We start from the raw sequence: 134,027 nt of genomic DNA, 5'->3' as shown, positions 1-134,027 counted from the left end.
AAAAAACTTTATATCAACATTTTTCCAAAATTAAATTTATAGCTTCTATATTTTTTATTTATAACGCTTAAACCACCCTACTCATAAAAAAGATGAAACATTATCAGTAGTAATTGCACAAGAGCTCTAAAATTATCGAATTTTTCCCGAGTGACACTTTGACAGTTTTAATTTCACGACCCGAAGGGGAGTGCAATTATGTTAAAGTGTCACGAGGACAAAAATTCGATAATAATTTTAGAGATCGAGTGCAATTTGTTGCGATTATTTCATGAATAAAACTGTTCAAACCCAAAATTTTATTGTAATTTATTTATGTAAGTACAAATTAGTACAATTAAACAAACAGTTGTTATAAATATTTGACGGTTGAAAGTCATTACTTTGATTATTTCATTCATAGGAGATTCTGACCAATAGAAAGCTGCAGAAATCTGAATTAAATCGATAATTTTTGATAATCTCCCGTCGTTAAGTATATTACGTCAGATGCCCTTCATTGCTACGAAAAAATACATTCAGTGACATTAATGACAATTAATGTTTTAAAAATTATAAAAGTGATGACTTTCAATCGTCAAATATTTATAAAAACTGTGTGTTTAATGGTACTTACATAAATAATTAAACTTACATAAATAAAATTTTGGTTTTGAACAGTTTTATTCATGAAATAATCGCAACAAATTGCACTCGACCTCTGAAATGAATATAGAATTTTTGCTCTTGTGACACTTTGACATAATTACTGTCAAAATGTCACTCGGGAAAAATTCAATAATTTCAGAGCTCTTGTGCAATTACTACTGATAATTTTTAAAACATTAATTGTCATTTTTGTCACTGAATGTATTTTTTCGTAGCAATGAAGGGCATCTTACCTAATATACTTGACGACGGGATATTATCAAAAATTATCGGGTATAATATCACAAGAGAGTGAGAATAAATTGAAAATAATGCGACAGTTTTTCGAAAATTTGTTGTCTGGCAATAGACACGAAAGCCCTGCGGACTCTCGTGTCTATTGCCCAATGACAACAAATTTGAGTAACTCTACGGAGTAATACGACTATAAAATAAAAATGTATACCATTTTTATTCAGTTGCAATGCGAAGGCAAAACAATCTTACTTTTCGATTAGAATACGGAATGCAGTCCAGTCCCTTGAATCGCGATTTTCGGCTATTATTGGAGCCTTCATCGAAAGGAACGTAGGCACTGTTCTCCATATTTTAACTGATTCGTATCGAGAGGTTTTCCCACCCATTGCAACTGAAGTGATGATAGTAGGTGGCTAGCGCCATCTGGCATTGAAAGACGAAGTAGTTTTCAATCCTAATAGTAAATTATTAATATTGAAAATATTAAAAATATTACTAAAAGATTTTTAAACTGAAAACTTATTGGTACAATTTTCCTGGTGACACCTCCAAGACTTCTACAATTTGCAAGTCAAATGGATGCTGCAGTGAAGACGAGAGGGAAGGAATTCTACACTATGCAATTCACATCCCCCGTCTGCAGCTGGTAAAGTTCCAACGGAAAAATGCACCTAGTTACTCTACGGAGTAATACGACTATAAAATAAAAATGTATACCATTTTTATTCAGTTGGAACTTTACCAGCTGCAGACGGGGGATGTGAATTGCATAGTGTAGAATTCCTTCCCTCTCGTCTTCACTGCAGCATCCATTTGACTTGCAAATACTTCGTAAATTACTTCGTCGTTAAAAATATTATTTATTCATCCAATATACCATAAACATAGGATTTAAAAAATATGCTAAAATCTAAATTTGTTGCAACTATTTCTCATCTACTAAATTAAGCTTTAACTCTGATATCTCGTCTGTTTTAGCAAAAAAAAATTATCTAAATAATTCGTTATTTATTCTTACAAAATTTATTAAAATTTTCTTTTCTCTTTTTTGAATTGATTACTTATTTCTTCTTTAAAATTTAGAATGACTAATTATGTTATGGAACTGTTCAGTACAAAAATTAGGCAAATATGGTGTGGATATAAACAAACTCTCTCCGTTTCACAAATGATTTGACTAACCTTTTTGTTTCTTCTCTACTTCTTTTCCCGGATTGCTTTGTCCTTGATTCTCCCACACGTACTCTTGGATGTTGCGAAAGATCCCTCTCGTCCAAACTGCTTCACACACAAACAAACAGGACTTGCTCGAATTCTCGACTCAGTTTTCTCTCTGCTCGATATCTTGTGCAAATAGATACCAATCGGCTACCCGTTCTAGACAGAAACAGGAATCTTCCTCGGAACTTCTCAAACCGGTCAACGATTTCGTTTCAACTTAATTCTGCTCGCAAAGGCCAATTTCACCACTTCACACTGAATTCTCACTTTTCAAAAACTGGACTCCTGTCTCCAGATATTTTTTACACAGTACCTATTTTTTCTCTCGTCAAAATCAGACTCAACACTCTCATCTCTTCCATCCATCATTTTCCACCAATCACCAAACATCCTTTCTACCCAATACACCCATATTATCTTTTCTTAAGAAACGATTTAATTTGTATACAACTTTCCAATTTGTTAAATTCTGGGAGACATCAAATTACTCTCGTTGCTAAACAAAAAGCCTTACATTCTAAAATCCATAAATTTGTTAACCTTCTTCGAATTTTTTTATAAAATGCTTTATTGTCCATTGCAAAGCGAAATAAAACTGTATTGTCTACTCTGACCGCACCATTGTTTTAGTCCGTTCAAAAACCCATTAAGAAAAACCACCTTCTTAACGATTTCACTATTCCGCGAAAACACTGATTACTCACGAAATTATCCTATTACAATTTTTGGTCATATACAGGGCCATGAAAATCTATAATTTCGTGGTCCCTTATATAAATATTAAATTTTTCCCAAAAAAATTATTCAACAAATCCCCGCCTTTGAATCCAATAAAATTACCTATAAATAATATAAATAATAATTTTCTGGTATACCTATTTCTTTTTCCTAATTTATTTCCTATTCCCTACCTTAACTATTTATTATGTGTCCTTCATCCCATTACTCATGATACTTGTACACATCATGAATATTTTTAACATATCCTTTCAATGTGTTAAAAATATTCATATTTAATGTCAGCTGTCAAACGTCAACGCAGAACAGATAAAAGCAGATTTGAATATCCGACTTTGTCAGTCAGCTGTCTCTACTAGGCCAAGAATGGATGGGTGATGCCTACACCCATACCATGAAAAAACTTTTTATGTTTTTGTGCAACGTGTATGTGGCCTTTTTTCTGTTTTTTACTGTTTGGTATTGTATGGAGGACAAAGAAGTTAACATTTGCAATCAAAATCACATTTATATTCATAAGATGCACATGGTTACACCTCAATTGTGGCGGTACTTTTTACTATTTGACGTAAGTAAAAAAAGAGTTTTGTACTTCTTTTCCTTACAAGATCTCTTTTTTTATTTTAGCATTAGCTCCGATGATGACGTTTATGTCGAAAGCTCAGCTAAAGAAATAAAGTATTTACACACTTTGACATACTACATTTTCTTTTCCTCTATCAGTATTTTCCAAGCGTTGTCCCTACCAAGAAACATTCAGTTTTACATGCGCCAGATGGTTTTTGAGATGGAACGCACATACTTGGGTTTAAGTAGGGTTTAAGTAGTAGTAGGGTTTAAGTAGTGTTTAATAAGTTTTGTTTGTAGTAAGTTGACATCATCTTTACAGCCTCTTCCATTGTCAACTCTACTTGTGTGAGTGTTTTCCCCTATACGGCGATACCAAGGTCGTCAGCGTAAACAAAACTCTCAACCGGAGGGTGCATTGATTGGTCGTTGGTCTGGATGATAAATAGGGACGGCGCCAGAAGGCTTCCTTGAAGTAGGCCATTTTTTTGGGTTTTCCATCTGCTCTTCTTTCCATTTAGCACCACGTAGAACCGTCTATTACACAACAATGATCTAATGATATTTACCAGGTCATACTCAAGCACAGTGTTATAGATCTTAGTTAGCAAGATTCTGTGGTTTATCGTATCTTAGGCCGCTGTGAAGTTTATCACATCTACTCCCATTATCTTTTTCTGCTCAAATCTCTCCTGTATGTACGCTGTTAGGTTCAGCTCTTAGTCTGTGCATGATTTAGTTTGACGGCCAGGTCTGAAGCCTGCTTGTTGTGGGATTAGTTTTGCATCTAATTTTTCCTGGATGCGGTTTAAAATGAGACGTTCATACAATTTATAAAATTGGCGTAGCAGAGATCGACGCTGTCAAGCCAAAACGGCATAAACGACATTAACTTGATTTTTCAGGAAACACAAAAAACTGATTATTTTTATGTTTACCAATTCTGCTTATCTGCATAGTGACTCAAAAAAATTGATGATTTTTTTTTCAAATTTTAATATTTTGCGAACATGAATGTAGCTGAAAATACTGTCCGAAATAAATTAAAAACTAGAAAATGGCGCTTATGTCCAATCAAGATATAACATTGGTGAATATGCCAAACTTCCCTCTGGCGTTTGTGTCGATCGCATCGTTGTAAGGTTAGCCAATATGGCGCTTAAAAGGGATATATGCCATTAATGAAAAAAAAAAACGAAAATAAAAAATTGTCGTTTACGCCAACAAGAAAAATTATGAAATTACGAAGATTTTTGATAGGCTTTATTTTTTTAAACCAAAAATACATTCTAAGTTAAAAACAATACCCTAAATTCTTTAAACATGTTTTTGATGATAGTATGAAATACTTAAAAGTAAATAATTTGCAAATAGAAGCGGATATCTAATAATAGCAAATTTTTAATTCATAATCACTCTCAATATTTGGTTCAACATCATTATTGATTTGATTGCTTGTATTGTCCTTATTTTGATCACTACTTATACCGGCACCCAAACCATTATCTGCTGCTAATATTTCTTCTTCTACTGCAACGCCTGGTGGTTCCTCAAAGATGATAATGTCATTGCTAAAAGCTTCTGCAATTTTGGCATTATAAATATCATATACCTCTAATAGGGGAATTATTGTCAGTCTGTATATCCTTTTTACTGCTTCGGTATATGTTTTATTGTCATTTAGTAAGGCCATTATTTTTTTACTTCTGCTATTCATCTGCAACAAAAAAATGGCATAAACGCCAAAAATCGATCGTCATTTTTAGCTATATAAAATTGATTTGAACTATATGCTGTAATATAAAATGAATTGTTCATCACACTAGTACAATTATTTTGTTTTTACACTAGTAACACTAGTTTTTATTTGCGCAATTTTTAAATAAGAAACCTCCATAGGAATACCATTGAGGAATGGCGCTTGTGTCAACCACGATGTAAATATTTTGTTTTGGCATAAACGCCACATAGTTTTTAGAGAATTTCAGTGTATTTACGCTTCAAAAATCAATACAAATTGAATATATTGCAAAGGTAAGTAATATCATGTTACTTATCCATAAAAATTGTAAAAATACATACCTTTACTATTATTACTGGACCGAACTGTACACAATGATAATCTTACGAGCACTGGCGATTATGTCAATCGGTGTTCACGTCGGTGTTCACGTGCGTGACTAGACTGGCGTTTATAAAAATTTTAAACCAATATTACCCCTATTTCACTTTGTCTGGGGTTATACCGCGTTGACTGTCTGGTGCGGAAATTAAAATCCTATTTTTTGGTGCAGCTAACTAAAAAGTGGTCATTTTGGCGTTTATGCCGTTTTGGCTTGGCAGCGTCGAGATATTGAACGGTAGAAGGGCTACTACTTTTGATTTACGCCACAGTTTTGGAATCTAGTAGGTAAAGCGACAGATGTTAAATAAATCGAGCACCCATTGTCTCGCTTTTTGTCCGAAGTGTTTTATCTGCTCTGTTAGGATTTCGTCCACCCCAGGTGATTTTCAATTTTTCATATAACTAGTTAACATTAACATGTCCTAAAATGTTATTACCATTTAAATCTAAACCCACCATCTCCACTTCTTTAATCCCAACCTCTGATCCTTAGTCCAATCTCCTATCTTCTGGAGTTTGCTTTCATAATTAATATTCTTCTTCTTCTGGTTCCTATCCTTTTCGGATATTGGAAATCATATTGGCAAATTGGCGTTGAGGTTTTCTTAAACCATGTTCTCAAATTCTGCAGCCATGATATTCTCCTTCTACGGGGTCCTCGCCTACCTTTGACTTTACCTTGCAATATGGACTGCAGCAGGAAGTAACGGTGCTGATTTCTCCTAACGTGTCCAAGATACTGCAGTTTTATACGTTTCGAACTCTGGTGCTACCATAAAATGCTCAGAATATCCTAGATGAGCCATATGCGGAAGTATTGCGGAAGATCAACAAGGAAAGCGAGCTTATGCTTATAATAAAAGAACGCAAAACACAATATTGTGGTCACATCGTAAGAAATCAAAAGTATGAACTGCTACAAATTATAATCGAAGGCAAGGAAAAAGACGCAGCTCTGGGCTTAAAAGCCTACGACAATGGACTAATCTGACCTCCATAGAACTATTCAAGGCGGCTGCAAATAAGATTAAATGGGCAAATATAATGGCCAAAGTTCTTAAGGATAAGGCACCTTAAGAAGAAGAAGAAGACTCCGGCGTTATCGAAATGCCTCCCACTTTTTCAGGTAAAAATTTTCATACATGAAATGCCTCCCAGGTACAATCGAAATGCCTCCGTTTCGTTAATAATTTAGGCTGATATTTTGTCTATTTAATCTCTGTATAATGGCACAATGTTGCCAAATCATAATTTAAATAGGTAGTATCTATTTATTTTGAATTTTCTAATTCTTAATGCAGTGTTAAAAGTTGGTGTGAACACAAGTTGATTTGCTCTCTGGTGAAAAAAGTTGTTTTAGTACGGAAGTAAACATTGGTTTTTGGTGAAATTTTCACAAAGTGTGTGGTGAATTCAACATTTCAACTGTAAGTCATCTTTTTGTTAATTTGATGCACGTAAGAGAGGAGATTTGCAATAATATTATACAGAACAATATTTTTTTAAGTTACAAATACAACAAACATTGAATATAACAAAAACGTGTATAATTAAACATTAATGAATATTTAATTACTGAAAGCCATAAATAAATTAGCAAACAGAAGTACGGCCAAATATTCTGCAACGTTGCCGGCGTGTGCAAAATATCTGAGACCTTACCAAAACGTAATTAAAAATAAGAAGATAATAATAATAATAATTACTATTAGACACAGGTTACATTTTCCTATTTTTTGTGTATATTATAAGCTTTAAGTGAACTAAAAATATATTTTTCTCGCATTATATTGATAAAGATTTTCAGTCTAGAAAACAAACAACAAGACAAATAGATGAACAACGAAGAAAATAAAACAGAAGGAAAAAGACACAAACCGGAGCACGACAGCTCGATTGAAGAAGACAAAGAAGAGCAACATAAAAGCAAAAAAGCTCCAGACACGCACATAAAAAAAGTAAGTACAATATTAACGGACATGGAGGAGATTAAGATATTGCTGAGCCAGATGAGGCAAGAAATTAAAGAAGATATTCTGGAAAGCAAAACAGAGATTAAAGATGAAATCAAGGATATGAAAAACGAACTGGAAGATATTAAGCAGAAGCTTAAGCAAAACAAAGCAGAAACAGAAAATTTAAAAAGAGAAGTAGAAAAAAAGGAACAAAAATGGGAGAAAGAAAATGAAGAACTCAAAAAAGCGTTAACACTCATGGAGAATAGATTAGAGAAGATCGATAAAGAAAAAATACGCAATAAATTAATCATAACAGGAATTCAGGTAGATCTGGAAGATGAAGTTAGACTAAGAGAAAACATACAAAAAATGATGGAAACAGAGCTGCAACTGAAAATATAAGTTAAAAGTGCGTTTAAGATAGGATACAAGAAATGTATAATAGAAACGAAGAGCTGGGAAGACAAACAGAAAATACTGCAAGAAAAAGGTAAACTCAAATACACAAGAGACTGTAGAGAAATATACATAGATGCAGCGCTGACGTTCAAGGAAGCAAAGATACAAAAAGAAATCAGAGACATAGCAAAACAACAGAGAAGCAAAGGAGCAAAAGTAAAAATCAGATACCAGAAATTAGAAATAAATGACAAAGTGCTAAAATGGAATGCAAGAGAAAATCAACTTATAGAAATTGAAAATGTCCCAAAAAACTAGACAAAAGAGAACGGATGGATGAAAAGGAAACAGACAATGCAAACGAAGAGGTAAATGAGTCACGGTATATTCAAAATAATAAGAAAAATACAAAAAAAGGAAGAGAATTAAAAAAATGACAAAACAAATTGGAACATGGAACGTCAGGACACTGCTAGAAGAAGGAAAAATGGAAGAGCTAGCGACACAGTTGAAACAATACAATATAGATATTGCAGGAATTCAAGAAACCAGGTGGGGGGGACATGGAAAAATCGAAAAAGAAAATTATACAGTATGGTATGCTGGAGAAGAAAAACAAGGATATGGAGGAACTGCTTTTATTGTGTTAGGAGAAATGAGGCATAAAGTTATGGAATTTAAACCCATAAGTCAAAGATTATCATACATAAGAGTAAACAGCAAACCGAACAAGTTGTCCATAATAAATGTCTATGCACCCACAGAAAACAGTGATGACTTAATAAAACAACAGTTCTATGAAACACTAGAAGAAAATGCCGAAAAAATCCCGGGAGAAGATATATTAATTATTATAGGCGATTTCAACGCACAAATAGGTAAAGAAAAATGCTTTAGGGAGGTTGCAGGGGAAAACTCATTACATAGCACAACAAACAATAATGGAGAAAGATTATGTAATTTAGCAGCGGCATTAAACATGGACATAAGTAGCACGAGATATAAACACAAAAACATACACAAGATAACATGGATGAGACCAGGCAGTCTGGAGGGGAGTCAAATAGACCATGTACTTATTAAAAAGTCACACAAACAGTCGATAAATGACGTAAGATCTCACAGAGGGGCAAACATCGATTCGGACCATATGCTAGTGATTGCAAAATGTAAAATAAAAACAACAAAGAATGAAAGACGAAAAGCACAGGGAAGATGGGACGTAGATAAATTGAAAGATAAAGGAGTAAAAAGAAGATTTGTAAAAGAAGTAAATGTAGAGATGCAGTTCAAGGAGGAACAAGAAATGGAGGAGCAGTGGAAAAAAATCAAACAAGGAATAAACACTGCAGCAGAGAAAGTAGTTGGAAAAATGCAAAAAGAAAGAAGAAACAATTGGTTTGACGAAGAGTGCAAACTAGCAGTGGACGAAAAGAATAAAACAAGATTGAAATGGCTAAGCACAGGTAAAGAAGAGGAACGAGAAAAATACCAAGATCAAAGGAAAAAGACAAAGAAATTGTTTAAATCAAAGAAAAATAAAAAAGTAGACGAAATTATGAACGAGATCGAAACAGAAAATAAGAGACACAATTCAAAACCACTGTACCAATACTTAAAGCTAGGTAGTAGAAAACGGACAGCTAATGTAGCCATAGAAGCAGAAACATGGCAGAAGTATTTCGAAGAAATGTATCAAGAAACGGATGTAGAAGAAGAAAGAGAAACAATAATGAACCCGGAACAAGGTGAAGAAGAAGAATTGACCTATACAGAAGTAAAAGATACAATATGCAAACTGAAAAAGGGGAAAACAGCGGGAGACGACGGAATATGTGCAGAACTTATAAAATACGGGGGTGAAGCACTATACACAAAGATTTATGAACTAATACAGAATATATGGAATAAGGAAACAATGCCCGAAGAATGGAAGAAAGGAATTATTGTGACAATCCCAAAACAAGGAGACCACAGGATATGTAAAAACTACCGAGCAATTAATTTACTGAATGTAACATATAAAGTACTGACTGGGATAATTAGAGACAGACTAACAATATACACAGAACAAAGCATAGGAGACTACCAGTACGGTTTCAGAAAAGGAAGATCCACGATAGATGCTATCCATACACTAAAACAAGCGATAGAGAAAACATACGAGTACGACGGAGAAGCACATATACTTTTTCTAGACTTTAAACAGGCTTTTGACAAACTAAGTAGAAGAAAAATGATCCAAGACTTACAAGAGAGCAAAATACCAAATAAAATTATAAGAATGATAGAAATGACAATGCGAGATTCCCAAGCAACAATAGACACCGGAAGAGAGAGAACAGAAATAATAAAAATTAAAAATGGAGTAAGACAAGGAGATGCGCTCTCAACTGTACTATTTATTCTATCATTAGATAAGATAATAAAAAAGTTGTCAAAAGCAGGAACTATAAATAAAAATACAGTACAAATAATTGGTTATGCGGACGATATAACCATAGTAGCAACAGATAAAAAGGCATTAAAGAAAACCTTTCAAGAAATAGAAAACGAATCCAAACTAAGAGGACTAGAAATAAATGAAAATAAAACAAAATACATGAATGTAAGTAAAAAAAAGAAGACGCAACTGACAGAAATGACAATAGACGCACACAGCTTCGAAGAGGTTGAAACATTCAAATATTTGGGAGTATTAGTCAACAGAAGAAATGAAAGTGTAGATATGAAAAGAAGAATTCAAGCAGGAAACAAAGCATTCTACAGAAATAAAAAAATTTTCAAAGATAAGAAGATAAGCCGAAATACAAAAATGAAAATCTACAAAACGACCATAAGACCAATAGTGCTATATGCTTTGGAGACATTCACATTAACAGCAAGAGAAGAAGAGCAGCTGAAAGTTTTTGAGAGAAAAATTATGAGAAAAATTCTGGGACCAAAGAGGGAAAACGAAGAGGATGCAAGACAATGGATGAACCACGAAATACAAGAATGGATGGGTCAAGAGAACATAGTAAGAGCAACAAAAGCACAGAGAATTAGATGGTATGGACACATAATGAGAAGAGAGAAGAACAATCCGTTAAGAGTTATAACCGAATGGATACCACCAGGTACAAGAACCAGAGGCAGGCCTAAACTCAGATGGAGACAACAAGTGGAAGAGGACTTACGAAGTATGGAAATTAGAAATATAGGAAGCAAAATCAGAGAGAGAGAAGAATGGAGAAAGGTAGTGGAAACAGCGAAGTCACACCAGCAATTGTAAAACCAAAGTCAGAATGGGATGATCCCCCACAAAAAGGATCTTCAAGTGAAAACAGCTTCAGCTTCCTCGGGAGCGTACAGCTTGTATATATAATGCAGTGTACATAAAATTTGTTTCACATAAACATTTCACAATACGACATACATATTTCTTTTTAGAAAAGAAAGTTGTTATACTGAATTGGCTCTATCGAGATTCACTTTGACACTGACGTTAGTAATTTCTTTTTTGGAAAGTTCAGTTGTCAGAAGTGACTGGAAATTACTACACAACCAACGCACCTGCTTATAGCCAATATTATTAATAGTAAACAGACATAAAAATAACATAAACCTTACGCCAATCAATAATTATTTATTTACACCGTTATAATGTATTAATAACAAATAAGAAAATTATTTATTGGACAAAATAAAAATATTTTGTAGACCTAAACTCCACAAAATTTTATGAAATTAGTAGACACTCCCACTATTTCTAATAATTCTTCTTTTTTTAATGAAAGATTAAGTTGATTTTAGCTTATTTTAGCAGTTAATAGTGTGAGGTAGGAATTTTTGTTTTGCATGTTTCCTATTGCGAATGTGTCAAAGTGAATCTCAGTAGAGCGAATTCAGTATACGCGACAATCTAATATCCAACTTTTCTGGGTAATTCAAATTCCGATTCTAATCTCTTCCATATTTATAATTCCATTTTATAATTCCATAAATAGGTACTTTTAGCTTAATCTTTTTGTTTGTTTATATTCTCTTGGTATTTTCTGTGTAATTCTAATTCCGATTCTAATCTCTTCTTAACGATTCCATGAATAGGTACTTTTACCTTAATCTTTTTGTTTGTTTATATTCTCTTTTGTAAATTGTGCTAATGGGCTAAATGTATAAATACTTGAAAGTTTATTAGTTCCTGCATCTTTTTGTTTGTTTATATTCTCTTTTGAAAATTGTGCTAATGGGCTAAATGTATAAATTCTTGAAAGTTTATTAGTTCCTGCATCAGCTGGTTTGTCTATTTCAAGCTTGTCAGTTCGTCGATTTCAAGATCAAATTGTGTTTAAGTCATAACATCCGAAATAATGGAATCAACAATAAGTGTCAGTCAAAAGGGTAAACCTTTACTATCAATAATTGATGGTTTTACATTCGGTTTTCAAAAAATGTTGGCCAAAGATACAGTAAAACGGTGGACATGTACTAAAAAAACCTGCAAAGCATTTGTTAAAACACAGGGATGTGAAAATACGATAATTGAATCAATATTAGATCATAATTACGGGAAGTTGTCTGCCGAAGTTTACAATAGAAAAGCCGTAAACAATTCAATAAAAAGAGCAGCCGTGGAAGATTTCAGCGAAAAACCAATGAAGTTGATCTGTAAAGAACTTAAGAAGACAAATATAGAGACATTTACTATCAATGATATCAATAGGGTGAGACAAAATTTATATTATGCTACAACCATAAATTCTTTAATTAAACTTCCCAAAAATATATCTAAATTTCATAAAGCTCTCGATTTACCTTCTATTATTACAAATAGAAATGAAAATTTTATAATTAAAAATGACAAAGATAATCATATTGTTATATTAACATGTTTTTCAAATCTTCGTTTTCTTTCGACTGTTTCCAATTGGTACGTTGACGGAACTTTTGAATACTGTCCTCGTTTTTTCACTCAATTGTTTACTATACATTGCTTGAAAAATGGACATTATATTCCTCTTGTCTTTTGTTTACTTCAAGATAAAAGTCATCTTCATATTATCTCGCTTTGAAATATATCATAGAAGAATGGTTTAAAATTAATTGTCCTGTATCCCCCAAAGTAATAACTTCAGACTTTGAACTTTCCATTCATAATGGTATTCGTATGGCATTTCCTAAAGCAGATCTTCATGGATGTCGTTTTCATTTGGGTCAAGCATGGTATAAAAAGGTTCAAGCACTGGGATTAGCTCCAGAATACCAGAAAAAAGGTGTTGACTCAACCGAAATTACGCATTTTCTTATTTATATTTTTGGTCTTTCATTCTTACATCCTAAAGATGTTATCGATTTTTTTGCTATAGATTTGGCAGAAATTAAACCAGTCGATGAAAGAGTCACCCAGTTTTGTGATTATCTTGTTGATAATTACATATCTGAAAATTCGACATTTCCTCCACATCTTTGGGCTGAGCCCTCTTCATCCTTACAAAGAACCACAAACCCATGCGAAAGTTTTCATTCCAAGTATAATTCTTCTTTCTACTGCCCTTATCCTAACATTAATAATTTTATTGATGTAATTTTACAATTTCAAATAAATACCTACATTAAAATGAATTCTGTTTCGACACCAAAAAAAAATTGTTGCGAGAAGTACAGCAAAAATAAATTTTCTAAATGAAAAAATTTTAGAATTAAGAGACTGTAAAAGAAATAGATATACCAGAAAAATACCAGAAAAAAGGTGTTGACTCAACCGAAATTACGCATTTTCTTATTTATATTTTTGGTCTTTCATTCTTACATCCTAAAGATGTTATCGATTTTTTTGCTATAGATTTGGCAGAAATTAAACCAGTCGATGAAAGAGTCACCCAGTTTTGTGATTATCTTGTTGATAATTACATATCTGAAAATTCGACATTTCCTCCACATCTTTGGGCTGAGCCCTCTTCATCCTTACAAAGAACCACAAACCCATGCGAAAGTTTTCATTCCAAGTATAATTCTTCTTTCTACTGCCCTCATCCTAACATTAATAATTTTATTGATGTAATTTTACAATTTCAAATAAATACCTACATTAAAATGAATTCTGTTTCGACACCAAAAAAAAAATTGTTGCGAAAAGTACAGCAAAAATAAATTTTCTAAATGAAAAAATTTTAGAATTAAGAGACTGTAAAAGAAATAGATTAGAATTTGTTAAAGCAGTATCATATTTTAGGAAAAATATTTTGTAATTTTATATTTCTATACACATTTTGTAATATTTTCCAAATAAGTTTTTTTGTGATGTTATTTTTAATAAATCTTAAAAATACTTAATATGTTTTTGTATGTTTTGTTAAATTATTAATAATAAAAAATAATGGTTATTATAAAATATATATTATAATGGTTATAAAACTAATTATATATATATATGTTAGTTAAAATTTATAAATACCGCCTAGTGTCAATAATGTTTAATACATAAAGGTTGAATATAAAATAAATTAAATAAAAAAATACCAATTTTGCCAAAAATTTACCAAGGGACGAAGATGCGGCAACGTCTCACCTTCACATGAAGATTAGAAGCATGTAATTTATTTAAAGCTTGGGAGGCAATTCGTATGTGACCATTTTAGCGACAGGTAAGAAATCCTATTTTGGGAGGCATTTCATATGCGGCCGAAGACTCTAGGAGTAGAAATTTTTTGATGAGTTTCTCCTAGTATATCTGGTATACTTGGGAGTTGACCAAGAAATTAAAGTACTTATTATTATTAGTAAAAGAAAAAATATCAATACAATTTTCCAAATGCTCGTTTAATATAATTAATAATTCAACAATTAAAACAATTTATTTGTAATAATAGTAGTTTTAGTAATGATAATAGTGGTGCCTAGATGGACAAGGATCATCGATACATCCAGTGGAAGCGAGATGTTGATAGTATGCTGCAGATGATCTGGCTGTTCTGGTTCTGTGAGGGCAGTCGAACTCCACATCGTACAAACCATATTTCCAGCTAAAATATAAATAATACAGAGATAAATAATCTTTTATATTTTTATAAGAGATATACAGTGCTCTGAAATACATACAGGGTGGTTCATCTTATTCGCCTCGGTCTATGTACGGAAAACCACTTGATATTTTAAAAAAATTTCTTCACAGAAATATACAGGGCCTTTAATACTACAATCTAAAAATAATGTGAATTATACAGGGTGTTCCAAAAAAGAGTGGTATATCAAAGTTATATTTTTTCTTATGGAATGCCCTATATCTGATGACATTATTGAATTGACCTTAAAAAATAAGCTATACTTTCATAAGGGTTCCCTATACCTAAATACAGGGTGTTTTGATTTATTTCGATTTTTATAAAAATGTAAGGTTTTAGAAAAGAATAAATATCTACCAATCTAAGAAGCAGTAACAAATTATTTCTTGGATCTTAATAAAACACTATTTAGCATACTTAAACAGATGCTTATTGCAACAAAATTTCGTACAGGGTGGTCAAAATATGAGATTGTTCTATTAACAAATTCAAGCTGTAATAACTTACTTATTTTAAATGGAACACCCTGTATCTTACTAGTCTATCGAATAGAAAATTTCCTTAGCTTTCAATTCTTATTAGGGTTTCCTATACCTATCTCCCTTCATTTTTTAAATATTTAAAGATTTCCTAATTTGCAAACTTTAAAAATTAGAATTACATAAGTACCTATGTCGTGTTTATGTGCAACACATCACCAACACCGGCAATATACTTAGACAAGATACTGTCGTTAATGAAATTTTCAGTGTTATCATGTAGTCACACAGAGTGTTGTATTATTTTAGTTGATTTTGGCCTACATGTGAAATTGAATAATACGTTTATTTTAAACTGCATACCCTATATTAGATGCCGTATTCTGGAAGATATTTAAATTATATTCATTCCGTATAAGTATTTTCCATATCTTAACCCAACGGTTATTAAGTAAATTTAAGAACGCCACTTTTTGTTTGAATCTTTAAATCGCAATTAGAAACAATTAAATGCAATGGCTACTTTGACGAAAACGAGCCTATTGTACAAAAATATGTAAAAATGGGTATTTACAGAATAACATGGGAATTTATATCTACCGAATAACATGTGTATTGAGAATGTTAACATGGAATTGAAGAGATTTTGAATATCTTCCATTATAAAGAATATAATATCGAGTATTTCATTTAAAATAAGAACACTCTGTGTGATTAAATGATAAAAATGTGAATTTTATTAATGAAACTATCTTGACTAAGATATTTAAGTATATTGCCGGTGTTGGTGATGTGTTGTACATAACCACGACATAGGTACTTAATTCTAATTTTTAAAGCTTACAAATTAGGAAATCTTTAAATATTTAAAAAATGAAGGGAGATAGGTATAGGAAATCCTAATAAGAATTGAAAGCTAAGTAAATTTTCTACTCGATAGACTAGTAAGATACAGGGTGTTCCATTTAAAATAAGTAAGTTATTACAGCTTGAATTTGTTAATAGAACAATCTAATATTTTGACCACCCTGTAAAAAGATAGGTATAGGAAACCCTAGTACAAATTGAAAGCTAAGTAAATTTTCTACGCGATAGACTAGTAAGATACAGGGTATTCCATTTAAAATAAGTAAGTTATTACAGCTTGAATTTGTTAATAGAACAATATCATATTTTGACCACCCTGTAAGAAATTTTGTTGCAATAAGCATCTGTTTAAGTATGCTAAATAGTCTATTATTAAGATCCAAGAAAGCATTTGTTACTGCTTCTTAGATTCGTAGATATTTATTTTTTTCTAAAACCTTACATTTTTATAAAAATCGAAATAAATCAAAACACCCTGTATTTAGGTATAGGGAACCCTTATGAAAGTTTAGCTTATTTTTTAAGGTCAATTCAATAATGTCATCAGATATAACTTTGATATACCACTCTTTTTTGGAACACCCTGTATAATTCACATTATTTTTAGGTTATAGTATTAAAGGCCCTGTATATTTCTGTGAAGAAATTTTTTTAAAATATCAAATGGTTTTCTGTACAGAGACCGAGGAGAATAAGATGAACCACCCTGTATATGTTACCCACCCCCCATATTAACTCATTTATTTTTAGCAAATAAGCAAAACGATCGGACAGGTCGATTTTTAAAATAATTTTTAAATAATATTTAAAATAATAAAAAAAATCTGAGTACAAAAATGTATAATACTTAGGCAAAATGTTGGTCAAATGCTTTTTAAATGCTTTAATTTTTTTCTAATCCTGAGAAAACTAATGAGTATTTTTAAAAAATTTAAGCGCAGAATGAATGATTACATTATCGTTCACGATTATCGTAATTATTACCGAGGGCTCCGAGGGCCGAAGGTCCATTAGAATAAACAAAAATTTTTTTTTTTAATAATATATTTAAAATTATAAAGCATACTAAATTTTCTCTTCGTTTTCACCCCTCTAACTTACTAAAATAAACATTATAGAAGTTTATAGGAATTTAAGGCCCTCGGTAATAATGTAGTCTTTCATTACGCGTTTAAATTTTTCAAAAATTCATATCAGTTTTCTCAGGATTAAAAAAAAATGAATGCATTTAAAAAGCATTGGACCGAAATTTTGCGCAAGTATTATACATTTTTGTAATCAGTATTTTAAAAGCTTTTAAATGAGGTGTCACGTGATGTACTTTCCTATTAAAAAAAAATTAAATTTATGACTGTCACCTGAAGAGGGATCGCGTAAAGTTCGAAACATTGATGCTATGATAAACTAAGATTATTTTAAAAATCGACCTATCGGAGCGTTTTGCTTATGTGTTAAAATATATAAGTTAATATGGGGGGTAACACTTATTCCAGCGCACTGTATTATTTCAAAATATTAAACAAAGTTGTACATATTGCGGGTAAATCCTAAAATTGGGTAAAACTAGTTTTACCCGGATACTTTGCGTCTTTTCCAAATTGGCTGGATAAAGGGTAAATGAGGTTGATAAATTCCTTGATTTATTCGGGTCATTTTAGATATTTAATTTAAAAAGGCTGTATGACTTGTATACACTTGTAAAATATACGTCAAACTGGCAAGAACGAGGTACAAATGTGAGTATACATCGGAATCATATAGTAGTCTTATCTTTTGTGAACATTTTAACTTTTGAATGTCCCTGATATCTTTAGAAACAAAGAAAATACACGGTTTTGTAATTTTTAACATGTGTTTTTAACCGAAACGAAAGTTTGAGACATCCTGTAGGGAGGAAAAGGTACAAAGGTGGGTAGACATCGTTATTATGTTGTAGTCTCATACCTTGTGAACATTTAAATTTTTAAATTTCTCTGTTATCTTTAATAAAAAAGAAAGAAACGGTTTTATTCTTTAATATGTGTTTTAACTGATGACATGCGATAAGTGAGGTGGCCATGTCTTATCATACCACTAAGATGAAAGTATTTGCTATATACATATAGTGCGAAATAAACTGAGTGTTCAAAAACGAAATCTGGGTAATGTACGTCTCGCTATTTAAAGCGCCTCCACCTGGACACCAAATCCGTACTTACTGTTAAGGAAATTCCACCCCAAAACATCACAGAACCTCCATTAAACAATCTCGTTATATTGAGCTTATGCATACCGCTTACCTGGTCGACAAATATAACACTTATAGGTGTCTTATAACTCTTATAAGTGTCGAGAAGAACTTACGTAATTCTCTTTGCACAGACAATGACGTCGACTTTGCAAAGTAACAAGACACTTACTCAACACACACTACACATTACTCCCCTGACTTAGTGATAAGTTATACAATTACGTGGCTAATAGTAATGTGCCTTCCTGTTTTTAAAGTTTTGTTAACTGTTATTTTTATTGTTCTTTGCGTCAAGATATAAGAAATCTGGCCTGGCGCTGGTGGGATGTCCCTACCGGTTTAGTATCATAATAACAAACAACAAACCCTCCAGGAGCGGATTCGCTAAAATTAAGGGGAAAGGAACAAATGCAAAATTTTGACGCCTGTCAAAATTTTCAATGTGTTTTAAATGTAATCATTTTTTCGAATCCTGAGAAAACTAATATGTAAATATTTTTGAAAAATTTAAACGCAGAATGAAAAATTACTTTATTACCGAGGGCCGAAAGTCCCTTGGAATGAATTAAAAGTTTCTTTTGAATGAGATATTTGAAATTAAAAATCACACTAAATTTTCTCTTAGTTTTTCACCCCTGTAACTAATTAAAATAAACATTATAGAAGTTTTCAGGGACTTTCGACCCTCGGTAATAACGTAACGGCTTAAAGCCGAAAGTTCGTACCCATCCCCTTAACAAAAAAAAATTCAAGTCTTCAAGTACATATAATATTTTAATGGGGTTGGAATAATAAATATAAATTTAAATATCATATCATTATATTTATTACGTACAGTAGGAAAAATGAAAGAATACCCATGAACGAACACATAAAACACGCTGTATTTTCCTGTCACCGTGGCACACAAAAAATTGGCCAGCGCAAGTACATGTAATAATTATTATTACATGTACTTGCGCTGGGCAATTTTCTTTGTGACACGGTGACAGGGAAATACAGCGTGTTTTATATGTTCGTTCATGGTTATTCTTTCATTTTTCCGACTGTATTTATATCTATGTAGTTATAGGTATATTATTATGTACAATGAAATATAGTCCTGTCGCCAGGGGGGGTACAACGGCCTCGTTAATTCAGATGGACTTACTCAAGTTTTTTTTATGTATTTTGACCCGTAGAACACGAATTTTTTGGGTAACAGTTGATCCGGATGTCGATAAGATTGTTATAGACCAAGAACTTGAGGAATCAAATAACAGCGATTTTTGGCAAAACAAAACAATATTTTGTATTTTTTGGGCCATTTTAAGTAAAAAATATTTCTACAAGTTTTTTCGTAGGATGCACAGTTTTCGAGATAAACGCGGTTGAACTTTAAAAAAATCGAAAAATTGCAATTTTTGAACCCGAATAACTTTTGATTAAAAAATAAAATAGCAAGTCTGCTTACCGCATTTGAAAGTTTAAGTCAAATTATATCGGTTTTGATTATTTGCGTTGGTAAAAATTTATTTTTTTATTGTTTAACAAAGCTATAAACACGTAGGGTTTCCCGTGCTTTTACATGCGTTTTAACGCATGTAACGTAGAAATAGTCTTGATTGCACTAGTACCTATTCTACCTACTCGTTCGATTTTAAATGAGAAATCATAGAAACATCACTCACGCACTAGTTGTTTGTAGCTTTGTTTAACAATAACACAATAAATTTGTAGCAATGGAAATAATCAAAACCGACATAATTTGACTTGAACTTTCAAAGGCGCTAAGCAGAATTGCTATTTTATTTTTTAATCAAAAGTTATTCGGGTTTAAAAATTGCAGTTTTTCGATTTTTTGAAAGTTCAACCGCGTTTATCTCGAAAACTGTGCATCCTACTAAAAAACTTGTAGAAATATTTTTTGCTTAAAATGACCCAAAAAATACAAAATATTGTTTTGTTTTGCCAAAAATCGCTGTTATTTGATTCCTCAAGTTCTTGGTCTATAACAATCTTATCGACATCCGGATCAACTGTTACCCAAAAAATTCGGGTTCTACGGGTCAAAATACATAAAAAAAACTTGGGTAAGTCCATCTGAATTAACGAGGCCGTTGTACCCCCCCTGGCGACAGGACTAATAAGAGAAATGAACAAATTAAAGAAATTAAGGAAATTAATGATAATAACAATAAAAGATTAAAAGAGTGGTAGCAAAAATCAGAATTAAAAAGATAACATAATAAAAAATAACATAGAAAATAACATAAAATATCATAAAATTTGAAGTTTAGACGGAAAAAAATAAATACAAATTACAACTCTATGTTCACTAGAATCATTATCTAATGTTATAATTATTGGTTTAATATGTGAGGTTAATGTTCTGTAATGATCTTCCGTTTTTATAACATGTGAAACAGAATTTTGCCACAGTGTTGGGGAAATCTTTTTTATTTCTTCTACAACATGTGACACCGATTCGCTCCTAAATTTGGGACAGCAGTTGTTTCTCCGTAAACTTTCCTTAACTTGGCTCCAGATTAATTCAATGGGGTTGAAGACACAGTAGTAAGGAGGTAATCGCAATACCGTATGACCATCACGTTTGGCTAATTCGTCTATAACAAATTGTTTATCAAACACTTTTGTGTGAAGAACTTCCAACATTTCTTTTTTTGTATATTATGTTTCTTCAAAGTACAAATCATTGTCATACAAAAAATTAGATATCTGTTTTTTTGTCGAACCTACACTGGGAATTTTTCTAATTTGTTCGCTGTGATACGTTGCGTTATCCATTACAATTACACTTTTTAGAGCAAATTTGGCAACACCTTCTTTTCAAACCATTCCTTAAACAAGCTACTCGTCATATTTTCATGGTAATCCAGCTTTGAATCTTTAATGTTTTTTGCCGATAGTAAAAAACTTTCCCCTCCAAGCTAGCCATTTTTGGATCCAATGTTCAGAATAATTATTCGCTGACCTCTATTAATTGGATAATTGGGTGCACATTTAATAGAATCGTGTGTCCAACCTTTTTGATCAGTATCGTGGGTATCGAACCATGTTTCATCTAGATAAAATGTCGGTCTTCCTTCATCTCTAAATTTAGATATAGCATCCAAGTATTCATTTCTCCATTTAATTAGACGAGGAGAATCCATTATTGATGATCGCTTATTAATTTTCTTGTATCGAAAACCAATGTGATTCAAAAATCTTGATAAAGTTGAAGGCGAATACGTAATGGAATAGTCTTTAACAAGTTGATCGTAGATCATACTAAGCGTTGGAACTAGGTTCTTTGAATAGAAATTGTAAATTGCTCTTCTAATTACCTCAGCGTCTTTTTCATTTACTGCTTTATGTGTAGAAAAGTCACTCCGCTTTTTACGAGGTTGAATTCTATTCGTAACAATTTTCCACACTGTTGTATATGGCATCCTTGTCAGTCGAGATGTTGTCTTGATGAGGAATTTACCGTCTTCTGGATTTGGATTATCTTCTTTCGCAGTTTGATAAACATTCCTAATAATTTCTTTGGCATCATCACATAAATGTACACGTGTTTTACACTTAACACTAGCTTCACCGACTTCAGACATTTCACTTGAATACTCGCGATCTAACCTTCTATCTAAATGCAAGAAAATAACTGCCTGAATGTGCAAATGTCAAACTTAAATATGTTTGCCCCCCTTTCATAATGTTCCATAATGTATGTTTTCTGGATAAATAAATGATACTTAATTTTACCTAAATACCTATAAGCACGAGAATAATGTGTAAAGCTATAGCATAATAATTAGAGGTATATCTTATCTTTAACTAATGCTCTTTCTAATGATTCTTTAATTTTTTTATTTAAATATAGAAAGCTGCATTATCGGAAGTCCATTTTGTTTAAAGTGAAAACGATATAAAACACATTATAATCTAACTCCATAAAATTCACGTAATGAGCGTATTGGACATAAAAATTGTTTGTGATAATTTGTAATTGATTCCAAGCAAGTTAATTTAAGATGACTAAACGAATTCGTCTACAGTAAACAAAATTTTTAATACATTGTCTAGAAATTTTAATTTTAATAATTTATTTGCATTGATAGGTAACGAGTCAGTTCTGTAAATAATATAAAGTACGGCTCTAGTAGCTGTTCCAAAACTATTGCCACCCGTCGCGAAGACAATTGAGGGATTAGTAACGTCAACTATTTATTATGATACTAAATCGGTAGGGACATCCCACCAGCGCAAGCGCCAGGCCAGATTTCTTATAATATCTTGACGCAAAGGTAACTGAGTAGTTTGTTTTAAAGTGTTGTTAAAACACGTTTTAAAGAGTAAAACCACATATTTTCTTCGTTTTTAAGGAAGATTCAAAAAACAAAATGTTCACAAAACATAAGACTACAATATAATTTCAATGTATACTGACATTTGTACCTCGTCCTCCCTCAGTGGCGACGCGTGAGTTTTTCTAAAGTGTTACCAAAACCAGATGTAAAAAAATACTATTTAAAAAAAATATTTTGAACCGCCCAAATATAAGTTTTTGTTTTCAATCCTGTGGGATAAAATTAAACAAATCACTATTCCCAAATTATATGTATGTAATTATGTATATGTAACAGGTATAACAATAAATAATAAACAAACTAAACATATTATTCTACCATAAAATTAACATAAAAAAATGAACAAGTAGGAAAAAGAACAGATTTTGAAAACTTTTGTTTATATTTTAATTCTTCCATTTTCAATAATATCATTTTTTTCTTTAAAATAATATATAAAAAAATATACAAGTAGAATGACTTTTCAAGTAGTTGATCAATTACGCAAAACGTAGCAACACTCTTCCATGTTTAAATGCACGCACACTGTAATCTGTAATAGGTACTAAACATACTAAACCATGCCCTGCGAACTCAATGGAAAAAATTGGTTCCATATATATAGTGAGCTTCCGGAATTAGAGATGGCGACACATAATGTGGATCGCTAATATATGTGGTACAAGGCTAATTGAAAAGAAGAAGAATATTTGACAATTGAATTTTGAGTTGGACAGTTGTGTTTATTTTGTAACAGCGTTGCCACATTCAGCAGATTTCTACTTTTTGGATAGATTTTTGATATATTTTTTTTTAATTCTAGTAGGCAATATTTTTTAGTAGGTTTTTGGTATACAGTGATGAGCACGCTAATAACCGGCAAAAAAGCTCAAAAGATGGAAAACATAATACATTGCGAAACAAAAAGAGATGAAACTAGTGGAGGTGGAAATTATCGTTATAAACGTATTAATTAACATTACATTACATAGTTTTCCACCTGTAGACGTCTGTGACAGGAGTATTTTATAAAATTATACTCTCACAGTGACAGTTGTCATACCTCTGATACGTCTAAAGGTGGGAAACTATGTAATGTAATGGTATTTTAGACGTTTATAACGATAATTTCCACCTCCACTAGTTTCATCTCTTATTGTTTCGCAATGTATTATGTTTTCCATCTTTTGAGCTATTTTGCCGGTTATTAGCGCGCTCATAACTGTATATCAACATTTTCTGTGCTATGCATTATGACTAAAATGAAATTAACTCTTTAATAGTATTTACATTTGACATTTTGTTACAATTTCCTAATGTCATTACCGAAAATAAGATTCAGGACGTAGGTATGAATACATAGAGATTAGAGAAATGAAACTGGAGTCTGATACCAAACTTTCTTGTTTCAAGCAGCAGTGCAGTAGTGTTTCGGGTAATATTTATATAACGAAGAGTTTTGACATTCGGTGAGGCTATTAAAATTAAGCTAACGACGGAAAATAAAATATGTATGTAAAATGTAACTTTGCAAAAATAATGTGTTTACCCGTTTCTATTAACGTAAAATGAGAAAGATTTTTTTCCGGTTTTAATCGTATTACAACTGATGATCGCAATAAACTTTTGAATAAATAGTTATTTATGATATAAGTGTTAAAAGTACACGTTTAAGGCACGCATGTGAAAGTTTGCAGAATGAGCGAAGCGAGTTCTGCAAATTCACATGAGTGCCTTAAACATGTACTTTTTAACACGCATATCATACAAAATTTTTTCTACAAACGTAATTACAGGACAATATCTACAAAAACTTTTACTTGAACTTGACGGACATTCCATTTTTATATTTTTTTGACATTACATCAAATTGCCTATACGGTCAATACGAACTGCAGTGCCTTAAAATTTTTAAAGTACTAGTTCCTTGAAGTAGCATTTTTAACGCTCGTATGGAGTGCTAAAAATTGCATTTTTAACACGGTTGTAGAAAAAAATGTATTTTCATGATTATTTGTCAAAGAATGAGGTTGGGAATTGTACCAAATTTGATCCAGACATGCATATGTTAAAATCAATGGATGACAAAATATTATATAAAAATATTAAATATAAAACTGACAAAAATTAATTATAGTACCTAGGTCATTTTGTTTCCCTGTTAAAATGTAAAAAAAGTTTGCTTTTTTTTACATTCACGTTATACTTATTTATTTCCAGTTAAGTTAGCTGCTGTTTTTATTATAAAAAAACCTAAATTATATTCAAATAAGTTAATAAAGTTTCAATTCTTGATTTAGTAGATTTTAGCCAAACATGCAATATATTTCCTAAATAAAATACGGCAACGTTGTCTTGTATTGAATTGAGTGCGTCATTTTGTAATTGTTGTGTTGTGTATGCGTTTTATATCAATTTTATATTTGTGTATTAAGTTTTTATCCCGTACCCAAGTGATTAGTGAAGTGAATGTTTCATATTTTAGTTATTAATAGACATTTTTTCAGTGTATAAATTATTTTTCTTCCCTCAACTGTACCTAGTTGTTTTCAGGTAATGTTAATAATTCCTAAGGTAGAAAGACAATTATTTTACATTATATGTTATGAAAACAATGAATTCATGTCAAAATTTATATAAATAATAATTATTACTGTCATTTGTTGGTTTCATTATTGTTCTTACATATATACTTATCATTTTTTAAATATAATCGCTGCTCATGCTAAATTCTATGCTTGTGCATGTTATTAATTTTTTGTTTTTGCAATAATTATTTTTATTTTTATGGTTTCTGTAATAAAAATATTTTATTGCAAAAACTAAAAATTAATAACGTGCACATTATAGAATTTGGTATGCCTAGCGAAGCTTTCAAAACGGTACAGATATCTTCCAAAACGTTACAGAGATCTTCCAAATCGTTACAGAAATCTTCCAATTTAAAACGCTTAGTTGGCTTCCAAAAATATCGATGGTGTTGGAATACGGGACCAGTTCTGCCTATAGAGTTCCCTTTCTACCCCACCCACTCTTCTATGTACTAAACCAATGTTTTACCAATCTTCAAACTGGTAACAAAACTGATATGCACCGCATGCCCGCGCGCCGTCTCTAGACCCGTCGGTCCTTCAAAATTTTCAGAGCTAGTCCCGACCGATAGCGAGGTTTCTCCTGCGTACCGTTTACCAGTGCCAGTATTGGTAACAGCATAATAATATCGCACCTTAAAAACCATAGGGCAGTAACTGCAAAAATCATAATATCGAGTTATGAGCATTTTAAGTTTTTGTAAAGTTAATTTTATTTCCTGTATTTCCAAAAATTAAGCTACAAACCCGATATTTGGTATAATTGTCTTTAATTTTGCATATTTTTATATGAATTAAGAAGTACATAGAATTTCCTCCAGGAAATAGGTACAGCATTTCTCATGATCATTTTTCAGTGCGTAACAAATGATAGGAAAAAGGGTAAGTCCGTGATAATAGACATTTATGACATTTATTCTAACATGCCATTTTAGTTAAATCTGACGGTTGTCACATTTTATTTTCAATTTGGAATAAAAACAAATCAAAAGTGTTTCTTGCATTTATAAAATGGTATTTTCTTTGATTTGTCTAGTCTTATAAATTATACAGATTTGTAATATTATTATCTAATTAAAAAAAATTATTTTTTTATTATGGCGCCATCTATCGACAACTAGAATAAATGTTATAAAAATGTCACCGACGAAATGTAATCACCGACGTGCCTTTTTTTCTGTCACATACAATTTAAGGCGTTAGAAAGAAATCGAAAAACTGTGACGCACTGAAAGATGATCATGAGAAATACTGTATGTTAGCACATGCGGCCATATGGTTTTAAAAAATATATCAATTTTCGCAAATGACGCAGTAAAAATGTATATCAAATATCAGTTTTTTTATTTAAGATTGTACTTATTTATTACAAATTTTTAGTGTTAACACTTAATCAAAGTCTTGCATATTATAATCTGTTCAGTTTCTATTGTTGCATTGGTAACGTGTAAATCTGCATAAAACCTATGATAGTGCTCTTGAATAACATTAGCCTTACATAGTGAGAGTCTACATCTTGTTTTTTGAGACTGCATATTCCTGGTGGATGCGAATATGTTTTACTTAGTTCCATATTAGCCACCATTCCTCGTTGTCTTTGCCTTATATTAATGGTTCTGAACTCTGTATCGTTGAAGCTTGCCTTAACCTGAAACTTATTTTTAAATATGTCTTCTCCACCTAGCTCATCTTATGCCATTCCAGACGACCTGATTTCCTTCTTCGTCAATGTTATAATTGAGGCGCTCAGAGCAACAGTGGCCTAACCCACATCCCACAATTTTACCAAAACGCTTTTATTGCATTAAAGTTATCCCTTATTTAAGTATTTTCAGATGCAGAGTGGCTCAAGCAACCATTGCTTGAGCTATTCTGCATTTGAAAATATTGAAATAATGCATTACTTTAATGTAATTAAAGCGTTTTGGTAAAATTGTAGGATGTGGGTTAGGCCACTGTTGCTCTGAGCGCCTCAATTGTTCCCCATTTCCTTACATCGTTTTTTAAAGTCCAATATATCCGATCTACACCATTCATTAATTTTATAAGGTTCACCTGGTTTTTTCGCTGTTTGAACTACTGTGAACCATTGCGCAGCCACGTAAATTGGTCATTTTTTAAAGCCTTTTTTTTTGTTTCTCAATCAAATAATGCACGTTATCTACCGTATTTTGGGAGTGACCTGTTATCAAAAATTTGTGGGTAATTTTATAGGTCTGGATCCCGCGTATGAAAAAAAAGTTGATTAATAGCAAGCTGAAAATTTGTTAATAGCTTAAGGGTGTCTAGTCGAATAAACTTTGATATATGGGAACACTGAAACAGGGGTAGTTTTAATTGTGGAACAGGTTAAAAATTTGGAACGGTTACAGCACGAAAACGGCACATTTATTTTGTCCGACAGAACAGACTTAAACTCTCCGAACAGAGATTAAACTCTCATGAAAAAATCAGACTGCTATTTATTACCTGTCATAATTCCTGTCATTTGACATATTCTACATGTTCCACTCATTAAAACGCCCATTTGGTGATAAATAGCAGTCTGATTTTTGCATGAGAGTTTAATCTCTGTTCGAAGAGTTTAAGACCGTTCCAAATTTTTAACCTGTTCCACAATTAAAACTACCCCTGTTCCAGTGTTCACACATATCAAAGTTTATTCGACTAGACACCCTTAAGCTATTAACAAATTTTCAGCTTGCTATTAATCAACTTTTTTTTCATACGCGGGATCCAGACCTATTAGGTATGTTCAATTTCTGTACTGCATATTGTACTTGTTCTTATTTTGCCCACAGTAGTTATCTGAGTATAATATTATTTCTTTTTCCCTGGCATGGTTCCTCAGAAATAATTTAAATTATTGTAACAGGAACGGCGGCTATTTCATTTGAATCACGATTAGCAATTCGCTCGAACCAAAGACAGAAGTGTCCTGTATTTGTGGTCAGGTAAAAAATTGTGAAATTAAATAATGCTGAAAATTCCACACCTGTAATTTTGAACCAATCAAAATACGTTATTTTAACAGATCACCATGGCAACGGAGGTATTTTATCGGAAATTTTTTGCTCGTGGGGTACCCAACAGCGAATTATAGTGGAAATTTTTTGACGTTTACAATAACAGAACATTTTTGACAGACTGGTTTTTATTTGTTTAGATAATTTAGTTTTGATTCATTTTCTATCACTTGTAGTTACTCAAAACTTATGTAAAATTGAAGAATATACTATTTTCTATCTTGAAATGGTATTCCCATGCAACTACAATGAGTAGAAATTACGAATTTGAAAGCCTAAATAATTGCTGACAAAGCTATTGCGCGCTATTAATCTGTTCATGCAGCTTTGGATTTTCAAATGCAAATTTGGTGTGGAATTTTCTTACCGAATACCACGCGAAGTCAAATTAATATCCGGAAATTTTTTTTTGATCATGAATATTTTTAGAAAATTTCCCTCGTCTGCGACTCGGGAAATTTTCAAAATATTCATGATCTCAAAAAAATTTCCGGAAATAATTTGACCTCTAGTGGTATTACTAGTGATAATCTCCTTTTGTAATAAAATAAAGAGACTTCGCCTGAAGGCGTCGGTAGTAATGATTGTAAATCAAAACAAGCAGTGATGCAAGTGTTGGATTTTGCAGATTTTAAGTCATTTATTTCTTCTTTCCTATTTAGTACCACTTCCTGACGGTGAGTATTATAGGCTGTTTCTAATGTCGATTTATCTAATTAATTTCTGTAAATTTCTCACAGCAAGCAAATGTATTTTAGGGCTTAAAGAAGTCTATATTAAATTCCATGTGAAATATGGTCATCATCGTAGCGTAATTTCCGAACACCCAACCTTTTTCTTTGCAAAATTTTATATAATCGCGATTAATATTAGCAAGAGTTTTGTCATCGCTGACGAATTATCTGGTAGTTTGTTTCCTTAGGTAGTGAGATTCCACTCTAGGAATGGACTCGATGTAAATCATTATGTTTTGTTTCACGAATTCTTTGATTCTTTGATTCTTTTTCCATTCTTATGAGTTCCTCGCTTTTCTTTTAGGATAAACCCATCTGCAGTACGACGTTGTATATTAATTTGTTATAGTCTTGTCGCTTATTTCCAGTGTTGCAATGAAATTGTGCTTACACACTCTATGTTTTGTTGCATTCAAAGGATTTTTCCTTAGTACATATTGCTTTTATTTTACGAGCGTGGGTCACATTTTGCACATATTGCCATATAGATCTGAGTTTTTGTTCCAATTTTAGAACCGTAGAGCATCAACTGCAGATAATGCCTGATGGTATAAAAAGAAGAATCGATTTTTGAAAAAAAGCCATAGGGATGTATCTTTCTGGTGCCGAACTTAAAATTTTTTGCAGATGCTGCTATATAGCATTAAAAAATAGATTTTTTTTCCTATTAGACTACATACAAAGGTCATTTCATGAAAACATTGCAGATATTGCCATATGGTTTTCAAGGTGCGATATATGATAACGTGCCATGGATTCACATATCTCGCCAATAATTTCGTGCGTCTAGTTGGCTATTTACTAAATTAGGTACTATTAACAAGTATTTCTGTTGGTAAAAAATATAAATGGAATTATTTCGTAGTAGTCATAAAATATTTATTTGTAAGATTTGTAACTTTTACCAATGGTAACAGTGGTTACATGGACGCTTCGCCACTCTCCTTCCTACAAGGTGTCTCAAACCTAACATAAATACATTTCAGTTACTATAGCGGCAAATATAAAATTTACGTTTTAAATATACAAGTAATAATGATTATTGACGGAATAGGCCATGGAAATGAACTATTGGAGACGATGTTGCTTGCTCACTAAACTTGATAGGATGAGAAAGGAAGATATTAGGAGAGGAATGGAAAGTGATCTAGATATAATAGACACAATCGAAGCCAAAAGACTCAACTGGTATGAACACCTTCAAAAAATGTCTGAAAATAGATGGCCAAAAAAATAGAAAAATGGACTCCACCCACTAGAAGAAAACGAGGTTGACCAAGGCGATCCTGGAGAAAAGTTGTCGAAGATGCAGTGACCGCCAGAGATCTAAAAACTGAAGATTGCTTCGACAGAAAACGCTGGAAATTAGGATGCGAGAAGCGGCGACAGCTGTAGAAGACTCGCCTATTATTATTATATATAATAATTATTCATTCTTACGTATATCCTCCTAGTCTTCCATCAATTATGTTCCATTCAAATCCATCGATATAGCTGTAGTACGTGTATCCGTATACTCTGGTGCAGTCCTCAATCATTGAAATCCTAACATTTCTAAGGATAGCCTAAAAATATTGGTACACGTATATAAATTAGTATAGAAAGACCATTACTAGGCCAGGGTAATAAGACAAAAATATACCCTGTTCGTGACACTTCAACAGCCAGGGTACTGAAGCATTTTTTCGACAGGTAATGCTTATAAGAAGGAATTGTAACTATTTCCTGCGTATGATCTGGAGGCCATTTTTATTTATAAACAATTTAGTGTCAAAAACGGCCTTTTTCCTTTTTTTCAAACCAGTGGTAAACATAAGGACTTGTGGTTTTCTTAGTACAAATATCTTCGAGGAAATGAATGGAAAAAGCTTTAAAATGGCGTATTACAGACTTTGATAGACTCATTTATTTTTAATATAATTGCAAAAAAAAGTCGAAATTGCAAAAAATGAATTTCGCAATAACTGTTGTAAAAATAAGTGTAAATTTTTGTCAAATGAAAGTTCTTTTGTGTTTAATACGTGATAAAACGATTCATTCAATTGTTTAAATTTTATTCAAATTGTTTATCCCAAAGAGCTTTTTTTGCAATAGCATAAGTCAGAAAAAATTATTTTAGAACCCTTCTACAGGTGTCAAATAAAAGAGGATGGGCTAAACTTTCAAATTGGTTTAAAAAAAGTGAATTAAAAATGCATTTATTAGTAATAAATATTTATGCAAAAGTATCGTAAATTTTTCCTTATAAAATTTTTTAATAACTTATTTAAAAAAAAAATCTATTTTTTACTTTGTTTTAGATGCACAACTACCAAGTAATGTTATATATATGATAATTGATGAAAAATTGTAATAAATATATATATAATTTATTATATAAAAAAAATAAAAAGTTTATAAGGAAAAATTAACCATACTTTTGCATAAATATTTATTACTAATAAATACATCATTTATTCACTTTTTTAAACCAGTTTGAAAATTTAGCTCATGTTATTTCATCTAACACCTGTAGAATAATACTAGCATTATTTTTTTCTCACTTATGTTATTGCATGATAAAAGCTCTCTGGGATAAACAATTTGAATAAAATTTAAACAATTAAATGAATCGCTTTGAAATTTTTTTCACATATTAAGCACCAAAGAACCCTTTTATGACAAAAATTTCAAACCTGTCCACGTATTTTTACAATAGTTGTTGCGAAATTATTTTTTTTTTGAAATTGTGACCTTTTTTCGCAATTATATTAACACTGAATGAGTATATTATTATAAAAAAACGCTTCTATACCCTGGCTGTTGAAGTGTCATGGATAAAACCTTATTACCCTGGACTATACATGTATAATAGCTATATTACCTTAATATATTCAATTCTATCACAATCATAACAGTCCCTTGAACATGTGCCATAAGCGTCATTAGTAATGAACACAGATGGGTTGTAGTAGTTTATGCTGATCCATTCAAGAAGGTATTTAATTCCGTAGGTAAGAATATCCTTTAATAAACAAATAAATAAATATATCATATATATTTGTTAAATACCAAATAAATAAATAATTAAATAAATGGTACAACAGCACACATCGCTTTCCTTCTGATTACCAATTGGTTTTCAATAGGGTGATACAGGCCTGTTTCTCTTTCTCGACTTCATCAGCCACCCGAGTAGAACACAAATTCGTAATAAGAAGGCAATCGACTAATCTTAGGAAGTTCACAACTTCAGTGAAAGATACAAGAGCGCCATCTACTCTGATGGCTGTGCAACAGGTCTTCTCAAAAAGAGATGATTCCTGTTATCTCTTGTACCATATGAAACGATGCGTACATTCTGGTTTCGGCCATTGATTATAAATATTCCACTAGATAGCTCACCACTTGGTAACCGAAAGACGTATCAACAACTAGATGGCGCTACTCGAAAACCGTATCGAGATTTCTCATTCTCTCTGACTTGCGAGGAGGTAGGAGTAGTGTCAGGGCCGAACTTACCCTATAGGTGTATTATCTGTGACAAGTGTTGTGACAAGTTATAGCAAAATTTAAAAAAAAACGACTCACATTTAAGATAAAATGGCCTCTGTAACGCATAAGTATGTTTACGCGGGATGTTTTGAAAGAAACGATGGAACAAATAATAATATATCTTTCTTTAAATTTTCCCTGAAAGACGTAGAGCGCACAAAAATTTGGCAAAAAAACTGCGGAAATATTGATATTATATTGATGGATATCAGTGACCTGAAACAGAGGGTAATTTGCCAGCATCATTATGCAGTGGAACATATTTACCAAAGTGGCCAAAGAAAGTTATTAAGGAAAAATACTGTTCGTCTAAAATTTGCACAGTTAGCAACTGATTTAGGTGAGTACTCAACTTTGGAAATAATTTTATGTTTGCCTAATGTGCTTTGTCAATGAGAATAATATTATTAAAATATATTTTATATAAAATCAGTTGATATTAAGTGATTTATATATTTTTTTTATAATTAAATCAAAAGAGATTTTTTTAAAATATGAATGCGTTGTTAGTATCACTCCAGAAATAACGGAGATGCTTGTTTTGCTTTAATTAAAATTACACATACATTTCAATGATTACCTATTTTAGGTGATACCCCACCAGTATTATGCTCTACATACGTTTATTGCGGTACGAAACGTAAAAGATCTACAAGTGGCGATTGTATGGTTAGGTGAACTCCATCGCCTAAGAGATCAAGTAGTAGTCTCAGTGATATTTCCAGTTTTGATATTAATTTGCCACAAAACTTGAAACTGAATTGACGGAGAAGGTAAAAAAATTGGAGTATCAAGTAAATGCTTTAAAGAAGAAGTGCCGTCAGAAGAGCAGTCAGCGTTGTAGAAGAACAACAAAAAACAGAAAATCGGCAACCAAATTCATGATACAGCTACTGTTAGAAAATAAAAGCATATACGTGCACACTTTTGGTTAATATGCAGTTTTCACACAAAACTCGTTCACAATGGAGTCACAATGAAAAGGATTTTGCTCTAGCCATTTATTATAAGTCTCCTAGTTGTTAAAAATTTTTAATTAGATCTCTTAACTTTATATTACCTTCAGTAAAAACAATTCAAACTTGGTTGCGTGTCATAAAATTAAGAACTGGTTTAAACATTTCCTTAATTGACAAGTTGAAGAAAAAAGCAGAGACATTGGATGAGTGGGAAACATTTGTGTATTAATGTTTGATGAAATTTCTTTGAAAAAACAATTGGAGTACAATAAATTAGATGACATTATAGAAGGTTATCAAGATTTAGGTGCTTTAGGAAGAACAAACAAACTTGCCAACACATGTCTGGTTTTCATGATGCGCGGCTTGCTACAGGTGGTCCAATACCTAGCGACATCTTAAAAAACATTGTAGTTGAAGTTGTTTCAAAATTACAAAATATTGGGTATATACCAAAAGTGTTGTGTGATCAAGCATCTAATAATAGAGCTCTTTTTAAGCTGTTAGGCGCATGTAAGGATCAGCTTGCCATAGAAATAGGAAATCAGAGGATTTTCACTGTGTTCGATACACCCCACTTATTAAAAAGTCTAAGAAATAATTTTCTTAACAAAAAGTTGACGTTTTTTGCCGATTCCAAACAAATATTGTGGCAAGATATTGAATACACATGCAACATCGATAGAACCAGTGTGAGAGCACGATGCATGGTGAAAGTAACAAACGTTCATATAAACCCTAATAATTTTCAAAAAATGCGTGTAAAATTAGCAGCATACATTTTTTCCAACTCAATTGCCTCAGCAATATCAACAGCAATATCTGTAGGGCAGTTACACACCAAAACGGCTTCTCTTACTGCCTAATTTTTGAAAATTATAAATAATATTTTTGATGGTCTTAACAGCAAATATTGTAGTGATATTAATCCAAACAGAAAGCCAATGTCAACTTTAAGCAAGTCAACTGAAAACTTAAAAGGCAGGTTTAGAATATTTTTAAAAAATTAAAGTTTTTGAAAATCAGAAAGAGAGAAATAATATTCACTGTCTACACGGCTTTCAGTGGACCATTTTGTCAGTTTTATGTTTGTGGGAGGAACTTCAAAAATAATATAATGTGTCATATCTTTTAACATCTTTCCTGAACCAAAATCCTCTAGAAAATTTTTTCTCTATTGTGCGCAATAGAGTTAGTCTAGTGCATATATAAAAAACATGTGTTTTTACTTAATAACAGGCGGTAGCTGGTTTATCTTTAGTTTCATGCGTGGAAGAGAATGATGCTAGATCAAAAGTATGTGTTTCATCTCGTCAGGTATTAATGATGCACGGGTAAATAATCGTGGACTCAACTGAATGTTAAACTACACTATTAGCTTTAGTTTATATACAGGGTAGCGAGAAAGTATGGAAACACGGTGATTTCTCGGAAACCGCTCAAACAATTTTTATAAATTTTGGTCGGTAGGGATGTCCTAATGCGGCCGATAGTATAGTGGTAATTAAATTGTTGTCAAATCTTCCGTTTTTCTGGAAATCTAATGAACTTTCTTATTTTAAATGGAACACCCTACATTTTTTTGCCATTTGAAGTCCTTAAGAAATACTGATTATTTTTCATGTTATGTTCCCTATACCTAAATGACATAATTTCGGAGTTATTGCGACATTTATAAAAAAACAAAAATTTTAACAAGTTATAAAAATCAATTTTTACGGCCCAGGTAGACATTATTTTAGGTTCTTTGGATCATTGAGGACAAAAAAGGTCTTTTGTAATTTTCCTCAAAAGTTAATCGTTTCCGAGTTATAAACAATTTAAAACTGAAAATAATCGAAAAATGACGATTTTCAAGGTTCAAAAACACAAGTAAAAAAATCATTTTTAAAATTACGAAGCACCTAAATTCAAGGTCAAATCATCTCAAGGTCATCTCTATAAGAATTTTTGGCATATTTTATTCTAAAAGATTGTTTTTTTTTAATTGTTAATAATGCTCATATGCGAGGACGGGCTATCGGGCTGCATTAACAACTAAAAAATAATGTTTTAGAATAAAATAAGAAAAAATCACTTATCGGTATCTGATAAAATAAGGTTTGAACTTGAATTTAGGCACTACATTGTTTCAAAAATAATATTTTTTACTTATGTTTTTGAACCCAGGGAATCGTAATTTTTCGATTTTTTTTCAGTTTTAATATGTTTATAACTCGGAAACGATTAACTTTTGAGGAAACTTACAAAAGACCTTTTTTGTTCCCAATGACCCAAAGAACCCAAAATACTATCTACCCGGTTAAAAAAATAAATTTGTATGATTTGTTAAACAAAATTTTTTTTAATAAATGTAGCAATAACTCCGAAATTATGGCATTTAGGTATAGGTAACATAACATGAAAAATAATCAGTATTTCTTAAGGACTTCAAAACGCAAAAAATATACAGGGTGTTTTATTTAAAATTTAAGAAAATTTAAGAAAGTTCATTAGATTTCCAGAAAAACGGAAGATTTTACAACAATGTAATTACCACTATAATATCGGACGTATTAGAATACCCTTACCCACCAAAATTTATAGCAACCGTTCAAGCGGTTTCCGAGAAATTACCGTGTTTCCATACTTTCTCGCTACCCTGTATACAGTAGATATTAACAAGTATTTTATAATATCAGGAAAACAATATCAGCATGTCTTAACACCTTGGAATCATATGGAAACTTTTTTATTCAGTTTAGGGAAAAATGTATTATTGATAAAAACTTGCATGTCCTAAAACTCAAAATGAAAGAATCAGATGTCAAATATTATGAGTCGTATACCAAGTTTGTTAAAAAATATTAATTCTTCTCAAGAGTAATATACCTTCATTTTTAAAGCACTTTCATATAAATATGAACGTGGTTTTTAATTGTTCTTGACTTTTAATAATAAAATGTTTCGATACTGTCAATAATGAAAGTACTTCTTGAGAACAAGAAATAATAAATATGTTTTTTCCCTAAAATTTTAATTTTACTATCTTAGTTTGAAAAGAATTAACATTCAAATATACTTATTTACTTTATTTTGAAATATAATCTAATTAGTGATGTTTTAAACTTTCTAATCCTGTCAGTTTATCAGCTTTTACCTATTGTTCCTAGGCAGATGGCCCTCAACTATTTATATGTTGGAAATTCCCTTTGATTTTATCAAGATATATGTATACCAAATTTCATGCCAATCCAATGGATTCTTTAAAATTCGGAGGTTTTGCAATATTTTACCTAAGGTGAATGGGTTAGATCTGGAAGGAAATTTTGTATATCAACTTCAAATAGTTTATTTCGCATTAGTTCTGAAAATATCATTCTTTTACAAATTGCAAAAAATAATTTACATGTGAATTATCACTGCTAATTTTATTATGTATTTTCTATTTTGTTGTTTTTTTATAGTTTATTGATAATTAAATAATTTTTAAGAAACCTCTTCACTATTTTTATTAATCAATTTTTAGCGTTTTATCTGAAGTAAAATCGGAATTCCAAAATAGAGATTACAATCGCGTTAAAATTATTTTCCGCAAATCGCCAGGAAATTTTGACATTCCTGTCAAAATTTCTTGAAGAAAAAGTCAGGACTTCCTTACTGTAAGGAAATGTCATTTCCTTACTGTAAGGAAATGATATTTCCGTACAGTTGTTAGTGTTCTACATAAATGATAGAAAACACATTTCTATTAAAACCTTGTAAATTACCTTAATCATTAAATTTTCTTTATCTGGAGCTTCCTGGATAAATTTTTCAATTTCTTCCTTCGTTAAAATCTTAGATTTTTTTGCCCTATAACCTTGAGCTTGCCGTTTCAATAAAGAACGAAGTTTTGAGTATGTAGATATACCTACATTGTGTTTAAGTGCAAGCGTTGACTTCAGCATTGAATAATTGGCCCATAATGTTGAAGATTTCATCTTTAAACAAAGGTCTAGGAAGTATGCCATTACAACCTTTTCTGAGAAAGAACTCGTATTTTTACTCATGCGATAATCCATAAAACGTCTGTATGCATTTTCGTACTTTTCTCTTGATTTCTTTGGCAATAATTCTAATGAAGCAGTATTCACTGCCTCAACCAGCTCTGGAGGAGTCCCAGGAATGGAAATTTCATCATCACTTATCATTTTACTTTCGAGAACACCAGCAATTAAATTTATAAGCGTCAAGTTTGACAATTCAACCTCAATACGTTTCCATAGTAACCCAAGTAATTTTATTAGGAATTTCAAAGCACCATTTATTTGGGAATAAAATTATCGCGTTTTTTTTTAAATCAATCAATATCTGTCGAATTTTAAACGATTTGCGGAAAAATAGTATGTTTACCTCGTAGGAAAAGCCACATTCCTGGACTCTGTGTTGCTAAGTCTCGGCTTGCGCCTCGACTTAGCAATCTTCACAGTCGTCCAGGAATGTTAAGCTTTTCCTACCCGGTAAACAATGTACTATTGTTAAAATGCTGAATACTACCCTTATATCATTGTCTATTACGCCAGCCAAGCAACTCAAATTTATTTTTCAATCTTGGCAAAAATTTCAATAAATAGAGAGTTATCAAGTAACCCTAGGAGAATACGGTAACGCTATTTTCCTGTATACTTTACATGTTATTTATAACGTTACCGTATTCTCATAGAGTTACTTGATAACTCTCTAATGTCGCCACCGTCCAGCCAGTTAGTACTTAGGCCGTCCGCACATGGGTCGATCGAAGACACGTCTCTAAGTTCGCGCGTCTTGCTCGTCTTGTACGAACCCTGCGGCACAAGCGATTGCTCTCCGCACACTTGTCGATTTAGTTTGCTCACATCTTCCAACCAGGAAGAAGGCATTTTTATATATTAACCAAAACGACTATTTCGATCTGTAAAAAGTACGGTATTGTTACATTTTTAGTACAATTTGTATACAATAAGCATTATACAATTGAGGGCATTTTTCTACTTCCCCAACGAATTTTATATTAAACACCTAGAAACAGAAGTTTAATGTTTTCAAAATTTTACTTCAACAATATATTTATATACTTCCACAAAGCTAATAATATTATTATTATTATTATTATAAATCAAATAAGGGCAGAGGAGCGAGCTCCTATTATGCCCAATAACAAAGAGAAATATCATTTTACAACTAATACAAATTAAGAATAAAGTTAAAAATTAACAAACATCAAATAAAAATATTGAAACAATAAAACAATGTCGCCCTAAAACAATTCAATCCTGTAAAGCTCCCATAATGTTCAAAACAAAGAAAAATATCGTTATAAAACTAATAAAAATTTTAAAGATTACAATTTCAAACAAAATTTTGAAACAATAAATAATGCCGTCCTAAAATTATTCAGTCTTGCAAAGAAAATAAAGAATTATCAAGTCTATTTTTAAAAATGTTAACACTAGTTGCCGATATGGTGTCTTCATCTAAGTTATTCCAGATGTTAAATATTGTGTTTGGTAAAAAGTTCATTCTGGATCTTGTTGTCGTCTGTTCTCTCTTTAATTTATAACGATGACCTCTTAATCGTTCGTCTAGATTTAGCGTAAATATTGTGTTAAGGTTTCCAAAATTATATTTTAAAATACGGAAGGATATAATTAGGTCACCTCGAAGACGTCGATGTTCAAATGTTGTTAGATGAGCCAAGGATAGTCTGTCTTCATAATTAGGTCTTACACGGCCAAATGCCAGTCTTGTGGCTTTACGTTGAACATTTTCAAGTAAGACTTTATCACGGTTAAGATCTGGACTCCACACTGGTCCTGCAAACTCAAGAATAGGTCTGACGTATATAGAGTAAAGTTTACTCATTGTGGTTAGAGATATTCGTGTAAAACATTTGCGGATTAGAAACAGTTTGGAATTTGCACGTTTACACACGGACACTATATGGTCAGACCAATTTAAGTTACTATTAACTATCACTCCAAGATCTTTGTGGGAGGTTACTGACTCTATGGGATGCCCATTAATAAAGTACGGTAGTAATGGGTTATTTTTGCCAATATGTAGTATGACGCATTTTTCAATATTCAGTGGAAGTAACCACTCTGAGGACCATTTGAATATTGCGTCAAGGTCGGTTTGAAGAACATATTGGTCAATAATTGGATTCACATATAATTTAGTATCATCTGCGTAAATGGAAATCTTACTGGATACAGCAAGAGGAAGATCACTAGTGTATATACAAAATAGTAGTGGTCCAAGTACTGATCCTTGTGGAACTCCACTCTTGACTGGTTTGTCCAGTGAATAAGCTTCCCCAACACGAACTCGGAAGTACCTGTCTAATAGAAAATTTTGAATCCAAAAGTTTAACTTTCCGCGGATACCATAGTGATCCAATTTAGCTAGTAATCGACGTTTGGGAACACGATCGAAAGCTTTGGAGAAATCTAAATAGACTACATCAACAGGATGTCGATTGTTTAAAGATGAAGACCAGTCACTTATACAATGAAGTAAGTTTGTGATCGTTGAACGACCCTTGATAAAACCATGTTGCTGGTGAGGGATGACATTTTCTTGAAGGAGGAATTCAGACATAGCTTCAGAAATAATGGATTCCATTACCTTGCTGACAATAGGAACTAGGCTGATTGGACGATAATTATTGCAGTCAAGTTTATTTCCTTTCTTGAATATAGGAGTAACCGAAGCCAATTTCCATGACGAGGGAAGAGAACCCTGATTAAAAGAAGTATTCATTATAAAGGATATAGGTATGGCTACAGACTCTGCACACTGTTTAAGGAAAAAGGAAGTTAGTCCATCTAATCCAGGTGATGAATTATTGCGTAGTTTCGACAAATGTTGTTTAATAACATCTGGAGTGAAAGAGATATTATCAAGAGTTGTAAGGAGACGTGGACTCATTATTTGAGGAATGGTGTCATTTGGTTCGTCTGTAAAAACCTGAGAAAAAAATAAGGATAAACATTCCGAAGATTCATTATTAGAAGAACATATGGACCCATCATCTTTTTGAAGTAATGGTATGGAGACTTTAGAAGATAAAGATGTGCGAATGTACCGATAAATTTTTTTACTGTTACCACTAGATATGATAGATTCTTCATATTCTGTTCTTAGTTTTAGCAACGATTGTTTGACTCTGTTAGAAAAATTACGGTGAGCGAGAGAATCATGCAGAGAACCAGTAAGTTTATACGTTCGCCAAAGCTTTCGTTTATGTCGAATTAAGCGGATAGCTGAGAGGTTAATCCAAGGTTTTAATCGATTTTTGTATATTTGTCGTTCAGTTGTATTATCAGAAATTGTTTTAACAGCAGTATGAAGAAAAGAGTCCCACATTGACGATGGATCTGGGTGATTAAGAAAAATAGATTGCCAGTCTATCTGGGACAAAACAAAATTAACAGTAAAGAAATCAGTAGTGGCATACGTTACGAGATTATTTTTGCAAAGTGGTGTTAGATTAAATTGAATGTGAGCAGTAATAAGTGAGTGGTCAGAAATACCCACAGGAGAGGACACATCAAGTGTAGAAACTAATTGATCATCATTTGTAAAAAATAAGTCTAAAATTGAAGGATGATTATTAACTCCAAAAATTAAATTATTATTAAAATAGTATTACAATCAACGAACATAACATGCACCGAACTTTAAATAAAAGTAAAATTTCATTCAGCGCAAAAAACAACAAAAAACGAAGGAAACAAATAAAACAAGTTGAAAATGCGAGCATTATCATAACAAAAACTTTGTTTATATACGTATTTAAATTCATAATATAGAAAATTGCTATTACGAAAAGCTGTTTAGAATTAAAAATTATCTTTTAATCTGCAAGTATATCATTCTAATTTAAATATTGTGAACTATAAAGATACTTTACTCGAAATTCGTATTTTTTACATACCTCGTATAAAATTACTCAAATTTTACATATGATGTATCCATAATTTGAGAAAATTCGTCAAATATTTTTTTCCATTAGAAGGATATAATTTCATATATCAGAACATACTTTTTTATTCCAAACTATATTTTAAATAACAATTTTCCAATATTGTAAAATAAATAATACATACATGATAAAGATACTTTTTACTGATGAACTTGACTTGGATCAACAGACCGAACGAGTCTCGTAAATTGCACGGGTTTGCGCCACGCTTCACGCAACCGTATTTGCGTACTTGTGTTTTGAGTTGTGTGGTCGTACCAAATTTAAATATAATCGTTTCTACAAGGTTTCTACTGATTCATTATTAATATAGTATAATATGTATTATTGCTTTCAAAATACATATACTTAAATTGTATTTTTATATATTTTTCTACGACCGTTTAATAACATTCTCATTATTCGCTATTTTTTCATAGATAGTAGCACCCATTACTGTACCCGTGAGTAATAATTCATTACTCACGGGCTGAAGTTACTCACGGGTCATTACTCACGGGCTGAAGTTAGATTCAAGTGACGCATGCCACTTTTAATATTAATCGTATATAAACTGCAAATAAAATTACTTAAAGTTGTTTATTTAATACAATAATTATTGTAATTTATATCAATAATTAACTTCAAAAAATTTTTAAAGGAATTTAAACTGTAGCAATGTCAGTATATTTTTTAGGTTTATACCTTGTTTACTAAAAATGTTGACGTTTATCATTTATTTTAGTGACAGTGACATTAGCTCATTTTGTTTATGTTAATTGGAATTTATAACTAATATTGTGCTTATTTTTCAGTTATATTGTGTTAAATATGTTATAACGTACTATGAATAGTTATATTATTATATTGTAATATATAGTTAAACGTAAATATACATTATAACTATTGAAATACGTCCACCGAGAACAGCCATTTCCTGTTTATTAGATTAATTGACAGTAGGTACAAATTTAAGCTTATAATTTTTCGGAAACGAATAGAACTTATATTGACTATTTCTAGTTGTATTCTTATAATAAATAATAATTTAGTAATACTAGGCAACCAATTATTCAGCCACGTACTAGGGGTAAATAACGTTAAGGTATTCTTGTAAATTATTATAATTTAAATCTCGAGTAGTTGATAATTAAATTTTTTACTAATTAAAATAAACAAAAAGGCCGTAGAAAAAGTATAGTATTCTACTCGCATGTAATGGCTATTACTCACTCTGATGAATTACGACACTCGCCTACGGCTCGTGTCGCAAACTTCATCATCGTGAGTAATAGCCATCATTACATGCTCGTTGAATAATATACTATTATTACACATATTATTTTATATAATAATTAAATTCACTATAAAATGTCATTTATATTTTATTAATAGCTAAATAATTTAAAATTTAGTTTGACATTCACGACACGAAGTGTCAAACTCAAATGTAAATAACCTAATATTATGCTTTGCTTAACAAATCGAGATTAAATAATAATTCAAAATAATTATTCAATAATTATTCAAATTCATTAATTAGACAACGTCACATAATATAGGTACCTTGTTGTGCATTACGTTCAATGGTTTTTAATTTCAAAAATAATTTATATACGTACAATAAATTTATATAACCTGAAGTTACAATTAAATTAAAGGAATAAACGGTTTACTTACACAAGATTCGATATTTGATGTATTATAAGATATAAGATGTAAGAAGGTAGGTAATAAATTGATTTTTTTATAGTCACACAAAAATACTACAGCGCTTGTTCAATTCTGGAAGAGAAATGTCAAACATTTGTAAAACTACTAGATAATTATTACTAATCTACTCGTAACTTATTGAGTTTGATGTTTAGCTTTTTGAAAAGTAGCCTACTTCCTAATCAACCATTTGAACTGACGTTTAGTGCGTCTGTAGGAGATAACCGGATTGTGACGTCACATTTTTGACTTTGAGGTCGATTATCTCGAAAACGGTTAGAGATATCGAAATGCCGTTTTCAGATTTGTATTCAGAAGGCAAAACTACATAAGAATCCATCGATATACCTGCTCTAAGTATTGCAGGAGCGGCAACGCAATAACACACAGACTTTTGCAAATTTATAAACGAAAAGTATTCGTTGATAAACTACCTATTATGACTAAAAACGTGCGTCTCACTCGAACTTTCTCGTGCACTACGGATCGTATGCGACGAGAACCGTACAAGACGAGGAGATTTGCAATCCTAAACGCTCCGTGTACGGAGCTCAATGCCACAACGAAGGAACTTGACTGGCGGGGAGAGACCTACGTGACTGGAATCGAGTCGAGTAGTTCGAGCGTCGCCCCATGTGCGGACGGTCTTAAGACTTGAGGGGCAAAGAGGTGTAAGTGGGTGACGTTTAACACTGAATTCGGTTTTACCGAAAGGTGAGGTATCTATGTAGTTATTAATCAATGTTTCGGCAGAGAGCGCTGCCTAACGCTATGATGTTAAATACCAAATAAATAAATAATTAAATAAATGGTAAAACAGCACACACCACTTTCCTTCTGGTTACGAATTGGTATTCAATAGGGTGATATAGGCCTCTTTTTCTCTCTCGACTTCATCAGCCACCCGAGTAGAACACGAATTCGTAATCAGAAGGAAGAAAGTTAAATATTTTTTGTTTAATAAAGGACATCGCACACATCTTATGGAAAATATAATGTCACTCAAATTTAATCAAACTTATACGAATAGATTCGTTTTAAAGTAACGGTCAAATCTTATCATTGCGCCAACTCTTAATTACGCATAATTACGGCGCAAATTGCAATTAAAGTTTATCGAAATCACATTTTTTGAGTCAGTAAAAGTGTCAGTTACCATCACTATTGCTCTGGGTGCTATTCAAAAGAGCTTAAAACCCCCGCTGGGCCTAAGCGGATTAGTGAAACTAATCCGCTGATTTATGGAGTACCGACAATTTGGGTGTTTTAAAATATTTTTTCTCTCTCTAACTTATGCACGTACCCATTTGATTTCAGATTTATTTATATCAATTTCTGCTCTTATTATTGAAAATATAGAGTTGGCGCAATGATAAGATTTGACCGTTAATTTAAAACGAATCTATTCCTATAAATTTTATTGAATTTGAGTGACATTATATTTTCCATAAGATGTGTGCGATGTCCTTTTTCACAGTTTTTAAAAAGTTTACTTACTCCTTCACAGGCAAGTAATTTCACCCCTACATCTGATTCATAACAGATGTTGCCCCAGTAATTGTCAGCAGCAGCTGTAACATAGAAAGTTGATTGGTAGGCAAATGAGAAGAAGTCATGAGTTCCTTTAATGTATTCGATTTCTGCCTGTGAAAAGACCGGAAGTCTTGCGTTGTAGTAACCGTTGTATTCGCAACTTAGACGAATTCTTTCAATCATAACTTCTGGATAATCTCCAAGATAAATTGGATGGGCAAACCAACCAATCTTAAATAAAAATGAAATCGAATTTAAAAATTACATTATTTGTTATAATCAAAAATACAATGCAGATAAAACTATAAAATACAACTTACTTGGAATTGGAGCTGGGTTTCAGCAGCCCATATATCAGTATCACAAGGAGATTTAGGTTCATACCAATCGGAGTTAAGAGTAATCGATATCTTTCCTAAAATAATAAATTAATGTCTTTCAAATTATCTTTTAAATGTCGTTAAAAAATATACGTCTTACCATTTTGGTATGATCTGTAGTAGTCATCGTATAAATGATAAGCAGCAGCATGAGCTTTAAGAAGGTTGTGACCGCAAATGTATTCATAATTTCCAGGTCCATCGTTTATACCAGGAGGATATGTTCCTAAACCGTAACCATCTTTGCAGATTATGGTTGGTTTTTGGAACGTTATCCAATATTTAACATCATCTCCAAAGTATTCGAAACAAACTCTTGCATACTCAGTGTACCATTCAACGAAAGATGAACAAAGGAGCCCTCCTTGATCTTCAAGAGATTGTGGAAGATCGCCATAGTAGAGAATTACGATTGGCTCAATCTGATTAAGTCTGAGTAACTTGATAATCCTGCGGTAATGCTCAATTCCGTAGGGATTAACATCACCACATCCGTCGTATATGATTCTAGACCACGAGATTGAGAATACGTAATGTCTAACAGTTAGATTGTTCAAGAGTTCGATATCGGTCTTAATATGATTGTATGCATCAGCAGAAATATCACCATTTGAACTATCAAGGACTATGGATGGATATGTGTGCAGCCAACGATCCCAAATGCTTTCGCTTTTGCAATCCTGATCCCAGGCCCCTTTAAAAAATAAAAGTTTATTCATCAGAAATTACAAGTTCTTTAGATTTAAATGGTAAATTATTATTGGTTAAACCCGGGAGCAGTCGCACTCAATTCTGTCACGTAAGCAGTAGCGCGATGAGAAAAAATCTGAAAATACAAATTTAAATACGAATTTAAAACAAATTTCTATTTTCTAATATATTCTTATTTACCACTTATGTTAAAAATATCAATTTCTTACAATTTTGAAGCTAATTGGTTCTCACCAATGGCATAAATTCCACAGAAAAAAATAAAAAAGAGAATTAAAAAAATTCCCACGCATTACTACAATCATCCTCGAGGCACTTACTAGTGGAAAGTTATGTTGCAAAATTTTTCTTCAAGTTATCACGGTAAAGGGATAAAAAAGCTAAAATGCGACTGCTCCCGGGTTAAATAATAAATAAGAGTGGTACACAACAATTTTACCTTCAATATGATAAGCACCACTAGCCACTCCAAAGGAAAATTCTTTTGGAAATACATCGTAGTTTTCAGTTGGTTCTGGTATAGCAGGAACTGAGCCAGTAGGATAGGGGTAATCACAACCATCCCAGTAGTTTGGCCAGCAGTCTGGCCAGTATTCTTGCCAGTTATCAGGCCATTCACAAGGCCAGTCATATCCATGAGGTAAGTCAACTGGCCAGCCGTGTGGGAAATCGTTAGGCCAATCATGTGGCAACCCATGTGGGAAATCGTGAGGCCAGTCAGGAACAAAATCACGTGGAAACTCGCAAGGCCAATCGTCTGGCCAACCATTTGGAAAATGATGTGGCCATTCGTTTGGCCAAGCCTGTGGACAACCTTGAGGCAAGTCACATAGTGGACCATGTGGATTTGGTATTACTACTGGCCCATGGAATGGTCCATGAGGGTTTCCGGGATATGGGTAATCACAATCATCCCAATAGTCGGGCCAACAGTCAGGCCAGTTATCACACCAGTTTTCAGGCCAGTCACAGGGCCAGGAATTTGGATAGCCGTGTGGTAAATCATGTGGAAGCCAACCATTTGGGAATCTATCAGGCCAGTCATGTGGCAAACCATGTGGGAAATCATGAGGCCAGTCATTTGGTAAATCACGTGGAAAATCGCAAGGCCAATCATCTGGCCAACCATGTGGGAAATAATGGGGCCACTCACTTGGCCAGTCTGGTAAGCCATGCGTATATTCAGGATATGGATAGTCACAATCATCCCAATAGTTGGGCCAGCAGTCAGGCCAGTTATCACACCAGTTTTCAGGCCAGTCACAGGGCCAGGAATTTGGATATCCGTGTGGTAAATCATGTGGAAGCCAACCATTTGGGAATCTATCAGGCCAGTCATGTGGCAAACCATGTGGGAAATCATGAGGCCAGTCATTTGGTAAACCACGTGGAAAATCGCAGGGCCAATCATCTGGCCAACCATTTGGGAAATAACGGGGCCATTCATGTGGCCAGTCGGGTAGACCATGACATGGTTCAGGATATGGAAAGGGATCACATGCAGGTTCCGATAATGGATAGGGAGGGTATGGCGGAAGTCCGGGATCTGCAAAACTAAAAAAATGCTATTTTTTAATAAAGCAGTAAATCGTTAAGGCTACTATTAAACAACTTTTATATTTTATTAGAAAGCATTAACTTCCACCGGATATTAAAATTATATTTTAAAAATTTGCATCAAATAATTTAACTTATAAGTGTTTTTCAAATCATTGAAAATAGTGATTTTACAGACTGTTTCCTTGGACCCTCTCAGGGCGTGATAACACACTAACTATACATGCACAATAATTGTTCGCTTGCTGTCTTCATTTGCCGTGGTCGTGCATTAGGTAGATGGCTTCTTATAGGGATATTCCCACCACTATTTTACTTTTCTGTCAGACTACCAATAGTCCCAGAGTCCCAATTTTTCAAGTTATGTGGCTGAAGTAATTTAGGTGTGCTCTAAATGGTGTGTGTCTTTAATATAAAGCTCTTCCTGAATTGGCAGGCTCGTTCTGTGTTGTGTCCAGGACACACCTATAATTTTTCTGTGGAATTCATCTGTACACCCATACTTCGAAGGTCTCGATCTTACTTATAGGCTATTGATTATGTACTATAGAAAGGAACTACAACGACGGGGTTTTATTATTTCATATGGTCAATGAATCTCTATATATGAAAAAACCGCGGAGTGCTACCATTTAAAGGGGTGCGTTTTTGAGAAATGGGTGAATTAGTCCCTGGGCACTTGTTACATTAGGGTTCCATAGGGTTACATAAGTTCTATGTACTTTTGGTACAAGCACGTCTACATAAAAATTGTTCCTGGTTAAATTTACTATTTAAATATACCTTTTTAACGTTAAAGATACTTTTTTACAAAAATATATTCCAAAGAAAAAGCACAAAAAAACCCAAAAGTAAGAAATTTTGTTTTTAGTCCCATAACTTTTGTCCACGGGGATATAGGTATAGACATTGCTTCACAGAAAAAAAACTTACATATTTTGTCTTTAAAATGATGTTTGGTAGAGGTCAATAGGATTTACAGTTTTCGAAAAATGATTTTTCAAATTTCGCGACTCACATCAATTTTGGGCAATTTTCCTAGTTATTTCGCAAATATTGTTCTGTAACTTTTTTCTACGTAAAAGGCATATGCAATGGTACACGTAAGAGGAATAGAAATCAATTACCTTTAAAATTTTCTACTGTATACTGTCGTACGACTTCTTTTAAAGAGGTTATCTTTTTCAAGACTTTATACTTTTAACGAGTTTTTATATTGTTTACGATTATTTTTTAAATTTCCCATTATAACTTTTTTTTTCTACATTTAGCTATATATTATACCGGGTGTCCACTTATATTTTCCCCCATTTTAACTGCCTATAACTTCTAAACGGCTCAAGATAGAAATATGCGGTTTTCGCTGAAATGTTTTATTTTAGTAAAAGTTTTGTCTGAATGGATTGAATTTTTTATTTCGCTTTCAAATACGAAAAGCAAAATGGCGGATTTTTGAAAAAAAACTTTGTTGACTTTTTTTTAATGGAACACCCAGTATATTTTTTTGTAAATTGAAAGAAAGGTCATTCACCTATCCAGCGATATAAAGTTTTTCAAAATCGGTTGTCAAATCACTGAGTAATTAATTTTTAAAATGAGAGGTACAACGTGGATATCACATACCTAATATTCCACATTGCATCTCTAATTTTAAAAATTAATTGCTCAGTTATTTGACGACCGATTTTTAAAAAATTTATATCGTTGGATAGGTAAATGACCGTTTTTTCAAGTTTTTAGATAAATGACCATTTTTTATATCGCTTTTAAACAAAAAATGGCGGATTTTTAAAAAAAAAACGTTGTTGACTTTTTTTATTGAAACACCCAGTATATTTTTTTGTATCTTGAAAAAAACGCTCATTTATCTATCCAGCGATATAAAATTTTTTAAATCGGTTTTCAAATGACTAAGCAAATAATTTTTAAAATGAGAGATGCAATGTGGAAATCATATAACATAATATCATTTTGCTTAGTTATGTTATTTAGGTATGTGATATCCATGTTGCACCGCTCATTTTAAAAATTAATTACTCAGTGATTTGACAACCGGTTTTGAAAAACTTTATATCGATGGATAGGTGAATGACTTTTCTTTCAATTTACAAAAAAATATACTGGGTGTTCCATTAAAAAAAAGTCAACAACGTTTTTCTTCGAAAATCCGCCATTTTTTTTTCGTATTTGAAAGTGATATAAAAAATTCAATACATTCAGACAAAACTTTTACTAAAATAAAACAATTCAGCGAAAACCGCATTTTTCTATCTTAAGCCGTTTAGAAGTTATAGGCAATTAAAATGGGGTAAAATATATGTGGACACCCGGTATAATAAACAAGAAAGCTTATTCTGTTTACTTCAAAATGATGTATTATTAAAAATTCTAGGATTATTTTTGAATAAGGTATGCTTTTTCGAAATGTAATAAGTACTTGCAACGATTTTTGATTAGAGGATTATTTTTTAAATTCCTCATTATAACTTTTTTATATGATTGTGTGTTATGATTGAATCTTATTTTTTATAGGTAATACTTTGAATCCACTTGACTCGGCCGGGCAAACTTCAAAATATGGATTAATTCCAATATCTACTGTCAAAGCTCCTGCACCACAAGCTTTGCTTGAAAAAATAGCATGTATATGTACCAAAGGATGTACAAAAAAACTGCGGTTGTAGGAAGAACTAGTTGTTCAATATTCTGCAAAGGGTGCATGTGCATGGGTACTAATTGTGGGAACTCAGATAACTGAGGTGCCAGAGGATGATATTGAAGCTAATGCAAACGAAGAGATGGACTTTGATTTTGAAAATTTTTTAAATGTCAACGTTTAAATAATTTTAACTAAAGTGATGTTTTCTAAGACTAATGTTTATGTAATTTTTGTAAAAGAAATAATTTTAAATAATACAGGTAAAAAAATATCAAATAATCACTCGGTTTCCATTACATATTTTTTAAATATATATGATACACCATTTTAAAGAACAGAAAGTAAGCCCTCTTTATTGAGCAATATATAGTATATTCATGTACAAGAAAAAAAAGTTATAATGAGAAATTTCAAAAATAATCGTAAAAAATATAAAAAATAATATTTTTTTTATATTAGGTATTATATAATATATAATATAATATTATATTATATATACTATATATAATATAATGTAAATAATATAATGTAATATAATGTATTATATAATAACATTATTTTATTTTTATATTATATTATCAAAAATCGTTAAAAGTATAAAAACTTGAAAAACCACCATATCTTAAAAAAAAGTCGTTCAACGTTATACAGTAGACCATTTTAAAGGTAATTGATTTCTATTCCTATTACGTGTACCATTGCATATACCCAAAGCTAAGTAGAGAAAAGTTACAGAACAATATTTGCGAAATAACCAGGAAAATTGCCCAAAATTGCTGTGAGTGGCGAATTTTGAAAAATCATATTTCGAATACTGTAAATCCTAATTACCTCTACTAAACAACATTTTAAAGAAGAAATATGTAGGTTTTTTTCTGTAAAGCAATGTCTATACCTATATCCTCGTAGACAAAAGTTATGGGACAAGAAACAAAATTTCTTTCTTTTGGGTTCCTTTGTGCTTTTTCTTTTGAATATATTTTTGTAAAAAAAAGTATCATTGACTTTATTAGATAGGAAATTTAACCAGGAACAATTTTTATGTAGATATGTTTATACCAAAAGTGCATAGAACTCACCCTAATGTAACCTGTGCCCAGGGACTAATTCACCCATTTCTCAAAAACGCACCCCTTTAAATGGTAGCACTCCACGGTTTTTTCATATATAGATGTCCATTGACCATATGAAATAATAAAACCCTGTTAACGCTGTAGTTCCTTTTAGCTATCTTATTTTGAATATAATCAATTTATTTTTTTATTTATTAAGCACAACAGGCCTTGCAGGCCTAGGGCTAAAATGTTTACATTTCTGATTACATAAATAATATAATAAATAACTTAGTATAACTTACATAACTTATAAAACTTCACCTCTCTCCATCTCCTTCTGTCCAATGCTAGTTCTTTCCATCTCTCAATGTTACTTTCCTTCAAGTCTTCATATACACTGTCCTTCCATCTTTTCCTTGGCCTGCCTTTCCTCCTCTTTTGTATTGGTCTTCGTGAGAGTACCATTTTTGGCATTCGTTTACTTCCCATTCTCTCTATGTGCCCCAAGTAGAATATAATCAATAGCCTATTATATCGATTTTTTTGAGTTTATGTTTCGTATATAATATAATGGTAGGGATGCCCAACCGTAGATTTTTGTAGTTACTCGAGCGCGTCAGAAAATCACATGAGGAGAAACCTTGTAACCTGTAAATGTACCCCTACCATATATTGGACCTTAATACAGGGGAGTTCGTTAAGGGGGTCTGAAAAATTCCATCCTTAGAAAAACTCGAGATCGTCAGATTAAGTTAAGTACATGCAGAATAGTGTATATTTAAAAGATCTGACTGTTTGAGCGAGTCGTAAAGAAATGGGCGAGTCACAAAGTTTCACAAGAAAAAAGCGAATAATTCGAGAAATAAATGTCGTATCGAAAAGCTATAAAATACATGTTCAATATTTTTCAAAAATCTATCGAATGATACCGAACACGAAAGCTACGGAGAGGAGTGGGGAGTAAATTTTAAATTGTAAATAGGAACCCCGCGATATTTCGCGAAATAAACATCAGATCGAAAAGCTGCAAAATACACGTATTCAATATTTTTGAAAAATCTATCGAATGACCCCCCACGGAGTTCGGGTGGGGGTTACTTTAAAATCTTAAATAGGAAAATTCTAGATAAGAAAGATAATATTTTATTCAAAATACGTTCCATACACATTAGAACCATTGCTATATCTATATAAAAATGTATTCTATTTATCGCCAATGCATTTTAATGCTTACTCGGAAGAGATTCTCTTGAGGGTGAAACAGCTAAAATAAAGTAAATGAAGGTCCCATTAACAACATTAGATATGCGGATGACACTGTTATCTTAGATGAAAATATTAAAAATCTTCAGAGAATGGTGATCAGAATAGCGGAATACGGAGAAGTGTACGGTCTAACAATAAACGTCAAGAAGACAAAATGAAAATATCGAAAACTCAAAGAAATAACGAAAATTTTTTCATAAACGGAGCTAACATAGAACGATTAGACCAATATGGATATCTTGGAGCAGCGATCAATTCCACAAATCTCCACAAATAATAACTATTTCCAGGAAATCAAAATCAGAATAGAACAGGCTAGAAATTTTTTTAACAAAATGAGAAGAGTGTTCTGCACAAGATATGTGACGTTAAAGCTAAGATTTATGAAGGTTATGAAGTTTGGATCTTAAAAATCGGCATTATAAAAAAGTGAAATCATTTGAGTTGTGGCTGTATAGAAGAATTCTATAAATATGATCGATAGAACGCGTCACACAAAATTAATTTCTGAGAAAGATGAATAAAAAAATGGAAATCTTAAATGCAATCAGAATAGGAAAATTGGATTGTCTCGGACATATTACACGTGGAGAGAAATACCAGAAATACCAGTCGCTCCAACTGATTATGTGAGGAAATATTCAAGGAAAAAGAATTTAAAGTCCGAATAGCTATGGTGATTGCCGACCTCTGTCGAGGAGATGACACTCCAAGAAAAAGTATACCTATCTAAATTGTAATTATTAATTTAAAAAGTTTTGTTGTCCCTTCATAACTGAAAATTTACGATATCTTACAGCTTATGTAAATATTCAACTACGTTCCAGACTGAAGTTTTAGCTTTGGTGTCATAAATTGAAGAAATCATGGATGGCAACTTCAAAGCAAAAACATCAACATTTACAGAGGTAGCGAATCAGCTATTCAGGCAGTAAAGAAGCCACTCACCAAATCAAAACTGCTGAGGAACTGCAAATATCTCCTCAACATCTTAGTAAAAGATAAAAGAGTGTCTTTAATATGGGTGCCGAGTCATGAAGGAATGCATGGGAATAAGCGAGCCTATTTATTAACAAAATAAGGGCTTGCAGAAGACTTTTGTAGGCCAAGAACAATGAGGTACGATAAGGTAGGCCCGCTCACAAGGGTAAATCAAGATTAAGAAAATAAGCAAGGATATTGATAAAGACTCTCGGACAATTTAATGGACCTCAATAAACGAGAGACTAAAATTATTAAAAGTGGTACAGAAAATGGAAAAGTGTCTTTAATATGGGTGCCGAGTCTTGAAGGAATCCATGGGAATAAGCGAGCCTATTTGTTAACAAAATTAGGGCTTGCAGAAGACACTTGTAAGTCAAGAACGATAAGGTATGATAATGTAGGCCCACTCACAAGGGTAAATCAAGATTAAGAAAATAAACAAGAATATTGATAAAGACTCTCGGACAATTTAATGAACGCCAATAAACGACAGATTAAAATGATTAAGAATGGTACAGAGAATGGAAAAATGTCTTTCATATCGGTGCCGAGTCATGAAGGAATACAAAGGAATAAGAGAGCCTATTTGTTAACAAAGTAGGGGGTTGAAGAAGACACTTGTAGGTCCAGGACGATAGAGTACGATAATGTAGGCCCACTCACAAGGGTAAATCAAGATTAAGAAAATATGCAAGAATATTGATAAAGACTCTCGGATAATTTAATGAACCTCAATAAACGAGAGATTAAAATGATTTAGAGTGGTACAGAAAATGCAAAAGTGTCTTTAATATGGGTGTCGAGTCATGAAGGAATCCATGGAAATAAGCGAGCCTGTTTGTTAAGAAAGTAGGGGGTTGCAGAAGACACTTGTAGGTCCAGAACCATAGGGTATGATAATGTATTCCCACTCACAAGGGTACATCAAGATTAAGAAAATAAGCAAGAATATTGATAAAGACTCCCGGACAATTTAATGAACCTCAATAAACGAGAGATTAAAATGATTTAGAGTGGTACAGAAAATAGAAAAATGTCTTTAGTATGGGTGTGGAGCCATGAAGGATTCCATGGGAATAAGCGAGCCTATTTTTTAAAAAAATAAGGGCTTGCAGAAGACACTTGTAGGTCCAGAACGATAAGGTACAATAATGTAGGCCGTCTCACAAGGGTAAAAATAGATTAAGAAAATAAGCAAGAATATTGATAAAGACTCTCGAACAATTTAATGAACCTCAATAAACGAGAGATTAAAATTATTAAGAGTGGTACAGAAAATGGAAAAGTGTCTTTAATATGGGTGCCGAGTCTTGAAGGAATCCATGGGAATAATCGAGCCTATTTGTTAACAAAATTAGGGCTTGCAGAAGACTTTTGTATGTCCAGAACGATAAGGTCAAGATTAAGAAAATAAGAAGATAAAGACTCTCGGATAATTTAGTGAACCTCAATAAACGACAGATTAAAATGATTAAGAGTGGTAGAGAAAATGGAAAAATATCTTACATATGGGTGCCGAGTCATGAAGGAATCCATGGGAATAAGCGAGCCTATTTGTTAACAAAGTAGGGGGTTGCAGGAGACACTTGTATGTCCAGAGCGATAGGGTATGATAACGTAGGCCCACTCACAAGGGTAAATCAAGATTAAGAAAGTAAGCAAGAATATTGATAAAGACTCTCGGACAATTTAATGAACCTCAATAAACGAGAGATTAAAATGATTTAGAGCGGTACAGAAAATGGAAAAATGTCTTGCATATTGGTGTCGGGTCAAGAAGGATTCCATGGGAAAAAGCGAGCCTATTAAAAAAAAAAATAAGGGCTTGCAGAAGACACTTGTGTAAGTCCAGAACGATAAGGTACAGTAATGTAGGCCCTCTCACAAGGGAAAAATAGATGAAGAAAATAAGCAAGAATATAGATAAAGACTCTCGGACAATTTAATGAACCCCAATAAACGAGAGATTAAAATGATTAAGAGTGGTACAGAAAATGGAAAAAGTCTACAATATGGGTGCCGGATGTTGAAGGAATCCATGGGAATAAGCGAGCCTATTTGTTAACAAAATAAGGGTCTGCAGAAGACACTTGTAGGTCCAGAACGATAAGGTTCGATAATATGGGCCCACTCACAAGGGTAAATCAAGATTAAGTAAATAAGCAAGAATATTGATAAAAATTCTCGGACAATTTAATGAACCCCAATAAACGAGAGAGATTAAAAAGATTAAGAGTGGTACAGAACATGAAAAAGTGTCTTTAATGTGGGTGCCGAATCGTGAAGGAATCCATGTGAATAAGCGAGCCTATTTGTTAACAAAATAAGGGCTTGCAGAAGACACTTGTAGGTCCAGAACGATAAGTTACGATAGTGTAGGCCGACTCACAAGGGTAAATCAAGATTAAGAAAATAAGCAAGAATATTGAAAAAGACTCTCGGACAATTTAATGGACCTCAATAAACGAGAGATTAAAATGGTAAAGAGTGGTACAGAAAATGGAAAATTGTCTTTAATATGGGTGCCGAGCCTTGAAGGAATATATGGTAATAAGCGAGCCTATTTGTTAACAAAATAAGAGCTTGCAGACGACACTTGTAGGTCCAGAACCATAAGGTACGATAATGTAGGCCTACTCACAAGGGTAAATCAAGATTAAGTAAATAAGCAAGAATATTGATAAAGACTCTCGGACAATTTAATGAACCTCAATAAACGAGAAAGAGATTAAATTGATTACGAGTGGTACAGAAAATGAAAAAGTGTCTTTAATATGGGTGCCGAATTATGAAGGAATCCATGGGAATAAGCGAGCCTATTTGTTAAAAAACTAAGGGCTTGCAGAAGACACTTGTAGGTCCAGAACGATAAGGTGGGATAATGTAGGCCCACTCACAAAGGTAAATCAAGATTAAGTAAATTAGCAAGAATATTGATAAAGACTCTCGGACAATTTAACGAACCTCAATAAACGAGAGATTAAAATTGTTAAGAGTGGTATAGAAAATGGAAAAGTGTCTTTACTATGGTTGCCAAGTCTTGAAGGAATCCATGGGAATAAGCGGACCTATTTGTTAACAAAATAAGGGCTTGCAGAAGACATTTTGTAAGTCCAGAACCATAAGGTACCATAATGTATGCCCACTCACAAGGGTAAATCAAGATTTAGAAAATAAACAAGAATATTGATAAATGCTCTCGGACAATTTAATGAACCTCAATAAACGATAGATTAACACGGTCAACAATGGTACAGAAAATGCAAAATAGATGAAGTTACTGCCTTACACATCCTATGCTATTGCAATATTATAAGTGATATGAAGCAGGAATTCACTAGTCAACTGAGGATTGAACAAGAAGGAATCCTAGAACTGCCTATAAGGAAACTGTTAGCCTTTGTGCTCACTGGATACGTAGAGTTTAATGGAAAAACAAGGAGTGCCCAAGTGGTACAGTTTTTTTGTAAAAGAATTTATTATAAAGAGCTCCAGAAAGTGAAAATTTAGATAGGAAAATTTTGAGAGACCTGGAGATTGAATTCCTGAAAGTACTTGAGGTTTCTTTTCTTAGATGATACTAATTTTGACTAAAATGATACAAATTTTTCGTTTGAAATTTTTATTAGCAGTTTTAGTTATTAAACAATTGACAACTTAATTTTTTATAATGCCAAACACGAAATAACTTACTTGAGATGAAGAGCAAGTAGTAGTGTTGCAAGAATTTGCAATGCCTGCACCATCTTCACTGTGTTAGCGAGACGAACTTGCCCACAATTCTAGTTGATCCTGCTAGTCTTCCTTGTAAAAAATTGTTTAAAATTGTTATTACGTAAATTCGTGTTAAAACTTGCCTTAATAATCACGTAGGTACATGATAAAATTATATCTAAGTTACCAAATTTTGTATTAAATATTTAAAAATGGGATATATCTGTTTTTTTTTGTTTTAAATAAATTTTTAATTGTTGTTACTAAAGGGAACTGAGAGTAAAATATCAATTTTTTTGTTAAGTTAAAAACATGAAAAGACTTATACAGGGTGTAACAAAAATGCAGGTCATAAATTACATCACATATTCTGGGACCAAAAATAGATCGATTGAACCGAACTTACATTAGTACAAATTGGCAAATAAAACAAGTTACAGCCCTTTGAAGTTACAAAATTAAAATAGATTTTTTGCCATATATTGAAAACTCTTAGAGATTTTTTATTAGAGTATTTAAGGGAACAAAAGCCCCATAAAATTTTTATGGGGTGCACAAATATCACTACAGTAAAACGGCTGTGTTAACGGCCACCTGTCAAAACCGGCGACCTGAAATAGCCGGCCAGTTTCAAAGTTCCCTAAACCAAAACTTGTGGACTACAAAACCTGGTATTAGCGGCCACCTTTTTATATAGGCCAATAGTTCTGTCATTTTTAGTGACAGTTATTGACAGGTTTTACTGTATAATTTTTTTAAGATAAGCCTTCCATAAGAATGCCACACATCCATTTTCAATAAAAAATCTCTAATAGTGTTCGGTATAATATTGGAACCCTAACCTACCTACAGATACTCTAATGTGTGGGCTTCTACGACATAATTGGGTAGGACTTCAGTGTTCACAATTTGTAACAGCACACCTAGTCACTTACAAGAGTTTATTCGTGGTAGCGGTGGTCTGCTAAGTGGGTTTGTTCCATTAAACTCTTGTACAGCACGTGCCATTTCGCTTACTAGGTTATCATGTAGCTCGTTGTTTTCCTGCTCTGTATTGTCAGGTTGAGTTTCTTGTATGGCAAGCTCAGGAATCTGCTCATGAACTTCATTGGGGACTTAATCTTCAATTACAACGTCGTTATGAATCTCCCATTTGACTTCGCTTCTGATGATGTTGCGTCTAGCCTCTGGGATAAGGTTGTTTCTTATAATTACCCGGTATTGTTCTGATACTCGTTGCTCCGATACTTGAATATCTGGGTACGTCCTGCAAAATTCGGCATACAGCTGTTGTCGGTAGCCGATTGTTTCTTGACCGAGGTTTGTCACCTTGTAGTAGAAGCGCAAAATGTTTTCATTAATGGACACAGTCCATTTCATGCGCTGCCTCGACCGTCCCGCTTGAGTGAGCGCCGGCTGGTGATCCAGCGCAGCACCTTCGGCGGGTGGAGCTCTTGTTGTTGTTTGGCTCGCTTGTGGTTGTGGTTGTGGTTGGGCTGTAGCTGATTGTATGACAGGGGCCCGCCGCCTCAACACCCTGTCACCGACGTCCCACATGCTGTCACGTCCAGCGCCGGCTCCAGACTTGCCCTGGCGATCTCCAGGCAGCGATCCTAAACATAAATTATTATTCTCCATTCTCATGGGTGTGCATTTTATACCTACTGCCAGGTGTCAGTTTTTGTTCCACGGCAAGTATCCCTGCTACCCTCTGGGTATTGGCGCTACGAAAAGCCAGAAAGCATCCCCCATTCGCAGGGGGCCGCGCCTGATAGAAGAACTGACAAAAAACTCCCACAGGAGTGGGAGTTATTATTATTATCCAGATTTAGCCATACGGCTCACACTCCCTCTAAGGGGAAAATTGACTCATCCCAGATACCGACGGTATCAAAAGGATTGAGCTCTGGTGGGACTCTTTCCGTGTTATCGAGCCCTAGGTGACTTGGTATGCAGGTGTATCTCCCAAAAATTTTCGTACACATCTGGCCGTTGCGAGTAGTACTGCTTTCTGCATGGTCTTATAAAGATGTTCATTAAGACCCAGCTTTTTTATGCTTTCGAGGAGGGTCTTCGGAATGACTCCAGTAGTAGACATAATAATCGGTATCGTCTGGGTACTTTGCATTCTCCATTGTCTCCGTATTTAAATTTCCAGATCTCTGTACTTAGCGATCTTTTCAGTAAATTTAGTACGTAGATTATTGTTGTTAGGAATCGCCACATCAATGAGGGTTGTTTGTCTCGTTAATTTATTGGCTAATACGAGATCTGGTATATTATGCGCCACTGTTTGGTCTGTGAGCACAGTGCGGTTCCAGTATAGCTTGTAGTTGCCATCCTCAAGCATACTCTCAGGAACGTATTGATAATATGGGAAATGGTCGGTTTGGAGAAGTCCCAGCTTGATAGCTATCTCCTGATGAAGGATTTTTCCCACTGCGTCATGCCGTTCCTTGTACTCAGTCAGTTGCAGCAAATGCCTGGCAGCCCCCTGTAAGATGTTGGATGGTTTCCTGGGCTTGACATCCATATCGGCATCTGTCGTTTTGCACATGAGGGTCTTTGATGATATATTTCAGGTAATTTCTGGTTGGTATAACCTGATCCTGAATGGCCAGTAATGAACCCTCCGTTTCAGGGAACATCTTTCCTGATGTCAACCAGTAGTTCGACGCTATATTGTTGACATAATCTTGGCTGACCTCATTGGGATGTCGCCCGTGCAGAGGTTTACCCATCCTGGCGCGCACTTTTTCGTCTTTAGTAAGGTGGTTTATGCGTAGTTCTGCTTCCCTCAGTTTTATCGGTGTTGAGTCATCTACTGCACAGATAGCGCGATGTAAAGTAGATGTTTGTCTAATTGCTCACCTATATTCATAAGTCCTCTTCCTCCTAAATTCCGTGGTAATGTCGTTCTTTCTACTGCACTTTTTGGGTGGTGTTTTTGTGCCTTTGTGAGGTGCGTTCTTACTTTTCGCTGAAGATTTTCTATGTCCGTTTTTGTCCACTTAACAATGCCAAATGAATATCTAAGCGCGGAACATGCGTAGGTATTTAGTGCCTTAAAAACATTATTATTATCCTTATTATTATTATAAATCAAATAAGGGCAGAGGAGCGAGCTCCTATTATGCCCAAAAACAAAGAGAAATGTCATTTTACAACTAATACAAATTAAGAATAAAGTTAAACATTAACAAACATCAAATAAAAATACTGAAACAATAAAACAATGCCGCCCTAAAACAATTCAGTCCTGTAAAGTCCATGCAAAGAAAATAAAGAATTATCAAGTCTGTTTTTAAAAATGTTGACACTAGTTGCCGATATGGTGTCTTCATCTAAGTTATTCCAGATGTTAAATATTCTGTTTGGTAAAAAGTTCATTCTGGATCTTGTTGTCGTCTGTTCCCTCTTTAATTTATAACGATGACCTCTTAATCGTTCGTCTAGATTTAGCGTAAATATTGTGTTAAGGTTTCCAAAATTATATTTTAAAATACGGAAGGATATGATTAGGTCACCTCGAAGACGTCGATGCTCAAATGTTGTTAGATGAGCCAAGGATAGTCTATCTTCATAATTAGGTCTTACACGCCAGTCTTGTGGCTTTACGTTGAACATTTTCAAGTAAGACTTTATCACGGTTAAGATCTGGACTCAACACTGGCCCGGCAAACTCAAGAATAGGTCTGACGTATATAGAGTAAAGATTACTCATTGAGGTTAGAGATATTCGTGTAAAACATTTGCGGATTAGAAACAGTTTGGGATTTGCACGTTTACACACGGACACTATATGGTCAGACCAATTAAAGTTACTGTTAACTCTCACGATTCAAGATCTTTGTAGGAGGTTACTGACTCTATGGGATGCCCATTAATAAAGTACGGTAGTAATGGGTTACTTTTGCCAATATGTAGTATGACGCATTTTTCAATATTCAGTGGAAGTAACCACTCTGAGGACCATTTGAATATTGCGTCAAGGTCGGTTTGAAGAACATGTTGGTCAATAATTGGATTCACATATAATTTAGTATCATCTGCGTAAATGAAAACCTTACTGGATACAACAAGAGGAAGATCACTAGTGTATATACAAAATAGTAGTGGTCCAAGTACTGATCCTTGTGGAACTCCGCTCTTGACTGGTTTGTCCGGTGAATAAGCTTCCCCAATACGAACTCGCAAGTACCTGTTTGATAGAAAATTTTGAATCCAAAAGTTTAACTTTCCGCGGATAACATAGTGATCCAATTTAGCTAGTAATCGACGTTTAGGAACACGATCGAAAGCTTTGGAGAAATCTAAATAGACTACATCAACAGGATGTCGATTGTTTAAAGATGATGACCAGTCACTTATACAATGAAGTAAGTTTGTGATCGTTGAACGACCCTTGATAAAACCATACTGCTGGTGAGGGATGACATTTTCTTGAAGGAGGAATTCAGACATAGCTTCAGAAATAATGGATTCCATGACCTTACCGACAATAGGAACTAGGCTGATTGGACGATAATTATTGCAGTCAAGTTTATTTCCTTTCTTGAATATAGGAGTAACCGAAACCAATTTCCATGACGAGGGAAGAGAACCCTGATTAAAAGAAGTATTCATTATAAAGGGTATATGAATGGCTACAGACTATGCACACTGTTTAAGGGAAAAGGAAGTTAGTCCGTCTAATCCAGGTGATGAATTATTGCGTAGTTTCGACAAATGTTGTTTAAAAACATCTGGTGCGAAAGAGATATTATCAAGAGTTGTAAGGAGACGTGGACTCATTATTTGAGGAATGGTGTCATTAGGTTCGTCTGTAAAAACCTGAGAAAAAAATAAGGAGAAACATTCCGAAGATTCATTATTCGAAGAACATATGGACCCGTCATCTTTTTGAAGTAATGGTATGGAGGCTTTAGAAGATAAATATGTGCGAATGTACCGATAAATTTTTTTACTGTTACCACTAGAAATAATACGATTCTTCATATTCTGTTCTTAGTTTTAGCAACGATTGTTTGACTCTGTTAGAAAAATTACGGTGAGCGAGAAAATCATGCAGGGAACCAGTAAGTTTATACGTTCGCCAAAGCTTTCGCTTATCTCGAATTAAGCGGATAGCTGAGGGGTTAATCCAAGGTTTTAATCGATTTTTGTATATTTGTCGTTCAGTTGTATTATCAGAAATTGTTGTAATAGCAGTATGAAGAAAAGAGTCCCAGATTGACGATGGATCTGGGTGATTAAGAAAAATAGATTGCCAGTCTATCTGGGACAAGACTAAATTAACAGTAAAGAAATCAGTAGTGGCATACGTTACGAGATTATTTTTGCAAAGTGGTGTTAGATTAAATTGAATGTGAGCAGTAATAAGTGAGTGGTCAGAAATACCCACAGGAGAGGACACATCAAGTGTAGAAACTAATTGATCATCATTTGTAAAAAATAATTCTTAAATTGAAGGATGATTGTTAACTCTAAACCTTGTAGGTTCAGTTATTAGTTGGATTAAGTTTGAGTTCATGACAAAATTTTTAAACAAATTTTGGGAGTTAATAGTGTCAGTTTTGGAAATAATGGGCCAGCTAATCTCAGGAAAATTGATATCTCCAACGACAATGAGATTTTCAGGGGATGATAATTCCTCAAGTTTGTCAATAAGCATATTGTCCTCAGTAAGTACTGTATCCGGAGGTCGGTATATGCAAACTATATTAAATGTAAAAGAATTGTTAGTAACAAGTAAATGGATAATTTCTATACCTGGCAAGTCTATTGTTTTATTAGTTATTGAAAAAATATTAATAATTACATTTGCTAAATAGATGCATACTCCTCCCCTCCCCGACGAGTACCTCTGTCTCTATTGAATATAGTAAAATTATCAATGTTTACAATAGTATCGGAGATTGAAGAATTAAGCCATGTTTCTGTTAGGAGAATAATATGAACAGTACTTATAAATTCATTAAATTTGGATAAAAGAGAGTTTAGATCTGTATACATAAGAAGCCAATCTGTAAATTTTGGTGCAAGACAATTATGAACGAAATGTCACTATCTTTGGACTGCCATTCACATATTTAATCGTAAGGTCATTTTCTCCATTATTTACGGGTTTCAAGCTCAGTTTGAAGTTCCTTTAATCGAAGTTGCTGCATAGGTGTCTTGTCATCAATAAAGGAATAAGTTTCGGTGGATTTGTTTTCTAAAAGTTTATTTTTGTTACGAAGAATTTGTCGAGTGTGGTGTTCAGAACCCATTATCACCTTTATCATTCGAGGATAACGTCCATTTTGACTGGGTTTACCTATTCTATAAAACGTTACAGGGCTTTCTAGACATCCGATAACTTTCAGGGCCAAATTAATTTTATTTTTATCATGATCTTTCTTACTCTGTGCGTCTCCTGTAGTTTCAGGAACGCCCCTAATCAAAAATTTTTTTGAACGTGACATGCGGTCAGTGGCTTCATTGACAATGCTGTCAGTAAATTCAGGTTTTGCAATCGAGTCAAGTCTATTTTTAACACTTTAACTCCCATGTGTACCATATATGGACACAGGCAATTTTAGTTCTCTGCCATGTGTACATATATTGGACACAGGTTTTATCATCGTTTCAGCCATGTGTCCGTGGTTGGTATACATTTACCGTGTATTTAAATGGGAATATCATTGAGTCTGGCGTAGAACTATAAAGTTTAAAAATATCCTGGGATTCTTTTAATTTTTAAAGGTATAAAGGGTAATAAAATGAAACTTAACTATACATTAATTTTTTTTATTTTTATGACAGTACAGCATATTATAATAAAAAGTAAATAATGTAGTATTTTTTAACCAGAAAATTAGGTACTGCGATAGTCAATTTTATTGTACATGTTTTAGTTATTTTTTGTGAAAACATGGTTGGCAAAGAAACATTCTAAGCACATAAAAGGGCTGTCTTCATATCCGTTGCATACCCGTGTTATTCATTTTGTATTTTTTATAGCATAATTTCGACCATGGAGTTCAAATTTTTTTGTAATAAATCATGCATCTGCCTCTTTTGTTCAAAGCATTTTGAGTAAGTTCATGTTTGGCTTGAACTTATACAGGAAGAAGTAGATTACTAGATACTTTAAAAAAGTTGCATGCACACATTTTCTTTGAATTTTGTAACTGACATTTTGCTTTGGTTGATGTTAATGAAAATAATTAGAGTATTCACCAGTGAAGTACCAGTAATCATCTCAAATTCCACTTTTCTGTACCATTTGACAGACTTTCGTAAGCAGTTTGAGTAAGCTGTCTTTTGATTTGACATGTTCACAAATTCTTTTGAGTTATTGTATTCGACAATGGATGCAGGTTTCCTTTTAGGACCTTTCCTAAGATAACGGACTATTTGACCTTAAGTGTCCATCTATGGTACTCATGGCCTGCAACTAGACATTAAGAACAATTTCACAATCGCAGGCCGCGTGCACCAAATGAGGACACAGCAATTTCTACAAAAATACAAAAATACAAAAACAAATCTGATTTTATGATTTTTGCTAAAAACAAACACAAATAGAGTAATTAAGATGAAAAAAATATTTTGGCCCAGAAGACCCGGTACAAAATTTACTAGAATTTACCTGGCAGTTAAAGTGTTAATTTATTATTTAGTTGAGATAATTTAGTATCGAAATCTTCAATTTTCTTGTTAATATTCGCTGTAAACTCCACTAGAAGGCTCTTGATGTCAGCAATACTTCCAATGCTTGAACTACATGTATTACAAAGTATACATATGCCACGTACTTTCTGTCTTGTTACTCGATCATCAATCGACAAATCTGTACAAGATATATGTATTGGTTTCTTACAGCCATCACACTGGAGTTTTCCATTGCAGCTGGAAGTTAGTTTAGAACAATTTGCACAGAATGATGTATTGGGCATGTTTCACTTTGTGTTAGTTTTAGATATATTTTTATTATTAGGTTGATAATATATTAGGTTGTAAATCTACCGTTATCAATTACTTAAATGTTTCCAGTTAAATACAAACTTATTGAAAATTGATTTCTTTTGGGAGCACTTTGAAATATCTGATTCATATTTGACGTTTTTTTGACAATGATGAGTTGTCTTGGGTTGGACGACTTTGGGAGTGGCCTTGCTACGGAAATTTTCCATTGGTCTGGAAAATAGCGATATGTATTTATCAATGAACGGACTAGAGTATTTTAACATCAGAGGTGAAATTTCATCCATGCTGGTCGCAATCCTTTGTATTGAATTAAGAACTTTATTAGCTTTATGTACATTTACCATTTTAAATGAAAATTCTAAATTTTCTTCATAAATATTATTGTCATACAGGTAAATTTTTCCAGTACAGTTTGATTTTATTTGTAAGAACGTCGCAAAAACAGGATGATATCATTAGGTTCAGATAAACTAAGAGGTATTTCATTATTTTTATTGGTACATATGCTTTTTGATTTGGTACATATTGCTACATTAGATTTTTTAGAGCTGACATAGGATTATGGAACATGGTTTACGGGGCCATGAGGATATCCTGGATACGGATATCCTGGTGGCTTTGGGAGAGGTCCGTGGGGATATCCAGGTAATGTAAGATCGCAATCCTTCCAGTAATTAGGCCAGCAATCAGGCCAGTAATCCCTCCAGTTTTCAGGCCAGTCACAGGGCCAAGCATTGGGATATCCATGTGGTAAATTATCTGGTAGCCAACCGTGTGGAAAGTGATTAGGCCAGTCATGTGGTAATCCGTATGGAAAATCAATAGGCCAGTTATTGGGCAAACCAAGGGGAAAATCGCAAGGCCAATCATCTGGCCAACCACATGGGAAATAACATGGCCATTCATTTGGCCAGGCACCTAGCCAGTCTGGTAGACCATAACATGGTTCAGGAATTGGAAGATGAGGTTTTAGGGGGCCATGAGGATATCCAGGATACGGATAGTCACAATCGGGTATTGGGTGAGGGTAGTGTGGTGGTGGTATTACGGGTATTTCACATGCTGGTTCAGGTATTGGAAGAGGGCAGTGTGGTGGTGGAATTACAGGAATTTCACATACTGGTTCGGGTATTGGAAGAGGGCAGTGTGGTGGTGGTATTACAGGAACTTCACATACTGGTTCATGTATTGGATATGGGCAATGATCAGGATATCCATGTTGGGGATGTCCATAGCTAATAAAAACAAAAAGAATAAATATTACCAATTTGAAAACAGAAATTAATAAACATTTAACCACACTGAAACTGAAAGAGCATGAGGTATATTTTCAACTTGGTTTAAAAAAAACGATTAAAAAATGCATTTATTAATAATAAATAATTATGCAAAAGTACCGTAAATCTTTCCTTATAAACTTTTTATTTTGTTATATAAGAAATTATATATATTTATTACAATTTTTTATCAATTATGATATAAATAACATTACTTGGTAGTTGTGCACTTAAAACAGGCTAAAAAAGTTAATTTTTTTGGAAAAAGTTATCCAAAAAGTTTATAAGGAAAGATTTACGATACTTTTGCATAATTATTTATTACTAATAAATGCATTTTTTATTCGCTTTTTTTAAACGAAGTTGAAAACATAGCTGATTCTCTTCCATTTGACACTTGTGGAATGGTTCTAACGTCATTTTTTTCTGACTTATGTTATTGCAAAAAAATGCTCTCTGAGATAAACAATTCGAATAAAATTTAAACAATTGAATGAATCGCTTTAAAAATTTTATCACATATTAAGCACCAAAGAACCCTCAATTGACAAAAATTTCAAACCTGTACACTAATTTTTACAACAGTTTTTGCGAAAATAATTTTTTTTGCAATTCCAACTTTTTTCCCAATTATATTAACAATAAATGAGTATATCAAACTTTGAAATATGTCACTTTAAAGCTTTTTCCATAATTTCAAAGATATTTGTACTAAAAAAATCATAAGTTTCACTATTTTCCATTGATTTGAAAAAAAAGGAAAAATGCCATTTTTTGACAGTTAATTGTTTATAAATAAAAATGGCCGCCAGATCCTACGCAGGAAATAGTTACGATTTGTTCCTATAGGTATTACTTGTCAAAAAAACGCTTCAGTACCCTGGCTGCTCGAGTGTCACGAACAGGGTACATTTTTGTCTTATTACCCTGGTCTATATATGTTTCCTACAGCCGATTTTGATGATATACATAGTTATAAATAAATGAAAATAAAAAAACGGTACATTTTCGCTTTTTTCGTCTATTACTAAAAAATTAGGCATTTTAAACAAATTCTAGAATAAGAAACTTATAAACCGTATGAAAAACTTTATTATGGCATTCGCTGAATATGTCTATCCTTATTGGTTCCTTAGAAAATTGCAAAATAAATCATAAATATCGAGTTTTTATAAATATTCATAACTTATGTAAAAATTAACTTAGAACCTTTTTATTCCACGAAATGCTGAGACTTATGGTGCTTAAATCATACCCTAAATTTCAAAGCAATTGGTCAAATAGTTTAAAAGTTATTTAATTTGTTTATCCCAAAATATTTTTTTGCAACACTGTAAGTCAGAAAATGATGAAGTTACAGTAATACTTTAGATAGTTTATGAAACAAGAAAATTTACAGCTTTAATTTAATTAAAAAAAATGACAAAAATAATTTTAAATATTGCAAAATTATTTTGCAAAAACATGTGAATTAAAAAAATGGGGGGGGGGGGGCTAACTTTGTCCCTAAGTGTCCTAGGACAGTTGCTTTACTTTCTAAATGTGTATAAAAATTCAGTCTTTTTAAATATGAAAAAATAATTTTTTTACGGGTAACGGTTAAAAAGTTATTCTAATTGTTTTTAAGTAAGCAAAAAATCGACATAATTTTACACTGTTTAAAATTATTTTTTGTCATTTATTTTTAACTAAGGTAATAGCATAAATGTTCTTCTTTCATAAAATGTCTGAAGTAATATTGTAACCTCATAATTTTCTGACTTTTAGCGTTGCAAAAAAATGAATTTGGGAAAATTAAATTAAATAACTTTTAAACTATTTGACGAATTGCTTTGAAATTTAAAATATAATTTAAGTACAAGGAGTCTCAGCATTCCGTGTAATAAGAAGGTTCTAAGTTAATTTTTACATAAGTTATGAATATTTATAAAAACTCAAAATTTACGAATTTTTTTGCAATTTTATAAGCAACCAATAAGGATGGACATATTCAGCGAACGCCATATTGAAGTTTTTTTATACGATTTATGAGTTTCTTACTCTCAAATTTGTTTAAAGTGCTTAACTTTTTGGCAATAGACGAAAAATGCGAAAATTTACCCTTTTATGATTTTCATTTGTTTATAACTATGTATATCATCAAAATCGGCTGCAGGAAACATATAGGTTAATAATATAGATGTCCATACTACTCAAAAAATTTGGTCTCGGCCTGGAGGGGGATGTGTTATGAGAAAAATCTGATTTCTCTGGACTAATGGGCGCGTAGCTCCAAAAAATCATGGTTTTAAGATATAAGCCTTTGAAGTTATAGGTACAGTGAGGACGTTTGAGTTGGAATAAATTTATTTTCTCGAGAATGAGCGATTCTGGAGATAAATTACGAATCTGGTGTAGTTTTTTTTTAAATTATAATTTTTTGGCTTATATATCATACTAGTGACGTCATCCATTGGGGCGTGATGGCGCAATGGATGATTTTTTTAAACAAGAATAGTGGTCGTGTGATAGCTCATTTGAAAGTTTATTTAATTTCCTATTAACTAATATATACATTAACATACTTATTTATACAGGATGCCCAAAAAATTTTTTGAATTAAATTAATTGAGACCAAAAGAAGAATATACTATAAAATTTATTTAATTTGACATACATTTTACTGTTGTCCGAAAACAGGAAAAAATGTTTATTTCATAAATAAATATTGTTTTTCGCTTAAATTCAATATTAAAGCTGCCACCCACCTGCCTCTTAGCAGTTTAAACATTTAATTTAAGCGAAAAGCAATGTCTATTTTTCAAATTAATATTTTTATCTGTTTTCTGACAGCAGTAAAATGTATTTCGAATGAAATAAATTATATACATTCTTCTTTTTGTCTCGATTATTTTAATTCAAAAAAAAATTTGGCATCCTTTATAAATAATTATGTTAATATGTATTTATACTGGTGAAGAGAGAATTGAATAACCTTTTAAATGAGCTATCACACAACCCTATCCTAAGACGCCAGAAGAAGAAAAAGAAGTACTTGATTCTTGTTTTATTCTGGGGAACTCATAAACTGTTTTTTAATGCTCTAGAAAAATAAATCTACGCCAAACGTAATACATAACTTGAAAATGTTATGTAGTGGGGATGAGTCAATTTTCCCCTTAGAGGGAGTCTGAGCCGTATGGCTAAAGAAAGTATAATAGCAAAGTTAATGAGCAACAAAGAAAAAGATTAGAAGGATAAAATATTAAAATCCAAAGTTCCACCAAGAAATTATCAGAAATAATTACAAAACAAACTTTTGGATAACTTTTTCTGGTAATAGGTATTTTCTAGTATTTTCTTTTAATACTAGAACAAGCTGAAAAAAGTACAGCAAAGTTGAACAATTTTTACAAACGTGTTTCAAAATATTTTATTTCCAAAAAGCAATGGGCAACATATTATATAACTTTAATTTATTTAATTTATATACATGTTAAAAGTACATTTATATTTATCATAATTATCTATTGGCTTACCTGAGTTGTAGAGCAAGCAAAGTTGCAAGAATCTGCAACGCCTGAACCATTGTGCCTGTGTTAGCGAGACAAACTTGCCACGATGCTGGTTGATGCTGCGGGTCTTCTTTTTAAACAAATTCTTTAAACGATTATTACAAAAATGCGTGCTAAAACTCTTTTATTTGTCACGGAGCACTTTGATAAACCCAGTCATTTTCATAATTACTAGTTATGAGTGTTAAATCGCCACATTTCATTTCCCTTTATCAATAAAATATCCCGAGTAAAGTAAAGAAATACCTCTATAGTTCTGATATAACACTTTTTCTACTTTTTTTGTAAATAGTTCAGATTATACTTTTCTTCCGTTTTTGTGGGATTTTTTCTTCTTGCTATATTTCTTGTATTAGAACAGAACATCTCTTCTATCACAAACATTCTTAATTAAAGGCTTCAACCTCTTACTGAGGTTGACTAAGAAATCCAAATATTATGTTATGCAGACGATGCCGCAATAATCGCCGAGACAGAAGACAATCTCCAAAGATTAACACACATCTTCAATACAACAGCCAAGAAATACAATATGATAATCAAGTATATTCAAATGAGAAATAAGCCACAATTTTACCTAAAAATAATTTTATTAACGTTTCGACGCCCAAGTCGGGTGTCGTTGTCAAAATACAAAATAATACTAAATAAACAAAAATGGTGTTGCTTAGTAAAAAATTCTTCTAATAATTTATTTAATCTGACTCATTTATATCGGCAATTCAGACACGTATTATACATTTTAAAGTAGACGACTTTAAAATGATATTGCCAATATTAATGAGTTGCCTTCCTGGGACGACTTTACTAAAAGATAGTTCATTCGATTACATGAAATCAATCCCAACTCAAGAATATCCGCCACAAAAAATCATAGCATGTGATCTGTCTTTAAAAAGACAACCAAATGCAACGGTGGCACTGAAATTCTCGCGTTAGAGATTCCATAGTAAATCACGAGGGAAAACCAGGAAAAACCTCGTGATACTATCCCGACATCGTAAGTATTTGGGTTTACATTTAGTTTATTCTCAAAAATAATACCAAATTCTGACTTGATATTTTAAATTTTAAATAATACTAAAATACTAAATATGTACTAACTCGATATGTTACTGATTTACTAATTGTGGTATTTTCTTTCTATTGACTTCCTCCTTTAATATGGGTAACCACATCCTACTGCATTCTACCGAGGAATTTGCGACACAATTGGTTCCATTTAGCATAATTAGAGCCGCTTCTTTGATTTTTCTCTTTTTACTATCTGCTTCTTTCAGGACTATACTTGAATCTCTCCACTTACGATGTCGGGATAGTATCACGAGGTTTTTCCTGGTTTTCCCTCGTGATTTACTATGGAATCTCTAACGCGAGAATTTCAGTGCCACCGTTGCATTTGGTTGTCTTTTTAAAGACAGATCACATGCTATGATTTTTTGTGGCGGATATTCTTGAGTTGGGATTGATTTCATGTAATCGAATGAACTATCTTTTAGTAAAGTCGTCCCAGGAACGCAACTCATCAATATTGGCAATATCATTTTAAAGTCGTCTACTTTAAAATGTATAATACGTGTCTGAATTGCCGATATAAATGAGTCAGATTAAATAAATTATTAGAAGAATTTTTTACTAAGCAACACCATTTTTGTTTATTTAGTATTATTTTGTATTTTGACAACGACACCCGACTTGGGCGTCGAAACGTTAATAAAATCATTTTTAGGTAAAATTGTGGCTTATTTCCCATTTGAATATACTTGATTATAAAAATGCCACAAGAAAATAGCTTCAGAACAACAATATGATAATATCAGCAGAAAAAACCAAATGTATGACAATATCTAAATACCCACTATCAGTGCAGCCGATATGTGAAACAATTGTACATTTAATGATAGAAGCATATAATTTGGACCACACATACTACACATATAAAGGTTCAAATTTAAATACGAGGTTATCTCAGATTTTGCCTATTACAAAAATGGTGGGCATTCAAAATGGTGACTATACATATGTGACTAATAGCACGATAACTTTTGAAATAGACGTCCGATTTTAACCAAATTTGATATATGGGATCTTTTTTTGATGTATAAGATCGAGGTCTTGAACCGGAAGAATCAGTTTACCAAAACTTGTGTTTTTCCCGGTTCATATATAAAATATGCTTTTTTTTTAAATTCTTTCACCCTGTATGTATTAGATTTTCAAAAAGTTAATATCGTCATTGAAAACAACTTTTCAGTTGTATCAATTAGCATTTACTAAATGCATAACGAATCTTCATATGACGAGTATCACGAGTCTGCCGCACCTATGTGCGGCAGATTCATGCAAATATTATAAGAATTACGGTGAAGTTAACGGTAGAAGCATACAATTCGGCCCACATATACTACACATATAAAGGTTCAAACTTAGATATAAGGCCATCTCAAATTTTGCCTTCTACAAAAATGGCAGGTGTTCAAATTGGCGACTATACATATGCGACCAATAGCACGATAACTGTTGAACGAAAAGTCCGATTTCAGCCCAATTTTGCATCCAGGTTCTATTTTTGATAAGTAAGATCAAAATCTTGAACCGGAAGAATCGGTTTACCCGAAGTTGTGTTTTTACTGTTTTTAAAAATATGTTGTTGTTTTTTTTCAATTCTTTCACCCTGTATATATTAATTTTTCAAAAAGGTAATACCGCCATTGAAAAGAGAGTAAAAATATTTTTAGGAAATATTTTAAACTTTTTAGTTATGTTAATTAACATTTAATAAATGCATAACGAATCTTCACATGTGCCTATGTGCGGCAGATTCATTTTGAATGCCCGCCATTTTTGTAAAAGACAAAATCTGAGATGGCCTTATATCTAAATTTAAATATATTTGTATGTGTAGTATGTGTGGTCCAAACTATATGTTTCTACCATTTAATGCACAATAATAATTCTTCTATTATTTGTACGAATCTGCTGTACATAAGTTCATAGGTACATGTGAAGATAAGTTATGAATTGATTAATTTGTAATTAACATAACTAAAGAGTTCAAAATATTTCCTTAAAATTATTTTTACACATTTTTCAACGCCGGTATTATCTTTTAGAAACATGAATATATACAGGGTGAAAGAATTGAAAACATAAACAACATATTTTTACATAAAAAATCAGAAAAAACACAACTTCTGGTAAACCGACTATTCCAGTTCAAGATATTGATCTTTTACGTCAAAAAAAGAACCTAGATACCAAATTTGGTTGAAATCGGACATATGTACATATGTATAGTCGCCATTTTGAATGCCCGCCATTTTTGTAAAAGACAAAATCTGAGATGGCCTCATATCTAAATTTGAACCTCTGTATCTGTAGTATATGTGGTCCAAATTATATGCTTCTACCGTTAAATGGACAATAATTCTTATAATATTTTCACGAATCTGCCGTACATAGGTACATGTGAAGATAAGTTATGCATTCTCATTAAATGGTAATTTAGTATATTCTTTCACTGTTTTTCTCTAAATTTTAAAGAACCCCTGGGATTGACATGAAATTTGGCATACGCATAGCTTACATGTCAAAGAAAAAAAGTGATATTGTGCCGATGTGTGCTTTTGCTCTGGAGGTGACTTTCACCCCCATTTGGGGGTGAAAAAATATATGTCCAAAATAAGTCCGTAAATGGATAAACTGACTAATTTTAAGTAACTTTTGTTCTATAGAGCTCTTTTGCCAAGTCAACAGTTTTCGAGTTATTTGCGAGTGAATATGTTCATTTTTCAACAAAATAACTCCATTTTTAGACGGTTTTTCGCAAATAACTCAAAAAGTAAATGTTTTGTCGAAAAAACGTTTATAGTAAAAATATAGCCTGTAAAAAAGTAAAAAAAATGTGTACACGTGAGGTCTCTGGACCTCGTGGAACCAGAGTTATAGCCAATGAAAAATGGGTGCATATTCGCCAAATTTCAAATAGAATATTTTGACACGAATTATCCAAAAAATGAAGCACTTTTTGGGGAAAATCAATTATAACTTTTTTAAAGTGTTTTAAAAAAGCTTTATTTATGTTTTTATAAAAAGTTTCTAGCATCAAATTTAAGCAAGTTACGCTCAAAATAAAGTTGAGCCCTTTTGTTTTGACAAAAAAAATCGGGAAGACCACCCCCTAATAGCAACTTAAAGGAAATTAATCGTTACTGCTCCACAAATTATTTTACTTATGTTGTGTTTATATGATCTGTAAGTTTCATCGATTCAAAGTGCTTATTTTGGAAAAAATTTGGTTTTAAAATAAAATTTTTAAAAAAGTTAATTTTGAAAAATATGCTTTTTTTCAAAATAACTTAAAAATTGTTAGAGATACCAAAAACCTCTGAAAACAAAAAAAAAAGTCAGCATTATTTTTCTGAATATCCTGTATTTTTTGTTTTTCTTTAAGACAAAAATTAATTAAGATTCGGTGTTTCTAAATTTGCATACATTCGTGATCAGTGACTCGTTCAACCCCTTTTAACTACAGCCCTTTCAAACATAAGGACTTTGAACCGATGAAACCTACAGATCATATAACCAATACATACACGAGTCAATAACTTGTGAAGTCGTAACGATGAAGTTCATTTGAGATACTAATTAGACGGTGATTTTCCCGAATTTTTAACAAAAAAAAAGGACTAGCTTTATTTTGAGCGCAACTTGGTTACTTTTGACGCTAGAAATTTTTTTTATAAAACAAAAATGAAGCTGTTTTTAAACACTTTAAATAAGTTGTAATGAGTTTTCCCCGAAATGTGCTTCATTTTTGCTTATTTCACGTTAAATTATTCCATTTGGAATTTGACGAATATGAACCTATGTTTCATTAGATATAATTCTGGTTCTACTAGGTATAGGGACATGGTATATACACCATTTTTTAAAATTTTTTACAGGCAATATTTTTGCTATGAATGTTTTTTCCACAAAATACTTACTTTTTGAGTTATTTGCGAAAAAACGTCTAAAAACGTAGTTTTTTGTTAACAAATGAACATATGTACTGGCACATAACTCGAAAAGTATTGACTTAATGGAGAAACTCTATGGAATAAAAGTTACTTAAAATTAGCGAGTTTATCCATTTCTGGACTTATTTGGACGAATATTTTTTCACTCCGAAGAGGGGGTGAAAACCACCCCCAGGGCAAAAGCACACATCGGCACAGTATCACTTTTTTTCTTTGACTTGTTACCTGTCTGTGTGCCAAATTTCATGTCAATCCAAGCGGTTCTTTAAAATTTAGAGGTTTTACCGTTAAAGAACTTAACAATTAACATAACTAAAAAGTTCAAAATATTTCAACGTAGAATGAAGTAAACACTTCTGTTGTATGTAGGTATATAATTTATTAAAAAATTCTTAAAATTTATCCACAAGGGAGTGGAAGTACAACAAAACGTTTTCGGTCAAACTGACCATCCTCAGTGTAAACGTCCAGTGTACAAGTAATTGAAACTAGCCACTTGAATAGGTGTAAAACCTCAAAATAACATTATTGCTACATTATGAGCTGTGTAGTAATCGACAATAAGTCGATGTCTTAAGATTAAAAATATATCACATGTGGATGTATGTCATCCTTGCTCGGAATTTACACAAGGTTGTGATCAGGTGAGCGGTTAAGAACCAACTCTTTACCCTTTTAGAGGGTTTACCCTTTTAAAGTTTCAAAATATTTCTAAAAAATATTTTTATGCTTATTTTAATGCCGGTATTACCTTTTTGAAAAATTAATATATACAGGGTAAAAGAATTGAAACAAAAACAACATATTTTACATATAAAATCAGGAAAAACACAACTTCTGGTAAACCGATTCTTCCGGTTCAAGAGCCCAATCTTATACACCAAAAAAGAAGCCCTATATCAAATTTGGTCAAAGTAGGTCTTTTCGTTCAAAAGTTATCGTGCTATGTATCGTCGCCATTTTGAGTGCCCGCCATTTTTGTAAAAGGAAAAATCTAAGATGGCCTCACTTCTAAATTTGAACCTTTATATGTCTAGTATTAGTCGAGGAAATGAAGCTGAAAAAACGGCAAAACCTCGCAATTTTTTCGTCCAGCATCGATTTGTACAAAAATTTGGGATTGGGCTCATTACGCCCTCTAGTCCATTTTCTATATTGAGCCGTTGTACGCTTTTGGTTTTTTAAGGGTGAAATCTACCCCTAATTGTAAAAGATTATAAAATAACATTTTAAACTTTAATATTGTCAGTTCTTATTAGTTCATAATGATTGTTTTAGATTGTTTTATGCTTTAAGATATACTATCATAATATTTCAACCCTTAAAACCACCCTTGTTGGAAGTACAAATAAAAAATTTACCTATCCTAAAAGAATAACTTCGGCTTGCATCGATTTACATCAAAATTTGAAACTAGCATCTGTACTTCATATTCTATATCATGCTTAAGGGCGTTGATTATTTTTAGGGATGTAAACTACCCCTTATTGTCAAAAATTATATAAAAACATTGTAAACTTTAATATGGGTAAAATTTGGTTTTGATTGGTTAAATAATGATTGTTTTATACTTTACGATATTTTATCATAATATTTCGACCCTTAAAAACCACCCTTAACCCATTCGTGCCGGACCGTCATTCGGCAAGTCGGCTCCTATATACGGATTTGAGCGCTTACCGAGCTACTTTGCGCAGTCGGTTAAAATACAGTATCACATTACTAATTAAAGTTAATGTAACAATAACACTAATTTTAGAAATAAAAATATTTTTATTAAATTTATTATTCTACATTGTATGTGAGTTATAATAAATTTTATCCATAAAATACCATTTTAAACAAAAATTATTAAAAAAGAAAAACAAGATAATTCGGATGGAATTTCCCAAATTATTTTGTGCTTGATATCGTACCAGTCTCTTATTCTGGGAAATTCCATCCGAATTATCTTGCAAGGGATAGTAACCTCCCCCTCCTAACCAACCACCTCATACACAATCCCATCAGTCAAACATCCAAACAACCTTATCACCAATCAAATTAACTAAATCTAAGCTCCTTCTGGACATCACCCACTTTTGGGCGTGGTTTCTCCACTTTTAGATTTGAATAACGTAATTCGGACGGAACAAAAATACCTGAAATAGGTTATGATGCAGATGGTGGCGGTATAGATGGTGGTATAAGGCGAACGAAAACTCATGATGCACCCGTCTGCATCACCGTACTGAGGGGACAGTAAACCATGATGCACACGGGTGCATCACCGTACCGAAGGGGTTAATAACATTACAGTTTTTATATACATATATATATACATATATATATATATATATATATATATATATATATATATATATATATATATATATATATATATATATATATATATATATATATATATATATATATATATATACTATAAAATCGTACTGATGACGCAATAATGCAGAAACCGGTCTACGAATGGTAGGAGAGACGGAGGTGTGAATATTAATTTCGTATATTATTTACACATTATTTTCATACTTTTGTTAAAGTAGAAAGCAGCAATTATTGCCTCTTGTTTTCGGCGTCCTAGGTATTTTATTTTAAATACTGGGCGCCATCTAGTGCCTTCAAAGTGGAAGGCCATACAGGTTTCATTACCAAAACAAGTAGGTAGATTGTTTGCAAATAATTCAGATTGCACCAGTCTTTGAATGACTTTTTGGCTGCATCGCGGCCTCAGATATACGAAAGGAATGTTCTCATCTTCGTCTTTCCTATAAAGTCGTACTGATGACGCAATAATGCAGAAACCGGTCTACGAATGGTAGGAGAGACGGAGGTGTGAATATTAATTTCGTATATTATTTACACATTATTTTCATACTTTTGTTAAAGTAGAAAGCAGCAATTATTGCCTCTTGTTTTCGGCGTTCTAGGTATTTTATTTTAAATACTGGGCGCCATCTAGTGCCTTCAAAGTGGAAGGCCATACAGGTTTCATTACCAAAACAAGTAGGTAGATTGTTTGCAAATAATTCAGATTGCACCAGTCTTTGAATGACTTTTTGGCTGCATCGCGGCCTCAGATATACGAAAGGAATGTTCTCATCTTCGTCTTTCCTATAAAGTCGTACTGATGACGCAATAATGCAGAAACCGGTCTACGAATGGTAGGAGAGACGGAGGTGTGAATATTAATTTCGTATATTATTTACACATTATTTTCATACTTTTGTTAAAGTAGAAAGCAGCAATTATTGCCTCTTGTTTTCGGCGTTCTAGGTATTTTATTTTAAATACTGGGCGCCATCTAGTGCCTTCAAAGTGGAAGGCCATACAGGTTTCATTACCAAAACAAGTAGGTAGATTGTTTGCAAATAATTCATATATATATATATATATATATATATATATATATATATATATATATATATATAGTAAACTCTTAAATATTGGGGAAATCTGCAAGAAAGACTCTAATGAGTATCAATTGTTTCGCCGAACGTTTTCGCCAAAGAGAATTAATTTGGCTTCTTCAGGGCTGAAAGAGAAGAAATTATAATTAGCTACCATATATTACCTATTAAAAAACACTGGAGATCTTACCGTAACTTAGAATTGTAGAGTTAGGATGTTAAAAAAAACTTAGCTAGTAACAACATAGTGGTTTTTTTGTTACTGTTAGAAAAAAGTTACTGTTAGAAATGTATGGTAGCTGTGAACTTGAGACGCAGAAGTGTACCCAATGGTAACCGAAAAAACCCAATGCAACTACATTTTTAAGGAATTAATTCTTTGAGTTGTCGGCAGTAACTAAATTTTTGATTGTTAAAAAGTTCACATGTGAGGTTCTGTTTTACCAGAACGCATGCGCTGACATGTCAAAGTAGTTCTTATGATTCTTTATAATGTCGTTAAGGTTCATTGGTGTAACAAGATGAAATTAATTACCAGTTTAGGGTAATATTATTATTTCAGATTTTTCTTATTAAAAAATTGTTTTATATATTATATTGTTCATGTGATGTTATTCTAATATCTTATTGAGATGTATAGAAGAAAAGCAAGGGAATGTTATCTTTTTTTTTTAAATTAATGAAAATTATTATTTAAGTAGGTTAGTTATTAATGGATAAATCAGTCAAGTTAGTTCTCTGTGATGTTACACTTTTCTTGGTATCGGATTCAAGTAAGAAGTGGTATATATTGCTTAGATTCTTAATGTCACTCCTAACATTGATGGAAAAATCGTTAAGGAAAATATATGACATTTCAATGAACTCTCTTTTCGATTTATTGTTCTCGCGGTGGAGAATTGTAGTGTTATTATAGTCCATGAGATGACCAGTGGAATATACATGTTTGGCTAAAGCACAACGGTCTAGGTGAAGTCGAGAATCACTTTTGTGTAGTGTGATACGTGATTTCAATAATTGAGTGGTTTGGCCGATGTAAGAATTGTTGCAAGAGAGGCATGGAATGTTGTGGACAATGTTACTAAGCATATCTATAGGTGTCTTATCTTTGATCTTAGAATAAAGGTTATTAATTGTTAGGGCTGATCTACAAGCCACATTAAGTTTAATATTGTTATTGTTATTACCAAAGCTATTTTCAACACTTTTCAGAATCCTTGTTAACCCCGGAGTGATATCACTGAAGTATGGTAATGAAAAATATTTGTTTATAGGAGTATCCGAGACTGGGTTCCCACTTAAGACATCAGGATCAGCATTGTTAGTCGCGAAGGAAGGTGAAGTACCCTCGTTTTGGACAGTGTTAAACAAAATCTTATTTACTAATGGTGTTGGATAGGCATTTGAAATGAAAAGTTTCTGTAGGATTTGTAGGTTTTTTGTATGAAAAGAAGGATCTGATAGTTTTATTACTCTATTTTTCATATGTTTGACTAAATTGACTTTGGTAGAATTATTATGGTAAGAGTGGTAGTTAAGGTATCTACCAGAATGGGTCGGTTTTTGATACCAATCTATTTTAATGTTGTTATTTTCCCTGATCATCCTTATGTCGAGAAAGGGGACGGACCAATTACCATCTTCCCTCTCTATAGTGAACTGGATGTAGGGGTCATAACTATTGAAGGTATTTAATAGTTCATCTACCTTGTCATTGGGTATAGCCAATATGATATCATCAACATATTTTTTAATGAATGGAATTTGAAAGGATAATAAAGGAATGACAGAGTCTAACACATAATCCATAACGTAAGTTGCAATTATAGGAGAAATCTTTGCTCCCATAGGGGTACCGAAAGTTTGTTGATAGAATTTTCCATTAAATGAGAAGTAGGTGTTATTAAAGAGAAATTCGACGATGCGGATGAATCTGTCATAAGACATGGAACAACAACCTCTAATACGGTCCCAACTGACCTCTATTGATGTCAAACAAATTCCTAGATGAACGTTGCTGAATAAGGATACAACGTCAAGGCTAACGAGGACATAATTTGATGGTAGTATGTAACCATTATATTTATTTACCATCTCAAAAGAATCTTTAATGTAATACTGAATTTCATAATCATATGCATTAGTAAGGATGTCTGTAACAAAAGCTGATATATTTTCAGTGGGAGTTCCAATGGAAGCTACTATGGGACGAACCGATGGAACCATGTTATCAGAGGCGGCTCTAGCCCATTTAGCGCCCGTGTGCAGTCGATGCCCTGGTGGCCTTTGGTAGACGCGCAGTCAAAATGGAATAGTCGAGTAGGTGTCGAAGCGAAGATATGTGGGATATGTACATTTTATTAATGAAATTCGATATTTTTAAGATATTCCAGAAGTTGCTACAGATAAAATGTTTTAACAACCTATTAACCATTCAGAATTACTCGACGGATATTAGTACAGTTAAAATAATTAAGACGATAACCGGACAATAATGATTTAGTGAGTGAAATTTGAAGTTTTTTTACTTTAATGACAAAAAAGGAAGCCCATTAGCAGAACCCAATTAAAAATTATTTTGCACATCATATTTGAAACATTATTTGGTTGAAAATATTTGGTGTTTATCTTAAAAAGGATATGTTACTATCAACATTTACACAGTGTTGCCAAACTGAATTTTGTTATTTTGGGTGTAAATTTTTTCCACGGATCTCCGAGGGTACAATACCTAATGCCTAGCACTAGTACATAGGGTATTATGTACGCTTATAATGTAAACAAAAAACCAGATGCAAATAGTGCAATATTAAATGATGTCGGGAGCCAATATGTATTCACGGCCTCAGAACAACCTACCCAAATCTGTTAAAAATATTTAATTAAAAATGAACTTTTTTATCTATGAGGTAAGGTTGAAAATTTGTTGAGGAAATTTGAGGGGCTTGAGTCCACAGTACTTTTAGGGAAGAATTGGTTAGATGAATAAAAAAGAACACCTTGGTGATTATTAAAAAAAATAATGTATTAACAAATTATTACAGGACGCACATACTACACAATTATAAAAAAGATACTTTTCGTGATTTTGCAGTACCAAAATCTTGAATAATATCAATTTTTATTTCATGTTCAATACTTACTAGTGATAAAAGCCGTTTATTTTATATTTACATGTTAACTTAAATATAATACTTAATCCATTCCGTCAAAGCTTATTTCGCAAAATGACCCACCGACTCGTGTACAAAAGACTTTGAAAATGTCCGGTAAGTCCCAAGCAATTTGACCTTTATACATTCCATAACCGATTTCGGAAACATTGTCGGTATGTCGTCAAACGAATCAAAAGATTGCCGCCCGTCCGTTGGACGGACAGCCGGGCGGGCGGCAATCTATAAATCGCGCTGAAGTGTCAATGTAATTTTTCATTAATCGTTTTAAAGCATATTTTGAAACAAATTAAAGGACCCGCTCTTTGGCGCTCGGCGCCCCTCACATCCCGGCGCCAGTGTGCACCGCACACCCTGCACAATAGGTAAAGCCGCTTCTGGAGATTATTGTTATTTCTAAATCTTTTATTTAAAACATGGACATCCCGAAGTGGAAACGAAAAATCGGAAGAATTGCTTACATGTTATACCTTGTACATGAAGAAAAATACATCGCGGTAAGTAACACGTGTGTTTTTTTGCTTTCATTGAGCAATTGTTTTAAATAACGTCCTTTTTAAACTAACTTAAACAATTAACTGGTAATATTTACTTATAGGATCAACATACTTTTTGATAATTTTATTTTTCACGTAACTAAATATCACTGTTCTAATGCCGATTGCAATTGAAATGCACGGAAATAAGATATTTTTCTAATTTAATTTTCACTATTTTCAATGGCAACATTTTTCACACTCTCTTTTTTTAGCATAGAAGTGCATAGGTTATGTTTATCTCCCTCTTCTTTCTGAAATGGCATCTTTGGTCTGTCAAAGTGAATGATGATGATGACATATAGCTTTACAATGTTGCCAGAATTGTTTCAATTTCCCGTAGAAAAGTAAAACTTACTGAACCACGGGGAAAAACTGTTACGGAATGTCAACAATAAAACAATACTGTAAATAAACGTATAAATACATATTTAGGATAGTACGTTTATCAGCATTCTGCTCTACGAACATACTTTACTAACGATCATAACAACCTTAAATGTTTAAAATAAACGGATCTTTACAGAGCACGACTATAAAATAAAAATATAGTTGAGTAGGAATTTCCCTTGCCCTTTAACAATGTTTTAAAATTGTTTTTGATCACTCTACCTCCCATAATTTAGCCTAGCATATTATTATGTTCTTTGAACTGTGTCAAAATTGTAAATAGAGAATCCTTTAGGTTAGATTATTGATTTTAAGGTATTAAAAGAAAAAAAATCATAAAAAGTGGGTTGGGTCTGTTAGTAAAATTTTCTCTCTTTTTTATGCTAAAAATTCTGTTCATTATTTCAGCCCAGCCCATTGGCGACAACACCATGAAACAAAAAAAAAAAAGAACTTCTGTTGGAGTGAATATAAAGAGAGTGATAAACTCCAACAGAAGTAAGGAAAAAGAAAGTAACTGTAAGCTAGATATATATAAATAATGATAAGAGAGTGTAGTGGAAGAAAGTGGAAGTAAAATGAAAATAAACAGAAAATAGCTGCTTGCTGGAAGGCTGAAGTAATAAAAATACTACTTTGCAGTAGTACTGAAGAAAGGGAGATTAAAAGGGATAGACGTAGAAGTGGGAAGAGACAGAGGCAAACTGAATAAAATTGGCTAGCAAGAGATGCAAGAGAACAACTTGACACTCAAGGATGGATACGGCTCGTTTGCATGCCTGTCGAAGAACAGTAGCTCTAAGTAGATAGTAATGATGACTAAAAGGTGAAATAATAAAATAAGAATAATGTACTGAAAATGAATGAAGCTGAATAATTGCTAAAGACGAATAAAATAAATAAAACTAACAAATCATGGGCGCCAGGAAGATGGTCTTCGATCATTCTCCCAGGTATCTTACACTGCTGTCAAATATTAAATATATGAATAAATGTAAATATAAAGGAATAATAAATGATATGCAAAATAAATAAACATTTATTAAAGATAACTACTAGATCTTTGACAATCTCTGAGTTAAACAATGCATATAATGTGACTCTAACATGACAAAAGTTATACAAAAGTTATATCTATCTAAGATAACAACAATCATGTTACCTGTTACAAAATTATAGGTATAAGTACCTCTTACTTACATACAGGGTACAACTCACATGAGATTTCTACCAAATGGTTATAGTACGCTTGCTACGTACAACTAAATTAAAGACCGACGAATATGAAACCTATAAATAAGCAGACACAAGCCTGACTAAAGAAGATACAATAAAATTTAGCAAAATTAATTAATAAAAGTTATAAAAATGAAGCTGAGATAAATACCGAAACGATGACCTAAATTAACCGAACAAATGGAATAAAGCGAATAAACAAATAAATATTTGGGAAACAAGCAAGTAATATTACAAAATAAATATCCAACCAATAACGTATAAAACCCTAATTTTCTAGGCCTGATTACCTTGTGCACACAAGTAACTTACCATAAATCGTAAATAAGTTTGGGAACCTAATACAATAGTATACAAATATGTCATAAAAAAACCAGAGGTAAACTAAATCTGGAAAAAAAATTATTTAATATTTAACAATTAACACACAAACTTAAATGTTCCCAAACAAATCCAAATGACTCCTAAAAAGTCGGCTACTGCATCCCAAAATGAACACCTGGGTGGTACGAAACGGTACCTCCTATATGTCCAGGTGTAGAATGAAAATCAGGAGCAGGAACGCCTTAAGTGTTTCCCAAATGACATAATCCCAGAGTGATTTGACTGTGGCTGTAATGGTTTCCCAAGGTGGTCAAAGGGGCAACGACTTCACGTTGTGGTTTCTCCAAAATGGCTAAAAAGCATTCCCAGTTTTATTTCCCATATAGACATGAGCAAAAAGTGAAGAGAAGAAATAAATGAGGAAAATTTTTAGCAGAAATAATACAAAAAAAAAACGACCATTAAATGGAACAAAAACTAATCTCAGGTAACCTTCAACTATTTTGGATGTGAAGATATGAACAAATAATATTAAATCGAAGGTTAAATTTGAATAAGATTTATCTGAGGGAGTATCTGTAAAAATTAATCCAGGGCGCATCTGTTTTGAGATGGACGTTGAGAGGTGACTCAAATTTTTTTGCAGAAATTGCTTGAAAATATATCAAATAATAATATTTGACTTATCCTCCCTCTCAAAAAGGTCCGGAACATTGTTTAAATAATAAAAATGTCAAAAAATTAAGGAAAAATTCGATATTCTTTTTCGTTTTTTGATTATCACTGTAAAAGTATTCATTTACGAGAAAAGTTTTACTGACATAAAAGTTGCGTAATTAAATTTCCTCCAATATAGAATTGGTAAAACTTTTTAAAAATAGTCACCCTTGTTGCAAAATAGCAATAATTGCGAAAAAACAATACAAAAACAAGTATTAGCATTTTACGTTTTTCAACTATTTATGCTATACTTAGGACCTTCATATTTCACCCAGAAAAACTTTATGATACAGTTAAATAATACTGTAAATTCTATTAAGATCGGTTCAATAGATTTTGCAAAATAAATTTTGCAATCCAGCTTTCGCAAAAAAAATTCATTTTTTCAAAATGTTACAGGACTGAAAATAAAGCAGATAGCAAATTGAAATTTTTTTTGCTTATAGAAGTGTACTGTACCTTTCATTTGCAATTTGCAAAATTAAAATAGATTAATTACCACGGCGTCAGGAAATTTTTAAAATAAACATTAATTTTTGGTGCTACGCGCAGGACAGCGGTGTTTGATTCACACAAGTTGATTTCCACCAAAATTTCTTCTAATCTTTATCTAATATATTATTTTCTTACTCTATATTTTGTTGTATTTTAATATTTTAATTCCACAAAAATCAAACTAATTTTATTATTGTTTGTGAAATATTGTTTAAACAATTGCATATGTTTAAAAATAATAAACTTTTATTCTCTAAGTTAAAATATATAAACAATAAAGTTTTTGCTAATAAAAGTGTTATTTCAAAGGATAGAGTATGTGTTTTTATTTTGCAATAAACAAATTTATTTATTTATACCGAAATGTAATAAAAATTAAAATGTATCAATCATTATCAAAGGTCATTGGAGTGCCCAATAAGAGCAAACTATCCGCTGTCCTGCGCGTAGCACCAATAATATATGTTTATTTAAAAAAATTCCTGACAGCGTGGTAGTTAATCGATTTTAATTTTGCAAAATTGCAAATGAAAGGTACAGTACACTTCTATAAGTAAAAAAAAATTCAACTTGCTATCTGCTTTATTTTCAGTCCTGTAACATTTTGAAAAAATGAATTTTTTTTGCGAAAGCTGGATTGCAAAATTTATTTTGCAAAATCTATTAAATCGATCTTACTGAAATTTACAGTATTATTTTACTGTATCATAAAGTTTTTCTGGGTTAAATATGAAGGTCCTATGAAGCATAAATGGTTGAAAAACGTAAAATCCAAATACTTGTTTTTGTATGTTATTTTCGCAATTATTGCTATTTTGCAACAAGGGTGACTATTTTTTAAAGTCTTAACCTATTCTATATTGTAGGAAATTTAATTACGCAACTTTTATGTCAATACAACTTTTCTCGGAAATGAACATTTTATAAGTTATAATAAAAAAACGAAGAAAAAAATCGAATTTTTCCTTCATTTTTTGACATTTTGATTATTTAAACAATGTTCCGGACCTTTTCGAGGATAACTCAAATATTATTATTTGATTTATTTTCAAGCAATTTCTGCAAAAAAATTTGAGTCACCTCTCAACGTCCAAATGTGCTAATATTTTTACAGATGAGCCCTGGTCTAAATATATTGAATTTATAAAATATTGGATGTTCAATAAATTTAAAACCTACAGAGAAATGATAATTATTTCCAATATAAATTGAGAATTGCATATATTTGTTTATGTCTAACCAAAATCTATTAAGGTGATACAGTAGCCATCAACAGGTAGCAAAAACGCGTTCCAAGATTTCGGCTGTAATTTTGAATATTTTTTCGAGATATTTGGCACACGTATTCGTAATATAATAAAGAATGGCAGTACAGAGCCCAATTTGAAAAATATATTAATATGTGGAAATTACTCTGTAATTAAATACAATATTAAAAAAACGAGCCTGTACCGCCATTAAGAAGAACAAAAAAATACACTTTCTTCAAATAAACTTTTTTATCCGATGCCTAGATTTTGTGTCATTTTGGAACTACTAAAATGTTTTATTTCATTAGTAGTTCCAAAATGACACAAAATCTAGGCATCGGATAAAAAAGTTTATTTAAAGAAAGTGTATTTTCTTGTTCTTCTTAATGGCGGTACAGGCTCGTTTTTTTAATATTGTAGTTAGTTACAGAGTAATTTCCACATACTAATATATTTTTCAAATTGGGCTCTGTACCGCCATTCTTTATTATATTACGAATACGTATGCCAAATATTTTGAAAAAATATTCAAAATTACAGCCGCAATCTTGGAACGTGTTTTCGCTACCTGTTGATCGCTACTGTTTCCTGTTAATATATATTTTTCCTTGAATGGATATTAAATAATCGAAATAATCTATATATTTCACTTAATGGGTTGACTCAGAAAATTTACCAATGAAACTACCATTTCAAATATTATACAAGCTAACATATAGTTATAAGGCTAACAAAAAATTATTATAAAAAATAAATCTTACCGAATGATTCCTATTCAGACTCCAAAAGGAGTTGTGTCACACACATGTCTCCCTAACTCCAGACCACCATTGGTGGTAACTTTTTACTTTAAATAAACTTAAGATGTTAAATAATTCAGACTCTAGATGGAAATCATCCGCCATTTCATGGTACCAACGTACCAACCTCACTTAAAGCCACAAGTCAAGTCTTCATCCTTCCTCGCTACTTCAAAGAGGAGAACCTCAAACGACCACAGAACATGAATTAAATGTCACGGACCGATTCGACACGTGTTCCGTAGACGCGGACGTGTGACGTCACGGAAGTGGTCCTTTACGAGAAAATTAAAGAAATTAATTGAGCGATCAAAGAAAATAATTATAAAAATAATTAAAGCGCTAAAAATGATATTATAACGGGTGGACCGTTACAACGAGATGATCGGAACAGAGTTTCATCATCAGTGGAGCTCACAGAAGCAAACAAGTTTATGCCAAACACAGACATGGACATCGATATTGAGGTACTTAAACTATTATGTTTACTTATTTTTGTTTTTAATATATAATAGACTTTTTAAATCATCATCACAAATAAATGCCCAGCCGTGTGGCGCTGATCAACTGATACAACTTGAAATTAAATTTACAATTTTATCTCTAGAATTATAACAACGAAGAAATGGTTTACGTAATAAACAATAATGAAATACCTACAATACCGTTAAGGTTTTACACCTGTTGATAGGAAAACGATTAAGTAAATTTAGTTGTTAACTCATAGCACCATAAAAATGGACCTAGGTCACTAATCCGAGGTAATTGTTACTGACAGGTCCGTTTTTACCTTATGTACGTTTAATTTGAGATTTATAATTCTTGACTTTATCTCAGAGTTCCCTGAGCGATGCAACCTACACAGAGTTAAAAAACGTTGAGATCAACTGCCCGTCAATGACTCCAGCTTATAATTCCCAAACTCTGTGCAACTATACAAAGACTATACTAAATCATGATGATTCTTCGAGTTGCGATTATTCGTCAGGATCAGATGAAGTGTTCATTCCTGAGAGCCCTTATGAATCATTAGATGAGTACGAATCATCAGATGAGATCTCCAATACTCCGCATGCACTACGAAAGCAGATCTTCATCACTCCATCGCCACCACTACAATCACCATATCCAATCCTACCACCAATCACCTACCACCACCACATGCAGTACAGACGCAGATCTCCAAGACTCCATCATCACCACCGCATGCAGTACTGACTAAGAAATCCAATACTCCGTCGCCACCACCAAATTCAGTACAGACACAAGAGAGAAAACAAGAAAATACTGACCAAACAAATGAACCTAAAAAAAACTCGAAAACGGCTTAGAGACTCTAGAAATTGGTCTAAAAATATAAAAAAAAAATAAAAGGAATCATGGTGAGGCATATGTCAATTCTCCAGGGAAAGATGTTCAAATTAGACAAGTAAGAGATGCCTGTACTGATAAGTGCCGTCTAAAATGTAAAACAAAAATTGATGACGAGACGAGACAAAAAGTGCATAAAAGCTACTGGAACCTAGGAGACATCAATCGTCAACGTGATTTCCTGGTCAAAAGCATGCAGCCCGTAATACCAAAATATTCGATAAAAAAGCCAGAAAGCACACGGACGCACAATTTTGCATATTACTTTGAGATAAACCACGTCAAAGTGAAAGTATGTAAATTATATTTTATGAACACATTAGATATAAACAGCGCTGTGATTTCAACAGCCCAAGAAAAGAAGACTGACGAAGAATTTGTTGACAAAGACAACATAGGAGGTAATCCCAATGCGGGGAGATCAAGGATTCACGAGGATGTCAAGAATTTTGCTCGAAGGCATATCGAATCCTTTCCAATAATGGATTCCCATTACTGTAGAACTCGAACAGAACGACAATATTTACAAGGTGACTTGAATCTGACGGAGATGTACAGACAATACTGTATAAAATGTACCGAGGAAAATAAAGTGCAAATGAAAAAACATCTTTATGAATCCATATTTAATACCGAATATAATATATCTTTTTTTACTCCAAAAAAAGATGCATGCTGTACATGTGTACATGCATGAATTACGAAAATTTGAATGCAGATGAAAAAAATGCCCAATAAGGGAACTTCAATGTACATATTCAGGAAAAAAGGAGTAGTCGTATTGAAAAGGACAATGACGTCAAAAATTCATCGGAAGATACGACCGTGAGCTGTTTCCTTCTTCAAGCGGTGCAAACAATTCCAGAGGGCAGCAAAAGGGACTTATTCTACAAGAGAAGATTATCATGTCATAATTTCACCATATATGAAATAAAAAAAAGCTGGATTCAGTTACTTCTGGCACGAAGGAGTAGCTCGTCGCGCAGTAAATGAAATAAGGAGCTTATAGCAGTTGGATTTCCCGCTATAACGTTTTATTAATATCATTCAATAATTTAATATCCTAATCCCCAAAAAAATACCTATTTTTCTAATTTGTTTCATGAAGTAATTTACCCAAAATATTTTAAAGCCGTCCCTGTTTAGAGTATTACAAAATATTGCACAACATTGCACTATGTTAGGAAAATTCCTATTTGTTTGATACGCAGTTACAAAATTTGTTAAAAGTACTGCGTATTTTCTTTTGAGCGCGAAGAACTCATTATACTATTGGCCTGAATTTTAAAAGATCTGAGAGTGGTCTCAGATGATTGGTCGCATCTCTGGTCGGAAGGCCGAGGAGAAATGCTTCGGCTTGACGAGCAAGAGAGGTGACGAAGGTCAGAAGATTAGTCCAGTTTTAAGATCTGAGGGAGTAACATCTGCTCCGCTCGCTGGTACTCGCTTGAATAGGGCGTTGCCCGTTGTGTCTCGCTGGTAATGTGTAGAATTGTCGTTTTGTGAAGATATGAAGATCTAAATCTCTAGTGAGTGCCCTAGGAAGATTTTTTTACCCATGATAATGGATTTGTATGGTGAAAATCAGTACTCCTACGACTTAATGACGCAGTTCTAGAAGCCGGCATTGTCCTTTGTTTCCTGTCTTATTTATGATGTCAAGCCCTGATTTCACAGAAGAAATGTCTTTCCTGTCCCGTTTTGCATGCACTGCCACTCCTCGTGTCAAAAAGACACCGATATCTTGTTTCCCGTTCTATTGAAGATGAAGCCTTTGTGTCGAAATTATGAAACCCTTTTCCCGTGTAGTTTGTGACCTGTGACGATGGATTTTGTTGAAATAAAGAGGTATGAGACGTTTTTTAAATTTTGCTAAATTCCAAGTGGAAATATACTAAGGTTTGCTGGTAAATAATTAGATTTTTTTATAGTGCTTTCATGATGAAAATTGTTTGTAAGTAAAACAAAATGGCAGTGACTTATGACATCTGTCAAAGTCAAACTTTTGTGTTGAAATAAGTGGGTCAAATTTTATTTGACATATATACTGCCCAACAAGTTTATTTGTAATTGTTTTGTTAGTAATGTTTAAAACCAGTCAAAAGTTTTGAATAAACATAATAAAAGTTTGAAGTTTTAAATCAACGTTTTTGTAAGTGTATCTACCATTTTATTTCTGTAACCTTTCTTGGAAAAATATTAACTAGGTTCTAATACAAATGAAATAAGTTTTAGTATAGAAGAAAGAAAATGGCATAGAAGCCAGTATTGAGAAAAGATGTTGCCCAGTTTAACCCTAAAGAGGAATCAAAGATGAATGTCCCTCATTAAGTACCCATATGTGAACCAGAGGATTTATTTCAAACGGCGTCCTTTTTGTTAAATAGTAGAAAGATCCTCTAGTCTGAGTAAGTACCCTTTTGTATTGGTTATGGTAGTTAGTCCTCTTAACACCCTCCTATCCCCCTTAACGAATCTACGACCCAGCCACCGCACAACAAATGAGCTGTAGTTCGCATGAAGGTTTGCGTGTCTGTTCCTTCTACTAGCCCCATTTAGACCCCCCAGTATTTTTATGGTTAGTTCTATCCTTGTCCCCATATGAGCAGACATGTAAAACGCTTCAAGCTGCATCTTCAATTATTTGAAAGACAATCCAACAAATAAAATTGTATTCTATTCTGACAACTGCCCAGGGCAAAATAAAAATAAATTCATTGTAGCCCTATTTATGTTTTGTGTGAGGAATCTGGAAATTGAATCGATTACTACAAATTTTTCGTGGTCGAGCATTCGCAGAACGAAGAAGATGCAATGCATGCTCTGATAGAGCGACAAAAAAAGGAGGTCTCAAGGCTGGACCATTGTACGTGCCAACACAACTCCTGCCAATAATCTCCCTTGCTAAATAGACCGGCCAACCATACACCACCATGGAAATGGTAGACTTCTATGACATAAAGTCCTTGGTGATGAAAGGGGACAATTTCACCATAAATGAGGACGGTGCAGCAGTTAAGTGGAATGATATTCATATAATAGAAATACGGAAAGAGAGGCCACATATGATTTCGCACAAGAATTCATTTGCTGATAAAAATTTCAAAATTATAAACACCCGTAGAAGAACTCAGCGACAAACGGAAATGTCAACAATGAAACCAGCGTATACTCGGACACCGGGCGTTACTGTAGCAAAAAAGAAAGATTTACTATCACTATGTAAGACTGGAGCGATTCAAAGACCTTACTGGGACTTCTACAATAGCCTATCTGCCAATTAAAGACCGACGGAAGAAGATTCAGACTGATTAAACAATTCTTTAAATAAAGTATTAAACCTAGATGTAGTTTCCTTCTTTTCTTGTCAGCGATGTTTAAAACAGACTTTCTTTGTTCACAGATTTTTGTATGGGTCTCTCCCACTGAGGTGGGTTATTAGTCATGCTCTTCGTGGTCATTAGCTGTATTGCAAGAGGAAAACCCGATAGCAGGATGGGAGGTGGGACCGAGGTTCGCACCAAGAACCTCCGGATTACGAACCTCCTATGCTAGCCATTGCGCTACCGCCGCTTTGCTAGCGTACTGCCATCTTAATACTTTGAGGAGCAACCCACCAAGTAGTGTTGTTGTGTCTCACCATTGTTTGGGAGGTTCACAGAGCCCTGTGCCCCTCAGTGAGGGTATAAATGTAGTAAAAAAGTTGCTCGATAGAAATTTTTGTATTATTGATAGTCACTCGTACAGAGACCTATGAACACATGTCAAAATTATTCTGCAAATTGGTAAAAATGTCAGTTCCAAACGCTAACAACCCTTAATAATCTTAAATTTACTCTGAAAATTGGTAAAAATATCAGTTCCAAACGCTAACAATTCTTAATAATCTTAAATAACATTAGTTGTGGTAATAAAATCACTCCTATTTTTATGTCATATTCAAACTTAAGTATTGTTCCATGGAGTGTAATAATTTCAATAAAATCTATCCACTACTAATAGATGAAAATTAAACTTACGAAGCAACGCAAAACTCAATTTGCAATTATCTCCACAATTTGATTTTCGGACTTGAAATATTCTGGAACTGAGGTATCGAAATGTACTAATATTTTTACAGATGCGCCCTGGTCTAATTATTGTTACTGCTTTTGCACCACCACAAAAGGGTGTTCCGGTCCAATTAATGAGATTAATGAGCCTTGTTTGGCTATTTAATCGGCTACGTTCTCCTAGTTTGTTTAGGACACCCATATAATCCCACACTACTTTATAATTGACCTCTACAGAAGATGGCAATTGAGCAGTGCGTAATTTAATGCCTTTTCATTTCTTCCAAGCATTGACAAATGCCGTTATTTCCACCTGGAAAATGATTTCATCCTTAGATAGACTTACCAGGAATGTATCCCTTGCTTTCACCCTACTATGCCAGCTTCTACACCATCCGATGTTTCTGACTCATCATTGTAACTTCCTCTTGTATACAGTGCGTCCATAATGTAACGCATAAATTAATTATTTCGTAAACCGGCGACTTTAATGAAAAATTCCGAAGCAGGTTGATTTTTATTTTTAAATTACAATTTTTGGGCATAATATATATCATACTCGTGACGTCATCCATCTGGGCTTGATGACGTAATCGGTAATATTTTTAATAAGAATAGGGTCACGCAATAGCTCATTTGAAAGGGTATTCAATTCTCTATTAACTAATATAAACATTAACATAATGATTTATACAAGGTACTCAAAAAATTTTTTTTATTAAATTAATTGAAATAAAAAGAAGAATATAAGTAATTTATTTAATTCAAAATACGTTTAACTGTTGTCGGAAAACAGAAAAAGTTTGTCTATTTGACCAATAAATATTGCTTTTCGCTTAAGTTCAACGTTAGAGATGCCACCCACCTGCCTCTTGGAAACTTCAACATTTCGTTTAAGGGAAAATCAATGCTTATTTTACAATTAAACAAATTACATACATTCACCTTTTGGTCTCAATTAATTTAATAAAAAAAAAAAATTTGGACACCCAGTATAAATAATTATATTGATGTTGATATTGCTGAATAGATAATTGAATCGCCTTTCATATGAGCTATTACGTTACCACTTTTCTCATTTAAAAAATCATCGATTGCGTCATCACTCCCAGGTGGATGACGTCACGAGTATGATATATATGCCAAAAAATTATAATTTAAAAATAAAAATTGACCTGTTTCGGGATTTTTCGTTAAAGCTGCCGGTTTACGAAATAATTAATTTATGCGTTACTTTATGGACGCACAGTATGTACATCTTCCTTCCAGTCTTCCCTGCTTAGTATATTAATTTTGAATATAATATGTACATATTGTTAAAGCTATACCTCCGATACATTGATGGCATTTTTGTCAGCACTATGCTCTTGTCTTATGATATACTTATTTTATTTTTGCCTATAAAAAGTGCCAAGGGATAGTATCCTCAGAACAAAACGTTAAAATGCGTTACAGAATGTTTTACTTTTAACTACCTTTAACATGACGCCAACATTTTATTTGCAGGGTAGCTATGACTGAAAAAAAAAATAAAATATACTATGCCATATCAGATGACAGATAATTAAAAATGTAAACGAAATCCTTTGAGATACTCCCGAATATTTTCCATAATATATCCATCAAAAGTTCTCTTAATAAAAAAAGAAAACAACCCTATATTAACATGTTTCGTCATTTTTTAATAATCGCCCTCTATCTCGATATTATAGGACTCTGTTGATCATTTGATGGGACAATCATTCGTCTTCTCTTTCCAGTGCTGGCTCCACTAATGAGGATTTGCTATTGCAAATTCGTCTCCATCTTCTGCTTTTTTAAAACGTCTCTGTGTGTAAGCCGGTCCAGTTGTTGCTTTAACGAAAAAATAAGTAGTGACATCTTAATTACTTGTTTAGATGTCACTCCTTTCCTCCCTTTTCTCCTATTCTATAGTTTTCGGTATACCCGTTAAATCTCACCAATTTGATATATCCTGTCACCTTGTATACCAACTGTTGAAATTAACAATATATGTAGGTACATAAAGAAAAACGTTTCAACCATATTTTTTGTTAACCATTATATTTTAGTACATATTCAATAAAATATAAGTCACAATACCTACTTATGCTAACTGAACATTATTCCTAATACCTTACAAAGCTTAGAATGCAGAATTAAACTGGATAACTGGATAGTGGTAAGGGACCTGGACTTGGGTATGTTCATAAGGGACCTGGGCATGGGTATGGTCCTGGTCCTGGGTATGGTCCGTGTGGATATCCATGTCCATGTGGTAATGGTATTGGAATTTTACAATCATTCCAGTAATTAGGCCAGCAATCAGGCCAGTAATCCCTCCAGTTTTCAGGCCAGTCACAGGGCCAAGCATTGGGATATCCATGTGGTAAATTATCTGGTAGCCAACCATGTGGGAAGTGATTAGGCCAGTCATGTGGTAATCCGTGTGGAAAATCAATAGGCCAGTTATTGGGCAAACCAAGTGGAAAATCGCAAGGCCAATCATCTGGCCAACCACATGGGAAATAACATGGCCATTCATTTGGCCAGGCACCTGGTAGACCAACACATGGTTCAGGAATTGGAAGATGAGGAGGAAGTGGTAGATGTGGTGGTAATGGACCAGGATTTATGGGGCCATGAGGATATCCAGGATACGGATAGTCACAATCAGGTATTGGATGAGGGTAGTGTGGTGGTGGTATTACCGGAATTTCACATACTGGTTCAGGTATTGGGTAAGGACAGTGTACTGGATACGGTTCACAATCTTCAGGTGGGAAATGAGGATCAATAGGATATCCAGGTTGGGGATTTCCATAACTAAAAAATAAAAAAAGGACAAATATTAAAAAATGAAAATAAATCCAAGAAGATTACAATAAACAGAAATCTTGTATTATAATATATAAACAAATGTACAATCAACTTTGAGTTATAATTCACATGAGAATATAGTAACCAGCAGTTAAAAAGTGGATCGGATAGGAGAGAATCTCTTTTAAATTACAAATTCTTCTGAAAACATGTCATGATCAAATATAATACTCGTCGACAGTTCCGTAAGATTGATTAAGTATAAACAATATTAACGATATCAACAACAGTTTAACTATTAAACTAGTAATGGAATTTTGTGATATTTTTGTCATTCCGTTTGAGTTGTTAATAAGTACAGTTCTTCTTTCTGCCACTCCTAGCGGAGAATGGAATTCATCATGGCCACTGCAACTTTGTTAGCAGCGCGCCTATAAAGTTCAATCGAACTACACCCGAACCATTCACGTAGATTGCGAAGCCACGATATTTTTCCCTTTCCCTTAATTTTGCCCTGCATGATATTTCTTAAAAGCTCGTACTCTTCACCCCCCCCCCCCCCAATGTGACCCAAGTGTTCCATCTTCCTATTTTTTATCTCATTTACAATTTCGCATCTTTTGTCTAAAGTTTGGTGTACTTGCGTGTTAGTGACGCAGTCGATCCATGATATTTTGAGAATGCTCCTATAGCACCACGCCTCGAATGCTTCGATGTTTTTATGGTCGACTGTTTTAGTGTCCAAGCCTTAACTCCATATAACAGGGTGGAAAATACATGACACCGCAGCATTCGTATTCGAAACTTAATGTTGTTATCCCGATTACAAAAGAGTTTGCGCATTCTACTTAAGATTGATCTAGCAATTTCTATTCTGCATTTAATCATTTCTGTTTGATCAGTATCGTATGTGATCCAAGCACCTATATATTAATAACAAGACACACGCTCAATGACTGTATTATCTATTATAAGATTATTTCTGATGTTCTTTGATTTCGCGATTATCATAAATTTAGTTTTTTTCAAATTAATTTTGAAGCCGTAACTGTTACAGTATATATTGAGACTTTGAACGAGATGTTGTAGTTCTACTAGCGTTCCCGATAGGAGAACCGTATCGCCAGCATACGTTATATTGTTGATCGTCTCACCATTTATTATCAGACCAACAAATTCTTTCGTGAGTGTTTGTTGACAGTTGGCTTCACTAAACAGATTAAATAAAAGTGGCGATAAGATACATCCCTGTCGGACTCCTCGACGGATTTGAATTTCTTCTGTTAGCCTTCTGTACTGTTAGGTGTTTGTAATAAAAGGGACCAGAAACAAGTGTAACAACCCGTTTTTTGATTTCGGGAAAGCATTTGGTAAATTACAATCTGACAAGCGATAACTGGCAAGTGACCTTCTCGTATTGTGTATTTATCGTTGTGTATTTTCGCGCAAGGTCATTCGCCAGCGCTCGCTTTTCGGATTGTAAACTACTGCAAAGGGTATGAGATACAATAAAGGCTAATTAGAAACCTGGACTGGCAACAAACAACAAAGTTCAGAAGAATTTCAAAATATACAAGGTATAGAAATTATTTGAATTAAGATATCAAGCATCAGATATGCAGATGATATAATTCTGATGGAGAAGTCAAGTATATGGCTTTAAAGGCGATAGAATAAATCTTGCCGTAAGATAATTTAGCACGAAAATAAATAGTGGAAAAAAGCAAAATCTAAATGAATAGTGGTATAAAATATAAAGGTGAAACAAATTGTGATAAAACCTTTATCGATCTCAGAAGGTTCCAACTATGCTATAGGGAGTGTAATATGAGCACTCACAATTTCAGCCATGATCAAGAATTATTTGAGGTATTTCAAGAAAATACTGAAAATTCCCTGGGGAGAGTTATAATAAATAGACAGGTTCTTGATCATACAAGGAAAGAAAGGGAGTGACTCCAGTCCATCAGAATGTGCAAAACATCATATCTTTGGCACCTGTTTATATGATAATGGAATGGTTTAAATGATGAACTAATAAAAACCGTAGAGAATAGAATAACAAATGCTGAAGTAATCACCAATATTGATTAATTGAACAAGACACCATAAGAAGAAAAATAAAAAAAAACAAAATTATAATATCCTTAAAATTTCATTAAATATTTTAAAAAGCAATTAGAAAAGGATAAAAAATGATGACAAAAGGATAAACTCTGTACTATTGAATTTGTCTCTGAAAGGACTATTGATTTCTTCGAATAAATCAATTAAATATAAAATGTATGATTTAAAAAGGCAATAACAACAAAACTTTCTAAGAACGTATAAAAAACTATATAGGCAACAAAAAAAATCGACCTATTTTTCTGTTTTTTTTTTCAAATTCCGTGAAGAATAAAACTATGAATTTTATGCGTTACTTTTGAGACATACAATATATTTTGTAAGTACCTCACTCGCTTGTTTTTTTCTAGGAAACGTCAGAACTAGGAAACTCCAGAACTGTAAGGCTCTAGGCAAATCAATTCAGGATGTATTGTATTGAGATAATCCATAACATTTTTCTCTCTGATGCTGGCCTTGGTTTAGAACTAGAACCTTTAGCCACGTAATTGTATATCTTATCACTAACTCAGGTGTAATGTGTAGTGTGTGTTGAGTAAGTGTCTTGTTACTTTGCAAAGTTGACATCATTGTCTTTGCAAACACACGCTAAATGTATCCGAAAGTCTGCGGTCCCTCCGGTGAGTATAACCCATATCTTAAAAAGTATAATATCATAAAAAATATAACAAAGTACAATAATAAAGTTGATCGAGCAAATGAGAGAAAGGCTCCACGGATATAGCTTTAATGGTTTAAAATGCCAAAGTGTCACAAAGAAAACATCAGGAAGAACTAGATATAAGAAAAATTTTTGAATAAATTTGTTAGAATTTATTTTTATTATTTTATTTACAGGCGAAGATAGAAATTAAAAGATAGATTATAAGTGAGCGAAAAGGTTTAGGTGAAATATTTTATTTGCAAAAATCAATGCGCTACATAAAAAGTTTTACTTTTTTTAATTTATATCCAAATTGAAGGTATATAATATATCTATTGCCTTACCTGAGTTTTAGAGCAAGCAACGTTGCAAGAATATGCAACGCCCGGACCATTGTGACTGTGTTAGCGAGACAAACTTGCCCACAATGCTGGATGATGCTACTCTTCTTCCTTTTAAACAAATTTTTTAAACGATTATTACAAAAATCCGTGCTAAAATCCTTTTTTCTAGTCACGTATGATTTTGCTAAACCCAATTAATATAACAGTTGCCAGTTATAGGTGTTAAATCGCAAAAAAATATTATCCTTATCAATAAAATACCACATCTGCATACTTCTTTTGGTTTATATCTATATGTTTGCTCTTTAGGCCTTGGGGTTGACTGAGATAGTAAAGTAATTATTTAAAGTCCAAATAATTATCAGAATATAGTTTTTTACAAAACAATTACTCAACGCGGATTCTTAAAAAAAATAAAAAGTAACAGGAACCGGACTTCTGGACCGGAGTTCTTCTTCTTAGGGTGCCTGTCCGTTCTAAGCGTTGGCGATCATTCTGGTTATGATGACTTTGTTGGTTGCTATACGGAATAGTTGTGTTAAAGTCTTTCTATACCATGCTCTGAGATTAGCTTCTTCTTCTTCTTGACTGTCTTTACAACTCGGGGTGAGTCTTCGCCGCATCCACTATGGCCCTCCATCGTCTGCGATCTTGCGCTTTGATTTGCCATTGTTGTACCCCAATCCTAGATAGATCGGTTTCAACATCATCCTTCCATCTTTTTCTGGGACGGCCCACTGATCTTCTACCGTCTGGTCTCTCGAAGAACACTGTCTTTAGCCCTCTGTCTTCCTCTGATCTTACTACATGACCTGCCTATCTTATCCGATTAGCTTTTATATGTCTGACGATGTTTTCAGTACCAATTCAGCATTGCGGCGCCTTCTCCACTCTCCTGTCAATTCATCTCTTTGAGGACCAAATATCATTCTGAGGACATTCCTTTCAAATATCAGCAATTTATTTATTTCTCGCTGATGTAGAGTCCATGTTTCACTCCCATATGTAACAACTGGGCGAATAATTGACATGTACAGTCTTAATTTAAATTGTCTTTTCAGCATCTTAGATCTTAATAATGATGATAGGGAGTATAATGCTCTATTTCCCGCAGCTATTCTTGCTGAGACCTCTTTTTCTATGTGATTGTCCTCTGTGATTACTGCTCCCAGATATTTAAACTCTTTTACTACTTCAAAGTTGTGGTCATTAATAGTTACGATCTGCCTAACTCTTGGCCTTGGATTTTTGGTCACCAGCATATATTTCGTCTTCTCTTCATTTATTCGAAGGCCCAGGTTACCTGTTTCCTCCTCGAGCTGTGAAAACACCTCTCTTACGTCTCTTGAAGAATGAGCGACTGCATCTAGATCATCGGCAAAGGCCAACAATAATTTTGATCCTTGATTTGCGAATCCCCCTGTTAGTTCAGACAATATTTTATTTATTGCGTATTCTAAAGCCAAATTGAATAGCAATGGTGATAAAGGGTCTCCTTATCTAAGCCCTGATGTTATACTAAATGGCATCGATGTTCTGTTTTCTATCTTTACCTGTGCATATGAGTCTACCACGTACATTTGAGTCAGCTGCACTAATATTCTTGGTATTCCCATTTCTAGCATTGCTAGCCATAGTCTGCTTCTTTTTATCAAGTCATATGCTTGCTGGAAAATCTACGAAGATTTGGTGTACATCTGGGTTGAATTCCCAGTTTTTTTCTAATATTTGTCGGATGGTAAATATTTGATCTATTGTTGACCTTCCACTTCGAAAGCTGCATTGGTAGTCGCCTAGAATATCTTCCGAATACGGAGTGAGTTTCTAAAGTAAGATAATTGATAGAATCTTATACGCTCTCAGATTAGCAAGCCAGGATATTCTTCTTCGTCCTGGGGCCCGTTCCTTTTAATTATAAAAAAATGTAGTCGCCAAATAATCTACATATTTTCCGAAAATAATCTCATACGCAGATACGCCAATACACTGCAAACGCCTATGTTCGATTGTTACATCTTTTCACGCCTATACACAGTAGCGTAGCCTAGCCTCACAGGGGCCCCGTGTCAATGTTTGTGGCGGGGCCCTTTTCCAAAAACTACAGAAAGTTGTCAGAAAGATGTCTCGAATTGCAGTAAATTTTGCATGTAAATCCAACCCAGCTTGGAAACAACTAGTTATTTCAGAAATCTTCAGAGTATCTACAAATTTTTTTCGGCTTCTCCTTAAAGGTGTAATTTATTGAAAGAAAGCGGCAAATGTTGTGTAAAAAGATTAATTGAAACTAGATGGTCCGCCCGATTTGACGCTGGAAATGCATTATTTGAAAACTATGGATCCATCAAATATGTTTTTTCCAGTTAAGCAATAATAGAGATAAAAAATCAGCAGTTAAAAATAAAGCCAAGGCACTGTACAATAAAATGGATACCTTTGAGACAGCTCTATTGACACTGATTTGGGCAAGAATTTTGGAACGAGTAAATGCAACAAGCAAAACGTTAGAAACTATGGGTTTAAACGTACAACGTGTCAAATGGACTAGAATTAATGGCATTTTTTTAGCTTTGTTGGAGACGTAAGAAATAAGTTCTGCGAAATTGAACAAGAAGCGAAAACTTTCTTTTGCGAGGGCGAGGATATCTCAAACATCTACTATACAACTGAGCTTCAAAGAATAACGAAAATAAATGGGTATTTAGAAGAAGCAGGTGAAAGTCAGATCATTTTAAAGGTGTAGGAGAGATTCAGAATTGAGGTATTTAATGTTTTATGCGACAATATTACTCAAAATCTTTTAAAGAGAATTGAGTGCTACAAGGATGTAACATCAGCTTTTAGATGTTCTTTTACGCTAGATAAAGAAGAAGTCAAGACGTCAATTAATACTTTGTGCGAGAAATATAAAAAATATGTTGATGAAACCAAAAAGAACTCGCATAATGAAATTACCCGTTTTGTAACGTTATGCCAAAATTTAAATAATAGTTATTTATGTATTAAGAGCGAAAAGTGATACATTATTACTTGAGAGTAAGAGTTACTCGAAAGCAATAATGTCACTTTGCACTTGTAGTACATACAACATTTTTTCTACAATCACATAATAAAATGAAACTATTTTTAACCCTTACCCGGGCAAGGTGGTTCCAACGGCCCAAGACGCCAATTCTTTTATCATAAACTTTACAACAAGACAACAAATTTTTTATTGAATTTTATGCATCACTGAATTTGTTTAGAAGTATGTTTTCTTCAACATAGTTATGAGCTATTCAAAATATTCATTATCATTTTTTAAATTATTGCGTCGAAAAAATTTTGTCACGTAAAGGGGCAACACGGGCCCGTCGGACCCTATTTGTATTTATACCTAAAGCCTAAATCCTTATTATTGAAGTTAATCTGGCAGTCAGGTAATGTTTTTGTGGATCATCTAAACGACTTTTATGATTCCGGAAATCCAATAATAAAGTATAAACGTGTAACAAACAATGTAAACGTCTCTTTAATGTGAACATCAAAGATATGCTTATAATAGGTGTTATATCTATTCTAAATGAATTTTGAAAACTAATAATGAGTGAAGGGATACCTGCCGGTCAATTTAATGTTTCCACCCCCCTTTTTGGTTTTTTTTGCTTTTCATTGATTTCAGTATCTACCTATGTATGTATGTGCGTGAATAAATATTATATGTGAGCATATGTACGTAATCTTATTATATTTGGAATATTGCAGCAAACAGTAAGTTAGTATCTATCGTGCCTGAACGGATCAAGTAATCCAAAGCCAATAAGGAAAGAAAAAAAAAACTAATAATCATTGTTGGAATGCAATAATATTGTTAGGTAGGTACCTATACACATTTTAAAATAAATAATGCATCTGCTATCAGTCGTTTTATATCGATGTTAGTGTCGACAACTAAGCTCCTAAAATTATATTGAATTACAGTGAAAGTAGATAGTGTGAATAAAATGTCCCGAAAACCATTATCAGCTACAGAACTGCAAAATATTGCTAATAATCTATGGGATTCCGATGATGAAGAATCTCCTGAAGTAGGTGGCATTGAAAGTGACTCTGAAATTGAAGATCATCTTTTGGAAGCAAATGACAAGGACGATCAGCAAGTAGTATTGAGTGATAATGAAGAAGAATGTGTAGCTACAAGTTCCCAGATTTCAGAGTGTGTAATTTTTGAAACTAAGGATGGAATTAACTGGAAAAATCAACCACAACCGACAGGATGTATGCGATCATACGACATAATAAAAAGCAAAGTGCACAAAATAATGTAAGCTCCTGGTCAAAGTGTAGATGATCCTGTTGATTCCTTTGACTTGTTTGTGGACGAAAACATTGTGAACGAAATAGAGAAGTGTGCAAATAAAGAAGCCGAAAAAGCCCTGGGAATAGAGAACTGGAAATATTGCGACTCTACAGAGCTATATGCCTTTATTGGACTACTACTAATTGCAGGGCATATGAGTGCCAAAGTCCATAAGGTAGATACACTTTGGAGTAAGTTTTATGGACCTACTATATTTAAAGCTACCATGGGGTTAAAACGATTCAAAAATTTGCTAAGATTTGTTCGATTTGACGAAAAGGACACTCCAAAGAAATAAGACAGAGAAGGTCAAGATCGGTCAGATCAAAGAAAACGAGTGGCAAGGATACTATTAAAAATTGCTAACCGAAAGTCGCCCCCAATTCAAAGAAGTAGACAGAGAAGGAATAGAAATCTATACACATGACGAAATCGAATTAAACCTAGCTGAGGTGAAAAGAACGATCAAAACACTAAAGAACAAAAAAGCAGAAGGCCCCGGCGGAATACCAAATGAATTGATAAAGAACGGATCGGAAAAGCTATTCCGCATGATACACAAAATGTTTGAGAGAACACTGAATGGAGAAGACTTACCGGCAGAATGGACTCAGGCATATATGACATCAATATATAAGAAAGGCAATAGAAAAAACTGCGAAAACTATCGAGGAATCAGCATAATATCATCTACAGGCAGACTATGGAAAGACCATAAAAGAAAAATTAGAAATATATTGTTGTAGAATTGTTTTTTGGAAAAATTCAGAAAATAAATTTATATCATAGACCACGAGATCATAGATTTTATTCACCCTGAATATGACTAAAAATTGTATGGAGTCGAATTTAGTTAATAAACAGTGCTTTTTCGGGGAAGGTGAAACCGTTAATGTGGTTTTCGTTAATGGGTTTTTTTTAAAGGATTTACAGACAATGGTTTCGAAAATATTGGAAAGTGCGTCAATAGGATTTTTGTAAATAATTCGTAGAAGATTTAAAAGGTAAACAAATTTTATTGAGTTTAAAATGTAAGGCCTTTTGTTAAGTTCTACGATAGTGAAGTGTAAAAACGATACAATTTCAATCGAAACGATAGTAATTTGATGTCTCTTAGACTTTTAACAAAATGGAAAGTTTGATACAAACTAAGTTGGTTTCTTAGGAAAGGAAAGTATGAATGTTTTGGGTAGAGAAAGATCGATGGAAGGGATGAGAATGTGGAGTCTGAATTTGAGAGAGAAAAGATAGTCACTGTGTGATTATTATCGGGAGAGAGCATTCCAGTTTTTGAAAAGTGAGAAGTCAGTGTAAAGTGGTGAAATCGGCCTTTGCGAGCAGAATCAAGTTGAAATGAAATTGTTGACCGGTTGAGAAGTAAAATTTTCCTGAGTCCGAGGGAGATTCTTTGTTCTGTCTAGAACGAGTAGCTGATTAGTATTTATTTGCACAAGATATCGAGCAAGGAGAAACTGAGGAGAATTCGAGCGAGTCCTGGTTTTGTCTGTCTTTGAAGCAGTTTGGACGAGAGGGACTTTGTCGCAACATCCAAAGAGTACGTGAGGAAGAATCAAGGACGACGCAATCTGGGAGAAGAAGGAGTGAAGGAACAAAAAGGTTAGTCAAATCATTTGTTGAAACTGAGAGAGTTTGTTTTTATCCACACCATATATGCTAATTTTTTGTATGGAATAGTTCTATTACTCAGTGAGTCATTCCAACTTTAAGTAATCAGAAAGACTAAGTATTCACTCTAATGGCATATAAAACAACATAGTGCTATTCTACATCCCACCAGAATGAAAAAAATGGGAACCTTCTCTGGTTACACCTCTGAGGCTTCTACAATTTGCAAGCCATACCGATGCTAAGACTAAGGAAGATGAGGGAATCCTAAAATTAACAATTCACTTCCCATCTGCTCAGCGCGGTAAAGTTCCAACGAGCATCATCTCCCTCATCTTCCTTAGTCTCAGCATCCGTATGGCTTGCAAATTGTAGAAGCCTCGGAGGTGTAACCAGAGAAGGTTCCCACTGTTTTCATTCTGGTGGGATGTAGAATAGCATTATGTTGTTTTATATGCCATTAGAGTGAACTTAATCTTTTTGCTAGCAGTTGCCGCTAGGGCATCTATGCCATTTCGTTCGTTGCAATCCGGGACTGCATGCTGGGGTTTGTTTTGGTTGGATCAGAGAGAGCAGGATATGTGCCTCCTGATGAGAGACTAATAAGTTTCGAAAGGGGTAGAGGTGCTTGCTGCACTCTCTGATTGGACTAGAATATGGTTCGGCTGTATTTTCGTTTTGCAACGAAATAGAAAATGGTTATTCATTTTTGATTTAAGTAATCAATTCAAAAGGAAAAATTAAATGTTATTAAATTTAGTATGAATAAGTATATGAATTATTTTTTAAATAATTTTTATTTCCTTTTGGTTTCCAATTTAAAATTTTTATTAATAATGAACTATTAGGATTTATTAGCAACAAATTTATTTAAGTTTGATGAAAATCTTCTGATGATATTAGCGATTATGTTCTTCAATTTTTAATGTGGTATTTAATACAAAAACCCATACATTCATGTCCTGACAAATGAGACTGACCTTTATCTGGTGAGCTGCGAATGTCCTCACACAAAACCCGTTTCCTCCTACCCTTGGTTGCGATGAAAAACTCGTCCTGGCCTCTAGTAATGTTCTCCTTTGAAAACTACCTCGTATCGCTCTCGTTCCTGCTTTTCTCGTGATGCCGTGTTCTACCTTTTTCGAACCACTTCAATCAGCTACCGGGACACTCTTTGCTCAAGGAGATTCTTTTCTCTCGACTCGGCCTACCTCTCGTTCCGATGGGTACTCAACACTCACGGAACTATACCGGCTTTTTCACTCTTCGTACACTACCGTCTACCACTGGACTTCACCTCTCGACCGCTCAAAACATTCTGATCTCTCATCCTCATTCATTCCCCTACTTTCTCAATATCCCTTCCAGATTCAAAAATCAACATTCCACCACAAATTTTAATTCGCCGTATTCCTCAATACCAACTTTTAATCTTTCTAAATATGTTTAATGGATTTCAAGAAAAAATAATAATTTCCCAATTTAAACTTACTTTCTACTTTTTACAAAACTTAATGACCTATTATCTATTTCACTGAGTCTTATTTAGCGTAGGCTAATGATCGAATCTTCCGCGAACTCTATAATGGTCCGCGTCACTCAAACTTGTTTATCTTAGGCGCATTGTTATCGAGTTTCGTACACTTCTTCGAATCACTTTCTTAAAAACTAAATATAATAATTTGTTGTATACAGGTTGTTCTAAATTTACATGCCCGTGGTTGAGAAAATTGAAGATCTTTTATATTAATTTGAATTTTGCTTATAATTATAAAATTTTAATTCTCCTATCAAATAGGAATATAACAAATCCCCGCCTTTGTATTCGATAAAATTTATCTGCATTTTTAAATAAATTTTCTCGAGGCAAAACCAACTCCCTGTATATTTCCTTACTTTAATCTACGTCTTATACCCTAACTTACTATCTACTTTATGTAATTCTGTCTTTTATTCGTGATATTTGTATACATCGTGAATATTATAAATTCCTCGGATCTTTTTCGAGTTCCTATGCCTCAACTCATAACTATTTATCCCATTTTCATTATTCACGATGTACGGGCCTTCGAAAACAGGCATCAACTTTGCACAAATGCCCCCAGGAAGATTTGATACTCGTAATGCCCTCACGAGTACTTTTTCGCCCTTTTGGAAAGTCACTGGTCTTCTTTTTCTATTGTTTTCCTGTCTTTGGATATACTTTTCGTTGCTTCGCCGTAATCTTCTCTGTACTGTTTCAATCACCTGTTGATATTCCTTTGGCTCTGGGTCTTCCCATGGCCTTATCGGCAGTACACCCTTCATGATGTATTCTGGGGTCTCTTTTGTTACTGTGCTCGGAATTGTATTTAGATACATTTCTATTTCCGCCATTTTCCTGTCCCAGTGGCGATGTTGACCATCTGTTGCAATGCGAAGAAATTTCGTCACTTCCTGTATGAATCGTTCCGAAGGATTACTCTGCGGATGCCTGATGCTGACAAAATTTGTCTCTATTCCGCGTTCTCGAAGTTGTCCCTTGAAATGATCATTTCGGAAATACGTTGCATTGTCCAGTAGAATCTTTTTTGGTGTTCCTACTGTGGCTATAAAATTGTCGATTTTTCTTAATATTTCTTCCCCCTTTGTGGTGCGGCAACTATATAATTTTACGTATTTTGAAAACACATCCACCATCACTAGAATATGTTTGTTCCTTATAGTGGTCATAATTGGGTCGCTTAACATATCTATTGCTACAATGTCTAGTTTGTTTCGGGCTTCAATATTTTTGGCAATATTTTCGTTTTTGAAATTCCTACTCTTATATTTTTGACATACATCGCACTTCTGGGTAATTTCCTTTGCAATGCGGTAATCCTGTCGGCTGATGTAATTTTCCCTAAAAACGAGCCAAACCTTTCTGCTACCGATATGCCCATTGTCCTCAGGTAATTTCTTTATTATCTTTTCTGCCAATGTCTGTGTCACTAAATATAGTTCCTTTCCGTCTATTCTCTTAAAATATATGTTATTTTCTACCTCCGCTCTTCTTTTCTCTCTTTCCTCTAGGTCTTCCTGGTTTGTCCTTATCTCATTTAACGAATATATCCCTTCTTCTTGTATTAATCTATTTAGTCCCACCTGTAGAGTAATTGTTTCCTTTTTTCCGGTGTCCTCATCCCGTGTTAGAGCGTCGGCTATTATGTTGTCTTTTCCTTTTATATATCGGAACTCAAAATCATACTCCTGTAATAATAGAATGCCTCTATGTATTCTATTATTTACTAATCGATTCTTCATGATATGTACTAAAGCTGCATGGTCTGTTTCGATTGTGAATTTTTGTATGGACGCATCAGTTCGGAGTTTAAAAGGTAAATTGTAAATGGGGTGGTATATTTTCGTTCCTTTTGCGAATTCTCGTTTTAATGTTTCGAAAGCTTCCTCCTGTTCTTCTTTCCAATTCCATTTTATTCCTTGTTTTAGCAATTTTATCAGAGGGATTTCCTTTTGGCTCAAATCGGGAATCAGCTTTTTAAAATAATTAATCGTGCCAAGAAAACCTCTCAATGTTTTCAAATTCGTTGGTCTTGGGTATTCATCTATGAGCTTGACTCTGTCTTCGGCTAATCTGACTGTTTTGGTGTCCAATTGAAAACCCAAATAAATTACTTCTTTTTGAAAAAATTGACATTTTTCAATGTTTAATTTCAATCCCGCTGTGTCCAATTCTTCCAAAATTATTTTTATGTGTTCCAGATGACTCTGAGTATCTTGTGAAAAAATTAATAAATCATCGATATAATGAACTATGAAATCTTCATGGCGATTTAAAATGGTATGTAGAGCTCGGACGAGTGCAGCACAAGCACTCTGCAATCCAAATGGCACTACCTTAAACCGGTAGACAATACCATCAATTGAGAAAGCGGTGTAGTTTCTACACTTTTCAGCTAAAGGTATCAACCAAAAACTGTGTTTTAAGTCAATTTTAGAAAATATGTGTGATCCCGTAATTCTTCCAAAAATGGCCTCGATGTTTAGAGGTGATTCATATTGTGATACAGTGTGCTGGTTGATATTCCTGGCATCTAAACATAATCTCAATTCTCCATTGCTTTTCTTTACTATCACAATCGGGTTAACATACGGTGAATCACATCTTTCGATGATTTGATCTTCCAACATTTTATTAATTTCTTCTTTCACCTCTTGTTGATACTTGTATGGAATCGGGTAAGTCTTTGACCGAAAATTTCCCAAGTTTTTCACCTCAAATGAATGTTCGTACTTTTTCGCCACTCTGTTTTGCTCATTGATCAAATTTTCGTAGTTTCTTAACATCAACCGCAATTCTTTTTCTTTCCCTTCTCCACATATCAATTTTCTGTCTTTTTCCTCAGATTCTTCACATATGTTTACCGTGCATTCTGCATCCTCGTTTGCATATACCTCCTCTTCAAATACCACTGTTTCAATCATATTCCTTTCACTTTCATTTGTTAGCTTTATTTCTTCTTCTCCTGAGCTCGTCTCTTCTTTTGAGGAATCCCAGGTTTCTTTTGCTTTTGATACTCTCAATTTTTCTTCTTCTGGGCTCAACTCTTCTTTTGAGGAGCCACAGGTTTCATTTTCTTTTATCTTTTTCTGACTTTTTCTCCCTTTTCTTCTTTGTCCTTGCTTCGTTGCCAAATTCATTTCCACTGTTTGTTCTTTACCTGATTCGTCCGTATCTGTTCCTTGTCCTGTTCTTTTTCTTTTTATTCTGTTAGTTTCATCGTATTATTTTTAAAATCTATCACTACATGTTTTTCTGCCAATTCGTCAACTCCTACTATCATGTCATGTGACATGTTTGGCATTATTACACATTGTAGTGCATACATCTTCTTACCCAGTCGTACCATTACTCGTATGCCTTCGTTTATAGTTGCCAATGTCCGTTTGTTTGCGCCCACTAAATTTACCCTAGGTATTTTGTAAATTAAATTTGTTAAATTAACTTCTATTAGTTTTCTGTTGACCAATGTTATTTCAGATCCAGTATCTATCATAATTTTAATTGGTTTCTCGTTGATAAATCCATCCACAAATTTTAAATTAACTCCATTTTTCTTTTCGTTGTTTCCTGCCAATTTAATAAACTCCTTGGGGTGACAAAAGATTCCTGTTTGATTTTTTGTTTTTAGTGAGCGCCGTCGTGAAAAGACGCCGGTTGCTCATCGTTGTTTATATTTTCGTCATAATTTCTCTCTCCGTCATATTCTTCTGTCTGGGTATTCTTTACCTCTCTTCTATTTTCTCTTGGTCTGTCGGATCTGTTTCGGTTTTCTCGATATCCCTGTTCATTTTGTCTACCATTATTTCTGTTTTCTTGATTTGAGCGTGTGATGTTTCTACTCTGGTATTCTCGATTTCTGTCCTCATTCCATTGCCTATTTCTTTGTTCATAATTTCCTCTTCCGTTGTCTCTATTTTCGTTTTCCCTTCTGGGATTAAAATCTCGTCTTGTATAGTCTCTCCTATTTTGATTTCTCTCTCTGTAATCCTGTGTCTCTCGGGGCCTGTAATCTTCTCGCGACCTTCTTGATTTTCTTTCTCTTAAACGTGATTCTCTTATTTGTAAGAATTGGCATAGACTATCTATGTCTTTGTAGTTTTGCAATGTGATATGGTCTTCCAGCGTTTCTTCGAAATGTCTTGCAATCAGTTCGACTAATTGTTCCGATGAGTAATTATATTGTAAATGTTTTGCATTATTGTAAATTTGTAAAGCATATGTCCTTTCTGATACACTCATCCTATCATTGTATTTCCCATTTTGCAATTCCTTGTTAATTTCCAATTGTTGGACCTTTCCCCAGAAATAATTCAAAAATTTTTGTTCAAATTGTTGCCAATTGCCGAATTCTTCTTCTTTGCTATCGAACCATAGGCTTGCTTCATATTTGAGATGGTTTCTGATAGTTTCTTTTGCTGTTTCGAAATTTCCGATGTGTTGTATTTTCTTTTTCAGACTATATATGAACGGCACTGGGTGTAATCTTCTTACATCCCCTCCAAACCTTATCTTCACGTCATCTGTGCTATGTATAACCATTTCTCTTCTTTCTCCTACATTTTGTTGAATATTGCTTTCCGCAATCTTTCTTTCCATTTCTTCTCTGTCTGCTTGAATAGCGTTTTCAAACTTGTTTTCCAAATTTTCTATTTCCTTTTTCTGGCAATTCGTTATCTCCTTTATTTTGATTTTGATTTCTTTAATCTCTAACTCCTGTTTCTCGCTCTTTTCTGCAATCTCTTCTATTTTTTTAACCATTTCCTTCTTAATACTCTCTATATTTCTGTTGTTTTCTTCTATTGCTTGTTTTGTTTCCTGTTGGTTGTCTTGGATTTTATCCATTTTCTTTTGTGTTTCATCCATTTTTTGATCCATTTTTTGTTGTGATTCATCCATTTTCTTTGATGTTCCTTCCTGATTTTTATCCATTGTTCGTTTTGCTTCATCCATTTTTTGTGACTGGAGTTGCATAAGTTGTAATATCTTTTCTAATTCTGACAATTCTTTTTTCCTGTTTCCATGATGGTTGTGTCTAAATTATCTTCTTGGTCTGAATTTTCCTCTTGATCTGAATGTTCTTTTTGTTTTTTGTTGTCTTTGCTTTGGCTTCTTGTCACAGACATTTGTTTTCAAGAAGTACTATCCCCGCCAAATGTGAAATTTTAATAGTATGTTACCCAAAACGACTTTTTCTCCCCCAAATATTATAAATTGTCAATAAATATATCAAATGTAAATATCGTAAAAATAAAGTATAAAATCAGTTATGTAAAATTTGTACCTAAACGGATCTAAATTTTTATGTTATCAACTGTAAGTCTCTCACTTTTTACCACAGGCATATAAATTTCCAACTACCGGCTTTTCTCTTTCTATCCTTCAAATTTGCCACTAGAAATACTTTTCAATGCTTTCCACGTTGGACGACATTTGTTGTGATCTTATTTATTTATATGTGATGATATTGTTATATGTAATTTAATTTAATTAATGCATTAATGATAATCTAATTAATCAACCAGATCACATATCAATATGTTTTCAATATCAGGGCGAATTATAAAATTTCTTACTTACTTTTGTGGCTTCTAAGTATTTCTCAGTGGTTCCTAATCAGGATAGGAAAAAAATAAAATAATACACACATATGGATTACAATTATGAATCAAATTTTTGTTAATTTTATATAAATGGCAATCATTGCTTAATATTTGTTAGATCTTATATTTATTTAACACAAACATTAAAAAATGGGAATCTTATTTCCTTTTGCTTTCCAATTTAAAATTTTTATTAATAATGAACTATTAGGATTTATTAGCAACAAATTTATTTAAGTTTGATGAAAATCTTCTGATGTTATTGGCGATTATGTTCTTCAATTTTTAATGTGGTATTTAATACAAAAACCCATACATTCATGTCCTGACAAATGAGACTGACCTTTATCTGGTGAGCTGCGAATGTCCTCACACAAGACCCGTTTCCTCCTACCCTTGGTTGCGATGAAAAACTCGTCCTGGCCTCTAGTAATGTTCTCCTTTGAAAACTACCTCGTATCGCTCTCGTTCCTGCTTTTCTCGTGATGCCGTGTTCTACCTTTATCGAACCACTTCAATCAGCTACCGGGACACTCTTTGCTCAAGGAGATTCTTTTCTCTCGACTCGGCCTACCTCTCGTTCCGATGGGTACTCAACACTCACGGAACTATACCGGCTTTTTCACTCTTCGTACACTACCGTCTACCACTGGACTTCACCTCTCGACCGCTCAAAACATTCTGATCTCTCATCCTCATTCATTCCCCTACTTTCTCAATATCCCTTCCAGATTCAAAAATCAACATTCCACCACAAATTTTAATTCGCCGTATTCCTCAATACCAACTTTTAATCTTTCTAAATATGTTTAATGGATTTCAAGAAAAAATAATAATTTCCCAATTTAAACTTACTTTCTACTTTTTACAAAACTTAATGACCTATTATCTATTTCACTGAGTCTTATTTAGCGTAGGCTAATGATCGAATCTTCCGCGAACTCTATAATGGTCCGCGTCACTCAAACTTGTTTATCTTAGGCGCATTGTTATCGAGTTTCGTACACTTCTTCGAATCACTTTCTTAAAAACTAAATATAATAATTTGTTGTATACAGGTTGTTCTAAATTTACATGCCCGTGGTTGAGAAAATTGAAGATCTTTTATATTAATTTGAATTTTGCTTATAATTATAAAATTTTAATTCTCCTATCAAATAGGAATATAACAAATCCCCGCCTTTGTATTCGATAAAATTTATCTGCATTTTTAAATAAATTTTCTCGAGGCAAAACCAACTCCCTGTATATTTCCTTACTTTAATCTACGTCTTATACCCTAACTTACTATCTACTTTATGTAATTCTGTCTTTTATTCGTGATATTTGTATACATCGTGAATATTATAAATTCCTCGGATCTTTTTCGAGTTCCTATGCCTCAACTCATAACTATTTATCCCATTTTCATTATTCACGATGTACGGGCCTTCGAAAACAGGCATCAACTTTGCACAAATGCCCCCAGGAAGATTTGATACTCGTAATGCCCTCACGAGTACTTTTTCGCCCTTTTGGAAAGTCACTGGTCTTCTTTTTCTATTGTTTTCCTGTCTTTGGATATACTTTTCGTTGCTTCGCCGTAATCTTCTCTGTACTGTTTCAATCACCTGTTGATATTCCTTTGGCTCTGGGTCTTCCCATGGCCTTATCGGCAGTACACCCTTCATGATGTATTCTGGGGTCTCTTTTGTTACTGTGCTCGGAATTGTATTTAGATACATTTCTATTTCCGCCATTTTCCTGTCCCAGTGGCGATGTTGACCATCTGTTGCAATGCGAAGAAATTTCGTCACTTCCTGTATGAATCGTTCCGAAGGATTACTCTGCGGATGCCTGATGCTGACAAAATTTGTCTCTATTCCGCGTTCTCGAAGTTGTCCCTTGAAATGATCATTTCGGAAATACGTTGCATTGTCCAGTAGAATCTTTTTTGGTGTTCCTACTGTGGCTATAAAATTGTCGATTTTTCTTAATATTTCTTCCCCCTTTGTGGTGCGGCAACTATATAATTTTACGTATTTTGAAAACACATCCACCATCACTAGAATATGTTTGTTCCTTATAGTGGTCATAATTAGATCGCTTAACATATCTATTGCTACAATGTCTAGTTTGTTTCGGGCTTCAATATTTTTGGCAATATTTTCGTTTTTGAAATTCCTACTCTTATATTTTTGACATACATCGCACTTCTGGGTAATTTCCTTTGCAATGCGGTAATCCTGTCGGCTGATGTAATTTTCCCTAAAAACGAGCCAAACCTTTCTGCTACCGATATGCCCATTGTCCTCAGGTAATTTCTTTATTATCTTTTCTGCCAATGTCTGTGTCACTAAATATAGTTCCTTTCCGTCTATTCTCTTAAAATATATGTTATTTTCTACCTCCGCTCTTCTTTTCTCTCTTTCCTCTAGGTCTTCCTGGTTTGTCCTTATCTCATTTAACGAATATATCCCTTCTTCTTGTATTAATCTATTTAGTCCCACCTGTAGAGTAATTGTTTCCTTTTTTCCGGTGTCCTCATCCCGTGTTAGAGCGTCGGCTATTATGTTGTCTTTTCCTTTTATATATCGGAACTCAAAATCATACTCCTGTAATAATAGAATGCCTCTATGTATTCTATTATTTACTAATCGATTCTTCATGATATGTACTAAAGCTGCATGGTCTGTTTCGATTGTGAATTTTGCTCCCAATAAGTAAAACCTCAATTTGTTTACGCAATATAGTACACTGGCAAACTCCAATTCTGTAACACTATATTTTCTCTCATGTGTTTTAGTCACTCGAGATATAAAGCATATCGGCACTTCTTGGTCGTTTTGTATTTGAGACAGAACTCCTGCAAATTTTTGTATGGACGCATCAGTTCGGAGTTTAAAAGGTAAATTGTAAATGGGGTGGTATATTTTCGTTCCTTTTGCGAATTCTCGTTTTAATGTTTCGAAAGCTTCCTCCTGTTCTTCTTTCCAATTCCATTTTATTCCTTTTTTTAGCAATTTTATCAGAGGGATTTCCTTTTGGCTCAAATCGGGAATCAGCTTTTTAAAATAATTAATCGTGCCAAGAAAACCTCTCAATGTTTTCAAATTCGTTGGTCTTGGGTATTCATCTATGAGCTTGACTCTGTCTTCGGCTAATCTGACTGTTTTGGTGTCCAATTGAAAACCCAAATAAATTACTTCCTTTTTAAAAAATTGACATTTTTCAATGTTTAATTTCAATCCCGCTGTGTCCAATTCTTCCAAAATTATTTTTATGTGTTCCAGATGACTCTGAGTATCTTGTGAAAAAATTAATAAATCATCGATATAATGAACTATGAAATCTTCATGGCGATTTAAAATGGTATGTAGAGCTCGGACGAGTGCAGCACAAGCACTCTGCAATCCAAATGGCACTACCTTAAACCGGTAGACAATACCATCAATTGAGAAAGCGGTGTAGTTTCTACACTTTTCAGCTAAAGGTATCAACCAAAAACTGTGTTTTAAGTCAATTTTAGAAAATATGTGTGATCCCGTAATTCTTCCAAAAATGGCCTCGATGTTTAGAGGTGATTCATATTGTGATACAGTGTGCTGGTTGATATTCCTGGCATCTAAACATAATCTCAATTCTCCATTGCTTTTCTTTACTATCACAATCGGGTTAACATACGGTGAATCACATCTTTCGATGATTTGATCTTCCAACATTTTATTAATTTCTTCTTTCACCTCTTGTCGATACTTGTATGGAATCGGGTAAGTCTTTGACCGAAAATTTCCCAAGTTTTTCACCTCAAATGAATGTTCGTACTTTTTCGCCACTCTGTTTTCCTCATTGATCAAATTTTCGTAGTTTCTTAACATCAACCGCAATTCTTTTTCTTTCCCTTCTCCACATATCAATTTTCTGTCTTTTTCCTCAGATTGTTCACATATGTTTACCGTGCATTCTGCATCCTCGTTTGCATATACCTCCTCTTCAAATACCACTGTTTCAATCATATTCCTTTCACTTTCATTTGTTAGCTTTATTTCTTCTTCTCCTGAGCTCGTCTCTTCTTTTGAGGAATCCCAGGTTTCTTTTGCTTTTGATACTCTCAATTTTTCTTCTTCTGGGCTCAACTCTTCTTTTGAGGAGCCACAGGTTTCATTTTCTTTTATCTTTTTCTGACTTTTTCTCCCTTTTCTTCTTTGTCCTTGCTTCGTTGCCAAATTCATTTCCACTGTTTGTTCTTTACCTGATTCGTCCGTATCTGTTCCTTGTCCTGTTCTTTTTCTTTTTCTTCTGTTAGTTTCATCGTATTATTTTTAAAATCTATCACTACATGTTTTTCTGCCAATTCGTTAACTCCTACTACCATGTCATGTGACATGTTTGGCATTATTACACATTGTAGTGCATACATCTTCTTACCCAGTCGTACCATTACTCGTATGCCTTCATTTATAGTTGCCAATGTCCGTTTGTTTGCGCCCACTAAATTTACCCTAGGTATTTTGTAAACTAAATTTGTTAAATTAACTTCTATTAGTTTTCTGTTGACCAATGTTATTTCAGATCCAGTATCTATCATAATTTTAATTGGTTTCTCGTTGATAAATCCATCCACAAATTTTAAATTAACTCCATTTTTCCTTTCGTTGTTTCCTGCCAATTTAATAAACTCCTTGGGGTGACAAAAGATTCCTGTTTGATTTTTTGTTTTTAGTGAGCGCCGTCGTGAAAAGACGCCGGTTGCTCATCGTTGTTTATATTTTCGTCATAATTTCTCTCTCCGTCATATTCTTCTGTCTGGGTATTATTTACCTCTCTTCTATTTTCTCTTGGTCTGTCGGATCTGTTTCGGTTTTCTCGATATCCCTGTTCATTTTGTCTACCATTATTTCTGTTTTCTTGATTTGAGCGTGTGATGTTTCTACTCTGGTATTCTCGATTTCTGTCCTCATTCCATTGCCTATTTCTTGGTTCATAATTTCCTCTTCTGTTGTCTCTATTTTCGTTTTCCCTTCTGGGATTAAAATCTCGTCTTGTATAGTCTCTCCTATTTTGATTTCTCTCTCTGTAATCCTGTGTCTCTCGGGACCTGTAATCTTCTCGCGACCTTCTTGATTTTCTTTCTCTTAAACGTGATTCTCTTATTTGTAAGAATTGGCATAGACTATCTATGTCTTTGTAGTTTTGCAATGTGATATGGTCTTCCAGCGTTTCTTCGAAATGTCTTGCAATCAGTTCGACTAATTGTTCCGATGAGTAATTATATTGTAAATGTTTTGCATTATTGTAAATTTGTAAAGCATATGTCCTTTCTGATACACCCATCCTATCATTGTATTTCCCATTTTGCAATTCCTTGTTAATTTCCAATTGTTGGACCTTTCCCCAGAAATAATTCAAAAATGTTTGTTCAAATTGTTGCCAATTGCCGAATTCTTCTTCTTTGCTATCGAACCATAGGCTTGCTTCATATTTGAGATGGTTTCTGATAGTTTCTTTTGCTGTTTCGAAATTTCCGATGTGTTGTATTTTCTTTTTCAGACTATTTATGAACGGCACTGGGTGTAATCTTCTTACATCCCCTCCAAACCTTATCTTCACGTCATCTGTGCTATGTATAACCATTTCTCTTCTTTCTCCTACATTTTGTTGAATATTGCTTTCCGCAATCTTTCTTTCCATTTCTTCTCTGTCTGCTTGAATAGCGTTTTCAAACTTGTTTTCCAAATTTTCTATTTCCTTTTTCTGGCAATTCGTTATCTCCTTTATTTTGATTTTGATTTCTTTAATCTCTAACTCCTGTTTCTCGCTCTTTTCTGCAATCTCTTCTATTTTTTTAACCATTTCCTTCTTAATACTCTCTATATTTCTGTTGTTTTCTTCTATTGCTTGTTTTGTTTCCTGTTGGTTGTCTTGGATTTTATCCATTTTCTTTTGTGTTTAATCCATTTTTTGATCCATTTTTTGTTGTGATTCATCCATTTTCTTTGATGTTTCTTCCTGATTTTTATCCATTGTTCGTTTTGCTTCATCCATTTTTTGTGACTGGAGTTGCATAAGTTGTAATATCTTTTCTAATTCTGACAATTCTTTTTTCCTGTTTCCATGATGGTTGTGTCTAAATTATCTTCTTGGTCTGAATTTTCCTCTTGATCTGAATGTTCTTTTTGTTTTTTGTTGTCTTTGCTTTGGCTTCTTGTCACAGACATTTGTTTTCAAGAAGTACTATCCCCGCCAAATGTGAAATTTTAATAGTATGTTACCCAAAACGACTTTTTCTCCCCCAAATATTATAAATTGTCAATAAATATATCAAATGTAAATATCGTAAAAATAAAGTATAAAATCAGTTATGTAAAATTTGTACCTAAACGGATCTAAATTTTTATGTTATCAACTGTAAGTCTCTCACTTTTTACCACAGGCATATAAATTTCCAACTACCGGCTTTTCTCTTTCTATCCTTCAAATTTGCCACTAGAAATAATTTTCAATGCTTTCCACGTTGGACGACATTTGTTGTGATCTTATTTATTTATATGTGATGATATTCTTATATGTAATTTAATTTAATGAATGCATTAATGATAATCTAATTAATCAACCAGATCACATATCAATATGTTTTCAATCTCAGGGCGAATTATAAAATTTCTTACTTACTTTTGTGGCTTCTAAGTATTTCTCAGTGGTTCCTAATCAGGATAGGAAAAAAATAAAATAATACACACATATGGATTACAATTATGAATCAAATTTTTGTTTATTTTATATAAATGGCAATCATTGCTTAATATTTGTTAGATCTTATATTTATTTAACACAAACATTAAAAAATGGGAATCTTATTTCCTTTTGGATTTATTAGGAACAAATTTATTTAAGTTTGATGAAAATCTTCTGATGATATTAGCGATTATGTTCTTCAATTTTTAATGTGGTATTTAATACAAAAACCCATACATTCATGTCCTGACAAATGAGACTGACCTTTATCTGGTGAGCTGCGAATGTCCTCACACAAGACCCGTTTCCTCCTACCCTTGGTTGCGATGAAAAACTCGTCCTGGCCTCTAGTAATGTTCTCCTTTGAAAACTACCTCGTATCGCTCTCGTTCCTGCTTTTCTCGTGATGCCGTGTTCTACCTTTTTCGAACCACTTCAATCAGCTACCGGGACACTCTTTGCTCAAGGAGATTCTTTTCTCTCGACTCGGCCTACCTCTCGTTCCGATGGGTACTCAACACTCACGGAACTATACCGGCTTTTTCACTCTTCGTACACTACCGTCTACCACTGGACTTCACCTCTCGACCGCTCAAAACATTCTGATCTCTCATCCTCATTCATTCCCCTACTTTCTCAATATCCCTTCCAGATTCAAAAATCAACATTCCACCACAAATTTTAATTCGCGTATTCCTCAATACCAACTTTTAATCTTTCTAAATATGTTTAATGGATTTCAAGAAAAAATAATCATTTCCCAATTTAAACTTACTTTCTACTTTTTACAAAACTGAATGACCTATTATCTATTTCACTGAGTCTTATTTAGCGTAGGCTAATGATCGAATCTTCCGCGAACTCTATAATGGTCCGCGTCACTCAAACTTGTTTATCTTAGGCGCATTGTTATCGAGTTTCGTACACTTCTTCGAATCACTTTCTTAAAAACTAAATATAATAATTTGTTGTATACAGGTTGTTCTAAATTTACATGCCCGTGGTTGAGAAAATTGAAGATCTTTTATATTAATTTGAATTTTGCTTATAATTATAAAATTTTAATTCTCCTATCAAATAGGAATATAACAATATTATATATATATATATATATATATATATATATATATATATATATATATATATATCTATATATATATATATATATATATATATATATATATATATATATACATCCTACTATCAATTTGGCATCGATACATTATGCATTTACCATCGATTTGGCATCGTCTTGCAAAGTGGCATCTGTATATCGATGCCACTTTACACTACCTTAATAACTTTATTCCTGTACTTGCTACCAGAAGTCTAATCAGCTCGGTAGTTAGAGATTTGATTCCTTGATATTACTTTAATATATCAGCTTTCCTTGTTTACCTCTTACTAAGTTATATAAGTTTATTCCATAAAATGTTTGAGTCCAAAATGATCGTACAGTGAAAATATTATATACATTTAGTTCAGTGTTTTACCGTTTTGTCGCTGCCGTTATATACATGAAAACGTATATCCCACTTTCATTATCAATCATTTTGGCATCAGAAATTTGGCATCACTGTTGAATACAATATTATTCACAACGAAAAATAGGCAATTTGAGAATGTATATATTATTTTCATAAAGAAATCAGTCTGGCATCATGTTTTATTGTTTTCACCCAATTTTGAAAAAATGTGAAAACTTTGTATTATCCACGTCCGTCTGTCCGTCTGTCTGTAACCACAACTCCTCCGTCAATATACCAGCTAGAATGACAAATGAGGTATCAAATGAAAGCTGATAATCCAAGGATGGTACTAAAGGTGAGATATTTGACCTTGGCGGTCTGTCCGTCGGTCTTTACGACCGCGAATATAACTCCTCCATCATTATACCAGGTAGAATGACAAATGAGGTGTCAAATGAAAGCATATAATCCAAGGATGGTACTAACGGTGAGATATTTGACCTAGGCTGTCTTTCCGTCGGTCCCTCCGACCGCAAATATAACTCCTCCGTCATTATACCAGGTAGAATGACAAATGAGGTGTCAAAAGAAAGCTTATAATACAAGGATGGTACTAAAGGTGAGATATTTGACTTAGGCGGTCTGTGACTCGGTCCCTCCGACCGCGAATATAACTTATCCGTCATTATACCAGGTAGAATGACAAATGAGGTGTCAAATGAAAGCTGATAATCCTAGGATGGTACTAAAGGTGAGATATTTGACCTAGGCTGTCTTTCCGTCGGTCCCTCCGACCGCGAATATAACTACTCCGTCATTATACCAGGTAGAATGACAAATGAGGTGTCAAAAGAAAGCTTATAATACAAGGATGGTACTAAAGGTGAGATATTTAACTTAGGCGATCTGTGCGCCGGTCCCTCCGACCGCCAATATAACTCCTCCATCATTATACCAGGTAGAATGACAAATGAGGTGTCAAATGAAAGCTTATATTCCAAGGATGGTAATAAAGGTGAGATATTTGACCTAGGCTGTCTTTCCGACGGTCCGTACGACCGGGAATATAACTCCTCCGTCATTATACCATGTAGAATGAGAAATGAGGTGTCAAATGAAGGCTGATATTCCAAGGATGGTACTAAAGGTGAGATATTTGACCTACATGGTCTGTCCGTCGGTCCGTCCGACCGCGAGTATAACTCCTCAATCATTATACCAGGTAGAATGATAAATGAGGTGTCAAATTAAAGCTTATAATCCAAGGATGGTACTAAAGGTGAGATATTTGGCCTAGGCAATCTTTCTGTCGGTCCGTACGACCGCGAATATAACTTCTCCGTCATTATACCAGGTAGAATGACAAATGAGGTGTCAAATGAAAGCTTATATTCCAAGGATGGTACTAAAGGTGAGATATTTGACCCAGGCTGTCTTTCCGTCGGTCCGTACGACCGCGCATATAACCCCTCCGTCGTTATACAAGGTAGAATGACAAATGAGGTGTCAAATGAAAGCTGATAATCCAATGATAGTACTACAGGTGAGCGATTTGACCTAGGCTGTCTTTCCGCCGGTCCGTACGACCGCGACTATAACTTCTGCGTCTTTATACCAAGTAGAATGACAAATGAGGTGTCAAATGAAAGCTGATAATCCAATGATGGTACTACAGGTGAGCGATTTGACCTAAGCTGTCTTTCCGCCGGTCCGTACGACCGCGACTATAACTTTTGCGTCTTTATACCAAGTAGAATGATAAATAAGGTGTCAAATGAAAGCTTATAATCCAAGGATGGTACTAAAAGTGAGATATTTGGCCTAGACAATCTTTCTGTCGGTCCGTACGACCGCGAATATAACTTCTCCGTCATTATACCAGGTAGAACAACAAATAAGGTGTCAAATGTAAGCTGGTAATACAAGGATGGTACTAAAGGTGAGATATTTGACCTAGGCGGTCTGTCGGTGGGTCCGTCCGACCGCGAATGTAACTCCTCTGTCATTATACCAGCTATAATAATAAATGAGGTGTCAAATGAAAGCTTATAATCCAAGGATGGTACTAAAGGTGAGATATTTGAGCTGGGTACTCTTTCTGTCGGTCCGTACGACCGCCAATATAACTCCTCCGCCATTATACCGGGTAGAATGACAAATGAGGTGTCAAATAAAACCTTGTGGGTGAAAACCTAGGACTTACGAAGTCCAATTTAAAAATAGGGCATATCAGAGATATGCCTTAGACATCATAGAAGACAATGACACAGAAAAATCAAACAAGCAATATGTCAAAAGGGCCTTAGTTATGTATCTTCGGTCCTGTTGGTCCAATCGTGATGTATAGCACCTCAAATGATAGGATTTGACAAACAGAATACAATGAGAGAAAAATCAAATACAACCTCATGTCAAAAGGGCCTTAGTCGCGTATCTTCGGTCCTATAAGACCAATCGTGACGTACGGCATCTCAAATAATAGGACTTGACAAATAAAATACAATGACACAGAAAAATCAAATACAGCAACAAGTCAAAAGGGCCCTAGCTATGTATATCTAGTCCTATTGGTCCAATTGTGACGTACAGCAGCTCAAATGGTAGGGTTTAATGAACAGAATACAATGACACAGAAAAATCAAATACAGCAATATGTCAAAAGGGCCTTATTTACGTATCTTCGCTCCTATTGGTCCAATCGTGGCGTACAGCACCTAAAATAACTGGATTTGACTAATATAATACAATGACGTATGAAAATCAATTACAGCATCATGTCAAAAGGGCCTTAGTCTTGTATCTACAGTTCTATTGGTTCAATCGTGACGTACAGCGTCTGAAATGATGGGATTTAACTGGCAGAATAAGATGGTGTAGACAAATGAAAATGACGGCATGTAATAACACTTTAAAATTGTAGAAATAAAATGGATTAACACACATGGTATGACATATTAGGTGAGAGTATTTAACAAATAGAATACGATTACATACGTCCAGTTTTTGACAAGCGACTTCTCTACATATGATAAACGCGAAAGGGCCCCAACGTTCACTGCTCGACATAGGCCTCCCGTTCACTGCATATACCCACTGCTTTCTGACGCTGTGACTTGAGAGGATAGGATTTAACGAATAGAACGACAAAGAAGACTAAACAAGGCAGCTCACGGGAAAAACACAACTGTCCGTTTTATACTCTACAGGGAAGCATCAAATATTCAACGTAAGAATATATTAGAGTATAACGGTATGATAAATCTTTTTCTTCTTTTTTTCATTTAGTGCATTCCGTACGTTTTTTAAACATAATCAGGAGAAGTTGTTGAATTTCTGAAGTCTATAAAAGAATTTCTTAACAAACCTTTTTTTAATTGTGTTATGGATTATTTTTAAGAATGTGTTTAAAAGGCAGTTCGCAGGCTTATTGTTCAATGGTCTTATCACTTTCGAGCGCCTGTCTTTTTTGTAGGACTATTAATTGTTACTTGTGATTTCAACCATTCTAGCGGGGCAATGCCTTTTCTATAACTGAAATGAATATTGTTATCCATTTAATTTTTTTCCTCAATTAATTGAATGCCTCCTACTGGTGTTTGGTCTAAGCTTACCGCTTTTCCCCATTTAAGCTAAACTGCTCGTCAAAAGTTAGGGATATAGAAAATTATGCTCATTTTCATAGCTAATTTTTTCGAGAACAGATTAACGGATTCCACTATTTTTTTTAATATTTTAGATTTTTCTTTAGTATTTACACAGTTGTGCAAAGGTTTACACAAACTTCTTTTTTGTACTTATACCGAGTGGTAGGTATAAGTACAGAAAAGAAGTTTGAGTAAACCTCTTGATAGATATTAGTTACGTATCTTCACTCCCATTGGTCCCAACGTGTCGTACGGCGGCTCAAATCATTGGAATCAGCCAACAGAATACAATGACTAGGGAGCGGATTTATATGCGATCAATTTTGATGAAATATTCGCATATATATGCGGTAAAAAATTACGAAATATGCGCAAGATATGCACAAAAATTCAAAAAATGCGCATTTCGGGAAACCACAAATTTTCTGTCTTATTTAGTAATCTTATTTATTATTTTTCAAATAAAATCATTTTTTATATATGCAATTTATTCACAGTTTTTACAAAAACTGCTACCAATAGTTACCTATTTAAAATAAAACAACAATATCACTATAAATATATCTTCGATTATAATTCACTACAATGTGTTTTTCCAAATTCTTTACGAGGAAACATATTCTTTGATCAGACAAAATATTTTTATAACTTGAAAAACTCCTTTCAACATCGATAATTGGTGCGTATTTAAAATAACTTGTTAATTTCCGTTAGAAAATCGTAAAACTTTGGCTAAAGGTGTAAATTCTCTTAACAATAGAGGATTTAAAAAATCACCAGAATTATAGGTAGGTACCTACCCTAATAGCACAAGGACGTCCAATGGACGTCCTTCACGGACTTTAGGGACGTCCATTGGACGTCCGTTTTCGTCCGAGGAACGTCCTTTATACGTCCTATTTTGGTCCAAATGTCGCGCTACCGAACGTCCATTGGACGTCCATCTAATGTCCGAGGGGACATATATTGGATCTTAATCGGACGTCCTAGGGGACGTAAATTGGACCCTAATCGGACGTAAATTGGACCTTAATCGGACGTAAATTGAACCTTAATCGGACGTAAATTGGACCTTTATCGGACGTAAATTGAACCTTAATCGGACGTAAATTGGACTTTAATCGGACGTAAATTGGACCTTAATCGGCCGTAAATGGGACCTTAATTGGACGTAAATTGGACCTTAATCGGAGTAAATTGGATCTTAATCGGACGTCTTAGGGGACGTGAATTGGACCTTAACAGGACGTCCAATTTTGGTCCAAATTCCACGTTGCCAAACGCCCAATGGAGGTCCACCTAACGTCCGAAGGGACGTTCGGTGGACGTCAATTGGGCCTTCATAGGACGTCCCAGTTTGGTCCAATGTATTGCTGCCGATCATCCATCTAACGTCCTGGGAGGACGTTCGGTGGACGTCTAGAGACGATATTTATACCTGTGGAGAATGTATTGTGGGAAATAAAAAATATATTTTTTAAGGAACTTATATTACATCTTATATTAATTTACAATTATTGGATATTAGATTATTTACATTAAATTATAATTACATTTCTCCAAGAAATTAACGCACCACCTTAAAAATGGGCCATTTTTGATGTCTCGAATTTCCTAAAGCCATTGTCCCATCTAAGTGATTTTTTTAATAATATTATAGCCTAGGCTATATGGGCTACCTCCATAAGCTTGTCATGCACGGGGAGCTATACTGTAATAATATTATATCACATCGCTGAGGGAACTCTACATTACATATACTTTTCGAATCAAAACTTTTATTCTCTTAATATTATTACTTAAAAAATATATACTACATTCGTCTCGCTAAACTCGAAAAATAACTTATAAACCATAAAAATCTCCAAAAATATAAATGACATAAATGAGAATTGGCACAATTATTATTATGGTTTTAAGTTGATTTTTCGGATTTGACTACAATATTATGCAAAAAATTATGTTATATCGCAGATTTAAAATGGGTTTATCTCGAAAACAGTTATATTAAGTTTAGCGAGATGATTGTAGTACACTTTTTTTAAGTAAAAATATTAAGAGAATAAAAGTAGACTGGTACGCAGTCTGATTTTTGCATAAGAGTTTAATGAAATGGTAACAAATCAATTGGAAGTTCTGTCCGACAAAATACATGGAACGTTTTCGGTAGTCTGATGTTCCAAGTTTTTAACCTGTTCCACAATTAAAACTTCCCCGGTTCCAGTATTCCCGTACATCAAAGTTTGTCCGACTAGACACCGTGAAGCTATTAACAAATTTTCAGCTTGCTGTTAATCAACTTTTTTTATTACGCGGGATCCAGGTCTATAAATGAATACAATAAATAAGTAGGTAGGTACATATTATACACTTATTTATACGAGTACAATTAATAGTAGAGCTGGTTTTTGGGATGTTACAAGCAGCATTTGCATTTCCACAGAGATACTTATGACAGAAATAATAAAATACCGAGACGGACTATTATTATAATAATTTACAATAGGACCCGACCGACGGCCGACGCTATAGGGACAGGTAAAATTTATGACTGAACAATGCACCGAGCATCGATACAAGCAATATGTACCGGTCGAAGGTTATTTTTTATTGTGCCAAATGGACGTATATAGTACCTACCTTTAAAAATCGAATACACAAATTAAAAGATATTTAACAACCATAAAGATTTGTCAAACTCTATCACCGACTTCATGAAAACAAGTATTACTACATTCTTTGATGGTTTTTGCTGTAAATTTTAAAGGATTGACATGAAATTTGGCATACGCATAGCTAACATGCCAAAGAAAAAAAGTGATATTGTGCCAATGTGTGCTATTGCCCTGGGGTGAGTTTCACTCTTTCTCTGGGGTGAAAAACGTTCAAAATAAGTCCGGACTTCGATAAACTGATTAATATTAAGCAACCTTTATTCCATACTTACAAAGTATGTGTACTTACAAATTAGTATGTGAATTTGGGGGGTGAGTTTCACCCCGAGGAGGGGTGATATACAAAATATAGATAGATACACAAAAGATATACAAAAATGTTTCAAAACATCGAAAAAATGTGGTAAAATGCAAATATACATATCATATTATGATAAAATTGCGATTTTGGCGATTTGCCTTTTTGGATAGAATGATGATGATGTTGATTAGGATAAAACTGCGAAGAATTTTTTTATCGAAATATAGTAAAAAATATGAAAAATATACCAAAAAGCTTGAAAAAATATGTAAGTATGTAAGGAAAAACATAAATAATTAAATAAACTTTTGACAACACAACACAAAAGTTTGAAACACTCACTATTGGGATTGGTTGTCCTGGCTTGTGATTTTCTTCTTTGCAGATGACGCTCACGGATCGATGTCAATGTCCAACGGACGTCCGAGCATGGACGTCCAATGGACATCCAAAGGACGTTCATATTTATTCAACACGTAAGTACGTCCAACGTCGGACGTCCGAAGGACGTTCATTTATAGTCCATCCGCATTAGGACTAAAACTAGACCTATTTTGGGCACACGTACGCTCAACTTCAAAAAGATGCTCTCAATATTCATCTGTAGTAAGGATACATTGATAAAAATTATATTTTTGCTTATTAGATTTAACCACCAAACTTCTATCATCTTGGTAACGGGAATAATAAAACATTATAAAGTCCACTTTACATCAACAATAATTGAACAAGAAATTGACAAGTTATTCAAGGTCAAATTTGGCTTATACAAAACACAATTCTACTTCCAATTTTGCCGTGAATAAACAGAAAATAAAGAAATTTGACAAAATAAAACATATCCAATTGTTCTATTTCATCAAATTCCTTCATTTTCTTTTACAAATCATACATTTTGTACTCGTCAAATTTGGCCTTGAATAACTTAGTCAATTTCTTGTTCAATTTATTGTTGATGTAGAGTGGACATAACGAATAATTTACCGATCAGATTTTCACACTTTACATAAAAACAAAAACATGTATTAGATATTAAACTACATATACAGTTTTGAATTAAATATGATTTATAATCTTTTCCATTTAAACTATTTTATTAACATAATTAAGTTAATATTTTATTAAATAATTTTGCTGTTTAATCCCCTTATTGGTAGAATATGTCCAATATGGACGATTGGAAAAGGTCCGTATTTCGTCCGAGTACGGACGTCCAAAGGACGTTCATATTTATTCCACCCGAAGGACGTCCAACACCGGACGTCCGAAGGACGTACATATTTAGTCCACCCGAAGGACGTCCAACGCCGGACGTCCAAAGGACGTACATATTTAGTCCACCTGAAGGACGTCCAACGCCGGACGTCCAACGCCGGACGTCCAAAGGACGTACATATTTAGTACACCCGAAGTACGTCCAGCGTCGGACGTCCAAAGGACGTCCGTTTATGGTCCATGGACGTTAGGACCAAAAATTGACCTATTTTGGACGTCCAAAGGACGTCGTGTGCTATTAGGGTATTAAATATAACAAAAGTATATAAAATTCGGATTTCCGCGTAAAACATCCTTCGTCATTTTAACATCCTACAATCATTTCATAACGGCGGCGTATTATCCTATAAGTACTTTGTGTAGAGATCGTTTATTTTCTAAGAAAAAATGAAAGGCGGTTAATGAGCTGTCTCTCTTGGTTCTCGAATTAATACAGACCACAGCCTGTGCGTGGAAATATTTTGTCGAATTAAAAAATTTAAATTTTGTTTTGGACTAATGAAATAAAACATTTTAGTAGTTCCAAAATGACACAAAATCTAGGCATCGGATAAAAAAGTTTATTTGAAGAAAGTGTATTTTTTTGTTCTTCTTAATGGCGGTACAGGCTCGTTTTTTTAATATTGTATTTAATTACAGAATAATTTTCAAATATTACCTAATATATTTTTCAAATTGGGCTCTGTACCGCCATTCTTTATTATATTACGGATACGTGTGCCAAATATCTTGAAAAAATATTCAAAATTACAGCCGCAATCTTGGAACGCGTTTTGGCTACCTGTTGATCGCTACTGTATCACCTTAAACAATTTTTTAAACAAATTCACAAAAATAATTTTTTCATTACGAACGATTTTTTAGATAAGTTGGGTTATTCTGAGCAAAAAAGGTATCTTGAGATTTTTCTCTAAAATTGATTTTTGTCGAGTTATATGGCCATTTTCGCATTTTTCAGGTTTTAAATCGCGTATAACTCGACAACAATCAATTTTAGATAAAATTGACAAGAGACCTTTTTTGTTCAGAATGTCCAAAATTATCTAAAAAAAATTGTTCAAAGTGAAAAAATTATTTTTGTGGATTTGTTTAAAAAATTGTTTAAACAATTTTTCGACCACGGCACCTTGTGAATATGTTATAAGGACCTCTTTTTGAGTAAGTTTGTGCAAAAAAATCGAATCGGAATAATTTCACTAACAGGGGCGACGATAAATCCGGGACTATAGCGCTAATTATTAATAATTAAAAATAACAGCTTTGTAATAAAATAATGACAAAAATCTCTTAAGGACCTTGAAGCAAGGGTTTGAAACTTGATCTGCTCACTTTTTAATTTCATAATAATAACTTTTAATCGAGTTATTAAGACTTAAAAATGGCCATTTTCGCATTTTTCAAATTTTTAATCGCATATAACTCGACAACAATCAATTTTAAACAAAAATGGCAAGACACCTTTTTTGCCCAGAATGACACAAGTTATCTAAAAAAAATTGTTCGAAATGAAAAAATTGTTTTTGTGAATTTGTTTCAAAAAAATTTTTTAAACAATTTTTCGACCAATGCACCGCCCGGCACCCTTTGGATATGTTATAAGGACCTCTTTTTGAGTAAGTTTGTGCAAAAAAATCGAATCGGAATAATTTCGCTAGCGGGGGCGACGATACTGCCCGGTCTACTTTTGATGCTGATGGTGATAGAATAGATACTTTTTATATAACAAAAATAAAACTTTTTTTAAACTCTTTAAAAAATTTGTGGCGGGTTTTCCCCGAAAAGTGCGTTATTTTTTGGACATTTTACGTTGAACTAGTCGATTTGGAATTTGACGAATAAGAACCAACTTTTGATTAGCTCCAACTCTGTTTTTATTGTGTGTCCAGACTTCATACATACATCATTTTTTTTACTGTTTTATAAGCTTTATATTTGCTAGGAATAGTTTTTCGATCAAATACTTACTTTTTGATTTATTTGCGAAAAACCATCTAAAAACAAAAGTTACAAGGAATTTAATTAGTTTATCCACTTACGGACTTATTTGGACCTATATTTTTTCACACTCGAGAAGGGGGTGGTACTCATCCCCAGAAAAAAAGCACACACTGGCACTCTGATGTTCATTTCGCGAAATATCGCAGGGTTCGTATTTAAAATTTTTAATTTACTCCTCACCCCTTTCCGTGGGGGTTCGTTTTTGGTATCATTCGATAGACTTTTGAAAAATATTGAACACGCATTTTTTAGTTTTTCGATCTGACGTTCATTTCGCGAAATATTCGCTTTTTTGTGAAACTTTGTGACTCGCCCATCATTTCTTCAGATTTGGGAACACTTAATAATCGGAGGGGGCCAAGTCAGGAGAGTAAGCCGCATGAGAAAGTAATTAGAACCCCAACTCGAATTTTTGCTACTGTCACAACGCTCTTGTGAGTCGATGTATTGTCTTAGGTCTTGAGAACACTTTTTTCTTCTGCTTATGGAGTCGTTTTTCATTCATCACATACCGGAACTCACCACATAAATTTTGAAGACCCTGACATCAAAACTGTATTAAATTATATGTGATCTAAGTAAGTTAATGAAAAGTCAGAATAGATAGAGTAGAACACTTATAAAAAAAATTGTAACAAGCAATTGGACATCGTAAGTTCTAATTTTTCACAAAAAGTGACCGGAAGTTGAACCGGCAGTCGATATTTGAACCCTTCGTGTAACTTTTTGTCAGCTGATATGACGGATGAATTTTGTTCACCTACAGATATGGACGAACAGACAGGCATGAAACCGGAAGTATGTATTTGTTCTGGTCTTTCTTAGTCGTGTTGACCAATAGTTTGTACTATTTCGACGAATTTAAAACAGTACTTTCGGTTGCAACTCTGGAACAGGCAGTCCGAGGTCAAACTTCTCACATGTAATATCATATTTTGGTTATAGGCTTTCATTTGACACCTTATTTGTCATTCTTTCTGTCCTACTAATAGACGAGTTGTGTTTATTGACGGACAGACATGGATAATTCTAGGTTTTCACATTTAATGATAAAAACAATAATTATACAATTCAGTTAACCTGACTATATCATTGTGATAATGACTTCTTATCTAAAAGTGACAACGGCAATAATTGCCGTTGTAATAATTATTATTCCATTCACTCACGATAAAATATCGCAAAACCTCCAGATTTTAAAGAACCGCTTGGATTGACATAAAATTTGGCACACACGTAGCTAAAATGCCAAAGAAAAAAGTGAGATTATGCCGATATGTTCTCTTGTCCTGGATGTGACTTTCACCCCTTCTTGGAGGTGAAAAAACATACGTGCAAAATAAGTCCGGAAGTGGATAAACTGACTAATTCTAATTCTAAGCAAATTTTGTTCTATAAAAGTTTTAGGTCAATACTTTTCGAGGTATGTGCGAGTGAATATGTTTATTTTTCATAGAAAAACACGTTTTGGACGGATTTTCGCAAATAACTCAAAAAGTAAGTATGTACATATTTTATCGAAGAAAATATTCCTAGCAATAATATAGCTTATGAAAAAGAGGTGTCAGTATAAGGTCTGTAGACCCAGTAGAAGCAGGGTTGCAGCTAATGAAAAATAGGTTCTTATTCGTCAAATACCAAATCGAATATTTCAACGTAAAATAACCAAAAAAATAAAGCACTTTTCGGGAAACACTCATCATAACTCTTTTAAAGTGTTTAAAAAAAATTTTTTTTGGTGTTTTTAAAACAGTTTCTAGCGTGAAAAGTAAGCAAGTTACGCTGAAAATAAAATCGTTCCCTTTTTTTTGGCAAAAGAAAGTCATGAAAATTAATTGTTACCGCTTCACACGTTACTTTAGATAAATGTATTGTTTATACAGGGTGTCTCCGAAAATAGTGCGTTCCTTTAAGGTGTGGATATAATACACAATTTAGAACAAAAAGGTGTTGTAACATTTTTTCCTAAAGTTAACCGTTTCAACAAAAATTACGTTGTTCTCCATAAGAGTAAATTTTTATTTTCATAAATTTATATGACCTGGCAACATGGCGTAGAAGAACCTCTGACTGTGAAATTTAATCTAATGGGACCCCTTGTTTATTTACTAATTGAGTATCAATTTGCATATCAAAATGTATTTTCGTTTTTTGGTCAAACGGCTGAATTTAGAATAAAATGTTATAAGACTTTTTTGCTCTACATTGTGCTTTCTATCTATACCTTTAAGGAACGCACTATTTTCGGGGAAACCCTGTATATGATCTGTAAGTTGCATTGGTTCAAAATGCTTATTTTTGAAAGGGGTTTTGTTGAAAGGCCTCGAACGAATCACTAGTCACGAGTATGTATATGCAAATTTTGAACAGCCATATCTTAACCAATTTTTGTCTTCCAGAAAATCAAAAAATTCCAAATATTTAAAAAAGCAACACCTACATTTTTTACTCTTTAAGATATTTGGTATCACTAATAATTTTTAAGTTATTTTGACAAAAGTCTTTTTTTCAAAATTAAAGATTTAAAAAAATTTACTTTAAAACCAAATTTTTCCACAAATAAGCACTTTGAACTGATGAAACTTACAAACACAAACAATACATAAAGTTACTTGTGAAGTGGTAACGATTAATTCCATTTGGGCTGTTAATTAGAGGGAGTTTTTAGAATATTTTTAACCAAAAAAAAAGGAACAACTGTATTTTGAGCGTAACCTGCTTACTCTTGCTGCTGGAAACTTAAAAAAAAAATAAAAATAAACGTTTTCTTAAACACTTTAAGAAAGTTGTAATAAGTTTTCCCAGAAAAGTGTTTCATTTTTTTTATTTCACGTTAAAATATTCGATTTGGAATTTGAGATATAAGAGCTTATTTTTCACTATAGTCTGTTTTTAAACAAGAGGAGTCATTCAAATTTCCCGCGCCGTACACCTTGTTTGTAATTGGTACAACCTCAGGCAATTTTACTCATATCAAATTTTGACACTATTGGCATTTCATAGGTCAGTTTATTTATTTTATCAGCAATTTTTGTATTTTCTGCGTTCTTCCTTTTATTTTTAGATTTTTAGTCAAGATTACCGTCAAAGGCCGATATGATCAACCAAAAAAGAAGATTTATCTGATGATATTTCTAGTGACTTTCTTGGGTGTGAATCTGCCATTTAGTTTACCTACTCCTCTTGGTTTTAAAACAAAGCTTAGCAATAACTCTGCTTCTACTGGGTCTACAGACCTGACACATATACCATTTTTTCACTTTTTTATAAGCTATATTTACTATTTGCTAATTTTTTTTCAATAAAGTACCTACTTTTTGAGTTATTTGCGAAAAACCGTATAAAAACGTTTTTTTTTTGTTGAAAAATGAACATATTCACTCGCAAATATCTCTAAAAGTATTGACTTAGTGAAAAACGCTATAAAATAGAAGTTGCTTAGAATTAGTCAGTTTATCCAATTCCGGACTTATTTGAACGTATTTGTTTTCATACCCTATAACCGACGAAACTCACCTCCAGATCAAAAGCACATATCGGCACAATATCACTTTTTTTCTTTAACATATTAGCTATAGGTACGTGTCCCAAATTTTATGTCAAACCAAGCGTTTCTTCAAAATTCTGACCAAAAACCCTAAGTAAATTAAACGAAAATATAAAATGAATTTTTCAAACAAATATTTTAAGTCGGTATGAGAAATTTTAATTTAACAGATGAAATCAAATAAACACAATTCAACTCGTAAAATATTTAGACCCTTGCTTGGTAATCCAGCTGAACAGGTAAAGAACCTACCTTTTATGTAGTTTATAATCTGAGAGGATGGAATATTTTACCAAAATATTCCATCCTCTAAGTTTACAATAGACCTTTTCTACCTGTCCTCAAAAGATCGGTATTTTTAACTCGTGGCAACGTCGAAAAGCGGCAAAATGATGGGAAATACACATTTTTATGTGGTGGAAGTCAAAATGGTTATGAAGTGTAAAAATTTTTGTATATAATTTAAATTTTTAAAATTAAAATTTTAGAAAACTGAGAACGATACAGGGCGTTAAAAAATGCGCTCAACAAACATACACGAATTAAAATTCGAA

The 134,027-nt window shown here is 33.3% G+C and overlaps 3 protein-coding genes across 3 annotated transcripts; all 3 read right to left on the bottom strand.

Moving 5' to 3' along the window:
• Positions 1 to 14,710: 14,710 nt before the first annotated feature.
• Positions 14,711 to 57,279, bottom strand: LOC126885007 (myrosinase 1-like). The gene is made up of 8 exons (XM_050651395.1): positions 57,205 to 57,279; positions 46,430 to 47,544; positions 45,380 to 45,973; positions 45,220 to 45,314; positions 44,864 to 45,130; positions 32,058 to 32,198; positions 30,635 to 30,759; positions 14,711 to 14,897 (listed from the first exon to the last, which is right to left on the bottom strand). The coding sequence occupies exons 1-8, from the start codon at positions 57,255 to 57,257 to the stop codon at positions 14,750 to 14,752; spliced, it is 2,538 nt and encodes an 845-aa protein (XP_050507352.1). The 5' UTR covers positions 57,258 to 57,279; the 3' UTR covers positions 14,711 to 14,749.
• An 8,398-nt stretch (positions 57,280 to 65,677) lies between these two features.
• LOC126884994 (splicing factor 3B subunit 4-like) lies at positions 65,678 to 70,102 on the bottom strand. The gene is made up of 2 exons (XM_050651382.1): positions 69,995 to 70,102; positions 65,678 to 66,434 (listed from the first exon to the last, which is right to left on the bottom strand). Exons 1-2 carry the CDS (start codon positions 70,042 to 70,044, stop codon positions 65,759 to 65,761), a joined length of 726 nt encoding a protein of 241 aa, XP_050507339.1. The 5' UTR covers positions 70,045 to 70,102; the 3' UTR covers positions 65,678 to 65,758.
• A 24,758-nt stretch (positions 70,103 to 94,860) lies between these two features.
• LOC126884997 (keratinocyte proline-rich protein-like) lies at positions 94,861 to 98,826 on the bottom strand. The gene is made up of 2 exons (XM_050651385.1): positions 98,743 to 98,826; positions 94,861 to 95,634 (listed from the first exon to the last, which is right to left on the bottom strand). The coding sequence occupies exons 1-2, from the start codon at positions 98,790 to 98,792 to the stop codon at positions 95,016 to 95,018; spliced, it is 669 nt and encodes a 222-aa protein (XP_050507342.1). The 5' UTR covers positions 98,793 to 98,826; the 3' UTR covers positions 94,861 to 95,015.
• Positions 98,827 to 134,027: the final 35,201 nt, after the last annotated feature.

The sequence above is a fragment of the Diabrotica virgifera genome, chromosome 5 (assembly GCF_917563875.1).
Source record: "Diabrotica virgifera virgifera chromosome 5, PGI_DIABVI_V3a".
NCBI lineage: Eukaryota > Metazoa > Arthropoda > Insecta > Coleoptera > Chrysomelidae > Diabrotica > Diabrotica virgifera.
Note: the sequence above shows the minus strand (reverse complement) of the source record. Positions and strands in the feature narration are given on the sequence as shown.

What these genes read in the sequence shown, in the direction of transcription:
- LOC126885007 (XM_050651395.1), bottom strand. Translation starts at nt 57,257, where the DNA reads ATGGTGCAGGCATTGCAAATTCTTGCAACACTACTACTTGCTCTTCAT. An exon ending in TGGTGCTTATCATATTGAAG is followed by an intron (nt 45,974 to 46,429) that starts GTAAAATTGTTG and finishes TATTTTTTAAAG; the next exon opens with GGGCCTGGGATCAGGATTGC. An exon ending in ATAGAATTGAATATATTAAG is followed by an intron (nt 30,760 to 32,057) that starts GTAATATAGCTA and finishes CAATATTTTTAG; the next exon opens with GCTATCCTTAGAAATGTTAG.
- LOC126884994 (XM_050651382.1), bottom strand. Translation starts at nt 70,044, where the DNA reads ATGGTTCAGGCGTTGCAGATTCTTGCAACTTTGCTTGCTCTACAACTC. An exon ending in TTGCTTGCTCTACAACTCAG is followed by an intron (nt 66,435 to 69,994) that starts GTAAGCCAATAG and finishes TGTTTTTATTAG; the next exon opens with CTATGGACATCCCCAACATG.
- LOC126884997 (XM_050651385.1), bottom strand. Translation starts at nt 98,792, where the DNA reads ATGGTCCGGGCGTTGCATATTCTTGCAACGTTGCTTGCTCTAAAACTC. An exon ending in TTGCTTGCTCTAAAACTCAG is followed by an intron (nt 95,635 to 98,742) that starts GTAAGGCAATAG and finishes TTTATTTTTTAG; the next exon opens with TTATGGAAATCCCCAACCTG.